Here is a 125,385-nt window from a genome sequence, read left to right as displayed (position 1 = left end):
TTGAAAAAAAAGTTAAGATTTTTGTCGAGCCTGCGACTTTTGTCGCAAAAGCGAGACATAGCAATCCTACATTCCGTCAGCGTCGTTGTTGGCGTTGTCATTTGCGGCGGCGTCCACAAATATTCAGTCTGTGGTTAAAGTTTTTGAAATTTTAATAACTTTCTAAAACTATCCTGCATTTCAACCAAACTTGGACAGAAGCTTGTTTATGATCATAAGATAGTATCCAGAAGTAAATTTTGTACAAAAAAAAATCCTGTTTATCCGTATTTTACTCATAAATGGACTTAGTTTTTCTGCCAGTTAACATTACATTCACTCTGTGGTTAAAGTTTTTCAAATTTTAATAACTTTCTTAAACTATCCTGGATTTGTTCCACACTTGGACAGAAGCTTGTTTGTGATCATTAGATAGTATTCAAAAGTAAATTTTGTTAAAAAAAAAATCTTGTTTATCCGTATTTTACTTATAAAAGTCCATATCTCGGATACTATAAGCAATAGGTCTAGTATATTTGGTGTATGGAAGGATTGTAAGGTGTACATGTCCAACTGGCACGTGTCATCTTACCTTGTCCTCATTTTCATGGTTCAGTGGTTATAGTTAAGTTTTTGTGTTTTGGTCTGTTTTTCTTATACTGTATGCAATAGGTCTACTATATTTGGTGTATGGAATGATTGTAAGGTGTACATCTCCAACTGGCAGGTGTCATCTGACCTTGACCTCATGTTAATGGTTCAGTGGTCAAAGTTAAGTTTTTGTGTTTTGGTTTGTTATTCTTAAACTATAAGTATTAGGTCAACTATATTTGTTGTGTGGAAGGATTGACAGCTGTACATGTCTGCCTGGCATGGTTCATCTGACCTTGAACTCATTTTCATGGTTCATTGTTCAATGTTTAGTTTTCTTGGTTAAGTCTGTTTCATAGAAACTATAAGCAATAGGTCAACTATATTTAGTGTAGTGAAGGTATATGGATCTTTATGAAATTGTACCACAAGATTCCATACCACAGAAGGAAGGTTGGGCTTGATTTTGGGGCTAATTGCCCTTACTGTTTAGGAATTAAGGGCCAAAAAGGGACCAAAAACAAGCATTTTTCTTGTATCAGGACAATAACTTGTGTATAATTGTATGGATCTCTATGAAATTGTACCACAAGGTCCAATACCTCAAAAGGAAGGTTGGGATTGATGTTTGGGGTTATTGCCCAACTGTTTAGGAATTAGGGGCCAAAAAACTAGGATTTTCTGGTTTCTGGACAATAACTTGAGTATAAGTCTATAAATCTCTATGAAATTGTACCACAAGGTTCCATACCAAAAAAGGAAAGTTTGGATTGAATTTTGGGGATATGGCCCTAATAGTTTAGGAAAAGGGGGACAAAAACAAAACTTTCTAATACTTTGTATAAATTGCTTATTTCTTGACCAATTTCAATGGGGTTTAATTCAAAGTCCTCAATTCTTGGGGTTCTTTGATATGCTGAATCTAACCGTGCATTTAGATTTTGGACCCCAATTTTGAATTGGTCCATATCGAGGATCAAAGTGTCCAAAATTAAACTTTGTTTGATTTCATCAAAAATTGAATTATTGGGGTTCTTTGATATGGTGAATCTAACATGTATTTAGATTTTTAATTTTTGGGGCTTTTTTTTAAATAAGCCCACATTAAGGTTCAAAGGGTCCAAAATTAAACTTAATTTGATTTAAAAAAAAATTGAATTCTAAGGAGTTTTTTTATATGCTGAATCTAAACATGTATTTGGATTTTTGATTTTGGGCCCAGTTTTCAAGTTGGTCCATATTGGGGTCCAAAGGATTCAAAATTAAACTTAGTTTTATTTCATCAAATGAATTCCTGGGGTTCTTGATATGCTGAATCCAACCATGTATTTAGATTTTGGATATTGGACCATAATAGATAAATGTCCAATTTCAAATTTTTAAGTTCTTAGAGCACATTCATTCTGTGTCAGTAACCTATGCTATGTCAAATATTTAATCACAATCCAAATTCAGAGCTATATTGCATAGTTGATAGTTATAGTTAAAAATAGATAAAGCATAAATTCTATTTTTAGAGAAGAAATCATGTATAAATATAGTTTGAAATTTACTGTTCATTATTAGATATTTTGAAAATGATGAAACGTAAGTTTTACAGATTTTTTAAAGACATTGAACTAATGATGAATGATATTTTGTAAATTGTTTTTTTCATTTTTTGTAAATTTTTTGAAGAACTTCATAGTAGGTTTGTTTGTTATTCTGTATAAATTAATTTTAAGAATTCTATATATATAATATGGTCAGATCATATGTTTTGGTACGTCATATGAATATGTACAATGCATGCTTTCTCAATGAAATTTGTGACGTCACAATGCCAACTTAATAGCACGAAAACCCATGAGACGAGGATATATTTTTTTTTTTTGATGAAGCGATCCCCTTTAAAAACTTAGCTAATATTGTCCATTGATAAATAAATAAATTCAATTCTTGGTGTACTTGGATATGCTGAATCATATTGTTTATTTAGATTATGGATATTGGACCATAATAGGTAAAAGTCCAATTTCAAATTTTTCAGTTCTTTGACCACATTCATTTTGTGTCAAAAACCTATGCTTAGTCAAAATCCAAATTCAGGGCCGTATCAAGCTTGAATGTTATGTCCATATTTGCCCCAACTGTTCAGGGTTTGACCTCTGCGGTCGTATCAAGCTGCGCCTAGTGGAGCATTTTATTTAGCAATAAAACAGATCTTTACCAGTCTTTGTCGGATAATGTGCCTTTGGGAAAAAAGACCCATTTGATTTTGAGGTCACTTTGACTAAAATAATGGTCACAGCTGCACCAAATAGACTGAAATTTAGGCACATTTTTTGTTTCAATCATTTAACATAAATTGTCAGCAGGCTTTACAGTACCAATACAAAACACTGTTTATTCTTCTTATACACCAGAAAAAGGAGAGCAAAGCACTGTTAACAGTGGTAGTAGTAACCCTCAAGTCAATCCTTCAAGTTTCCAGGAAAAATAATTTAAATTGAATTTTCAAGAATCAGTGTAAAATAATACTCTACATATAGTTAACTAACTTGCATTTCTAAATACACAAAATAAAAAAAATTTGATGCTGCAATTCAGTACTTGTGTTTTTATTTTATGTAACTTCATGGAATCCCATTCTGATCCATGATCCAGAATAGGAAGCACCACACAATGATGATGATTCTGGATAAGTGTTTTAAGTTATCAACGTCTAAGGGCAAATATCACATGCATATCAGGAGGAGAACATGTAAATGTAATATGAATTTGAATCCTGTTTTGTACTTTACAGACATGCTGAGCTGGATTTTTAACGTGCACATGTCACCCTACCCAGACATACTATTACAACTCTGAGCAGACAGGTATATGTTTTTAATCCTAAAAGATGTGTGCTTATGGGAGAGGCAACAAATACCAATTTACAACTACAAATACAAATACAAGAACAAGAAAAACTTTAAGTATAAAGTTAGAGGATGATCTAAATATCATTTTAACCACTAACAGCAATTTCAAGGGGATTCTGACATGCACTTTTAAGCTCATCCAACCAAAATTCATTATTACAAGAATTAATTTTCTTTTTTATAATCCACACCAAACATACACTAGAGGTTATAAGGCACTTGAACTGCTCACCTGGTAATCAAATGCAATGTTTAGAATAAATAACTCATGAATCATTCCGACCTATTTGGTTCACAATTGCTTTCAAAAGAAAAAATTCTAATAGAGATTATTACTGTTGTTAAACTAGTCACCATAAAATCCTTACAAAAATTATTAAACTAAATACATAAAGGATAATTGAAAGCGGGAAACTTTGGGAAAAGCTGACAATGGAATGATGGCAATAAACAGCCCAAAGTAAAACAAGTCACCTTATCCATCTACATATTTTGACCTTAAGCCGAACAATCTTTTATTTTTAACTGATGTTTGCTTAGTGTTGTAACAGCAGATACCAATTATATCAATTATTCGTATTTGGTATTTTATTTCTAAAATTAAACTGAATCAATGAATAAAATCATTCGTTTATTTTATTACATATTATACATATAAAACACAAGTTAACTAGGGTTTCAGAGGAGCAAGTCCTAGTTTTGCTCTAAGTTCATTTGCTTCTTCAATGTTAATTTCATCCTTTGATGGCCCAAGATTGCGTTTATGATGATGTCTGTCATTACCATGATGTCTTCTGTGTCGATCACTGTCTCTACTTTTATCTTTTTCTTTGTGTTCATGTCTGTGTTTTCTTTTCTTTCTCCTACAATAAAATTCAAATATAAAATTTTATATACGAAATAACTTGGAAAAAAAATATATCAAATGTAATGCTTAATTGTGATTTTGAGGGTGTGATTGTGTTAGTTATGTAACAATTTGATTTATTTATGTTTAATTGATTTCTAGTAACAAATATTTCATACATATTGATGATGAGAACCAATTCAATATTAAACCAAGGTAGGTTCTACAAAACAGGGAGAAGGACTGGAAATTTTGACTGCCACTTAAAACAGTGCATGTTGGATACGGTAGTCGGACATTTTTCAATGAATAGGTCAACTACACCTTAAAGTAAAAGAATTATTGTAAGTGTTTCTTTTACATGAAGAGTGTGTCGCACTCTCTGAACACCAGGCTTCAAATTTAATGTTGTATGTGGCAGCATATTTGTATATGTCATAGCCAAACCAACACCTGGTTACTACTGCCTGATTCAAGACAGGTGACAATATTTCTATACTCCTGACAATCCTTAGGAACCTTTACATGTAGACTGCTGGCACTGTCCCTACAAGAGGCATCAGATTTTATATCCCCATTCCAACTGGATGTGTCTGCATATTTATACATCCTACACAGCCAAAAGGTCACCTATTGAAGAAGGATTTCTCTATCACATCTGACAGACGTCTCCTTTTAACTCAGTGAATAAATCTAAGTGAAATGGTAATTATTCAGTTATCATACAATTTTTTTATATAAATTACCTTTCATCATCATCTCTGTGTCTTTGTTCTACAAAAGAAATTCAATAAATAACAAATAAGTGAAACACTGAATTTTTGGATTTTTTTTTCAACAGATTGTGATAGGCAGAGGAGTAATGAAAGTACTGGTATTGCTGATCATTTATACTGTATACAGTATCTGTCTTTTTGATATAATTTTAAAGATAATAGGTAAAAGTGTGTAATATAGTCAGTTAAGGCCAGTAACTCCTATAAGGGGTCAATTTGTCATTTCAGTTGTATTGTCATTTTTGTAGATCTTGCATTGCTGATGATTCCTATTTTCTATGCCCAGCTGGCAAGCCTTTGCTCTTACTCCTAAATGTTGAGAAGCAGAAATACCAATTTTAAAGTCTCTGCTTTGATCAAGCTGGGGATCATAGTGCTGTAAAATAAGTTTATGACTTATATTTTTAGGGAAAATATAACATATAAACAAATACATGTATACCTCTCTTTTCTCTATCTCTTGATCTTGATCGTTTTCTGTTTCTTTCCCTGTAAAATATGCATATCAGTTCCTATAAAGTAATGTTTAGCAAAATATTGAACATGCAGTTGTTTATTAATGTGTAACATGAAAAATAACCATTTCAATCTTCACACAAGTATTTAACGTTTGTTTCAATTTTTCAATAACATTTCTTTTCCAAATCCTTTGTATTGTTTTCCTTGTCCAAATAACAATGGACGCTTTCAAGGCTAGGGATCAGTTTCACAAACATTGTATGACTTGCACACATATAAATTATGAACCTTTAATAAGAAATTACCTACACATATGTCTTATGTATGCTTTAACAGCCTCTTTTAAAAACATTAGCGTTATTTCCTTTACACAAGATAATTTGAGATAAGCGTACTTTTTAGTAGGATGAAGGTTACAGAAAATAAAAAACCCAGAAATGATCAATGTGTCTGTTATTTACAATAAATATTCTTAAAATCTCTAAAACTGGCATGATCATGAAAAATGTCACTTCTCTTTAGACAAACAATTACCTTGCAGGAGATGGATTAGACAAACAATTACCTTGCAGGAGATGGACTTCTGCGATATTTTGGTGATACCCCTCTATCAGGTCTGTCTAAATCTTTATAGTTGGATTTTCTTTTGTCTGCTGATTGATCTTTATCTTCCTAAATAAACAATAACAAATATTTCAATATGCAACAAAAATAAGAAGATAAAATTATAGCTGAAAGGAAGCATACAAATCCCTTATACACATACATACATTAATATGATAAAAGTAAAAAAAAAAAAAAAAAGAATAAAATTGTCAAAATATTTATTACAACATAAAAATTAAAGAAAAAAATGAAGAACCAGTACACACAAAGTGATTAAGTTACAAAATGAATATAGGTGATTCAAGCTGAAATATTTTTCTGTATATTCTAGAGGTAAAAATGTTTTTAAACAATTGAAGCTCACTTGTTATCTAATCACTTGAATATACTTATCAACTTTCTTTTTAGATTAAATTTTAGATTGTGGTAGTGTTAGTTGATATTAATGAATAAAATGCACAACATTTTGCATTAACTGCCGAAAAGACTTTTTTTTATAAAAATGTGCTAGGTCACATGATTTCTGACCACTTAAATGTATTATTTGTATTCCATTTAGAGATTATTACAGTAAGCACATCTAAATATCATAAATTTGATAACTAACAATGATGAATCACTTATATCTGATATAAATATTTATTTATTTTGTACACAAGGATGTCATTTCATTATCTGTGTTATTGTGTTGCTTTCTCATTGACCTATACCCCCTTTCACCTTTAATTCACATGTACTGTGGATTCATTAATATTCGTGGGATACCAATTTTCGTGGATTTCGATGTTACAGGTGATCCACGAAATTAAATGTTCAACGAATTACAAAATTTCCTATAGTTTTATGCAGACTTTGGCAAAACCACGAAATCAAATATCAACGAAAATGCAAGAATTCCTGAATCCACGAAAATTGGTACCCACAAAAATTAAATGAATCCACAGTATCCAAGACACAAAATGTAGCAGCATACATCAAAATGGTTCAATGTATTTGTTCCAATAAGAGACGAGTGCTAATAACAGTTAAATATAAAATGATTTGGCTAAAGGATAAACAAGAATGTGTCCATAGTACATGGATGCCCCACTCGCGCTATCATTTTCTATGTTCAGTGGACCATGAAATTGGGGTCAAAACTCTAATTTGGCATTAAAATTAGAAAGATCATATCATAGGGAACATGTGTACTAAGTTTCAAGTTGATTGAACTTCAACTTCATCAAAAACTACCTTGACCAAAACCTTTACCTGAAGCGGGACAGACAGATGGACGGACGAACAAACGGATGCACAGACCAGAAAACATAATGCCCCTACTACTATCGTAGGTGGGGTATAAAAAATAGTACATGATGAAAAATTGTGTATCTTCATTTTTTTAAATATGAATAGCTGATTAAAATTAAAATTAAATTTAATACCATGGCCTCTTCTTCATCAGATGTTTCCATTTCTTCTAAATCTTCTTCAACTGCACTTACTCGAGCCTCAATCTGATTGTTCTCTTCCAATATAAGTCTTTTCTAAAAAACAATTGCCATTATTTATTTATTTACAAATTGAATTGATCTAACAAGACTTAACAACATGTATATAAGTGATGTTACAAAAACTTAACTTATTGTTGTTAATCCAGGGATGATTCCACTATATAGTTTAGGGCCGCTTAGCGGCCCTTAAATCGGCCGGTGGCCCCAAAAAAATTTATGTGAATATAAATTCCCAATTCAGGAAAAATAAAATAAAAATCGATATTTCCGAAAATGTTTCCGTCATCGATTTAGGCAACTATAATTTTTCATAGTTTGTTGTCAAAACGCTTTAAAATCTGGATAAGAATGCTGTCAACGATTTCACTTTATTAACAACGATTAAATTATGTCAACATGTGGCCTAAATGATTTGATCTTATTAGAGTATTTGATCTCGTAAAAGCAGATCGCCTAGCAGGTTGATAACAAGATGCCTTTTTGTCAAAATGGTGACATCAAGGCAGACAGACAGTTATATAATATGATGAAAACTTTGTAAAAGAAATTATTTTATATTTTGTCAGGCTCTATTTCCGCAAAAGTCGTAAGTTTGAGCGTTTTTGAAAATACATGTGGATGATAGATCATTCATGAAATTATTAATACGATGTCAACATTATGGAACTGTTTCAAAAGTTGTGAAGATGATCAAAATAATATTAAAATACAATGGTTCAATGCTTTAAAATTTCCTGTTTCTTACAGAGACACCAAAAGTTAAACTATGGCAACCTTCTACAAATTAAACAGCAAGCAAAAATCACAAAATATCTTATCAATTATAAAGTTTATAATTGCTTTTCTGAATTCGACAATTGGCCAGTTCAATTTGAAATCACTTTGAATCAAGGTAAATTTATAAAAAGGTGATCTGTTGTTGAAAAAAAATACCCAAATGGATGATTTTTTCAGTGGTTTATGTTAGCTGATATATATATTATTGTAAAAGGCCTAGGTTACCATAGCTACATTGTAAGATGCAAGCCTACAAAAGATGGTGCATCATGTGCAATGATGAATGATCTTTTAATGTAACAACTTCCCTGGTCTCAATCAAATAACTGTCAAGCGATCTGGTTATCACATATATATGATATATACATCATATTCAGTAGCCCATCCAGAATTCTTCAAAATGTTACAACTTCTTACATCAGTGTACAGATGAAACTTAATATACATTTTCCGTTTTTACAGGAAAATAATGTTATTTCATCTTAGATTTTATGCATAAAAAATTCCCAATTGGGATAAAAATTCCCAATTTGATGATCAAGGGACCCATTTGAAAACAGCTGGAATCATCCCTGTAATCACAAAAGGATATTCTGTTTCCCATGAAACATAATTAAATTTCTTAGAAAAGCATTTTGTATAAACAATATGGCATAAATACAAAAAGATGTTTCTCAGTAATCACTACTTCACCTGATAAGATGTCAAATCCAACATTTTTAAATACTGTTAAAATCTTGTTAATCCATAAAAGAAAAACAAGGATATGGGATATCCATCCATGACACAAAATCAGTACATACACTGCAAAATAAACACACAAAAGCAAAGGAACAGCGCTTTTACTGCTGTTCTTCATCTCAAACTCACAGGGAGGCCTTCAACACAGAGCAAAAATAAAACTGCTTATTTTTTACATTGTTCTACATCACTTTAGTCTTACATTTAATATCAAGGTACTCTTGATTACTAATCAATTATCACATTTATGAAATTTATAAAAAAGCAAAGAAACTAAAGAGTTTATATTCTGTATAAAGGAAGAGTTATTTACATTAACCTGTTCCCAAACGTTCATTTAGTCTTCTTCTTCCTTGTAATGGATTACCATCAGTAATGTAAGATTAATTTCTATGTGGAATTATTGACTTTCATGATGCCTGACAAAAATAATCAATGAAATAAAATACCTGTATTCTTGGGAGAATGATATCACATACTCTTTCTTCATGTAATAATTCATCTATAAATTCATCCATGTGAACAAGCTCAAATTCTGTAAATTACACAAAACATAGTGTGAGAAACACTTTTTAAATCAGAAATATTTGACAACACTTTTTAAATCAGAAATATTTGACAAACTGAATTAATGTTAATTGCTCAACATCTAGTCGCAAATATTTCCTGCATATTCAGGGCCAGAACAAATAGAACAAATTATCGATTAGGTAGGTTATGTGGAAGCGGGTTGACCAGCAGGAAATTTAAATTGTCACTGGGGGAAAAAGATATAATGGGTTTGAACAGAAAATTTGCCTTTGTATAGGTCATGATATCTATGGACACATACTTAAGAGTTCTGAAAAGGTTCTTTAGTATGCAGACAGCTTGAAAATTTACCAGCACTGGGCACAGATTTGTCATACAGAATACATATATGAAACATAAAACTGAATGGGGATTTATTTCAGTTAAATAATTAACTTATTAATGACCATAGGTTCATTGTAGCCAACATTTATCTTGTTTAGATTAACAAAAGATGAAGAATTTGTGTAAAGTACATGTAGTTTCTATCATCCTTTATTGATGCTGATCTAATAATAATAAGACATATGTCACAGTCGTTGAGATTATAAAAATCTTACTTACTCTTAAAATTGATTATTATAACAAACAGTGTAATATTATCAAACAATCTTTACCTACATGACCTAAGTATTTTTGGATTAGTTGAAAACACCATTAGACTAACTTTGAAGGCAATATTTTTAAAGGAGATGTGTTATTAAAAAAAATAAGCAGTTCGTTTGATTAGGAAATTCTCTTCACAAGATAAGTAAATGTTCAACACAAAATTACTATTTATTCAGGAATCCCTCATCATGTCCACTGTATACACAGTATTCTTTTTGTTATACATGTATAGTGTACCGGTAGTAACTATTATTTGTTGAAAGTAGTATAAGATATATTTGATAGTACCTAAGTGGGGCGTTAAGATCTAATTTGTTTATTTTGGTTGTTATCTTTCTTTTATGGATTAGTAGCATTATTAATGGCGAAATTTTTCCTTTAGATCTCAAAAAGGTAATTATATAAAGCACCTCTACTGGTACTCCTGAACTTGTTGGATGTTGTTTTTTTTCTTAATCAGTGTATATCGTACCTCCTGATCTATTCTGTCTCTTTATTTTCCTGTAGTCATAATATAAAGGTTCTAAGTATTTGTAACAATCTAAAGCCGTCCCAGTTAATCTCATGTAAAGGGCACCTAATGCTCTGACATATCTGTAAATAACAAATAAATTGTAATAATATCAAGCTATGCTCATCTGTCAATACTATTCAGCTGTTTTTTTCTCTTAATTTTTATATTGTCTATATTATTATTTTTTTAATTAAATGTAAACACAAAGTGTAATTCTTACTTCTAATAGAGAATCAAACTGCGTTGACTTCTATGTGATTTTGTATAAATTTTAAAACATTTCAACATTTTTGTATGAAATGAAAAAAAGAGTATTTTTATGTTACATGTGTTAGTACATGTTTTATTAAATAAGTTCAAGTATAAAGAGACAAATATAGGAATAAAAACGTTGGAACCACATGAACTCAAAGCAGTGTGAAACCATGAATGCAGAAAGGCTATGCAAGCAACACACATCATGCGTTTCTAACTATATCCAGTAGAGAACCAGTACAAATGCATTGCAAAAATCATGAGAAAAAGTGATAATAATGTGATACAAATAATGTTTTAATATGTATTACATTGTATTAAGGTAAGGAAAACATATCTCCAGTAATCTGACAACTGAGACATTGCAACAACCAGCTAATTTGTAACTGAAGCTGCAAAAGTTGTGAAATTGTTCTTCCTTTAACTTTGCTGGATAAAGTTTTTGAATTAGAGTATGTGTCTTCTAGTTATGTTATAATAATAAGAATATAATCTTTAATATAATAAAACTTGCACTTTAAAATGGAGTAATGGTATGATTGCCACTGAGACAACTATCCACCAGACACCAAAGGATGTAAACAACTAAAGGTCACATTACAGCCTTCGACAATGAGCAAAACCCATACTGTATAGTAAGCCATAAAAGATACCAGCATGACAAAATGTTAAAAAAGAAAATAAGCAACCTGAGTTCTGAAAAACTGGCAATCCTAATCAATTATGACCGGAGTGGACACACCTTGCAACAAGCAGGTTTCAAACCCATAACATCATTGTTGACAGGCTAGTGATCACTATAGTAGATAAACTACTAAGACCACTTAGCCACTAAGCCCCCTTCAAACAATATACAAATTGTAATCCTTACAATTCACATGTACAACAAATGTAAAGGATATCTATGGTATAGTATGATTAAAAAATTCGTAAGGGTTCCACAGAACCCAGTGTCTCGCCTACTTTTGCTGTTAATCGCAGGCTCAACAAAAATGAGGAAAAGAATCAATAAAAATATTCCTTTAGATACTATCTTTTGATTGTAAGAAGCTTCTGTCAAAGTTTGGTATAAATCCAGGATAGTTTATGAATCTAATAAATGTTTTAAAAACTTTAACTGCTGACTGTATTTAATGTTAACTGGAAGAAAAACTAAGTCCATTTATAAGTAAAATACAGATAAACAGGTACAAAATTTTAACAAAATTTCCTTCTAGATACTGGCTTTTGATCATAAACAAGCTTCTGTCCAAGTTTGGTACAAATCCAGGATAGTTTAAGGAAGTTATTAAAATTTTAAAAACTTTAACCACAGAGTGAATGTAATGTTTCCCGGCAGAAAAACTAAGTCCATTTATAAGTAAAATACGGAAAAAATGAAATTTTTTTTCTAACAAATTTACTTCTGGATACTATCTTATGATCATAAACAAGCTTCTGTCCAAGTTTGGTACAAATCCAGGATAGTTTAAGAAAGTTATTAAAATTTTAAAAACTTAAACCACAGAGTGAATATTTGTGGACGCCGACAACAACGGAATGTAGGATCGCTATGTCTCGCTTTTTCTACTAAAGTCGAAGGCTCGACAAAAATGCAATTTTAACATACTTGAAAGTTTCATTTCTAATGAATTCTACTACAATATCTTTCTCTGGCTGTATCTGTAACATCTTTAGTACCAAGCATAAAAATGGTGTTGGTTTGATGTTTCCTCCAAATACACCACCTACAAATTTTAGATCCATAGCTTTGTCCACCATTAACTCCGCTTTAAAAATAATTATACATTACTTATTACAAATAGAAATGCAACAAAATAATAAACAGTAAATGGGCTGTTTCTTCAAGAATGTCAGTCTGACAGATGCTACATGAACGCCATTGAAGAGCCTGCAAAAGTGTAATCTCATTTACATGTATACAATGTATATTTGTCATGCTATATCAGTTGCTATAAATTATAGAATTATACTTCATTTTATAACTTAAAATCTGGTACAAAGTTTCTTGAATCTCATCATACACGTGTAATATAATATATGGCAGGTGCTACTTGATGAGCTCCCAAATATTACTTTTCGAGTTATAAGATATATAAATTTGCCGGAAATAGTATGATTTATATTTCTTTTGTTATGAATTGCTATTTTCCTGGATGATAAGATGATGTTTCAGCTCATATAAAGAGAAAATTTGTGGACTTATTTCATTGTAAACTCAACAGTTCTCCAAGATAGTGGAGGAATAATATTACAACAGAACACTGCAGTCTTATCGCTGAGTGGCAGCCCAGGCTTGTAATATTGCTCTCGGGCCTGTAAAAATCATATCTACAAGCCAACAGAATCTAACTAAATATTTTCAAAAATTGAGCTCAGGGCCTGTAGATTTAGCAGTTCATCGTGAAGACTGGAACAGAACAGGTAGTACCCAATAGAGACCATAAATCAACACTTCTATCGTTTATGCTCCTATTGTGTGCATGTTATTGAAATTGGCAGTAAATGTGAGAGGCCAGTTAGTTTAACTTTAATTTAGTCTGTTAAATAGCTTGAAAACATCTGAAAATCATTTGATAAATACAATTCTCAGAAGTGATTGATTGTATTCTTTTTCAACATAGTTTACAGCAGAGATCTCCATGGATGAAAATTTGAAGATGGATAAACTCTAACCAGGACAAAACCTGTGTGTCATGATCGAAAATATTTCATTCCTACATTTCATTGTAAGGAATAGCATGAATAGAGAATAGACTGATATATTGTTTATTGTATTCCTTTCATTATACAATAACCAATATTTTCATTAATTGTCATTCGTAACAATTCCAATATCAAGCCTGCATGACTCCTCTTCGTCAAGGATAATTCAGCTGTCCTGTTCACCTACATGTAGTTAACTTCAAAGTTTTTTTCCTGTCAGAAGGTTCCCAGAGTCGTTTTCTCACTATTTTGGTAATTTTGTTAGGACTAAAAAATGGGGATAGGATTTCATATGCATGACAGAATTTATTTTTGTAGCTTTAAACTAAGCTACAAAAATATTTTTTGTCATGCATACGATTTCACCTGGATACATGTAGATGCACACGCCTGATGAAGCTAGTTTGTCTAGCGATATATTGTGTATATCTATTTAAAATCTAATAGAACTTTTTTCGTGTATCAATTAGCGTGTTTCAGTTGTATCCTTAGACATTTATATACATATATAAATGTATATTTACCTTTTGAGTCTGAAATAAAGATTATCTTATCTTATACAGTTATAATTTGTTTACCTGTAAGAGCAAAACATTCTTCTTTCCAGTATTTACATTCATAAATACGAGTACGAATAATTTTCTCCACAAGGTACTGTGGGTTTGTTCCTTTAATGGAATGAGCATCTTTAACTGTCCTATTTGCCATTTAGAAGCAGAAAATGCTTCTATAACAGCGGTGTTGCACTGTTTTCCTTGCCAAAACGAATTATTCAATGTCAAATCTAATGGTGAATTATGACGATAAATCTTCCTAATTTGAAACGCAAACAAGACTTTAAAGGTTTTCTCGGACTGGATCAAATAGTCTTGAGAACTGCGCATGGCTATAGTCTATTTTTAATATATCTCACGAATACTTAAACTTGTAAAATTATCAAAATTTAACATAAAAAAGTGTTCGGAAATAGAAAATTAAGGTATAATACTTTTATTTTTTGTATTCCAATCATAAACATAGTCCCAATTATTTCTTTTGTGTAGATAATAATTTTCCTGGAATAGACTTTATGGCGGGAAATTTCCAGTAAAACAGCTGATTGATAAACAAAATGCCTGTAAAGAAATATTTTCCCAGAAAAGAAATTAAAAGGCTTTGCTTGGCCAGCAAATTTGAAGTGGACAAGAGAAACTCATCATATAAACATTATAAGTTAGTTTTTGACACACCATGAACTATTGAAAAAAACACAAAAAAGCTAGATGTTACCTTTGTTTTAGACACAAAATTTTTTTACAACATGTACAAACCTCAACAACTTTGTAAAAAAAAATGAGAAAAAAATACAAACGACAGTCTGAGTTTCTGTTTGCATATGGTCCGTCAGTCGTGCCTTAAATGTCTGACTGATATGGTTTGTGTTGGGCCGAAGAAAAAAATGAAAATTATGGCGGCCTTGTTGTACAGCTCCCTATTATTTCAGTGCTTTTCCAGCTAAAGGATTCATGTTGAAATGATGTAATGCATTTGTTCCATTGTTCATTTATCTCTATTCTGCTGCTTCAGTTCCATAAATATTACTTAAAACGACACTACAATTGGAATTTACTTTTTGATTTACATATATAATTAATGTTACGGTACCACCATCTTTGACCCAAAACCGAATGTATAATGAAAAAAAAATATGGGTATAATCAGATTTTTCACTTCCCATGCATGCAATGGAACTACCTTATCAAGAAACTCAGAATTTTACCAGTATCAAGGTTTTAGTCATGACTAATATTATAGTTATGACAGTATTGTGATGAAAGACAGTGATTTCTAAATAAGTCAATGAATCAGTCATTTTCAATTGTCAAGCCTTTTTAGGGATAATGGATTATTTGATAAATTCAAGCGGCTGAATTCAGATAAATATATCATTAAAAGAATTTAGTGCAATTACAAACTGTGGAATCACACATTTTCCTACAAACTGTCCCTGCACCAGACAGTCAGACTGATAGAAACAAAAGTATTGGTCCAACATTAATTTTGTCTGTAAGGACCACCAGACCAATGATGTTTGGCACAGACTGAAACAGTTCAGTTCAGTTCAAATGCTTTATTTATAGACGAAATCAGTGTACAGAAAACATAAGCTCTATTGAGCTTTTATATGGTTTATTACAAACAAAACAATTAAAACATGCACGTTTAAAACAAAGCAAGCATGCTACATACACAAGAGCTACACAAAGCAAATCATTACATTGATTTGATTTTGATTTTTGGTGTTTTAACGCCACTTTTAAGCGCCGCTTTTGGGCTATTTCGTGGCGGCCAGTTTTTATTGGTTGAGGAAGCAGGATTGCTCGTCGAAAACCACTGACCTTTGATAGGAAAACTGACAATCCTAGTCAATTAAGATTGGAGTCGAGTGCACCCGCACGAGCGGGGTTCAAACTCACAACCTCAGTGTTGACTGGCTAGTGATTACAGTAGTAACTACTTAGACCACTCGGCCACTGAGGCCCCCTCATTACATTGAAGCATACATATACAATATTAATGATATGAAGAAGTTAAATATGTTATACTACATGTATGCAGAAATATTAAAAGCATATAAAGCACTTTAAAACACATAAACAATTGTAGTATATAAAGCAGAAAAAAAGCACTAAAAATTAAAGCATTAACTATTTGCAGGCATTGCATTGGCATGAACTACCATTCCAGGTAACAATAAGTTTAGAAAATTGGTTAAATTGTTTTCTTCTCTAAAACTCTGGGGTAGTGCATTCCAAAATTTGCAGCTGTGTATCAAAAAGAATTGATGCCCTATCTTGTTGTTCTCACCTGGGACTGTTCAACTGTATATCTGAAGGAATATTTGTGATTTTTTTATATTAATCAAATCATGTAAATAATATGGACTCTTTTTGTGAAAACGTCTAAAGGTGTAATACCACCAAATCATAGTACGTCACATCCGGTTGCATACGAAAATAGGTCGAAAAAAAATATTCCCTTGAATTTGACAGTTGCAGGTAATTGATCCTACATTTCATTGCAGTAAAACATTTCTGAGTCATAAACATATATCTTGGGTATTTCAAAGCACCATTATTTCTTTATTTGGGGTTTCTATAGAATATTTTGGAAACTTGAGGTTACATGGTTACTAAAGCTTGTACACAGGTTAAAAAAGGGGGGAAATTTGATTGGTTAACTTCCAGTGACGGTTATTTTCTTATATGCAATGAAATGTTATGTGAAATTTTTTCTATAGTACTGGACAGGATAAATCTTTACTCATGCCAAGTATTTCTTTATTTGAAACAAAGAGAAATTCTGCACAATTTTTTGAAAAGTGCAAATTTAACAAAGACTAATAGGGGAAAATCAATGGTGGTATTACACCTAATATGGGAAGCTGTACATGCACCTTTGACCTTGTGAGTACTCTCATGTGTTAAAATTTCTTGCTATTTAAGTGAAATATTACAAATAATGAAATATTCTGAGTGGATTGAGTCTCCAAAATACATTTTATGAGAAAATTTCCTTGAAATAGGATTTTACCATGAATATTAGTTGACAGAACAAGCCATACTTAGAGTTTTGGGGAGCTTTTTCTCCTTATTTCTTATATTCTGCTGTACTAGAAAATTTATCCTAAGAAATACTTTAATAAATATATAGTTTTAAGTAAATGAAATTATTTTTAAAGCAGTAACAACAAATTATTCACCAAAAAAGAAGTTTTTTATGTCCCTCTCTGGAACGCGGCGTAAATTTAATTTTTACGTAAGGACTTATTGAAACCTCCTTGGAGACAGTAAACTTTTATACGGATAGTTCATTCAGCTTGAATACTTCAATTAATCATTTATAATAACATTTCTATCATAAATGAGTGAAAGTTACCCCAAAATTTTTATTTATTGGCCTAAAAAGTAGAAATTTTGAGGAAATGAGAGGTATAAATGGACCAAAAGAGACCTTATAAAGAAGACAAAGAGGTCCATTAGTAGTATTTATCATCCTAAAGTCATCTTTTGTATCATATTCAACTGTTTGTAGGCAGATGAGATAAATATTTGATCATTTATTGGTCCACACTATATTCTATCATGATGCGGCTTGGTTTGGATTTTTCGAAGAAATTTTGCTCGAATCGCTGTAGATGTCGTCTTACATTATACTAGATTTTTCTCAAACTATTGAACTGATTATGACAAAACTTGACAGGAATGCTTGAAATAACCAGTATTACAAAGGAAAAAAGTCACATTCAGTTTATTTAACAAAAAAGTCTTCTTTAGGTGTAATACCACCAAATCATAGTACGTCACATCCGGTTGCATACGAAAATAGGTCGAAAAAAAATATTCCCTTGAATTTGACAGTTGCAGGTAATTGATCCTACATTTCATTGCAGTAAAACATTTCTGAGTCATAAACATATATCTTGGGTATTTCAAAGCACCATTATTTCTTTATTTGGGGTTTCTATAGAATATTTTGGAAACTTGAGGTTACATGGTTACTAAAGATTGTACACAGGTTAAAAAAGAGGGAAAATTTGATTGGTTAACTTCCAGTGACGGTTATTTTCTTATATGCAATGAAATGTTATGTGAAATTTTTTCTATAGTACTGGACAGGATAAATCTTTACTCATGCCAAGTATTTCTTTATTTGAAACAAAGATAAATTCTGCACAATTTTTTGAAAAGTGCAAATTTAACAAAGACTAATAGGGGAAAATCAATGGTGGTATTACACCTAAAAATCGTCTCAAAGAAAATCTTCAGATACAAGTTAAATAGCATAATCCCCACAAAAAACTGGATGAACATGGGGCTCAGGAAGGTCACCAGTTCTTGCTCAAAGAGGTTGGAGAAGATCATTTATGGGTATTATACCCCAAAACAAGTATTGCTTTTCAATGTTCAAAATATGAACTTTGGATTTCAAAATACTTTTTGTCATGGCTGAAACATTCATGTAAATGGATATATTTTGTTAGCACTGTTAAAAGTCCAGACTGTTTAGGAACATTCTAGTCCAGAATATTTCCCCCGATATATTTATATAAGAAACTTTTAAAAATCAGATCATTCACCTGTACATCATATGTGTACAGTGTACCTTCCTAATTTTTTCCACCAGGAGGCAGGGAACAAGTATTTTTTTTATGTTTGCCAAATATAATTAAATGAAACATTTTCTTGTCAATACAGATGTCAAATCTAGCTATTAAATGTACCTGAAACTTGTAAATAAGAAACAAACATGAAAATCAGTAGCAAATTAATTTTAAATGTAAAATAGAACATCATGAAAAATAAAACGGGTCAGATATAGAGCAGTATAGTGTTTAGGATCTAGCTGGTTTTTATGGCAACATATACAACTGAAAATAAGCTAAATAATTAAATACTGAAATAATTAAATATAAACAGATTTGTGAGTTTTTATCTTGTATATATTTACAGATCATTTACGTTAGATGATGAGCAGTACATTGTGGGTGATTTTGTTTTGATTGCAAATGATGAAAATGGAAATGAAAACTTGGAGTCTAAAGACACTGCTTTTACAGCACAAATTAAAGATGTTATTGAAAAGGGTAGGAATCTGAAAATAATGTTTTGGTATCAATGAATGCTGATTTAATGGCCTATTGAGTAACATTAGATGGCCTACTGATGAACATGAACTATTGATTTGGTGGCCTATCGATTAACATGAACACTGACTTGATGGCCTATTGATCACATGAACACTATTTTATGGCCTATTAACATGAACACTGATTAATGTTCTATGAACATAAATGCTGATTTAATGGCCTAACATCATTTGAATTTACTTAGAATACTGCAGGGATCCACTTATTCAGTGATTTATTATTTTAGGAAATAGATGTCATGTATACATAACTTGACCTGTTTTGTATTTTCTTTGACGATCTTATGATCGCATATGAATGAAAAGTGAAAACATAGGCTGGTAGGTTTGTATTTGGAATAGTGAATTGCAGTGACAATTGACATGTCCTTCTGCAGAGTATTACCATGTTACCTTTAAAGTTCATAGCAGAGTCTTACTTGTCAACATTATCTCATTCTAAAAGGTTACCTTGCTGATCATTCAAATGTGAACTGGGCAGATAGTTGTCATTCTGAAAAGTTACCATGCTGAACATTTACTGGGCAGGTGAATGAATTTTTGGTGTGGAATTCCTACATACATGTTTAGGTGTGTAATTAATTTTTTATGAAATATTTCAGAATACAAGACAAAGTCAAAAAAGAAAGAAATTGTTGCAGTGGTTACATGGTACTGGAGACGAGAAGAGCTACCTGATTCACATCTAGCTTCGATTGAAGCTCATCCATTTGAAGTTTTTAAGAACTTAACTAACATCCCAGAAGAGATTGATCCTGAAACCATATTAGGAAAATGTCAGGCAAGTATCCTTTAGTTGTTAATGAGCAGGAGGTCATCTCACAGGTACATATACTAATACGATCATGGTGAAATGTAAGTCATGTTCTCAAGACTTTAATTTGTGCACATATTTAGAAATTTAAATGTCCTTGCAAAAAGATGTCAGGGAGAGAGGGGGGGAGGGTCATTTGGTAAAACAGTTCTCAGATCATATATCATGAGTTGTTTCCTATCGACATCTTAAGTTGCCCTTGAAAAAATTATTTGAAGTTTGAAAATCCACGAAGGGCAATTTAATACATATGAAAACTGAAATTTATATATTTTTCACTAATGGAATTCCAGAGTTTTACCTTTGCAATGTGGAAAAATATCAAATGTAAGGTTTCTGTTAAATTCCTGCACTATGTGTTAATGAGATCATTTTTATCTCGTTTATTGAAATTAACAATTAACATGATTAATTTTTAGCCTCCAGCCAACCAATGGAAAAAAAAATCTCTATATATATATTTCATGTTTATGACATTAATGTAACATTTTAGGTATATCTAATAATAGAATAATTCTCTGAATTGCATATAAATTAAAAAGGGTTCTTCAGCGAAAGCATATTGTAGTACAAAAAATGTACTTATTTTATTAGATGTAATTCTGTTTTTATTGCAGATAGAAACAAAAGCTGTGGATGAAATGAAAACTCTGAGCAGTCGTCAGAAAAAGAATGAGCAAATGAAATTTTATGTATCACGATCATACAATGGAAAATATTTTATTCCTTTAAAACAATCAAATAAAACAGAAAAGGATAGCAAGATAAGGAGACAGTCTATGCCTGCACATATTAATGGAGGTGACAATATAGTAAAAGCGTTTTCAAGAAGAAGTTTGAATAATATAAACATTCAAGATAATGAATGTAAGAGCTCATTGTCCCCAGTAAAACCTCTACAGTCTGTTGTAGCTAAAGAAGTAGAAAAAAGTAAGTATAAAATGCTTTCCTGACAATCAGACTGAAGATTTGAGTTTAATATTAAAAGTCATTGAATATGGTTATTAATAAGTAAAAAATCAAGTTAACAGTGTACATATGTCTTTTAAGGAGATAATAAAAATATTTACAAAATTCAACAATGATCTCTGTAAAAGTATGTTGACCAAAGTGTTGAGTTCCATTCGTGAGCCAAAAAAATATTCTCATTTTTTGTTATTTTATTGAAAAATGAACTTAGTTTTTGGCAGTCAGCTTTGCACTTTTACACTGACAGCAGCAATCGCAAAAAAAATCATGATTTTAAGCCCGGTTACAAAATTATAAATGCTTTTGTAATCTTTCTCCCTTTGAAATAGTGTCACAATAGACATGACAGATTGATGAATATTAGAAATACAAGTACAAAGTATAGTATATATGAATTTAGGAGATGTGGAGTAGACTAAGATAAGGAAACAACAGTCAAACACCAAAATGTCTTAAAAATATGCCAAGCACTTAATTTGAATTTATTTGTTTTAGAACTAATTAGCCCGAAAGCTTATGGAAATAAATATGCATGTTTCAAGGGAGAAGATGTCACAAAATTTCTCATGGATGACGATGCTTTTGATACAGTGTCACTTATATCAGACAGTAGTAGTACTACCAGTAGTTCATCTAGTGCTAGACGAAAATCTTCAAGACTTTCTATTAATAGTAACATTCAAAATGAAGATAGGACTTCAAATGATAATTTGATTGTAAAACCAATTAATAAATCAAGTCCAGCAATTTTGAAAACACCTAAAAGAAAACTTAGTTCGTCTTCAGTAGAAAGTTCATTGTCATCGAAGAAATGTCGGACTGAACCAAAAAGACGATCGGTTTCATTTGCCCATGCAGATTTAAAAGCAAAAACTGTTAGTAAAATACAGAAACAGAAGGTTGTACCAACAGTAGTATTGAGAAAAGTTCAAGATCAATATATCTCATTCCGTAATCAGACTCCTGAAAGTGTAGACAGGCCTGTTACAACTAGAAGAAGTCTGGGAGAAACATTTACAAAAAATGATACACCAAAACAAAACAGGAGTTTACGACAACGAAGGTATTGTTACTTAAAATCAGATTTATGTTTTGTCAAATTTTCAAATTCTGATTAAGTTTGGCTTAAGGGTTTCTTACAAATCTCTTTTCAATTTAGATTGATTTCAAACTATTTACCTTTTTAATGGGAATTGTGCGTGATGTATGAATTATTGTCAAATACAGATATAATTTGATGAATCAAACACACCGTTCATTCATTGTGTGAAGTATTTTTATGGTATTATTTTACAAAGCAGTCATAAAACTTACTTGTGCTATTATTCTATATATTTGTCTGCTAGTTGCTTGTTCGTCAAGTTCAAGAATGTGTAGGTTAATACAGAAAGTATAAAGTTTAATAAAAGAATTTTAAAAATACATTTTTCAGGGGTTCATTGATTTATGAACCAGTCCAATTCACTAACAAATAAAAAAAAATTGATGTATTTACCTCATATAATTCTTGGACTATTTAATCATTTGTTTTGAAAATATACCTTGGGGATCTTCAGTGTGAAACAAAATGTAGCACATTCTTTGGTTTATGTCATGCATGATGAATATAGAGTGGAATCAACACAGATAATTAAGCGGCATATAGTTTTAAATGGTTACATTGTCTGATGAATACAGTCTATGATAAAGTAGTCTGCCATATAGTCATTTAGAAGTGGAAGCACTTGTAACCAGCCATAGAAAAGGTTCCTAAGGCCAAAATTAATTATACTTTTTTTTAGGGATTCCCTGTCTATCCTTTTTATGCCTCAGTCTCAAATTAAACACAATAAAAAAAAGAATTCATACCCATCTACTCTATTTTCCTTAAGGAGGAATTACTAACAGCATACTATTTTGATTAATAATGCTTATCATATTGATTAAATATGTGTAAACAAAAATAATTTAATTTATTGTGGTGGAACCTTTCAGGAAGATAGATTATAATGAGGCTACGGGAAAAGTGGACTTCGGTTTGAATGATTCTAATGATGTATTTGTAATGGAAGAAGCTAGTGATAGTGACAATGATAGCCTTGCTAGTCTCAAACAACGAAGTAATAAGAAGAATTCAAGAAGTAAATCAACACCAGATAGTGATAGTGACAATGATAGCCTTGCTAGTCTCAAACAACGAAGTAATAAGAAGAATTCAAGAAGTAAATCAACACCAGATAGTGATAGTGACAATGATAGCCTTGCCAGTCTCAAGCAACGAAGTAATAAGAAGAATTCAAGAAGTAAATCAACACCCGATAGTGACAGTGACACTGATAGCCATGCTAGTCTCAAAAGACAGAGTAATAAGAAGAAAGCAAAGAGTAAATCAACACCAGTGAGTATATGATACAAGACAATTTTATTATTTAACAGCAATAAACTATAAACAGATATACACAATATTTCAGAATTAAAAATTTAAGATCTCTATGCAAAAGAATTTTTGTGTCAAATATTTACTAATGTTTCAATTATCAAAATTTCTTCTTCTATTTGCAAAGGTTATAATTTTTACTTCCAGTTGTAGTTTGACATTGCAACACTGATTTTACATGTACATTTTAAACATGGATACCATTTCATAATATAAACCTGCCTGGAAAGGATGACATTTGATGTTTGTCATGTTTGTGCCGCCAGAAATAGATTGATTTGTTTTTTAAAAGGCAAACAGTCATTTTCAGTAATACTTTGTGTTGACTGCATATTTATTTACAGCAGAATGCCTTGAGTGTGTAGGTAAAGGTAGAATTTTTGGTTAGCTTGCTTGTTAGCTGAACCGTGAAGTCATTATAAGGTTAAGTATACTACCCTCCTTTCGGAGTAGTCTAGTCCTACAGATAGATAGGTTGGTTATCTGTCGCACTAGTCTAACTCTTAAAGGAGGGTAGTTTACCTAACCTAACAATGACTTCACGTTCAGCAAACAAGCAAGCTAACCTAAGATATTACCTTTACCTACACACTCAATGCATTCTGCTGTAATTGAACATGGCAATATAGTATAGGCCTCTTAAAGACAGGTCATCAATAAAAACTTTTTTACTGTTTACATCCAATCTTTGTGAAGTAGGTAAATATCAAGTATGAATATTAAATTGATTGATATCTCATGGAAAACATGTCTCATTGAAATTGTGGTGCATGCTTAGCAAATTCCAAAATTAAGTTAACTTCAAGAAATTAGGAACTTGATATGAATTTCAACCAAGTCTTATAAATATGTTTTTAACAGAATCGTAGATCTACTGCAAGTGAGGTAACACCACATATCCCTGGCAGATCACGACCATTGATGTCACCGTCAAGTGTTTTGGAAGAGGCAAGAGCTAGGTAAACCTACTAACTTAAGTCTTTACTGATCAAAATTAAAGATTACTGTTTGTATTTTTATTGATTGATAGATTATTGTTTGCTTAACATCCAGTGACTTATATTTTGAATGATACCGATATGGAACTTCCAGCAAATGCTGATCTTTTGCAGAATTATATAAACAACATTTTAAAGCATACCATCATAGATCAATTATTCATGGTGAGGCTGAAATGAAATTTTGTTTTATAGGGGTTTGGTGTACATTAAATATGATATCTACTTAAAAACAAAAAAAAATCTTTCAGGTATTAACTATACATAGATTGCTTGACCTTAATCTTCTTGTTCTAACAGTTAAAACATGTTGAGCAGAGATATACCTGTTAATTGTTTTAACTAATGGTTTTGGAATCATATGTACTAAATACTGTAGGAGGATGAGTGCGTAAACCCAACAAGGAAATTCTGTATGTTAAAATTTGAATTCAATGCTATGTAATGAAAACATGTTTTGCAGGTTACATGTGTCAGCAGTACCTGATTCATTGCCATGTAGAGAAAAGGAATTTGAAGATATTTTTAGTTTTGTAGAGAGTAAAATATTAGATGGAACTGGAGGGTATGGTTATTGATAATAAATATTACTATATGATTGTTTGACATCAACCTTTTACTAGCCCACCATAATGTTTCTGATAAAATATGATATTTTCCTCGCATGATGTAATGCATGGTGCATGTACTGCTTTGACACCTTGCACACAGGCATATTGAAAACATTTTTTTCCATTTTTGATGGAAATTGGTTTTGCTAGAGAAAATCTAAACCAAAAATATGCTTTTTCTTTTAATATTAAAATCCACGAAAAAAAATGCTTCAATTATTTATGTTATCACACAAACCTTGTAAAATGTATTTGTGGACTTGTAGCATATTTGCCTTCAGTGCAGGTTGTGGGTTCAATTCACAAGTAGGGCAAAAAAAAATACTTGATTGTTATCTTCTGAGCTAGCACATAAGAATTCTAATCTAATATAATAAGTCTTGTACAAATCGGGGTGCGTATTCATGTCACAATAACATGTTCTCTTTTTGAATATCATTGAAAGATTGCTCATCCATTCCTCACCCAAGTTAAATCAAATTATATTTTCTTTTTCTTGCTTTTTTAAAATCATGAAAAGTATTTGGCAACAAGAATAGATCACATTCAATTTTTTTTAGTACATATGAGAAAATAAGAAGATATATATTACTTGTCTAGTGGTAGCTTCCTAAAACTCTGTATAATATACTATTGCCCAGAAATTTAGAAACGATCCTGGTAAACTTATCGATCCTTTAAATAAACTTATTCTAAAAGGTTACCAATTCAACACTGTAATTAGATCATTAAATATTGTTTTTATTGGTACTAAACTGTTATCAGTAAATTAAAGCAAACTAAATATTATTGTTATATACATATACACATTCATGGATCTACAATCTGTCGATACCTGTATCTTGGCATTGCACAAGGTCATGTTTTCTCTGACTGTTTATGATGTCTTTACACTAAATCCATTGGATGTTGGATGTGTACGGATTGATAATTTAGTCTTAGATGCATGATTTTTTTTATTAGTTGTTAGTGGCTTTGAACTAGCTGTCAGTAACTGCCAGTACTATCAGATCTGTACTTAGTGTCTTTTTGTTGTTTGGATGTACAAGTACCCGGCCACGTCCACTTGTATTTGTAGTATTTGTATTTTTATCCACCTGATGAGTTAAACCTCTTTCAATTGATTTTTATACGACCGCAAAAAAATTTTGCGATCGTATATTGGTATGACGTCGGCGTCGTCCAAAGACACATTGGTTTTCACACTCTAACTTTAGTTTAAGTGAATGGATCTCTATGAAATTTTACCATAAGGTTCAAAACCACAAAAGGAAGGTTGGGATTGATTTTGGGGGTTATGGTACCAACAGTTAAGGAATTAGGGGCCAAAAATAAGCATTTTTGTAACTTCCAGACATAACTTGTGTGTTAGTGTATGGATCTCTCTGACATTGTACCACAAGGTTCCAAATCACAAAGGGAATGCTGGGATTGATTTTGGGGGTAATTGCCTCAAAATTTTAGGAATTAGGGGCCAAAAAGGGGCAAAAAACAAGCATTTTTCTAGTTTCATGATAATAACTTGTGTGTAAGTGTATGGATCTTTCTGAAATTGTACTACAAGGTTCCATATCACAAAGGAAAGCTGGAATTGAGTTTGTGGGTAATTGCCCAACACGTTTAGGAATTAGGGGCCAAAAATAAGCATTTTTCTAGTTTCCAGACAATAACTTGTGTTCAAGTGTATGGATCTCTCTGAAATTGTACTGCAAGATACCATACCACAAAGGGAAGGCTGGGATTGATTTTGGGGGTAATTGCCTCAAAATTTTAGGAATTAGGGGCAAAAAACAAGCATTTTTCTAGTTTCAGGACAATAACTTGTGTGTAAGTGTATGGATCTTTTTGAAATTGTACTACAAGGTTCCATATCACAAAGGGAAAGCTGGGTTTGAGTTTGGGGGTAATTGCCCTAAACGTTCAGGAATTTGGGGCAAAAAAGGGGCCTAAAAACAAGTATTTTTCTAGTTTCCAGACAATAACTTGTGTTCAAGTGTATGGATCTCTCTGAAATTGTACTGCAATCTACCATACCACAAAGGGAAGGCTGGGATTGATTTTGGGGGTAATTGCCCAACATGTTTAGGAATTAGGGGCCAAAAATAAGCATTTTTCTAGTTTCCAGACAATAACTTGTGTTCAAGTGTATGGATCTCTCTGAAATTGTACTGCAATCTACCATACCACAAAGGAAAGCTGGAATTGAGTTTGTGGGTAATTGCCCAACACGTTTAGGAATTAGGGGCCAAAAATAAGCATTTTTCTAGTTTCCAGACAATAACTTGTGTTCAAGTGTATGGATCTCTCTGAAATTGTACTGCAAGATACCATACCACAAAGGGAAGGCTGGGATTGATTTTGGGGGTAATTGCCTCAAAATTTTAGGAATTAGGGGCAAAAAACAAGCATTTTTCTAGTTTCAGGACAATAACTTGTGTGTAAGTGTATGGATCTTTTTGAAATTGTACTACAAGGTTCCATATCACAAAGGGAAAGCTGGGTTTGAGTTTGGGGGTAATTGCCCTAAACGTTCAGGAATTTGGGGCCAAAAAGGGGCCTAAAAACAAGCATTTTTCTAGTTTCCAGACAATAACTTGTGTTCAAGTGTATGGATCTCTCTGAAATTGTACTGCAATCTACCATACCACAAAGGGAAGGCTGGGATTGAGTTTGGGGGTGATGAATCATAAGGGGGTTCAAAAAATTTGGGGGAGGGATTTTTTTTTCCTTTTTTCTTTCTTTCAAATTTTCCATTTTAAATTGGTTATTTCTGATTTATATATAAAAGCAAATAATAATGATATGGTTTGAATAGGTAAATTAAAATTTTTTAAGTTCTTAGACCACATTCATTCTGTGTTAGAAACCTATGCTGTGTCAAATATTTAATCACAATCCAAATTCAGTGCTGTGTCAAGCTTGAATGTTGTGTCCATACTTGCCCCAACTGTTCAGGGTTCGACCTCTGCGGTCGTATCAAGCTGCACCCAGCGGAGCATTTTATTATAGTTTGTTCTTATGTTGTACTGTTACACCACTGTCCCAGGTTAGGGGGAGGGTTGGGATTCCGCTAACATGTTTAACCCCGCCACATTCTGTATGTATGTGCCTGTCCCAAGTCAGGAGCCTGTAATTCAGTGGTTGTCGTTTGTTTATGTGTTACATATTTGTTTTTTGTTCATTTTTAGGCAGTTAAGCTGCCTTATGCGAGCACCCTAGATTTGTGTTCTACCCAATAAATGCTGAAATACGTGCCATTGTTATTATCTAGCTGGCTATTATGTTATTTATAACTAATTGGACATTTTTTTAATACTTTTATTTCTGGAATACAAAAAATATGACCAGAAAAACCTTAAATGATCGTCGAACTACCCAAAACTTTTGAAGTTGCACATAGGAAGTAGTGCTCAATAGAAATCCGTACGTAGTTTATTATCCCCTGTGCTTTTGGCTACGATGTCAAAGAACAATTGTATGAAATATTTCATCGCCGAAAATCGGTAATTACAAGTCGTTTATATTTCCCAAATGGCAAAATGCGCAGGAATATTGTTCATGTACAACAAATCTCTATGATAGAGGAAATAAAGTTATATAAGTGGGTGGTAATTTCTAACTTATCTTGCCAAATAAGGTTGTTGTTATTTTATGAATGAAACGAGGTCATGAAAACAGATGCGGAAATCGACGTTGATGGGATGTTTTAAGTAATGTGGACAACTCGTCCCCTAGACAAGTCGGACCGAATCCACTCAAACCGTCTAAGAGGACAACTTTGACCGTTTGTCAGATTTACTTAGGGTTTCATAAAAATATGAGACTAACATGTCTAGCGGAGCCATTAATCTTTTGTTTGTGCATTGGGGTCTATTTAGGGGTATTTGGAGGGGACTCAAGAAGGGAGGGGTTTACTATAGAACCCTATGGGATTTTTATATTTTTAAATTTTCAAATGACTCAGTAGGTGATAGACACATGCAGTCTTCAGTAATGAGAACAGGACAATACAAAAAAATCAACCAAAATATAGGGTGAGTCCCTGGGGGTCATCCCAACACCCTTCAATTTGAAGATGTACTTTATAATAATTTGGGGGAGTCCCCAGTACCGTCCCACCCCCTCCTGTTTGAGAACTTGGAAATAGTCAAGATCCCCACCCCTAAACCATATATATTCATGTATGGGACAATAAAACAAATCAAAAATGAAATATAGAGAGTCCCTGGGGTCACCCCAACCCCTCCTGTTTGAGAACTTGTAAACGGTCGAGATCCCCACCCCTAAACCATATATATTCATGTATGGGACAATATAACAAATCAAATGAAATATATGGGGAGTCCCTGGGTTACCCCAACCCCTCCTGTTTGAGAACTTGGAAATGGTTGAGATCCCCACCCCTAAACCATATACATTCATGTATGGGACAATAAAACAAATCAAATGAAATATAGGGGGAGTCCCTGGGGACACCCCCGCCCCTCCTGTTTGAGAACTTGTAAACAGTCAAGATCCCCACCCCTAAACCATATATATTCATGTATGGGACAATATAACAAATCAAATGAAATAATGGGGAGTCCCTGGGGTCACCCAACCCCCTCCTGTTTGAGAACTTGTAAACGCTCGAGATACCCACACCTAATATATATTTACTTGAATGGGACAATAAAAGAAATCAAATGAAAATAATTTGGGGGAGTCCCCAGTATCGTCCCACCTCCTCCTGTTTGAGAACTTGAAAATGGTCAAGATCCCCACCCCTAAATCATATATATTCATGTATGGGACAATAAAACAAATCAAAAATGAAATATAGAGTGAGTCCCTGGGGTCACCCCACCCTCTTCTGTTTGAGAACTTGTAAACGGTCGAGATCCCCACCCCTAAACCATATATATTCATGTATGGGACAATATAACAAATCAAATGAAATATAGGGGGAGTCCCTGGGGTCACCCAAAGCCCTCCTGTTTGAGAACTTGGAAATGGTTGAGATCCCCACCCCTTAACCATATACATTCATGTATGGGACAATAAAACAAATCAAATGAAATATAGGGGGAGTCCCTGGGGACACCCCCCGCCCCTCCTGCTTGAGAACTTGTAAACAGTCAAGATCCCCACCCCTAAACCATATATATTCATGTATGGGACAATATAACAAATCAAATGAAATATATGGGGAGTTCCTCGGGTCACCCAACCCCCTCCTGTTTGATAACTTGGAAATGGTCAAGATCCCCACCCCTAAACCATATATATTCATGTATGAGACAATAAAACAAATCAAATGAAATATATGGGGAGTCCCTGGGGTCACCCCAACCCCTCCTGTTTGAGAACTTGTAAACAGTCGAGATCCCCACCCCTAAACCATATATATTCATGTATGGGACAATAAAACAAATCAAATGAAATATAGGGGGAGTCCATGGGGTCACCCCACCCCCTTCTGTTTGAGAACTTGTAAACATTCGAGATCCCCACCCCTAAACCATATGTATTCATGTATGGGACAATATAACAAATCAAATGAAATATAGGGGAGTCCCTGGGGTCACCCAACCCCCTCCTGTTTGAGAACTTGTAAACGGTCGAGATACCCACACCTAATATATATTTACTTGAATGGGACAATAAAAGAAATCAAATGAAAATAATTTGGGGGAGTCCCCAGTATCGTCCCACCTCCTCCTGTTTGAGAACTTGGAAATGGTCAAGATCCCCACCCCTAAACCATATATATTCATGTATGGGACAATAAAACAAATCAAAAATGAAATATAGAGTGAGTCCCTGGGGTCACCCCACCCTCTTCTGTTTGAGAACTTGTAAACGGTCGAGATCCCCACCCCTAAACCATATATATTCATGTATGGGACAATATAACAAATCAAATGAAATATAGGGGGAGTCCCTGGGGTCACCCAAAGCCCTCCTGCTTGAGAACTTGTAAACAGTCAAGATCCCCACCCCTAAACCATATATATTCATGTATAGGACAATATAACAAATCAAATGAAATATATGGGGAGTTCCTCGGGTCACCCAACCCCCTCCTGTTTGATAACTTGGAAATGGTCGAGATCCCCACCCCTAAACCATATATATTCATGTATGAGACAATAAAACAAATCAAATGAAATATATGGGGAGTCCCTGGGGTCACCCCAACCCCTCCTGTTTGAGAACTTGTAAACAGTCGTTATCCCCACCCCTAAACCATATATATTCATGTATGGGACAATAAAACAAATCAAATGAAATATAGGGGGGATCCATTGGGTCACCCCACCCCCTCCTGTTTGAGAACTTGTAAACAGTCGAGATCCCCACCCCTAAACCATATGTATTCATGTATGGGACAATATAACAAATCAAATGAAATATAGAGGAGTCCCTGGGGTCACCCCACCCCCTCCTGTTTGAGAACTTGTAAACGGTCGAGATACCCACACTTAATATATATATATATACTTGAATGGGACAATAAAAGAAATCAAATGAAAAAAATTTGGGGGAGTCCCCAGTATCGTCCCACCCCCTCCTGTTTGAGAACTTGGAAATGGTTGAGATCCCCACCCCTAAACCATATATATTCATGTATGGGACAATAAAACAAATCAAAAATGAAATATAGAGTGAGTCCCTGGGGTCACCCCACCCCCTCCTGTTTGAGAACTTGTAAACGGTCGAGATCCCCACCCCTAAACCATATATATTCATGTATGGGACAATATAACAAACCAAATGAAATATAGGGAGAGTCCCTGGGGTTACCCCAAGCCCTCCTGTTTGAGAACTTGGAAATGGTTGAGATCCCCACCCCTAAACCATATACATTCATGTATGGGACAATAAAACAAATCAAATGAAATATAGGGGGAGTCCCTGGGGACACCCCCGCCCCTCCTGCTTGAGAACTTGTAAACAGTCAAGATCCCCAACCCTAAACCATATATATTCATGTATGGGACAATATAACAAATCAAATGAAATATATGGGGAGTTCCTCGGGTCACCCCATCCCCTCCTGTTTGAGAACTTGGAAATGGTCGAGATCCCCACCCCTAAACCATATATATTAATGTATGGGACAATAAAACAAATCAAATGAAATATAGGGGGAGTCCATGGGGACACCCCACCCCTCTTGTTTGAGAACTTGTAAACAGTCAAGATCCCCACCCCTAAACCATATATATTCATGTATGGGACAATATAACAAATCAAATGAAATATTTGGGGAGTCCCTGGGGTCACCCCACCGCCTCCTGTTTGAGATCTTGGAAATGGTCGAGATCCCTACCCTTTAACCATATGTATTCATGTATGGGACAATATAACAAATCAAATGAAATATAGGGGGAGTCCCTGGGGTCACCCCACCCCCTCCTGTTTGAGAACTTGGAAATGGTCGAGATCCCCACCCCTAAACCATATGTATTAATGTATGGGACAATATAACAAATCAAATGAAATATAGGGGGAGTCCCTGGGGTCACCCCACCCCCTCCTGTTTGAGAACTTGTAAACAGTCGAGATCCCCACCCCTAAACCATATGTATTCATGTATGGGACAATATAACAAATCAAATGAAATATAGGGGAGTCCCTGGGGTCACCCCACCCCCTCCTGTTTGAGAACTTGTAAACGGTCGAGATACCCACACTTAATATATATATATACTTGAATGGGACAATAAAAGAAATCAAATGAAAAAAATTTGGGGGAGTCCCCAGTATCGTCCCACCCCCTCCTGTTTGAGAACTTGGAAATGGTTGAGATCCCCACCCCTAAACCATATATATTCATGTATGGGACAATAAAACAAATCAAAAATGAAATATAGAGTGAGTCCCTGGGGTCACCCCACCCCCTCCTGTTTGAGAACTTGTAAACGGTCGAGATCCCCACCCCTAAACCATATATATTCATGTATGGGACAATATAACAAACCAAATGAAATATAGGGAGAGTCCCTGGGGTTACCCCAAGCCCTCCTGTTTGAGAACTTGGAAATGGTTGAGATCCCCACCCCTAAACCATATACATTCATGTATGGGACAATAAAACAAATCAAATGAAATATAGGGGGAGTCCCTGGGGACACCCCCGCCCCTCCTGCTTGAGAACTTGTAAACAGTCAAGATCCCCAACCCTAAACCATATATATTCATGTATGGGACAATATAACAAATCAAATGAAATATATGGGGAGTTCCTCGGGTCACCCCATCCCCTCCTGTTTGAGAACTTGGAAATGGTCGAGATCCCCACCCCTAAACCATATATATTAATGTATGGGACAATAAAACAAATCAAATGAAATATAGGGGGAGTCCATGGGGACACCCCACCCCTCTTGTTTGAGAACTTGTAAACAGTCAAGATCCCCACCCCTAAACCATATATATTCATGTATGGGACAATATAACAAATCAAATGAAATATTTGGGGAGTCCCTGGGGTCACCCCACCGCCTCCTGTTTGAGATCTTGGAAATGGTCGAGATCCCTACCCTTTAACCATATGTATTCATGTATGGGACAATATAACAAATCAAATGAAATATAGGGGGAGTCCCTGGGGTCACCCCACCCCCTCCTGTTTGAGAACTTGGAAATGGTCGAGATCCCCACCCCTAAACCATATGTATTAATGTATGGGACAATATAACAAATCAAATGAAATATAGGGGGAGTCCCTGGGGTCACCCCACCCCCTCCTGTTTGAGAACTTGTAAACAGTCGAGATCCCCACCCCTAAACCATATGTATTCATGTATGGGACAATATAACAAATCAAATGAAATATAGGGGAGTCCCTGGGGTCACCCCACCCCCTCCTGTTTGAGAACTTGTAAACGGTCGAGATACCCACACTTAATATATATATATATACTTGAATGGGACAATAAAAGAAATCAAATGAAAAAAATTTGGGGGAGTCCCCAGTATCGTCCCACCCCCTCCTGTTTGAGAACTTGGAAATGGTTGAGATCCCCACCCCTAAACCATATATATTCATGTATGGGACAATAAAACAAATCAAAAATGAAATATAGAGTGAGTCCCTGGGGTCACCCCACCCCCTCCTGTTTGAGAACTTGTAAACGGTCGAGATCCCCACCCCTAAACCATATATATTCATGTATGGGACAATATAACAAACCAAATGAAATATAGGGAGAGTCCCTGGGGTTACCCCAAGCCCTCCTGTTTGAGAACTTGGAAATGGTTGAGATCCCCACCCCTAAACCATATACATTCATGTATGGGACAATAAAACAAATCAAATGAAATATAGGGGGAGTCCCTGGGGACACCCCCGCCCCTCCTGCTTGAGAACTTGTAAACAGTCAAGATCCCCAACCCTAAACCATATATATTCATGTATGGGACAATATAACAAATCAAATGAAATATATGGGGAGTTCCTCGGGTCACCCCATCCCCTCCTGTTTGAGAACTTGGAAATGGTCGAGATCCCCACCCCTAAACCATATATATTAATGTATGGGACAATAAAACAAATCAAATGAAATATAGGGGGAGTCCATGGGGACACCCCACCCCTCTTGTTTGAGAACTTGTAAACAGTCAAGATCCCCACCCCTAAACCATATATATTCATGTATGGGACAATATAACAAATCAAATGAAATATTTGGGGAGTCCCTGGGGTCACCCCACCGCCTCCTGTTTGAGATCTTGGAAATGGTCGAGATCCCTACCCTTTAACCATATGTATTCATGTATGGGACAATATAACAAATCAAATGAAATATAGGGGGAGTCCCTGGGGTCACCCCACCCCCTCCTGTTTGAGAACTTGGAAATGGTCGAGATCCCCACCCCTAAACCATATGTATTAATGTATAGGACAATATAACAAATCAAATGAAATATAGGGGGAGTCCCTGGGGTCACCCCACCCCCTCCTGTTTGAGAACGTAAACGGTCGAGATACCCACATCTAAACCATATTTATTCCTGTTCACCATTTCAAAAAGATTTGAATGACATACAGGGTCAATCTCCTTGGTGTCACATATGCATATCACTTTACTAGACCAAACCAATATTAACTGGACTTTGCCCAATGTCAGGCGACCATGGGAATGACGAATTATGGGGGCTTTGTTTGGGAGACTTCGTAACGGCATCCTGTTACAATTATTTCTTGTTTATTATAAAAAAAAATTGATGCAAAAAATGAGTCTAGATAATTGAATTTACTTTAATTGTTTATTAAATTATTTCTGGGCCTATCATAATTTTCATTTATGGCTCATTTTAAAGAAAACATTTAAATCTTTCAAGCAGTGTAAAGCCCAAGAATGTTTGACCAACTGTTTTATAATCACCTGTCATTTTATTCCAAACTAGGTATGGAGTCACATCATGCACTTGGGGATGAAGATGGGGGTCATTTACATTGATATATGAGTTGCTTTTGAAAACCTTGATGAAATATTAATTAATTTGCCTTAATAATCAATTCATTTATTGAACATAAATGTACAATATACGAATGTTTAATGTTTGTTCTTTCAAATCTTAAAAAAAAATTGAAGCAACATTGCCACAGTTTTCATAATTACGTTTGCCTTGGTTTTTGGTTAACTGCCTACAGCGCTTACAGTGCTTTGATTTGTACATAAATTAGGCCGTTAGTTTTCTCGTTTGAATTGTTTTACATTTTCATTTCGGGGCCTTTTATAGCTGACTGTGCGGTGTATATTGGTCAGTAGTTGTATGAATACTTTGAAATTCAAGCATCAACATAGTTCTTCAGTCAATCATCATCCATTTGCTGACATTGAAATGACTAAAATTTGTCTCACTTCCTGTTTCTGTTATATAGAACTGTGATTATAAAAAAACAAACGCATGAATTTGTTTTGTATCATGAGAATCTTTTATAATTATTTTACAGGTGTATGTACATATCAGGTGTACCTGGCACAGGCAAAACAGCTACAGTCCATGAGGTGATCAGGGCCCTGAATAAAGCATATGAAGATGGGGAATTAAGCCAATTTAAGTACATATCTATAAATGGAATGAGATTAACAGAGCCTAGACAGGCTTATGTACAGATACTCAAGGTACAGTGCTAGATAAAGTTTCTTGATTTTCCAAGTCATTACTTATTTTATTTTAATACTATCAAGTCAGGTAGTTCTTTCATCAGGTAAGTCTTCATTTCACTGATGTTATATCAAATTGAAAGATTTATCAGACAAACGGATTTATTCCCATCATTGTTTATATGCCGTAAATATTATGAAATTTACCATTTGTAAAATGAATAAAGATGTAAGATATATGTATGTTACAGAATCTATCAGTGTAAATTGCACATTTTAAAAAGGATAAATTGAGTGGAACATTCACTTTTAAAGACTGCAAGAAATGTAAAGATTATCATGTTGACAAATAATACATTGTGTAAGAACCCTAACATTATCATTATAAAAAAAAATACACCAGCATCTTTCTGGATATGACATTACAGCTTATAATTAATTTTCCAGCAACTGACTGGACAGAAAGCTACACCTGACCATGCTGCTGATTTACTGAACAAAAAGTTTACAACACCTGGACCAAGAAAAGAAACCATTGTTATGTTGGCTGATGAGGTTTGTTTAGAAAATCAATATTACTTGATGCTTTTATGAATAATAAGAGATGAGGGATAAAATAAAATTAGGCAGCAGCCCACAAAAAATAATGAATTATGAATGTGCATCATTATATTAATATTTTTATGCCCCTGCCGTAGTGGAGGGGGCATTAAGTTTTACCCTTGTCCATCTGTACATACGTCCATCCGTCTGTACGTCCAAAAGTTGGTTTCCATTCTCTAACTTTAGTTTGCCTCAACCACATGTAATGAAACTTATACACAATGCTTATTACCACAAAACACAGATCTAGTTTGAATTTTGGTGGCGTCATTTTAACCGTTCTAGAGTTATGCCCCTTTACAAATTGAAAAATTGCTGAATTTTTCGTTTCCATTCTCTAACTTTAGTTTGCCTTAACCTAATGTTATGAAACTTATATACAATGCTTATTACCACAAAATATGGATTAAGTTTGCATTTTGGTGGTGACACTTTTACTGTTCTAGAGTCATGCCCCTTTAAAAATTGAAAAATTGCTGAATTTTTCGTTTCTGTTCTCTAACTTAAGTTTGCCTTAACCTAATGTTATGAAACTTATATACAATGCTTATTACCACAAAATATGGATTAAGTTTGCATTTTGGTGGTGACACTTTTACTGTTCTAGAGTCATGCCCCTTTAAAAATGGAAAAATTGCTGAATTTTTCGTTTCTGTTCTCTAACTTAAGTTTGCCTCAACCAAATGTTATGAAACTTATACACAATACTTATTGCCACAAAACTCAGATCAAGTTCAAATTTGGGAATTTCACTTTTACCGTTCTTCAGTAATGTCCCTTTATAACTTTATATGATATGCAAGTGGGGGCATCATCTATCGGACACATTCCCCATTTATTCATAATGGTTTTACTTGATGTTGAGTACAACATCATCCTTTCTTTGATGTTAAAAGGTAATGTGATGAAATGTTTTAATTCAGGTTGCTGATAGAGAGTCATGAACCTTTTGAATTTGCTTTTCTTTTCGGACTTTTACAACTACAAAGTTAACCAAAGTATTATTCTGTCAGATGTTATAATGTACATATATACAGTTTTAATTTATAGGTGTTAATTTCCGCCACAATAAGAAGGACTTCACTTCCTTTTTTAGCTCACCTGGCCCGAAGGGCCAAGTGAGCTTTTCTCATCACTTGGCATCCGTCGTCCGTTGGCGTCGTCGTCGTTAGCTTTTTACAAAATTCTTCTCCTCTGAAACCACTGGGCCAAATTTAACCAAACTGGGCCACAATCATCATTAGGGTATTTAGTTTAAAAAATGTGTCCGATGACCCCGCCAACCAACCAAGATGGCCGCCATGGCTAAAAATAGAACATAGGGGTAAAATGTAGATTTTGGCTTATATCTCTGAAACCAAAGCATTTAGAGTAGATCTGACATAGGGTAAAACTGATTATCAGGTCAAGACAAATCTGACAACCTGTTGTCAGGTTGCTGCCCCTGAATTGGTAATTTTAAGGAAATTTTGCAGTTTTTGGTTATTATCTTGAATATTATTATAGATAGAGATAAACTGTAAACAGCAATAATGTTCAGCAAAGTAAGATCTACAAATAAGTTGTCATGACCAAAATTGTCAGTCGACCCCTTTAGGAGTTATTGCCCTTAATAGTCAATTTTTAACAATTTTTCGTAAATTTTTGTAATCTTTTACAAATATCTTCTTCTCTGAAACTACTGAGACAAATTTAACCATACTTAGCCATAATCATTATTAGGGTATCTAGTTTAAAAAATTTGACTGATGACCCCGCCTTCCAACTATCATGGCCGATTTGGTTAAAAATAGAACATAGGGGTAATATGCAGTTTTTGGTTTATATCTCTGAAACTAAAGCATTTAGAGCAAATCTGACAGGTGGAAAAAATGTATATTAGATTAAGATTTATCTGCCCTGAAATTTTCAGACGAATCTGACAACCCGTTGTTGGGTTGCTGCCCCTGAGTAAGTAATTTTACAAAAATTTTGCAGTTTTTTGTTATTATCTTAGATATCATTATAATATCTAATATCTAATACTATTAATTATGATTTTAACCTTATTTTACATGATTTCCAAAGTTTCAGTAAATACAGGTGAGCGACACAGGCTCTTGAGAGCCTCTAGTTCGATTAAATCAATTGATCTTAGAAAAATCTCATTTTCACCAGATATGACAGGCCTCAATAACTATCATAATCTTTATATATTTCAGCTTGATTTGCTATGGACAAGAAAACAAGATGTTATGTATAATCTATTTGACTGGCCATCACAGCGACATGCTCGGTTAGTTGTCCTAGCTGTTGCTAATACTATGGATTTACCAGAGAGGATAATGATGAAAAGAGTTGCCAGTAGAATTGTAGGTTTTATTTTGAAAAGTAGAACAATGCTTGAAAGATATTTAGTTGAATCTTCTTTTTTCTGTAGATATATTTTTGGCTTATATATATTCCGATAGTATCAAAATACAGTATATGACCTTGGTCCTAAAAAAAATTGGCACCTAATAATTAGGACCCAACTAGTTAAGGAGTCGAAGGCCTATATTAATCAGCATGTCAAAAAGCATTTTGGCTCTACAACTTTAAAATCCTTGTAGTTCAGTAATAAAACTTGGTATGATTATTCACCACTACTAGAAGGTGTGTTGTGTACATGGACGAAAAATGAATATTGAAGAAAGTTTGATCAAAAACTGAGTTCAACTTTGTCACCCCTATGCATAAGTACAAAAATTGTTTCCGCTCTCCAACTTTAAAACTCCTTGGAGTTCAGGGATGAAACTTGGCATTATTATTCGCCATTAATAGGTGTGTTACATACATGGACAAAAAGCTAGTTCAAATTAGTCATCCCTGTGTATATATATGGATTAAGCCTGGTTACTTCAAAAATTGCTGAAAATGGATAATCATACAGAAAGCCTTTCAGATTTACTAGTCTGTTTAATTTATTGTGTATCAAGGTAATACACAATTATTTTGTATTTAAAAAATGCCTATATATTACTCCCTATATTGTTAATTCCTCTTATATTTTAACATACATTTATGTGCATAATTTCAAAATATACTTCAATAGTTTTTTTAATAGTATGTATGTATGTTCTGTATATTCCTCCTTTAATAGGACCAACACCATGGGTTATGGTGTAGAGGAGGATATTGGGGTATGATTTCCATCCACGTGAAACCAGAAACATTAGAATTATTAACTGTTTCCCTGCTAAACTCATATAATTGGAGAGTTAGAACATTAATTTAAATGGTTGCATCAGATCATCAGTGTCAAATAATGAGATTTGATGGTGTTGCACATCATCCTCAATACTTTTCCATCCACACTGGTTTTTTGTGAGCTGACACATTAAAAAATCTTGCTCAACATGTCTCTAGTGAGAAAAAGTGTTCATATAATTTCAACAATTTCCTGTCCTGTATAAGGTTGAGCAATTGTCAGCCAGCTGGAAGTTTTAAATCGATCCTTAACTGTCATTTAGTGAACGCGCAATCATATGAGGTTTATTCTGTTTCAGGGACTTACAAGAATGACATTCCAGCCTTACACTTTCAAACAGTTACAGGAGATAGTCGTATCCAGAATGAAAGGGCTGAAAGCATTTGATTCAGATGCTATACAGCTGGCTGCTAGGAAAGTAGCAGCTGTATCTGGTGATGCTAGGAGAGCTCTGGATATCTGTCGTAGATCTACTGAGATAGCTGAAAATAGATCTCCTTCAAAGAAAACCAACATCTTGGTTGGAATGTCGCATGTTGATGCTGCACTTCAGGAAATGTTCTCTTCTCCAAAAATAGTTACAATCAGGTTAGTTTTCTTGCATATTAGTTAAATTTTATTTTCAATATAACACTTAAATGTAATTTTACTTTATTTGAAAGATTTCCTTGAAAATTTTACACAAATGTAAAATAAATGAAGGGAGATAATTATGGTCTATAAAAAGAATAGAATGGATTTTCATTCCAAGACCAGGGAGCAGGAGAGTGTGTGAACTAATTTTAATTGATATAAAACTTAAAGTAAGAGTGCATACAAAGATTTATTTTTAATACTAATATTTGATTTTTCATTCTTCAACACTTGAGTCAGAGGTCACACATATCTTTGGTAACACTGTTGACACTGTTGGCAAAAGAAAAGTTAGTAATGTTATCACTTCTGTCTAAATTACACCAGTTAATTTTAAATTTATTTCCACCATATGTAGGTTGTGAAAGAAGTGTTTTTCTTTGAAACCAATTTTGGTTTAATCCCAGTTAATGATGTTTTTTTTTTTTTTATAATATCAGAGGACTGTCAAATCAAGAGAAACTATTCCTGAGAGCAATTGTAGCTGAGTTCACCAGGTCAGGATTAGAGGAAGCTGAGTTTTCTAGGATATATACACAGCATATATCACTATGCAGATTTGAAGGTAAACAATTCCGGGTGAAATATTATAAATTGATGTAGCCTTTCTTGCAGTTTTATCACAATATCACAATACTTTTCTGAAACCTTTTGAAAGAGAAAGACTAAAATGGAAGAAAATAAATTCACAATTGGTTGAATGTTTATCTGAGAGTGCCTCATGGAGTGAGTTTTAAATACCAGACACTCTGCTCATAAAAGAAACCTTGCAATAACTGAGGGGTCCATAGAAGACCAATAATATGGTTTCAAAATGTTCCTTGTCAGTCCATTACAAGATCATTATACACACTGCAAGCATAAGGTTGTTTTTTTGTTGAGCCTGTGACTTTTGTCGCAGAAAACTCGACATAGGGATAGTGATCTGGCGGCGGCGGCTTTAGCTAACTTCTTAAAAGCTTTATATTTTAGAAGGTGGAAGACCTGGATGCTTCATACTTTGTATATAGATGCCTTATGTTACGAAGTTTCCATCTGTCACATGTCCATTGTCCTTGACCTCATTTTCATGGTTCAGAGACTATTTGAAAAAAAAGTTGTGATTTTTGGTAATGTTAATTTCTCTCTTATTATGAGTAATAGGATAACTATATTTGGTATGTGCGTACCTATCTAGGTCCTCGTGCCCGTCAGACAGTTTTCACTTGACCTCGACTTCATTTCATGGATCAGTGAACAAGGTTAAGTTTTGGTGGTCAAGTCCATATCTCAGATACTATAAGCAATAGGTCTGGTATATTTGGTGTATGGAAGGATTGTAAGGTGTACATGTCCAACTGGCAGGTGTCATCTGACCTTGACCTCATTTTCATGGTTCAGTGGTTATAGTTAAGTTTTTGTGTTTTGGTCTGTTTTTATACGCCCGTCAAATTTTTAATTTTACACACTTCTTAGTTATATTAATCTTAAGATCTGTATACTTTTTGGTGATGATTCAAAATTTTATTTTTGAGTTATTGAGTATTTTGTAAAAAAAGGGGGAGGGGTTTTTCACATGTCGCGCCGTATCTCTAAAAGGATTTATGATTATTGCTTAAAATTTTACACACTTCTAAGTTATATTAATCTAAAGATCTTTATACTTTTTGGTTTGATTCGAAATTTTATTTTTGAGATATTGATTTTTTTTTTTTTAAAGGGGGGGTTTTCACATGTCGCGCCGTATCTCAAAAACGATTTATGATTATTGCTTAAAATTTTACACACTTCTTAGTTATATTAATCTAAAGATCTGTATACTTTTTGGTTTTGATTCAAAATTTTATTTTAGAGATTTTGAGTTTTTTGTAAAAAAAAAAAAAAAGGGGGGTTTTCGCATGTCACGCCGTATGTCAGAAACTATTTATGGTTATTGCATAAAAATTCACACACAAGACGACGGGCGTATCATGCCCTCATGGCGCAGCTGTTTATTCTTATACTTTATGCAATAGGTCTACTATATTTGGTGTATGGAATGATTGTAAGGTGTACATGTCCAACTGGCAGGTGTCATCTGACTTTGACCTCATTTTGATGGTTCAGTGGTCAAAGTTAAGTTTTTGAGTTTTGGTCTTTTTTCTTATACTACCGTAGAAAGGCTTGTATAGTCCGCGGTTTTATTCTCCAAAATTGGACCTTCCAGACGGGGTGCGGACTATAGAGTACAATAAGCAAGAAATAAGAGAAAAATTTCAATTTCGCGGGCGAGGTGGTTTGTTTACGTTCCGCCATCTTTGTTATTTATATTGCAGAGGGCGCTCTTATCATTTTTCAAACTAATAATTTTAACTCATCCATATTAATAAGTTATTTCTATTCAATATCAAATTAATACTGATAAATATAAAAACTAAACCTTTCATTACAAATTTCTCGTTTCTTTTCAATGCATTGGTTGAAATAAACTGGTATCTGCTTGATTGAAACGATACAAACATAGTGAAAAAGGCAACCGTAAACCAGCTTAGAATTTGTAAACTACAAAACGTAATCGGTTATTGTTCGTTCCGTTTTGGTGTTTCATACTGACTAATATGGTTTGTATTAGCTCAAGACCCTTCAAACATTAATGTGATAGATATATTAAAGACTGTTTTACAAAAGGATGGAACTGTTTTACTTTCAAAGTCGTATTATAGTGATATCTGTTATGTACGGATTTCGACTCTCACCGGTTAGTTTCTTCTTTTACACGTGCTTTTTAAACTTCCTGTTTAAACATACACAAGTTTCTAAATTGTTTTTTAAGTGAATTAAACTTATTTTAACAATCATGAAGCGTTCTAGAATCATTTACAAGCAGTTTCAGCTTCTGTTTGGTGATGGAAAACAGGTTTTTCCAAGAAAATACAGCAAACGACCGCACAGGATTTGAAATTACCGGAGTTTCAGTAGACCTTTTCTAACAGTTACAAAAAGTTTTTTTACCTAAAATTTCGTGGGGAGAAGGGGGTGCGGACTATGTACCAGTGCGAACTATACAAGCCTTTCTACGGTATATGCAATAAGTCAACTAAATTTGGTGTTTGGAAATATTCTATGATGTACATGTCAGTCTCGCAGGTTTTATTTGACCTTGGCCTCATTTTCACTGTTCATTGCTCAGTGTTAAGTTTATGTGTTTCAGTCTGTTTTTCTTAAACAATAAGCAATAGGTCAGCTATATTTGTTGTATGGAAGGATTGTAAGCTGTTCATGTCTGCATGGCATTGTTCATCTGACCTTGACCTCATTTTCATGATTCATTGGTCAATGTGTAGTTTTCTTGGTTAAGTCTATTTCTTAGAAACTATAAGCAATAGGTCAACTATATTTAGTGTATTGAATGATTGTAAGGTGTACATGTATTTCTCGTTTGGTTTATATGACTTTGACTTCATATTCTTGGATCATGTTAAGTTTATGTAATAGTTGTAGTAAAGCTTTCATTTGGGACTATCAACATTATATCAATGGTTAGTAAAGAAGGCGAGACATTTCAGCGTGTGCACTCTTGTTTATCATCGTGTTCATTCGTCTGTCGTACACGTTTTGTATTCTTTACTTCTAAACTAAATCAATGGTGTGGCACATTTTGTATATGTAAATACTCCTAATCCAGTAACTCAGATATAGGGAGCTTGGGATATGAATTTGTAAGCAGAGTTTTTGTCTCGCCTTGACAGAGTCAAAAAACGAGACATACGTATGCTGTTCCTGGAGACGGCGGCGGCGTCAACAATGTATTAGTTTGTGATTAGGTCTAGTTCATGGTGAACCACTAGTGGTAGGTCAATGATATGTGGTATGCAGTTGTATTAGCATTGGCACATCTCATTACCATAGAGAATATTTGGTCCTTACCCCTCAGTTATGGTCTATTGACTTTGAAACTTTTGCTTAGTTTACATGTATTTGTTTGTGATTAGGTCAGTTTAAGATGAACCACTAATGTTAAGTCAATGATATTCGGTATGCAAATGTATTGACATTTGCATTATCAAAATAACAAATAGGCGAGACATATCTCTGTGTTAACAGTTTATTTTTCTTTTATAGGTAATTTTGAATTCATCTTTTTTGTCATTTTGTAGGTTTAACCCCACCAACCACTTCACAACTGGCATCTATATGTTCAAGACTTGGTAGTATACGACTGCTGTTAGTAGAACATGGCCGCCATGACCTTCAAATGAGAGTGAGGCTCAACATCAGTCAAGATGACATTTTATTTGCTTTGAAAGAAAAGACAAATGTTTGATGATCATTGTAATACAAAGCCAAATGTGTTCATGAAAATATAGTGTATTTGTCTAGGAATATTTGTGTTTATGGAAGAATATTACGAGGTGTTGGTTTAATATTCATCAGTTATATAATTTAAAAGAACATGTGTTATTCAAAGTAGGTGTTTAATTGGCCGAAAGTTCATAAAAGTCATCAGTTACATGAACAGTATTTTTTAATTCAAAGTTGATCATCAGTTTGCTGAAATGTATTTTTTTAAAACATGATTGAGGTTTTTTTTAAAAGAATTGTTTTATTTATTAAAAAAGAAACAAAAAAAATTACGGAGGTTTTAACTGTCAATAAATGGAATGACTTAAGTATTTTATCTGATTTATGTATTTCATTATATTAATATAAAGATCCTGATGTTGATATCATAAGAAATAATTTTAAATTATTCATAATATATATATATATATACATTTGTGTACATATAAAATATGTGATGAAAGAATTGTAAAAATCTCTGTAATTATCTGGCAATAAAATTGTAAATATTAAGATGTATTTTTTGTATCCCATTGTTCTACAAAATAAAGAAACATCAATCCTAGCATCATAGTACTGTTATATACTAAGGATAAATTTAAATGTTGTAGCCATTATGATATTTTTAGGTCGGCACTTCAAAGTCCCATATTTGAGAAACTGGATGAGAAAACTATCTTAATTTTACATACAAACGAGTTGTAATGTTGTTGTCTCTCTTGTTTAAGGGTAGCTCAATTTAGTCACAGAGAACAATAACTATTGCATTTATTCAATGGGAGTGTTCAGCTTGCAAAACTTTAAATGGCCAGGTAAACACCAACTGATTCTGGGTAATGGTTTCATTTCCTTTGCAATAATATATTTGATACTTATAGATGTAACATCATTTAAAATTGCAAAAGGGTGCACTTTTATAGTAGGTCAGCATTCAGGCAAAGGATAAAAGACAAAAACCAATCGGTTATTAAGACAATCTGCACATGCAATTTCCATTGACTTAAGTAAGGTAACATCAAAAGTTTGTATTTTTGGTGCTGTAAGATTTTTTAATTATGCAAACTTGTATGAATTTGGTCAGCATCATGCTCTACTGATGTTGGTTCAAATTTAAGTGAAAATTCCAGGCCTAGGACCATCAGATGTAAGATGATTTGTTTGCATACAGTCAGTGCTTACTACTAGTACTAGTATTTGCCCTATTCATACATCTATGGTTTGAAGACCTCGCTGTGACTTTTAGATAAAGAACCACAATAAAAGTGTTGTTTCTTTGCATTTGGTTTTTGTCGAGCCTGAGACTTCTTTTGCAGAAAGCAAGACACATAGAAGGTGAGTCGGCGGCAGCAGTGTTAACTACTTAAAAGCTTTATTTTTCAGAAGGTAGAAGACCAGGATGCTTCCTACTTTGTATATAGATGCCTTATGTTATAAAGTTTCCATCTGTCATATGTTCACTGTCCTTGACCTCATTTTCATGGTTCAGTGACTACTGAAAAAAAGATTTTTTATAATGTTAATCTCTCTTATTTTGAATTATTGGATAACTATATTTAGTATGTGCGTACCGTGCAAGGTCCTCATGCCTGTCAGACTGTTTTCACCTGACCTCGACCTCATTTCATGGAGCAGTGAACAAGGTTAAGTTTTCGTGGTCAAGTCCATATCTCAGATGGATGGATGGTCACAAGCACTGGCATGTGTCATCTAACCTTTACCTCATTTTCATGGTTCAGTGGTTAAAGTCAAGATTTTGTGTTTTAGACTGTTTTTTCTAATACTATATATAATAGGTCAACTATATTTGGTGTATGGAAATATTTATACCCCCTCTTTAAAAAAGTGGGGGTATACTGTTTTACCTCTGTCTGTCCTTCCGTCAGTCCGTCCGTCCCATGAATATTTTCGTCACATTTTTCTCAGAACCTACTTGACAAGCATTTCTGAAATTTGGTTTCAGGGATTATATTAGTAAGTTACACCGTGTGATGCGTTTTCAGATTCATCACTCAACAACTTCCTGTTCACCGAACACTTGTATTATTTTACACATGATAGCCAAGTTGAAAATTTTCGTCACATTTTTCTCAGGAACTACTTGACAAGGATTTCTGAAATTTGGTTTCAGGGTTTATATAAGTCAGCTATACCGTGTGATGTGTTTTCAGATTCATCACTCAAAAACTTCCTGTTTACCAAAATATTCCGGCAGGGGTATCATCAGTGAGTAGTAGCTCACAGTTTTACTTGTTTGAGATGTACATATCAGTCTGGCAGGTTTTATTTGACCTTGACCTCAAATTTCATGGCTCATTGCTCAATGTTAAGTTTTCCTGGTTAAGTTTGTTTCTTAGAAACTGTAAACAATAGGTCAACTATATTTGGTATATGGAATAATTGTAAAGTGTACATGTATTTCCTGTTTGGTTTATCTGACCATGACGTCATTTTCTTGGATCATGTTAAGTTTATGTGAAACTTGTAGTAAAGCTTTATATTTAGGACTATCAACATTAAATCAATTGTCAGTAAAGCAGGTGAGACATTTCAGTGTGTGCACTCTTGTGTTAAGTGAGTGTCTAGGAATTTTGTGCCATTTATAATAGTTAATATGCCAAATCACTTCACAAGGAGTACCTAGTAGATGATCCACCTGGCAATGAAAGTTCAATTTGACCTTTTCATGCTCCCAATAAGATTGGTTCAGTGTATTGCTACTACTCGAGGTCAGCAAAGGTAAACATTTTAGATACTTTTCATCCAGACATATATAAATCAAAGTACTGAAGTACTGAACATCGGATGACCACAAGTTCTGGTGGATGGTCACAAGCTCTTGTCTCAGAAAAAAAATCACATCTCTATACCTGAAAGTTAGGTTAAGGTACATAGATATATTTTTTATGAGACAAGTACCTGTGTGGATGATGAATAAATGACAGGGAATTCAACCTCACTGTAATAATTATTATATTGTAGTGATATAATCATTTGTTATCAGTATACTCTGGTTTGTTGTTATATATTATATTAATATTTGTATACCAGTTATATATATAGCAGATCATCTTAATAAGTCTACAGGCAAATTTTTATCCATTTATATATCATTCTATTCTACTATTCTAATGATAGTGCAGTGCAAGTGCATGGTGGACACTCTTCTGTAATAGTTCGTTTTTCTAAGATTGGATTTATGTAGGCATTCATATTTTTCTGCATTCTTCTGCATTCGTTAACACAAATTTTATTATATTTTTTATATTTCTCACGACAAAACATTTTCATACATTTATCTATGTTCTTAAAAATTATTTTCATGAATATTTATTGATGAAATTAATATATAACAAGTGATAAGGAATTTTATTTTGCACTCGATAATATCCACGTAATTATAAGAAATATGTTTGGTTATCAGTCAAACGGCAAGGAAATTTCTGCGGCAAAATAACACCGTTATGACCTCTCAAGGTCAAATCTGATGTAAATAAGGATATGTCATCAATGAGACAGCAACTCAAGGACATAAAAAAAGACCATCTAGAGGTCAACATAGGATCTTCAATTACAAATCAATGTCTTTTTATGTCTTTTAAAATTACTCACAGTTTAAAAAGGAGTAAATAAATTTAACAGGCTATTAAAGATCTGCCACCGACATAAAAATCCTCAATTAACTAAAATAACATCAAGATTTAACAAAAGGCAGCCACCAACTTTGAACAGGTCACAGACACTAATTCTGAAAATGAAAAAAATATGTATAGATTATAACATGCCCTTTTCCATATTGGCCCTGGTATCATCCCGAGACTCCCATATCGGCCTCGAGGCTTTAGCCGAGGGCCGATATGGGTCGAGGGATGATACCAGGGCCAATATGGAAAAGACATGTTATAATCTATTTATCACATATTTAAGTTCTGCAGAAAAGAGAAAAAAGTTCAATTATAACAATTTAATGAAATATAACAGGTAAAATCTTAAAAATTTTATCACAAAAGTTTTATCACATTTTCAAATTTAGTTTTTATCATTTACTCCATAGAAATTTATTGTCACATTTCCACTTATTTTTGAATATGGCAATACACAAACTCGAGAATTTGGCATAATCGGGGCTAAATCTATAACTGTTGGTTGTGCATTGTTACTATTTGCCATTGTAGCAGAATTCTCCTCATAACTTTCAATACAAGCAACCATTGCATCGACATCTACATTTGTTAAATCATCATCTGTTAATTGTTCAATATTGCGAATGGATGTACTTGGCTGATTAGGGATATTTTCATGATTATTAATTATAGATCCTCGGTTACCAGAAGAGATGTCACTCAAAATGTTTGACATTTTTTCTTGCTGCTCTAGAGAAGCAGAGCTATATTGGTTTATAGATTGAACATTACGGTGTCCAGTCAACTGCATTATCTGGGTAGCTTCAACGTTAGAATGTAATAATGAAGTAACTGTTGTTTTTCTGGCACTGTGGTTAACTTTACGGCCTGTGAGACCAGCTTTAAGAGACATAGTTTTTGCCAAGTTACCAAGCTTGTTTTTTCCCAGTGGTTGTTTACTGAACCACAATGCTCTAATAGATGGGAGAGTGCTGTCAGGGGTAATATTGTGAAGTGTTGACAGATACATCCTACTGTCTGGTGTCAAAGTATCAACAGGCCGTCTTTTCATGAACTCTTTAAATGCATTTACAGGACATCTTGGGTCACCTACAAAGAAGACCAATGATTAAACATACAAAATAAAAGAAGAAACTTCTTTTTTCAAAACATAACATTTTTTTTCAAATATTCTTAAATGTAAATCGCAGAGAATATATGTTTTGTTATGTATTAAGAATACGATTTCAGCTTTTTTTGTGTTCTGTTCCGATTGCTGCAAAGTAGTTTTATCGTAAGTTAATATGAATTGATATTACAAATACGTGTTTTTGTAAGATTAAAATATCATGATGTAATTCTATACGGTATTTACCTGGGTTTTCAAACATTTTAGGTGCAAACGACCTTGTATTTCCAGACTCCCCTTGTCTTGTTTTGGTCATTCTTTCGGAATATTCAAGATAGTGCTTTCCTTCAGATGTTGCTTTCATGGTTACATCACCAAATAACATATCTGTATGCTCTTGTCTACTTCTCATTCCAAAATGGAGACAGTTATTTAACCATATTGTGTTTGTTAAGGCTTCAGGGTTACCTAAAATAACATACATTGAATATGAAATTATGCTAAATTACATGTATATATATATGGCCTTCCAAATATGAATAATTTATATTCAAGTTTACTTACCTTATACAAATACAACTACCTTTTTTCTTTTATTCAAAGAAATTCTATTAATTGAGAGGAGATTCTCTGGAAATCACTTTTTAATTTATAATAAAAAAAAATTAGGCATAATATTAGAAATACAACTATAGTTATTGTATAACTGAAACTTTTGACGGACTTTAATTACTATCCCATTATAAAACGGGAACTGCGTTTTAACTATAAAATAAATCTTAAATACTTTATTAATACTTGATTATTAAAACTTACTTATTCCTAGCAGATTTTTGTTGAACAAGGAATCAATTTCATCAGAAGTGAAGGGGTCTGCACGTCTTTTTTTGTTTCCAAGTCCTTTCCCTTTCAATGCTTTCCGCTTCGCCCCTAGAACATCCCGAGAGTGAGCAAATTCCTTGTCCTTTATAATACTGATGTTGTTTTTTTCATTCAGATATCTATTTATGGATGATTGAATGCACTTTAGCGAATCTGGCTCATATTCTTTCTTATCTTTTGTACGTACGGCTATGTAGAATCTTGCCAGATACATATTCATCGCTTCAACTGGAATATCCTCTGGATTGCGTAATTCTCCTGCACTTTTTAACCACTCCTTTAGAATTTTAATGTCACTTTCAGTTTTTTTCCTTGTGTTAGCGTTTTTCATTTCCTCTACAAAGTCTGCCGTATCGCTTTCCTCCACTGCGATGAAACGAGCACCGTCATTGTTCGCCATTGTCGTTAAGGACGCAATGACGTCACGTCATTTGGAATCAGGGCACAATAACCAATAACCTCTTTTTTGCCCCGGGCAATTTTGAGGTTATTGCATATGCAAAACCCAACGTATTCATAACAAATATGTGATAAAGTAATATACATCTTAAGCTTCGGGAAATATTCTACTGTATCCACACATCACAAAGACAACTTTCACAAAAGTAATCTTCTCAAAATGAAAAAAATATATGATACATCTTAATTGATAGATTTGTATTTTGTATACTAATGATACTGCATATATAGGATCATTTTAACTTGTATGCAGGTTCATTTACCTATATATATTTTTCAAACTACAGTATATCTCTTTAAGATGATACAGTAGCATTTGATTTTGGTTTACTCATTCATATAATGGAGTTATAATACCTTAAACATCAGTGAATTACATGTATCACTGTAGAGTCAAGTGTACCTATTTTGGCAGGGTTGGATGAAGTCTAAAACCAGCTTAAAGTATGGTGGAGTCAGGTTGGGATAAGTGGATACCTAATTTGTGTAATAAACTCATTCTACACTGTTCAACCCATATCCATGAAACTTGGTAGGAAGATTGCACATATGATGAAGTTTTGCACCTACCATTATGGAATTGTTGGAAGAATTTTTTTCTCATTTTCCACATTTTGGAACTTGGTCATATTTCAGCAAAATTTATGAACGCTGCCAACACTTTCCTTGCAATAACTTATGAACTGTTTTTTAATATGTTGATACTAATGACAAAAAGGAGGTCAAGTTTAATATTGACAATTTTCACTTTTACTGTTCAGTAGTTTATGGTCTTTGATATATTGGAAAATGGCACTTAATGTAATTTCTGTGAAATTACTAATGAACCGCTTGACAATTGCTTTTAAAATTTTAATATGTTCTTACTGATGAAAAATGGAGGTAAAGTTCGACATTGATGATTTTCACTTTTATCATTCAGGATTAATGGTCCTTGATCTATAAGAAAATGGCACTTAATGCTGTTTCCTGCAATTTCTTATGAACCATTCAGCCACTGCTTTTAAAATTTTAATATGCTGACAAAATGGTGATCAAGTTTGTATTGACGATTTTCACTTTTGCCATTCAGGAGTTATGATTATTGAAAGATTGGAAAATGAGCATAGAATGTGGCTGGTCAAAAAAGTCTGAAAGTGCCTTTCAATTATACAGGAAAGCCAATTTGCTGTCAATTTGTCAGGCTCATTCCTTGTTCCAAGTTATTTTTCGGCAAAGTTTACAAAAGAGTGCACAAGCTGAAATGTCTGGCCTGCATTACTAACCACTGAATTTATGCTGATAGTCCTAAATATAAACGTTTTACTACAAGTATCACATAACTTAGCATGATCCAAGAAAATGAGGTCAAGGTCAGATAAACCAAATGGGAAATGCATGTACACCTTACAATCATTCCATACATCAAATATAGTTGACCTACTACTTACAGTATCTAAGAAACAAACAACCTGGAAAACTTAACATTGACCAATGAACAATGAAAATGAGGTCAAGGTCAGATGATACCTGCCAGACAGACATATACAACTTACAATCATTCCATACACCAAATATAGTTGACCTCATGCTTATTATTTAGGAAAAACAGGCCAAAACACAAAAACTTAACATTGAGCAATGAACTGTGAAATCATGTACATCAGGCTCGACAAAAACAGGCTACCAAATTTTTGTAATCAACTCTTAATTTTTTCAACTGAGAACACTCAAACATCACACAAACATTACATACATCTTGAAGTTGTACACCTAATTTCATGGAATAAATTGACAAACACTCCCTTATTTTTCTATTCACAATTGAAAATGACATACATTGTAAACATTCTAAATTGATTAGTCACAAATATTGCAACCCATCCATTTGAGACTTTGCCCCATGTTTACTTGTAATTATGGTTTGATTTCTTATTTCAACACTATTAGGAAATAATTTTCTGTACAACTTAATGAAAGAATTAAACAAAACAATATTTATCATAATTTATTCTATGATCACTAATACGTATTAGTAATGGAATGTTAACATGATGCAATATATCAAAAATAGATCTTTTCATGATAATATGAAGGCATGCTCAGAAACTGCATTGCATGGTCAAGTGATCCATTTCCTCAGAAAAATTAAAACATTCCTACCTTTTATTATTTTCAAGAAATGTCAGTTTATAGCATTCTTAAAAGCATGCCTGTAATTATCATAAAAAGGTCTCACTACTTTCCAACAACTACTTTCATCACACTACAAAATAAGTTCAATATTTTTACAGACTACTTTTCAGTATTTCCAGAGTACAAGAAGCTTGAGTGCTAATCTTACAAACTTTTACTTCTACAAAGCATATTCAACCAAATAACAAACCCTGAACCTTAAAGAAAATAAAGAGAATACATGTTCTTTATAAATATATATATAGTTTTCTTCTGTCTGAAAGCATTTAATGAGTGCACTTGAAGGTTTTATAGTGTTTCTTATATGATGGTAATAGAGAAGAAACAACTCACGAGCTTTTGCAGTGATTGATGGATCCAAATGAAAATGAAAATTGACGGCTATTAAAGAGACACTGTTTTAAATTATGGCTTTAAAACTGGGTTCTATCTGTTAAGTCAGAAATTTTTGCAACATTGAAATAAATGCAATAAAATGCTCCGCTGGGGCGCAGCTTGATACGACCGCAGAGGTCGAACCCTGAACAGTTGGGGCAAGTATGGACACAACATTCAAGCTTGATACAGCACTGAATTTGGATTGTAATTAAATATTTGACACAGCATAGGTTTCTGACACAGAATGAAAGTGGTCTAAGAACTTAAAAATTTTCAATTTACCTATTCATACATGTGATGGACTGTGAAACTCAGATCAGGAGATTGGGAAATTTTGGTCAGGAGATTAGGACTCAGATCAGGAGGTTTTTAATCGACATTAATTTTGTTGTAAATGTAACCGTGTGCTGTAAAAATGGTCTTTTAAAGTGTGTTTTCTTCAACTTTCCAACCAATTTATTATGTTTATAGTACCCTTGTACTTATAAAGTTTCTCCATCTTTATATTCTACATGTTCAATCTAACATTGTTTTTTTCCAGTATGTTCTTTAAATTTTTTACTTCATATTCTATAAAACAATCATTGCAACCAGAACATTTGTTTAGCTGTCTGCAAATAGTTTTTATTTTTTTTTTTTTTTTCTCTTGCAAATAGTTTTTATTTGCAAACTCAGAAATTCATTCTATCTGTAATGTTAGGGTCATAGTTATTATATAAATTTCAATTTAAGCCTTAAAAGGAAGTATAGAATCCTCAAATAATTTTCAAATTATTATTTTTTTATTTGTCCTAAGACATTTAAAATCATTTAATAACCATCCTTTTATGATTATTTGTTCAATTTATATTTTATTTATATTCTTTTAAAAATTTTCATTATTAAAAGGAAAGTAACTTAAAACAGGATAAATCAAGGGAAGTAACCCAATAAATACACAGTTTTTGTTACACAACGGCAGTTAGCCTGAGGTAAAAATCGTTGCTTACCAGTATGTTTGACACCCAAGCTGACAAGTGAAGCCATATAATTATGCATGTTAATTGATTTACAGGTAAAATATAACTTCAGGTAATGTCAGTTACACCAGATGCCTGAGATGTTATGTTGGGCAGAAATTTTTCATTCATGAAAAATTTCATACACGGGATTTTTTCAACGGGAGGGGGGGAGGAGACCCCTGAAAACGGGATTATTGTACTCCCGTCGGGAGGTTCACATGTATGCCTATTCAAACCATATCATTATTATTTGCTTTTATATATAAATCAGAAATAACCAATTTAAAATGGAAAATGTTAAAGAAAAAAAGGAAACCCCCCCCCCTCCCCCCAATTTTTTGAACCCCCTTATGATTCATCGCCCCCAAACTCAATCCCAGCTTTCCCTTTGTGGTATGGTACCTTGCAGTACAATTTCAGAGAGATTCATACACTTGAACACAAGTTATTGTCTGGAAACTAGAAAAATGCTTGTTTTTTGGCCCCTTTTTGGCCCCAAATTCCTAAACGTTTAGGGCAATTACCCCCAAACTCAATTCCAGCTTTCCCTTTGTGATATGGAACCTTGCAGTACAATTTCATAAAGATCCATACACTTACACACAAGTTATTGTCCTGAAACTAGAAAAATGCATGTTTTTTTTGCCCTTTTATGGCCCCTAATTACTAAAATTTTGAGGGAAAACCCCCAAAATCAATCCCAGCCTTCCCTTTGTGATATGGAACCTTGTAGTACAATTTCATAAAGATCCATACACTTACAAACAAGTTATTGTCATGAAACTAGAAAAATGCTTGTTTTTTGCCCCTTTTTGGCCCCTAATTCCTAAAATTTGGAGACAATTACCCCCAAAATCAATCCCAGCATTCCCTTTGTGATATGGAACCTTGTGGTACAATGTCAGAGAGATCCATACACTTACACACAAGTTATGTCTGGAAGTTACAAAAATGCTTATTTTTGGCCCCTTTTGGCCCCTAATTCCTTAACTGTTAGTACCATAACCCCCAAAATCAATCCCCACCTTCCTTTTGTGGTATTGAACCTTATGGTAAAATTTCAAGGAGATCCATTCACTTAAACTAAAGTTAGAGTGCGAAAACTAATGTGTATTCGGACGACGACGCCGGACGACGACGACGTCATACCAATATACGACCACAAAAAATTTTTTGCGGTCGTATAAAAATGTCTTGATTGAATGAATTTAAGATTAATCATTACTTGCATCCTTAATTCTGATCGTAATTTTTGAAGCAATTCCTGCTATAACATTGATTAATCTTACATGTTTTGCCCCCTATTCAATAATCATATTTATAAATGCAATCAATAATATCTTAAGTTTAAAGAATGGGGTATTATTTCCACTGGAACACATATTACAGTATTTGTTCCTAACAGAATACAGGTTATAGAATATTTGTTCCAACAGAAACAGATATTATGGCATTGTTTATAACAAAGTTTCCAGGGGAACTTCTGTTAGGCGGAACAAATATACGTTGACAAAATAAGTGGATTGTTCTGGAAAATAATTTATGCTTTAGCAAATACATTTCATACAGAATGGAACCAAACTTTAGCTTGCAATAATATCATATTGCACCAGTGCAAATAAAGCTTTAAATAAGTGAAGTAATCAATGATAAAAATATGTTTTTATTCAGTTTTCCCATACAATAAAATGGTTATTGCATGAATATTAGTGAATATTATCTTTCACAGAATATATATTGCACTTGCAAGCTTGTGCACTATAAAAATCTACTAGGACAACATAAAGCAATATGTCTTAATCCATCTGTATAAAAAGGTTATAATGTTTAATAGATATAAGAAGATGTGGTATGAGTGTCAATGAGACAACTCTTAAGCACTCTTTGCAAAGGAAGATATATTTCACATTCTACAGTAAATAAATAGACTTAAAAATTTTGATTTCTTCAAGTTCTAATATATAGCAGTAAATTTCATTTCTACACCTGTTTTCTATACCATTCTACAATAAAAAACATTATTCTTTAAATACAAAACTGAACTACATTATCACAGGACGGAAAATATTACAATGTTACTTAAAATCTTCTACTCTCAGCGTATTGTCTCCGTGCATTTAACCTGCCAATCACGATCCTCGTCTTCTGGCATCAGGTGATAGGCAATCTAAAAATAGAAAAGTATTCATTATTAAAAGCTATTCAGTGTCACACACCTTTCATAGTACTCTTTCATATGCCACTTAATTAACCTTGTTAACAAAACTACGATAAATTAGGTGAACAGTGAGATTGACGAGTGACGGATGTGAAAACTCACAAGAAGCTTGATTTCAAATTTCAGAAAGCCTTGATTGTAGTTTCTGAGAAAAATGTGACAAAAATTTCATAAATGGTCATTATGTAAAGAAATTTCTAAGTATTTGGTAAACAGGAAGTTGATGAGTGATGAATCTGAAAATGCATCACATAGTATAGCATGCTCACATGAAGCTCTGATTTGTTGTGCAGGGAAAAATGCTACCAAAATTGTTTTGGACAGAAAGACGGACAGACTTATTATAAAACCAGTATACCCCCTCCTTTGCTTTAGAGCAGGGTATAATTAACCAGGGCTTCCAAAACGGTCATATATTCCGGACTTGACCGAAACTTTCATAAAAAGACCGGCTGCTCTCAGCCTCAAACGGTCAAATAGAATTGGTGTGCCACATTTTGTTATTCAAGGCATTTTCATGAAACGGTCATTTCAATTTTTACCAACTATCGATCGATAAAAATGACCGTTTGGGGCTTTGGGCATGTCCGTTTGGGCATTTTAGTTTATAATTGTGGCAATCTATTTCACAAAGATATTTCGGTCATAATTGGGTTTAATAAAACAGAAGCAGCATATTTCAGATACTTTGAAGTGTCTCAGTTAGTCTAATCCTCTGGGTACATAAATGTACGGCTTGGTCTTTAGCTTGTGTACATCAATAAAAAGTAGAAAAAACACGTTTTCTTTTATTTAAATAACAACAAGCTGTCAAACAATTATCCCTTCAATAAGTTATATTGAAGCCATAAATCATTCACTGATTACAGGTTTGTTACCTTTGATGAGGTGTTCTTAGCTTATCTTTATCAATAGAATTAATGATGCATAACAATGTACATAAAGGTAATCCGGTAAACGAGGTCAAACATGTAAGCGTGTATGGAACAACATCCTATTTAATTACGCTTTATAGATTTTATTTTAAATGAGCATTCAGTTTTAAAAGTATCCTGATATTTAAAAGTTATTCTTCAAATAAGGATATTTATAAATGAATAAGTATGATATATATTATTTTATTTAACACTGTACATCGTGTTAAATACTGGGGTACTCTCAAGGGGAAAATTTACTAAAATATATAGGAAAAACCAATGGACAAATTTCAGTCAATAAATGATTTAACTAAGTTAAATGGTGCCGTGATCACTTCTAAATTATATCAAGAGAACAATGCCTGCTCCGAATTTATTCAGACAATTTCCGATGTTATAGAGAAAGAGGTGGTGTCCGACGTAAAGTTAAGTCCCGCCGTGGGAATTATGATCGACTAAGGTGTAGTCTAGGTATTGACGCTTTAGATCAACTTATGAGGATAAGCTTAGTAGGTGTAGATGTTAAAGACTTTGACCCTGTTCCTGCTATCCGCAAATGGCAATCCATTCGTAACCGCCATGTTTATCAGAACAATGCATTTAGCAAGCTCATGAATGTAAAATCTTTAATTAGACTAAATGAACTCTAATCTTGTGCTGTGATCTGTGCTTCTTTTCAATGTGCTCATTGTAATATTTATTGCGTGTGTTTGTCAGCATTGTGCTCTTCTGACATTTTATTGTTGTTATATGCTTACATAAAATATCATGTTGTTATTCATTAAATTATTTATCAACTGAGTATGTTTTTATTTATTCCTTATTTTCTAAATCAGGTTGGGAAATTGTACAAAGAAAAATGTTATCACTGTTCAGTAGATTTTACACGGTTTAAAACAATATCCTTCATCGGGCCTCCTCAATGTTATCTATAAATACCGCATCAGTTGTAAAAGTCACGTGGTCAGGTAATCAATACACAAAAAGAAAAGTATCACGTGTATTGATGATCAAGTTGTACTGCAATTAAAGCCAACATCAACAGTTTCAAATAAGATGGCCTTAATTTACAAAGTGTTAAGTACTCACAGAGAGAAGATAGATTATATAAACAGAAACAAAAACATGAGAACAGTCAGGTACTGAAGCTGATTGATGCAATGATGGTTACTGTATTACGATACACAGAAAAATGACACAATACCGAGGATAATATTTTATTTATTTTTAGAATGAAGAAAACAAAACAGTTATAAATAATTTTATTGCATATAACACTACTAATTATTTAGACACATATATCAATTTATGCATCCTCTCAGTTACATTTAAGTATCCAGCTGATCATTGACCGTCAAAAATATTTCTTTGAAAAATGTCCGGCTGTCGTCAGGAAATTTTGGAAGCCCTGTAATTAACCCCTAAGCTGATAGTTGATAAATTTTGAAATAAGACTTTGCCAGGTACTCCCGTACTTCTTAATTTGTAAATTGTATCTTCAATTAATGATCAATCGTGATGGACAGCAATAAAATATGCTGCTGCTATGCCATTACTGTCCGAGACTTTTTAATCATGAATTCATCAGATAGCCTTAAAAAAATACAACATTATAATTTCAATGACTTTGATTAAATGCTAAATCATCTTGCTGTTCAGCCATGATTGTTCATACAGGTTCTAATTGTTGCCATTTTTCTATTATTTGTCAAGATAATATGGAATTTAGTCTGTATATGTATCTTATTCAATATATTAGATGTATAATTGCATGGTTACCATATTTGATGTCAAAAAGTTTTAGAATTCGGTAAATCCTTGTTCGTTATCTTTTGCTCTCTAGTACACCACTTTTATGACGAAATGGATTTATATAGCTATGTTCATTGCCAAATAGTTTACCGACCTCTTTTTACTGTTAAAGGTGTTATTTCTTGCTATGAGTTATCTTTGTTTATCCATCATACCTTATATATTGAGATTTGAAGGACCTTGGTACTACCTATGCCTTTTCATTTTTTGAAATAAGTTTGAAACTACTAAGACATAAAATCTTTTTATGAAGCTTGGGAAAGCCTTATTAATTTTACAGAATGAGTTAAATTAAATTCAAAAATAAATTCAAAAAAAAACTTACAAGTGTTGAACCTGGATCTACTCTAAGTGTCCGCTGTAAACTGTCATGATTGCTGATTACATTTTCACTACGACTACAATCTAGTTCAACACGTACTCTGGTGTGAGACTGAAATTTATAAATTCATTATAAATAGAAAAAAAAGTTTTTAATTACAATTATAAACAATGTATGAAGACATTTTTTAAATGAACGTGTCAATCAAAATTGTAAAAGTTGAATACCTACATGTACAAGTAATGGATGTAATTTTTAGTATTACTATAGTATGTTTATCTTAGCAAAAGCATGGATGTGTAAAGATAGGCTGTAAGACCCAACTACTTTATTGAATTATCCATTTGCATCTTCAGTTGAATGTACATGAAGATTTCAACATGTTTACTTGAAATTATAAAATATACAGAGTATGTTTATGTTTGCTTAAGTGTATTTAAACTCCAAATTCTACTTCTTTACCTTGTTATCGAGTACCAGGGATGCCCAGCCATCATTTTTGTATGTGTACATACACAGGTCCTTCATACCTTTAACCCTTGAAATCTCACCCTGAAACAGACAAATATAATAAACTTCTACGACAGTAATATTTACATATCCTGCTCTATCGTTAAAGAGAATGCAATACATGGAACTAAAAACTGGCATTGTTGTAAAATTTACCATTTTAAAAGTCTTGGTAAGAGGTTTTTAAAATTAAGTTTTATGGTCCGTTACATTACTTTTTAACATTTATTAAGGTTCCATCAATTGGTCGTTTCAGAATCTAAAGGAATGTGGCTAATTTCATTTATCGTACCTAAAAATGAATATTACGTCACATCATTCGTTGAACTCCCATTGTTTAGGACGTTGTTAGCCAATCACAATGTTTAGATGTAAGCTTGTGAAAATATTACCGGAAATTCAACGAAATTGAAGCTATAGGTAAAAAATAATACATACTCACAGTATCAAGATAACACAGATTGATGACATATTTTGAATATCAAACAAATGACAAATAAACTTTTGTCAACGTTTACTCTAGTACTATATACTAGCCAGTAATATTCTGTACATAGACTAGAGAATGGAAATGGGGAATGTGTCAAAGAGAAAACAACCTGACCAAAGAGTAGAAAACAACCTGACCAAAGAGTAGAAAACAACCTGACCAAAGAGTAGAAAACAACCTGACCAAAGAGTAGAAAACAACCTGACCAAAGAGTAGAAAACAACCTGACCAAAGAGTAGAAAACAACCTGACCAAAGAGCAGAAAACAGCCCAAATGAATATTAGACAAAGGAAGTAAACTTACATGCTTTATAAATGATTTGCTGATTATGTCATCAAATGAGAGATCTCCTGGATATGTTGGGTAGCTGTCTACTCGAACTACATCTAACTCAGCATCATCGCAATCCTCTGTGTATACATCAAGTTGGAAAGGACATGCCTGGAAAGAAAAATCATATTATTTTCTTGAAAAGACCAGAAAGTTTATTAAACAGGGGAAATGAGTTTCAACACTCGGAAACCCAAGAGGTCACATCAATGATAAGAAATCTATCTTTAAATTTCATGCACATAAAAGAGATACTTGTCATCTTTTTCAAAATTAAATATCAATAACTTTTTCTGCATGAACAAGATCTGTTATTATAATTGTGTCATCATTAGGAGCATTCAACCTGTATAATCTAAGGAACAAATTCAAACTGAGCATATGGACTAGATTTTGGCAATTTTGTATCTTCATTCCAACCTTGAGCAGGGTAAGGAGTTGAACTCTTAATTCATAGTACTCATATGAAATTCAGGTGCAATTAAACACCAAAAGATAAAGCCACATAGAAAAACAGGAACGAACACAATAGCTCTTATATAGCAAAATAATGTCAAACACTTAGAAAGTATTGTTAAATATTTTGTTAAATTTTTAATTCAATTGAATAAAAACAACAAAATCATATTTTAGAGAAAATGTTTTATCCAAATACCTGGTCCATGATAAGCTGTTTGTTATATCCCATACTGACAAGCGTGGTCCATAAATCTTCAGTATCACCCTCAGAATCTTCAGCTTCCAATTCATTGAGTTGTAGAAACCCAGCTTTTGTAATCTCTCCATCTTCTAAATCTATCCTGTCTATAATGTATATAAAGTGTCTGATGAAAATGTTGTTAGAAAAGCAGCCGAACTTTTTTTTATTAACAAATAGTAAAACACATTCTAATAGTTATAAGTGAAACCAAGACAATAAACTTCATTTATTTATAGAATTGATAACATTGTTGCGTGTTTAGGTGGGGTGTCCTTGATTCGAAAAAAATCATTTTTTGACATAAAATTGTTTTGCTTTTTTTACCATAACAAATTATTAACTCCCTCTTTTTTTTTCTACTAGAACTGTGGATCTGCCACTAATTTTCCCAAGATATGGGCCAGATTATATGGAAATAATTCTTCATATACTTTGACCTATAATTGTTAACTTTTTTCACATTGTGACTTGGATGGAGAGTTGTCTCATTGGCACTCATACCACATCTTCTTATTTATATTTGAAGTTTAATACATATAGATTCTACCACTGCATCGAGTGTGATACGATATTTATCCACTCGAGACAGTTTAATTTTCAAATTTAAAACGCGAGGCTCGCCGAGCGGTTTAAATATTTAAAATTTAACTGTCGAGAGTTGATAAATATCGTATTACACAAGATTTGGTGGTGGAATCTGTTTCTCTAATGATTTTTAAACAATATGCAGGCAAACTTATTCCGTCTTTTCGAATGATCTGTAAAAAGATGTGTTCTTTCTATGTGACGTCATCAGGCATGGTCGCATTTTTTCATGCCGTCACAATAGGAAATTCAGAGGAAAGCAAGTAGATTCGACGTCATAATCGGATTTTAACCAATGAAGAACTGAGATCAAACGAACCACACGTTGATGAAATTTTTTTATACAATGGGGCAGAAAGGGATAAATTGACGAAGAATTAGAGAAATATATTTATACTCCTAGTTCTTAGCTTTAATGATTTACATTCTTCTTATATCTGATAAAATCACAATTCAGAAGCAGTTAAAATAGCTATGTACATCTAATACGGATAGAAAAAAATATTATGAAGTGAATTTTGATAACAATTACCTTCCACAACCTGCCATTCTTCATCTGCTACTTCCTCACCACTAGTTCTGATGTTAAAAAGGTTAAATTCTTTTCTACTCATAAATCCATTTCCATCTAAATCACTGTAGTCAAATATATCTTCTAACACTTTCCTACAAATGCAAATATACAATGATAATTAGATATTTTGTCATAGAAAAGTACCGAATATTGTAAGAAAAATTTCTTTTATTCAGCTTTTTGCAACACTATACTGTTACAGTATAAGTGTTGAAACATGTTATGATTGTTTAGTTAAGGGTGTGAATTATTGTGAAATGTTTTTAAATTTTTTTTTTAAATTCGAATGACAAGATTTGTAGATTTATTTTTAATGTGACTTTCATATCTACACAGTGGCACTTTTAATGAATACATTTGTTTGATGAGTTCAAACGTAACTTTGGTACATTTGAATGATCTTGTATACATCTCTGTGAATATTTTAACAAACTATTTCATATGCCAATGGAAGCTACTAGTCTAAAAATTATCTATAAGACATAGTTCAATCAATTACATATATCACTCAGCTCCCAGACCTCTTTTTATAATTATGAGAAATAGATCTTATAGACTGTCAAATGCTACTAATAAGTTCTAGAGTCTAGACAGACAAAAATAATGACCATAAATAAAACAAGAGTAGATGAAGCAAAAGTTGACCAGTCATACCTGAAAGCTTTGGTTATAACATATTTGCCTCCCTTATCTTGAGATACCAGTTTAGCTTCCTTTTCTGATTCTGATTTTCGACTTTTAAATCTACACCCTGTTGTATATGGCATGATGTAATATTTACCAGCGCTCAAATCACAGCTTACACCATATTTCTTCAAATAGAACAAATAGTCCATAAATAAGGAATTTAATTCATGGGTTAAGTATTGTCAATTTGTTATCAGACATATATACAACATTAATTAATGCAATTCTTGTACAAGTTGCAAAATGACAGTTTTGATTGATTATTGGTGTTTAACACAACTTTGAGCACACTTGGCTTTATCCTTGCAGTCACTGGTGGAGGAAGCAAGATCAAGTTTCCTGAGAAAACTGTTGACCTTCAGCAGGAAATGCCTGTTTGATAATTGTAACCTTTATCCTGTCACATTCTTTGCATATTGTAAATTCTTTTATTTTCGTTGGTACCAATTTTTGTGGATTTAAGGATTTTTTTTGGAATTCATGGATACTTGATTTTGTGGTTATTAAAAATTCTCCTCACAAACCTATGTAAAAATTAGTATTTTGTTTGACATTTAAATTCTTGATTCCCCCCTATTCTCACAAAAATTTGTTCCCAAAGAATAATAATAAATCCACAGCTTATATAAAAAATATTCATCACTTCTGAATTTTCAGTTAAAAATGGGCTTGTAATTCTTATTTTGCATGTATCTTATGGAAAACTATTCTTCCATAGTGTGTCAATAAATGAATCTATTTATTTCTTATTCTTTTTTACTATCTTTGGCATTTAAAAAATGAAAGTTATAATGACAGAAATGATTTTGCTTTTATACCCCAGTTTTTGCAGTTATCATTTGTGTTTTGATATATAACAGTTTTAACAACAACCACCTCTATTCTCCCCTCTTTTCAAGCTCTACAATCTTCATTTTGAACTGACACACCAGAGGATATGGATAATATTTTACAAATAACAAATCACCAAAAAAAAAATCAAAAAACGTACCCCTCTGCCATCTCTGTGTTCTGTAAAAGCTACAAGTAAGTTACCGTCTTCATCAGGTCTGTCTCTCAATATAAAGACAGAAGTATCTACAGGATTACTATCCATTCCTGAAAAATATATGTCAATATAAAATGAGCTGTTAGTATTAACTAATTCTATAGCCTTGTAACAGTGACTTAGTAACCAAAAAAAAAATAACTTACTTAAATATTTTAAACACATTGTAAATTTGTGTTAATTTTTCAAGGACTTTTATTTTTCGTCCCTTGATTTTCACAATTGTAAGTAATTATTTTGTCTATAATTTCATCATATGCATTCAAGCATACACTCTTGCAACATAGCCAAGAACTATCATGTTTAGGCCTCACTCCTTCAATCAATTCTTTTTGAAGTTTACATGAAAACTTGTCTAGACTCAGAATAATTTATGAATTGCAATATTCTGCCAAATACCACTAAATTGACAACAACACTTAAGTAAACTGCAACTTCGTCATGTTCTTTATTGACTTGATATATGGTACAAAGACTTGTCACTTGTTGAGGACAAAATGTTGACTTCTAGATTTCTTTTTTGGTTTGCTGTCTCATCTCCTTTAACTTTTGTCTTTTATCTTTTTTGAATTGAACATCACTGATGAGGGTTTTGTGGATGAAAAAATGTGTCTGGCATACATAATTATAAGCTTGGTATCTTCGATGAGTTTATTTTTAATACACCACTGGACATGTAGATAAACATACATCCTTTTGTAATACATACCCTTTACAGTTTTTCATTCCAATTTGAGTTAACAGTCAAAATCGATCAATTCAACACAAATACCCTGAAAACTAAAATGGCTAAAATAAATCACAATATTTGCTTAATACAGTTACAATCAACTGGTTCTGAATTTACCTCTACTTGCTTTCTGTGGCTGCATAGTGATCCAAATTTTACTATCGTCTGGAAGGTTAAAATCATATTGGTGACATATCAGACTTCCATCTTCCATGAAAAAGCTGCCTTTACTTTTAGTGTGTGTCCATTCCTAAAAAATTTATATAGAAATGACTCAAGTAATAGTCAGTAATAATCTAAAATCTTTAACCAAATAAAATTTTTTTGCTGTAGCAGAAATGACCTTAAATTAGTTTGAATAATTGTTTTACATTTGCCATTTCTGGGCCTTTTATAGCTGACTTATATATACTGTAAATTCAGAAATTATTGCGATGTTTTTATTATTGCGAAAAATGCGACAGGGTTATAATCGCAATAATTTAAACTCGCATTTCGAAATTTTTTATATGAATTAAACAGGATTTTTCTCAATATCGCAAAGATAAAAATCGCATTTTAGTCTAAAATGACAAAATCGCAATAATAAATGCACGCAATAATTTCTGAATTTACAGTATACGGTATGGGTTTTGCTCATTGTTAAAGGCAGTACAGTGACCTATAGTTGTCAACTTTTATGTCATTTGGTCTCTGTGGAGAGTTGTCTCATTGGCAATTATACTACATCTTCTTATTTTTATATTAAAGTCAAATCAAAATAATTCCCTAACATCCCCTAATCACCGTTTGTTTCAGGTTGAGGTTGAATTATGTCTGAATGTTTAAAAATACAATAAAAATCCAACATTTACCTCAAATCTTTGACCATATACTACTGTAATAGTAGAAATCGTTTTAATGTCAATCAAAAGTTATTCTACTGCCATCCAGTGATTTTCGAATTTATTTCAGCTTGCTGCTTCATTGACTGCATGGTGTCTTGATTTTTTTCTAAGCAATTACAGTGAATGTTCTAATGGCTTTGTCCTTTCACAATAGTGAATACCAATTTACTATAACGCTTATCAAGTTGCAGTTTGAACTCATCTCTTCAAACTGATCAACTAATTATTTACCTCATTTACCCTATATCCCAACTTATTCATGTATGTGTGAGAAAACACAATTTTTTATCCTTAATACAATTCTGCAGATAACTTTCAAACTATAAATTACCCTAAGATTTTTAGGTTCATCTAGTTTATGAGACCTTGAGACAGAACTTTGTCGACTTTTGTCCTTCTTAACTCTGGGAGATGGTCTAGGTAAATCATCTGAAAATAAAATCACATGATAATAAACAAATTACTGGGATAAGTATCATAGAAAAATTTTTGCAATATACAATTTCCACAATTGTGTTTCTTTATCAACTTGTATTTACTTTCTGTATCACGATATTATGGAATATACACTGTAACCATAAAAGTTTTTGGAGGTACAATGTACCATGAAAATATTGAAATTAGTAAATAGCTGAAACTACTACTTTTGCAGCATCTTGTTCTGACATTCTAAAATCACAGTACGTGGCTACTTCACAAAGCAAATTGTAAATGAGGCTGACAAATGAATATAAAAATTCTGAATGAGCTTGCTGCAACTGTAATTTACAACTGTCACATACTATAACAGAGTATATACAAATTTGAAACCGTTAATTAGTTCTAGAATTATAGCTAGTGTTACAGATCAAAATCCCTCCATTGCAATTGCTAACCCACTCATGAATCACCAAGTAGAATTTTCTTTTCAGAATTCTTTATCAATTATTTTGACTACATATTTCATACAATGGATAAGGGTCTGTCAGATTTATGTCACTGCTGGTCCAATTGGTTCCCCATAAAATTTCACATTATTTTTTAATAATCTTTTTAAAAAGACATCTTATTTTACCTTTCAATATGCTACCATGCCATAGGGAAGCAAAGTGAATGACACACTGATGTTATTTTAGTAAGATGCAGGTCAAGCACAAATCTAACAGACCTGCATAGAAAGATAGTATGTCTGACTGATACCTTGGCTATTGTTGCTTCAAAATATGTGAATTTGACTATTCAACAAAATATGTGAATTTGACTTTTCAACAAAATATGTGAATTTGAACATGAAAATTGCATTCCTTATTCTCAAAATGTGTGTATAGCCAAATTAATCAATTAAAATCCAAGAAGTAGATCAAGAGTAAAGCAGCATTTTCCAGTATTATAAATCAAAGTAGAAATTTTAAGGGGCTGTATGCAGTCACGGTGCTTATATTTAATGAATGCGACTCATTTGTTGTTAATGATAAAACAGAGTTGAGAGTTGACTGCATAGGAATTCTCAAGCATCAAGGCTAGCAAATTTCATAATGTTAATACTTATTACATTCGTTTATAGTATCACCAATCATTTAATCATGCCGATGTTTCTGACTATTATCTGTTAAGCCAGCATTAAATGTTTTGAATGATTCATAAAAGAGTATCTCGGAATAATGTAAATTGAGATTTTGCTCATGTAACTGTTTTCTTTCTTTATATGGTAATTACAAATTGTTCACATAGAAAATTATCAGATGAATGGGTTTGTAATTTACAATTTATTATACCTACCTGCATAAATAATAGTGTTTTTTTATAATAAATAATTTCAAACCACTTGAAAGACTAAGAATGCTGACAAAATATGCAATAAAATGTTTGGTGTATAGATTGGTTTCTATTGACACAATTTGAGCTAGAGTTACTTCCCTTTGTCACCTTGCTGGAGGCCTAATTGTGCAAATTCATTCATAAATCACCCAAATTCATCTTCTTATACTGACCGCTAGACTTGAGAAAAAGGGTTTTTCTGACCAATTTTTATTTCTTTTAGCCTTGTTTAATTCACCACTACGATCTGTTATCAGTGTATATCACATGTTTCAATTTGGTAAGTCAAATAAGAAAATCAACTGTTTATCCCTCCAAAATGGTGGCCAAGGGAAATAACTCAAACTCAAATTACTTCATTCCAAACCTATCTATACAGACAGCTCTCCACCTTAAAATAAAAAGTGCAAACTACATGATTAGTATTGTAAAACAAATATAGAAGAGTTGTTTACCTGGATCTGAAGAAGAAGCAGTGTGCAATAAAGATTTTCTTTGTGCAGGGATAGGGGGACTTCCTTCACCTGTTAATGAGGGTTATAAGGTAAAAAAAAGTAACATCTCATGAATTGTCTTCTTTTTTTACAATATTTTACAAGAAATTAAATTTTAATTCAAAAATATTTTACTCATGAAATTAATTTCTTCTTTCCCTCTCCCCTACAAACTATAAATTTATAAAAAATATTTATATAACTTGATTAACTTCGGTAATTTAAACTGTCTCTGAATTGGCCTTTCTTTTATTTTCAATATTTCTATTACTAGACTTCGTCTCTGTCAAAAATGATTATTCTAAATGATTAAAAAAACCATAAGATAATCAGGAAAAAAAATATATTAGGATAAGTACTTAACATTCTAAAATCATCTTTGATAAAAACATAAATTAAAAATTTGCAGCTATAGCATAATTACACTTATCAATTGATCAATAAAAAAATAAAACTTGAAGACAATGCATTCCATGCATGACAGAAAACAGTTCATTTCCAGTAGTGCACATGTACACAAGTGGCTTGCAAAATAGGGAAAAAAAACAAGCTCCTTTCTGTTTATATATTTTTAATACATCTTAAGAGGGTGGATTTTAAAGTTATGATAAAAAAAAAATTTGAAATATATGATTATCAAAAACTTAAGAATTCCATATTCTATTTAGATATATAAAAAAAAAATACTTCATCTATAAAATTAGAGAAGTACTGCCTCTAGAAGATCTGTAATAAGTTTATGGGTAAACACAAAAAAATCCTTGATGTTTGGTTAACTTACTGACCCCAAAAAAATATAAAAATAAATGGATTCAAGAAAAGCTGCATGAAAGAAATATATAGAGATTAAGAAAAACTAACAGTTCTCTTGAATTATGTTTTGAGAGATGAAGTTAGTGCAACCAGAACCTGTGATGAAAAACTAAAGCAAACACGTCTAAAACTTTCAAACAAAGTGCAACACAAAAAAGAACAACAATTATGTACCAATACTTAATAATGATGATTTTCTCGATCCTGACGGTGTTCCAACTGAAAACCAAAACATAAAGCATTATCATCTTATTCTTCATTCTATCTTAAATTATTATTAAAACAAATCAAAATAAATATCATAAACTGTTTTTTCTTTTACAAAAGTATTTAGTAAACAAAAACTAGTAATAAGAACAAAAATATAATAAAATTAAAATCAAAAGAATGTCATTAAATTGTGTTTTTCTTCAAATTAATCCTCTGGTGAACATTCTAAAACTGGTGAAAAGCATTCAAATATATAAAGAAATATTTAAAAAGTACAGTGAAACTTTTTATTTGATATGTATTACTATCACATCCAGGACAAAATGTATGTTTGTTAACAAATAAGGCTTTGTTTCAAAAGAAAAACTTTTTTGGTGATAATGAGCAATGCAAGTTGTTTGGAATTATAGGTAGCAGTACTGTCCTGTACTGGATATTGTAGTGAATTGATGGATCTACTATCCATTTGCATTGAGCTTAAAAATTCATTCTTTGAGTCCACTCATTCTTATTACAAGTGCCACTGTACTTAACCTACTGATTGCAAGACATGTTGCGTTTATGCTGCCAAATCTATCAAAATGGTTGTTTTGGAAGGGATTATTCAACTTTCTTTCAGAAAACTTGTGTGAAATACTTGTAAGTTGTTAGCAAGTGGGATAATCAAATTTGCAAGCTAAGCCATTATTTTATACATGTATGTAAATAACCATTCATTTTTGCTGTGAGATAACATTTAATTTTATCAAAAATACTCTGAAAAAAAATTAGGTTATGATTTTACCTCTCCTGAAAATAAAAATTCATATTGGTGTATAAGGGTATTGGAAGTTAAATTGTTCAGCAGGGATTAGTGGTGTTCAGTGATGGAAACCAAAGGCAAGATTGAACTGGGACTATTTAAACTTACTGTAAACTCATTATCATTCATGGGGTAGTTATTTTCACTGATTTCTTGTGTACAGGTTAACCATGAATTTAGATGCTCAGCAAAATACAAATTTGCTATGGACATTGCAGAATTTGATTAAAACCATGTCAGCAGGTATCTAAATAATATATTTTTCCTCAATCCATGAAAATGAATGAATCCACAGTACATAAATATCATTACAGTTTATTTTATTTATCTGTAGTCATACTCACAAGAACACTAACTACTGCTTTCATAACTTTACTATTGATTAAATAACATCTGACATTTGTCTAAACACATAAAGTGAACTAAACAAATGTGAACGTTTTTTAACACATAGTGTTCAGTATTTTTCATACATATTGTTCGGTATTTTTAACACATAATGTTCAGTATTTTCAATGCATGTTATGTTTGACTAGCAAGGATGCAAATAAACAATTACATACTAATAACAATAATTTGAGAAAAAAAATCTGAAATTGTTGCAAAAAAATAAGTACAAGGGTAGAATCAGGGTAAGAAGAGTATGCAACTAACATTAAAACTAGGATGCAACCATTTACTGTGTAAAAATTTAATATTCAAGCAAAACTTGAGACAATATTGGATTTAAATGTACCAATTTTTCAATTATACTACATCTATTTTTGTAAACTTTTTATAAAAGGGGAAAATGTTTAATAATAACAGAATTGACTTTTTGAAAAGAAATTAAATTAACAAGAGTGCACATGCTGAAATGTTTCGCCTGCTTCACTGATCATTGATTTTACAATTTTTTTATACACTAAATATAGTTGACCTATTGCTTATGGTATTTGAAAAACAGACCAAAATACAAAAACTTAACCTGATCAATGAACCATGAAAATGGGGTCAAGGTCAGATGAAACCTGCCAGACTGGCGTGTACCCATTACAATTATTCAAAACACCACATATAGTTGACGTATTGCTTATAGTATTTGAGAAACGGACCTAATCATGTAACTTTAACCTTGATAACTGATCCATAAAATGAGGTCGAGGTCAGGTGAAACCTATATGATGGACATGTTAATTTCTGTGTCATTTGTTCTCTTTGGGAGAGTTGTCTCATTGGCAATCATACCACATCTTCTTTTTATATGTAGATGTTGCAAGGAACCCATATACCAAATATAATTATCCTATTACTCATTATAAGTGAGAAATTCACATGACAAAAAAACAATAATTTTTTTCAAGCAGTCACGGAACCATGAAAATAAGGTCAGGGACAATGGACAGATGACAGACGGAAACTTTGTATCATAAGGTACATGTATCTGCATACAAGATATGAAGCATCCAGGTCTTCTTCCTTCAGAAATATAAAGCTTTATACAAATAGTTTATGCCACCGCTGGATAGTAATACCTAAGTCTTGCATACTGCAACTTTTGTGGCAGGCAAGACAAAATATAAAAAGTGTGAGCTTTCGAAGGAAAAGTGTCTTGTATTACTTATTTTTAAATAACTTTAACAAAGTGTAATCAAAAGTTTCTTCTTGACGTTACTTTATCAAAATAAGTTATTACATACTCAAGCACTTGACTTCTAACTCCAAAGTAAAATTAAACAGTCAGTGAAGCATGAAAATAAGGTTACAAAGACCCACAATACTTAAAGCTCCTAGTGATTTGATGTAGTTTGATCAAGTATTATAGTAATAGCTTAACAATGGTCAAACTAAGGATTGATATGACATACTTCTGTTTACTTCCAGTTAAACAGCTTTACATGTTTGTTTTATTAAATCTCAACCCACAATAAAAAGTTACCAAACATTCTTTTGATGGAACCCATGTTACCAGTAATCCTTATTTTAATTAATCTTTGAGTAATTTGTATACAACCAACAACGCTATAGTAAACAGCAAAAAGTAGGCCCATATACTAAAGAACTGACAACCAAAGACTAGCAACACATATGCCATTTTTGCCATGATGAAATGCCATGATGTATCAAGACAATATGCATTACTACAACATAAAACATCCACAACCAAGTATTCAAACAACAAACCACGGTGCAAACATAAATGTACTTCCATACAAGAAAACAAAACAATACCAAACACATCAAAACAATTCTCACACACATATACGTTGATGTCAAGACACATGAATTTTAAATATTTGCTCACATAAAGCTCATGTGACTGTCTTTTATAAACTCCACAGAGAACAATAGCTATTGTGTTTATTCAATGGGACAGTTTAACTTGCAAAAATTTGAATAGCATTTCAAAGATCAACTGATTCTGGGGTAAAGTTTTAGTTCTTTTGCAATACATTTTCTAAATAATTCTTTTCATCATGAAACTAAATATGAAACATAACTGAAGTTAATATATTGTTTGCACTAATGTTATAGAGAATTGAAACAGCAAAACTCTACTGATATGCTACCATTTATTTCAATTAGATATAGACATGAATTCAAAACTTAATCATAGAGTATTCAAGTGTAAAATATAGAGCATGAAAACCTAATGTTACTAAATGGTGAGAAAACTCTTGAGGTTGTAAGAAATCACTGGCAGAAACAGTATAGCTCCAACATATCAATAGATGAAAAAAGAACAAAAATGACTGTCATATTCCTGATTTTGGCATTACAGGCTCTTTACATGGTAAAATGTTGGATTACACAGGGTATGAGGGGATATTAAATCTGATAGAAATTGTTCAATATTTGAAAAATCAATGATATTAGTGGTATTTAATGCATAACACTGTGAAAAATTCATAATACCATTAAAAAAACATAACAATGTAATTGTATATATTGACAAATCTTCTCTTTACACAGATATATAATGGATCTGGTTAAACAGCACATGTACAGAGTGAATATAGAAGCTGACATTCAGAATCCTGATATAAGTAAGCTCAAATAGGCTGGCCTCTACTGAGGAAAGCAGCTGGATTGAACAAGCAAACCAAGCAAAATTATGTCATGTTGATTTAAGATGAGTTCCATCTGATGATGAATATGAAAATTCCCTCGCATCTTTATGCTCCAAAACAAGGCATGCATTGATGGTGAAAATGCAGATGTGAACGCAGGCTTGGGATTTCACTGAAATTTATGATTCGAAAACATTTTCAATAAAAAATTGAATGTTATTAATAAATCTATATTTGTGTATACAAAATGCATTCTGGGAAATCCCAGACCTGTATAAGTGACAAACATCGTAACAGCAACAAAATCACAAGCAAACTCTTTACCATTTTGTCGAAGATTTTTAGCCATCAAACCACTAGCAGATGTAAGTGAAACATTAGAACCGATTACATCGGGTACGTTTTGAAGGGTTGAATTTGAACCCATTAATTTATCTGGACTGTTTGATAATCTTGAAGAACATAAACCTTCTCTATCTTTCTCCTTTTTACTCCTTGATGAATCTTTAGTTTGTGACCGTGAAGACCTTCTTGAAGTCAGTAAAACATCATCTTTACTCTGCAGACTAGTTCTAGAACCTGATATATCTTCAGTTTTTTCCTTAAAAGATGTTCTTAAGGGGGATACATCTTTAGCCTGACTTGTTGTGGTCTCCGACATAGATTTTCTAGGAGATGGTTTAGGCCTTTCTGACCTTGCACTTCCACTTCTTGCAGTCACACATTCCTCATCAATTTCATCATCATCGTCATCGTCTTTGTTTTCCTTATTAGCTTCTTTTTCTTAACAATAGAATAGGTGAAAATAAACAAATAAAAAGAAAGAAAACAAAATTTTAAAATTTAATTGCCACAAAAAGATGTATCTCGCAAGCTATGCAATGTATCTGATCGATAACAATGTTATTTCTAGTTTTAAGGCAAAATACTAACTAATTAGTGATTTTAAAAATAGACATGAAAAGAAAACTTTGATTTACTCCAAGCTTACAGAGGTATGACTAAAAGAAGTTAGGCACTCTTGAAAATAAGATATTATAATGCTCATATAGCTACATTCCCAAAATCAATGGGCCATTGTTAGATATTCTTCCTTTCTGTTAACACATGATAAGATAAAGAAAACTTAACATTTAAAAGTAAAATTCAAAAGTCACAAAGAAAAATAAATATAAGTTCTTAAAATATTGTTAGGAGGTGGAGCCTTGTTCTTTGCTTGAAATCTTAATAGTTGGATTCCGATGCAAAAGGATGTAAAACTTCAAAGGTCAGTTTTTACTGTTTCTTAAAAAAAAACCTAATACAAATCTTTACCTTTATACAATGTAAAAATCCCAAATACCCTAAAGCAAAGTTGAGTAGGTGGACCCTTCTTTTTTTTGTATTACTGAAATAGCTTATTGTGAAACTGATCTAATTATAAACCTCAACATTAGGTGTTGACAACAATGCTGCTGCTGGGAAAGTCACATCTATGTCTTGCTCCAACTTTATATGTAGCAGTCTAAACAAAACAAAATCAATAAAATTGCACTTTTAACAAAAATTAAATGTACATGTATTAAAATTTTTAAATAATATTGAGCTGTAAACAAATTATAAAATAATGAGTTTAAAACTAGGTATAAAGTTAGCACAATTAAAAACAAATAAAATGCAAAAACTTTTTCATTAAAACTTGTAAAATTTAAACAGAAACAGAGGAAAATAAAAGCATCTAAAAAAGGCTAAATAAGCTGTTGCTAAAAAAGCACACCTTCTAACTTCAAACCTTCAGTATTGCTACTCACACTGTGTCAAATATAACCATCAATATGACCACTACTAATTCACAACAATAATCACAATACTCATTCCTCTACTTTTTACTGTCGTACATTTTTAAACATACAAACCAACCCACTTTCAAATCACGAGTTGACCATTGTATTATTAAGGTCAAGTCAAAGTAATTCACTGCCATCTGGATGATTTGGTGACAAATTATTATTTGATGTCATCCCATCATTGAAAATGTTAGATATTTATGACATTACAATAACAAATCCATAAGGCATAGGACTTCAGTTAAAAATTTTGAACAAAATATCACAGCCAGGTATCATTTGTGAAAAATCAAACACAATTTCACCATTAATATGTTTTAATGATTTGAGAAAGCTTAAAAACATGGTTATAATAAAAAAAAAATTAAACACAGCAAAGCACATTAAAAAGCTTTTGTAAACATTTATTTCAATAAATACCTTTATAAACAATGTGTCTTTGATGTGTTTTTAAAAAGACAAATTTTACTACATGTATGAAATATTTATAAGGGAAAGGGTAATAAACTGCATCCTTCTTGAATTTAAAATTAGGAATGATACCACTTCAACTTGACCTTAACAATATACATTTGATCAACTTTTTTTTTTCTTTTTACACCTTAAACCATTTATTTGTTAACCAATGTTTCTAGCAACTGATCAATTCAATTTAGATTTATCAACAGCAATTCAAAAAAAATGTTAGGTATTGCTATCAATAAGGCTCAAGTGAAACATCTTGGTCAAAGTGATTTTTCTAGACAATTCATATAACCAATTATGATTTCAACCATGGATATTTTTCACAATAGCTTTTGATAAATCAAAACAGAATTAAATCTTGGGGAGAAATTGGTAAACCAATGTATGATTTCTGATGTAATAACATGTGCATCATTAGCCTTTTACTGATTGCAAAATTCCAAATATATCAAAACCTGTTCAAACTTCATAGACAAACAGGATCACAAACTCTATCTGTTATTATCTGTATATAATTCAAATTTAAATACTGTATCTGTCAAACAGATAATCAAGTAAAGCAGTTGCAAATAGACACCACCATGCTCAAAGAAAAAGCTTAAGCAGTAGCAAACAAAAAGAAATCTTTTGCAAAAACTTTACATTCTTCAGGTTTGACCCACAAGAGCTGGTTAAAGATTGACAAATTTACTAGTAATAAAAACAAGAATATGTGTCCATAGGACACCACGCCCTAGTTGCACTATCACATTTGCACGGTCAGTGAACTGTGAAATCTGGGTTGAAATTCATATGAGAAATCCTTCATAGCAAATTCAAGTTAGAGTGTTATTAATTTGAACAAGTCTATTTTAGACCAGCTAAGTCCCAATCACTCTGGAACCAGAACAGTGACAAAATTATGAACAATAGATAATTCCTCAGTCTGTTATCCCTAATCATCTGTAAAAGTTTGAATGAAATCCGAAAAGCATATATATTTGAGTTTGTTTATGCCATTTTAAACAAGCCAATTTTTTTTTTAAAAGATCAGTTATTGAAAGTTTACCAGCAAAACATATTCATTTTGTCATGTCAAAACTATATTAGATAACACTAAAGCTACAGAGAAAATTGGCACTGCCACTGTAGTTTTCTTTACCACACCACACACTTAGTTACAATGTAAAAAAATCGTCATTATCTTTTGTAGAGATCAAAGACAGGTCTATTGACCAATGGGATGAATAATTGCCTTCATCTAGTTTTGCAAATATTGATTTAGAAAAAAAATATGTCAAAACTGGCTTCGTCAAAAGAACAATATCAATTAATTTTATTTTAGTTCCCTAGGTTTGTAAATTTGTAATACTTATCTGTATAAAGATTATGGTTGTGTAAGTTGAACTGATACAAAGCTGGTCTTATAAATTTTATTGAATCAGCGAGTAGTTAATTCTGAAGCCGTTTTGAATAAATCAAGTCTGGTAAAGTATTGCACTTTCTCACTCTCTGTTATATTGTACAAATATTAGGCAGTCACATGATGTATATTTATTAATAAAAATTGGTTATTTATTTGTTTCAACTTTCATATAAGCCATTTAGCATTTAAATAAAGGAGAAAGAAACCAATAAGTTCTTTAATTTAAAAATGTCCTTTTACGTGAGAAAATAGCCTCTTTTATTGTCTTTAAGTTGTAAAATTAGATTAAGCACATTTTCCTTCTTTCCTTGTCTTTTATAACACAATGAAATATTTTTTTAATTCTATTGTGACTAATGGAGAAACAAGACAAACATCAAAATGGCTAACTTGTCTGTATTGAAAAAAAGTAATTATTTTTGTTTTTCGCTGCAAGTTAATCTGTGTGTTTTTGTGTATTAACAAATCAATTATATCTTATTGCTCTCTACACATTTTTTGAAAATTCCTTCTGAATATATTGACTTGAAACTGAACATCATTATTCTAAAATGAGAAAAGATAGCATTGTTTTGTTACTGATGAAAAAAATATATGTCATCATCAGATGCCAGCAAGATCCCTGCTTTTACACTGGCAGTAGATTCAAATAAGGACAGAAAAAAGTTAGGGGACATGTGTAGCAATTTAAATTGTTAAGTTTCTTTCTCCTTTAACAACATATAAATGTATTCAAACAAAAAAGCCACCAAATCACTTCTATTTATATGATAAACCTCTTACTTCTATTACCAGACTCAATATTTGCTTGAGAAGCGCTTTTCTCTTGATCTGCAGTGAACAATACAACTAACTTTTAGTCATTTGTGCTACAAACCATGTTACCAAGTGCTTACGAATGTATTATGAAAACAGATCCAACAAAAACCAGAGAATAACACACGTTATGATTATTTTCAGAGCACATCTAAGTTAAAATGTTATGTAAAACAATTACATACTCTTTTAAAATAAAAACAAAGAAAAAAAGAAAGGTTATCTTTCAAGATTATTTTGATGAACTGAAAATCACATTTGTAAACAGCATCTGCTAAATGTTTTCCTTCCAAAAATTAAATTGAAATTTAAATAAAAAATACATATAAATTACATGATTGTACTTGTAAAAAAAATAATGTTTCACAAAACTGTTTAAAGATATCATATTAGTAGTTATACAATACAAAAGCCTGTTAACTTAAATATATAACTGGAAGGAAAAGTTTGTTAAATACTAAAAAAATGCAGAAGCCAAAGAATAAATTTTGTGAATACTAAGATTAATAGATAGATTAAGAGACTGCTAGGATCAAGCATGAGGGTTTTTAAAAATTAAATTGTTAAAATGTCGTAATTTTAAGCAATAAGCTCAGTTCATTTATCCACCAGGTTGTTATTAATAAAGGAAATAAAAGGTTCACACAAAGTATCTTGAGAATAACCGATCTTACTTTTTACCGATGACGCTGTAGATCTTACAGATACCTGCGATCCCGATACGTCACCTATAGAAAATAACTTTATAATACTTTCCATATAATCTTCTATGTATCAATTACTGGACATAAATGAGGGTGTGGATGGGGTTAACAGAATAGAGAATAATGGACAAAAAAGGAAAGAATGGAGAAAAACAGTCAAAAAATATTAAGAATAGAGAATAATGGCGTGCTAAAATATAAAGAATAGAGAAAAATGGGCAAAATAAATAAAGAATAGAGAGAAATGGGCAAAATAAAGAAAGAATAAAGAGAAATGGTCTAAAACAAATATATAGAAATGAAGGATCCCCATCCAGACCCTCATAGATGCTCTTTCAATGTTAATTGTTTGTTTGTTGGTGTTTTAAATCAACTTCCATAACCATGGCTATATCATGTTGGCCAGTTTTATTGATGGAGTATCTGATTACCCAGATAGATCCACCGACTTTTGGCAGGCAAATGGCAAAACTTGTCAATTAATATAATTTTAGAACAATTCGGTGCAGATTTATGCAAGAATTACACAAGTGGAACTTAAATGTGACACATTATATGATTTTGAAATTAATAAAGAACTTGTATCATTTTCTCCTTCTGATGCTTCATGAAGAATTTATCTGTATATATTAAAAAATCTTTTCTATTTCAACAGTTATTTTCCAATGTTTTATCCAGTTTTTAAGTGCAGTCTTTGAAAAAGATATCTTCTAACTAAATATTTAGCATTTTAGATTCAAAATTTAATATGAATGGTAAATTCCTCTTCTATTATGTAACACCACTTTTCAAATTCTTACATGGAAATGTACCTGAAATTACACTAATTCTAAAATAAATAAGACATCAAACATCCATAAATAAAATAATGATTTCAAATAAAAGTGAATTATTTCTTACCTCTCCTTTCTATTTCTTGCTTTTTCTTTTTTTCTTTCCTTTCCATCATTTTCCTTTGCATTTTTTTGCTTTCTTCTGTCGTAGACATGACCATTTTGCAAAACTGAAAATATAAGAAATAAGAATAAATATTATCTCTACTAGTGTTCATCTATACTTACCAAATCTATCTCAATTGAAGGTCACTTTGATTAAAAAAGACAATTCAGTCTTCATCATCTATCAAATAAAACCTGCTAGTTGAAACTAGTGTTCCAATACTGTGGATTCATTATTATTAGTGAGATAATAATTTTTGTAGAATTCGTGGATATAGGTGAATAATGAATTTAAATATTCAATGAACTATAAATTTTCTATATGGTAGGCTAGTGTGCAGACTTTAGCAAAATAATGGAAATAAATATCGACAAAATTGCAATTTTTCCATTTTTTTCATTGCATATAATATGCATATACCAGATTTATCTGAACCTAAACTGATTTTAAATGACTTTTTTTGCCATGGAAAAAGTAAAAGAATTTGATATTTGGACATTGCAAGAAAAAATATCAGTGCTTTGAAATGGTATATGTACTCATTAACAAAGAATCATGTTCTGACTATTACTGTTACCCAATAGAGGAGTCTGAATTTAAGATTATAATATCTCTACCCAGCAGATTACTTTTAACGGCTGACAATTTTATACATCTTATTTGTAAGTACATTAGTTATTGTTCATTTAATAATTCAATAAAGCAATTTAACAGCACATTTATCAAAATATTACAGATTGTTTCCCTTGAAAATTTGGTAACTATTTATTGTCTAGCAGAAATGAAGTCGTTTTTCATGTCATTTTCTTGACTCTAATACTTTATTTACTATCAACAGCTCTGTTCATTCCAACAGACAAAATAAAAAAAAATATTCCATGTGATTTTCTTTTACTCAAACATGCTGACCAAATAAAATGTGACAATATTTCAAATAATGAATCACTCATTATTGGTTATAGTACTAAGAAATGTGTAACAGTGATAAAAAGACTAAAAAATATTACATGTTGTAAATGCTCTTGATATTTTAAATTCTATTTGACAATAATTTATATCATGTACTGGATTTAACAATGATAGTTCAACAATATTCTGTGATGATACACTCAAAACTTAGTTGTTTAAAAGGTGATGTATATTAATTGATTATAAAAGCAGGGTAAAACTAGCTTGACGTGATCTTATGATCATATATTCCCGTGCCAGCCGTTTTTTTTTTTGGTTGATGACTTATTGATAAAATCTATAAGATTTTGAAAGATGGTTCTTTACGTATCACCTTGGAACCAAAATACTTACATTTTTAAAAATCTTTATAAGGGCATAACTCTTGAACCAGCAATGCCAAATGCTAACTTGGTCTGTATTCTATGTCTAAATTTCAAAAGATTTGGTGCCTTACTTATCATCCAGAAACTAAATCAATCCAAATTTTTAAGATAACTAAGGGGAATAACTTTTGAATCATACATGTCAAAAACATCAAAATGGAATTTTACCTGTATTTTATGGTCCATGAATCTTTGTTTGAATTTCAAGAGATTTTGTCAAGTTGTAATTTCCTTATCATCTGTCAACTAAAATTGTGAGGAACTGAAATGTGCATCACAATAATTACCCCTCTTTGAGAAGGGGTATTCAAGATAGGGGTATAATAATGAATAAACTAACCTTAGTTTAACAGGAAATTAACCACTAGAGTACCATGGAAAGCTCATGGATATATAAATTCCAGAAAAAATATGGCCAGTAACAATATTGACGATGACTATTATAAAGCACAGCTTTTTGCTTTTCTTTTAATATCTTATAGTTGAATATGTGACACAGGGGAGAAGGACAAAAATAACCTAGACAAAAGCCATGCTTGGACATGTCGCCCTCACCTCTTCAAATCGTGTATGTAGTATTTTGAAATTTCACGTAGTAAATATTTTATGATCTAAAATTAATATTTCCTCGTTAATAAATTTTTATTTTATTTATAATTCATATTGATTTGTTACTTTGATTGCAAAAGCAAGATGTTTTGTGTTACTGTGATGATTATAAATTAATAGCTAATTAGATAAATTACAATAACAACAATATTAATTATATGTCTTTAATTGAAGCTCATCTGGAAGAATAGATTTTTTAATAGCAGCTAATACAAAGCTTTTATTAAGAAAACAAACTCTGAATAATTGAACTAAGAAAGAAAATGTTTTATAATAAAGACATAACAACCCAGTTTTGTTTGTTTTCCTGCTCCTTGAAGTATCTATGTGTAAACCTTTCATTTCTTTAAATAAATATTTCACTAGTTTATCAGCTACTGATCATAAAGTTCTAAATATAACTTTGAACGCAATTTTAGCATAATTCAAATGAAACAGTACAAAGGGTCTGCAAACATTTGTAGCTTATTAGTGTAATGGAATATGTTACTACACAAAAGTGTTAGCGTGAGCTGTCCCACCAGGGTTCCTTCCACATCCGTCAAAAAAGACCTTGCCAATAGAACTATTGCATGGCAGTGTGAAAAAGTTGCTGTGAAAGCCAACATACATGTAGATATTACATGCTTATGATTTATTTTATAAAATTTTACCTCAGAATAACGTAAAACAGGTTCCTGAAATTTGTATACAATTTTCATAATCAAATATAAAGAGATTAAAATAGATATTTCTACCAATAAACTTATTTATATTTGCAATGAAATCAACCGCAATTTATATACAAAAGGGTTGAAAAGACAGTCTCCCTTAAATGTAAAAATAAAACAAACAAAAAAAAATCAGCAGTCTTCTTATGAGAACATACAAACTGTCATCGATTGTAAATATAGTTATGTCATTGTGTTTCTTCTATTTTGGGGTAGAGATGTATTTTGTCTTCTTTATAATAAATGTTTTGATTTTTCAGCATTCTACCTAGGACGATGCTATTTTTAAGATATCTTCATCAGTCAGAGGGCCACATGTTCTAAAAATTCGTAAAGGTTCTGCGGAACCCTGTGTCTCGCCTTTCTATTGCTGCTGTCAGTGTAAAAGTGTAATGTTGACTTACAAAGTTAGTCCATTTATCAGTAAAATACTAATTCAAACTTTTGCTTTAGATGCTATTTCATTGTCTTGAAGATTAGCTTTTGTCCAAGTTTCATAACAATTCATGAAAGTTTACAAATTTATCATGTCAATAAATCCCAGACAGTCTGTAAATGTTAACTGTAAAAAACTTAAGTCCATCTATCAGAAAATTACTGAAAATGAAAAAAATATATTTTCAAAAGTTTGCTTCAGATATTATCTCTTAATCATAAAAAAAGCTTCTGCCAAAGTTTCATAAAAATCTATGAAGGTTTGATAAAGTAATTGATTTGTAACAAACTTTAACCCCAGACTGTATCTTGTTAAATTTAAAAAAAACTAAGTCCATGCCATTTATCAGTAAAATACGAAAAAATTGAAATTAAATATTTTCAAAGTTTTGCCCTGGATACTGTCTTTTGGTCATAAACAAACTTCTGTCTAAATTTCCTAAAATTCCATGAAGGTTTGACAAAGTTATTGATGTCTAAAAAAACTTTAACCACAGATTTAACTTAAATGTTGACGATGCTGGCGTCAACATAATGTGAGATCGCTATGTCTCAATTTCGTGACATAAATGTTGCAGACTCGGCAATAAAATAAAACAATTTGTTCTAGACTTTAACCTCTTTATAATCCAGTCTGCCATCCCTGTTTTCATCTACTTCATCAATCATCGTTTTTACTTCACTTTTACTTTTCTTTTCACCTTTCTGAAATTAAAACAATAAAATACTATACATTTTGTCTTTCATATACTTACTTTGACATAGGGGTTACTAACTTACTATACAACTACAAGTTACATTCTTTTTTCTAACTTTTCCTTTGAACTTTTAAAAAATTCGTAAGGGTTCCGCGGAACCCAGTGTCTTGCCTACTTTTGCTGTTAATCGCAGGCTCAACAAAAATGAGGAAAAAAAAATTAAAAATATTCCTCTCTATACTATCTTTTGATTGTAAGTAGCTTCTGTCCAAGTTTGGTAAAAATCCAGGATAATTTATGAATCTTATAAATGTTTTAAAAACTTAAACTGCAGACTGTATGTAATGTTGACTGGAAGAAAAACTAAGTCCATTTATAAGTAAAATACGGAAAAAATGGAACAAAATTTTATCAAAATTTCCTTCTAGATACTAGCTTTTGATCATAAACAAGCTTCTGTCCAAGTGTGGTACAAATCCAGGATAGTTTAAGAAAGTTATTAAAATTTTAAAAACTTTAACCACAGAGTGAATGTAATGTTAACTGGCAGAAAAACTAAGTCCATTTATAAGTAAAATACGGAAAAAAAGGAATTTTTTTTTTACAAAATTTACTTCTGGATACTATCTTATGATCATAAACAAGCTTCTTTCCAAGTTTGGTAGAAATCCAGGATAGTTTAAGAAAGTTATTAAAATTTCAAAAACTTTAACCACAGAGTGAATGTAATGTTTCCTGGCAGAAAAACTAAGTCCATTTATAAGTAAAATACGGAAATAATGGAATTTTTTTTTTACAAAATTTGCTTTTGAATATAATCTTATGATCATAAACAAGCTTCTGTCCAAGTTTGGTAGAAATCCAGGATAGTTTAAGAAAGTTATTAAAATTTCAAAAACTTTAACCACAGTGTGAATGTAATGTTTCCTGGCAGAAAAACTAAGTCCATTTATCAGTAAAATACGGAAAAAATGGATTTTTTTTTTTACAAAATTTACTTTTGAATATAATCTTATGATCATTAACAAGCTTCTGTCCAAGTTTGGTAGAAATCCAGGATAGTTTAAGAAAGTTATTAAAATTTCAAAAACTTTAACCACAGAGTGAATATTTGTGGACGCCGCCGACGCCGCCGACGACGCCGACGGAATGTAGGATCGCTATGTCTCGCTTTTTCGACAAAAGTCGAAGGCTCGACAAAAATAATAATCTGCAATATGTAAAAAAAACTAAGTCCATTTATCAGTAAAATACGAAAAAATATAAATAAATATTTTAAAAATTTTGCTCTGGAGACTGTATTTTACCCATAAACAAACTTCTGTCCAAATTTCCTAAAATTCCATGAAGGTTTGACAGGGTTATTGATGTCTAAAAAACATTAACCACACACTTAACCTAAATGTTGACGCATAACCTTACAGTTTCCTTTTTCCATAAAATTTTTTCAGTACATGTACTCCTATTTAAATTATTGTACTGCATATTTTATAATAATTTAAAAACCAAAATAAATTACAAAATTTTAACTAAAGTCATGATATCAAACTATGAAAAGCATTTTTTTACTTTTTTTCTAAGGTGATTGGATTTCAAATAATGAGCTAAAAAAAAAACTTATCAAATACTATAATTATGCAAATTTATGCAATGTGTAAAGTATACCTGCCAGTAGAACTAATTTTTTTCTCAAACATTTTTTCTTAAGACAAGTATCTTACTGAAGTCAAAATTTTATGTAACTCCTCTAGAGAAATATAACCATCTCCATTAATGTCAATTTTTCTGAATGCTTTCATTAAATCATCTGACGTTGTAACTGGTTCTTTTCTGCAGATATCAACAAAATCGTCAAAGGATAATTCATCTGTTATGAGTAAATGAAAAAACAATAATTAAAATATGTTTGCCATACATACTGACTTGATAAAACTTTCTTTATATATTGAATTATTGTTTATTGTATTCTATTATAGGAAGCAAAGGCATCAAGACTTGTTTTGCTCTTGAAATTTAGTACTGTTGGATTTGATTGTAGTAACAAATAAAAAGAAATCTTTCGATTTACAACAGATATTTTGCTATTTTTTTAACTAGTAAAATAACTGCATTGATTAATGTAGACTCTGGAAAGATCAATATATAAGGTTTACATTTTTCTAATAAATAGTATAAATGAAAATTTAACACAAATACCAACAAATTCAAAGTTTTATTTGAAATATATTTTCCTCGTACTGGAAAAAAATGAAATTTCATAGACATAACTTAATAAAATGCTCCGCTGGGAGCAGCTTGATACGACAGCAGAGGTCGAACCCTGAACAGTTGGGGCAAGTATGGACACAACATTCAAGCTTGATACAGCTCTGAATTTGGATTGTGATTAAATATTTGATACAGCATAGGTTTCTGACACAGAATGAACTTAAGAACTTAAAATTTTTTAATTTACCTATTATGGTCCAATATCCAAAATCTAAATACATGGTTAGATTCAGCATATCAAAGAATCCAAAGAATTCAATTTTTTTTTAAGTTTAATTTTGGACCCTTCTCACCTCAATGTGGACCAATTTGATAACGGGGCCCAAAAATCAAAATACATGGTTAGATTCAGCATACCAAAATCAAAAATCTAAATACATGTACATGTTTAGATTCAGCATATCAAAGAATCCATATATTCAATTTTTGTTAAAATCAAACTAAATTTAATTTTGGACCCTTTGGACCTTAATGTAGACCAATTTGAAAACTGGACCCAAAATTAAAAATCTAAATACACGGTCAGAATCGGCATAACAAATAAACAAATAAATAAATGTGGTCAAAGATTTTACAAATCTAATGTGCCATACTGTGCAATTTATAAAGATTACTTTAAGATTATATTTGAAATTTGAAAAAAAACAAAAAAATATTTGAAGAATAATTCTGAAATCTGAAATGAGAAAAAATTAACCCCCCCCCCCACAATTTCTTTTTACCCCCCCCCCCCCCCCCCCCCCCCCCCCCTTTTTCGCAAAAAAAATTCTTTCCCTCAAGATATGGTTATAATCTCAATTCAAATTTCCAATGGAATTTGCAACCATAATTACCAATTTAAATTTACCATAGTGCTAACTTAATATATTTTATAATAGAATTTAAAATATGGTGTCAAATCTTTCAAATGGATTTTTTTGTAAAAAAAAAAAGATGCAACATTTGCAGATATTTTTACTGGTCCCTCTTTTATAAATATGCATTTCTTTAAACATAATATAAAAGCAGTGTAAGGGAAGTAATCAAAACGTTGTATTTGGATTACCTCCCTTACACTGTTTTAAATTGTCTTAATTGTTCATTAACCATTACTTTATACATAATTTAAAAGCAGTGAAAGGGAGGTAATTCAAATGATGTATTTGATTTATCTCCCTTACACTACTTTAAATTATGTTTTGTACTGAAGTATTTGTCCATTAACCAGGACAACCTTGTTTTTCCCCCTTTTTTGCCCCTAATTCCTAAACGGTTTGAGCCATAACCACCCAAAGCAAATCCTAACCATCCCTTTGTGGTATGGAAACTTGTGGTATAATTTCAGAGAGATCCATACACCGTTCGACAAGTTATTGTCTGGAAACTAGAAAATGCTTATTTTTGGCCCCTTTTTGGCCCCTCATTCCTTAACTATTGGTACCATAACCCCCAAAATCAATCCCAACCTTCCTTTTGTGGTATTTAACCTTATGGTAAAATTTCATAGAGATCCATTCACTTAAACTAAAGTTATAGTGCAAAAACCAATGTGTCTTCGGACGATGATGACGACGCCAACTTCATACAATATACAACCGCGGTCATATAAAAAAGTGCCATAGCCTTGAATTCTTTACAGTACACAATTTTCTACCCAAAAATTTAATTTTTTGTTATTATTATTGAAATGTAAATCTATACTAGTAAACTATTGTTATAAATACGTATCAATACCTACTAGAAAGAAACTCAGGATGCTTGATATCTATTATAGCATATTCACACCATACATTAATAAGAGTGAGGGAATACAAAACTAAAAGGGATTATAATATTTTCAGACTATAAGTAACTTGTACTTACCTGTGTCATTTGTCCAATACTTTTTCAAAACTTTCACTGATGGATTCCTGCCAGTTTGCTGTAATGCTGTAAAGGTTGATAAATGAAATTAAAAGTTTAACAAAGGGTCAGTACTGACCATGAAAATTCATCAAAATTAAGACTGTGATGTTCCCACGTTGCTGATGTAGAATCACGGTAATGTATACTAATATTTGTAATATATTCGGAAGCAATAAAAATGTATTTACTTAACACTATTTGATATGCTACCTAATGGAGAATAAATGGTACAAAGGTCTATTTACTATGGCCCTGAAAAACCATCAACTACATAACGGCAAAAATGTCTGGTTTTCTTGTGTTTTTTTTCCAGGATTTTTCCTAAAACCTCATACAGGAGCATAAGATTTTCCATGTGTCAGATTTAACCAAAAATGTCCTGAAAATTTACATATCTTATAAAGAAAATTATGAATACAAATAAAACATACATGCAAAATCCACTTGTTAAAACACAATAATCTTTGGGTAACATCTGATGTTCATACCAGCCAACTTGTCAATATCTCCATCATGGGGACCCGGTATTTTACGCCCTAGAAAGAACTTCAAAATCCAGGTCAACACCTTGCATGGGGGAAATCACCTTTTAAAATTGTGACAGTTGGCAGGTCTGAATGTAATTATCACTTTCTTGTCCCTTGATTATTACTGCCAGAAGCTATTTTTGTTTCAGAAATTAATATTATTCATAACATTTGGTACATGTACCTTCTAATAAGCTATCCTGTGACTCTATCTTTTCTTTTATACTATCAAACATTGATAAGTATGCTGCTTTACATTCCAAGATAAATTCCCCTTGGTCCATTGTAGAACTTCTACTGGATCTGCGTGACATGTTGGAGAATTCTAGTTTCCTATAAAAAAAAAAGAATAATACTTCAAAGTAGTAAAGGAAACAATTGTAATTCTTTGGTTTGTTTCTTCATATTCGCAAGCTTCCTTTCTCCATCAATGGAGTTATAAAATGGTATTCCAATCACATGCTGTTTAAAACTATTCATATTTCAAAATATAATATTCAAAAAATGAATCATTTTAAAGAAATAATCATTATGTATATGTAGCAAGTTGAACTGTGACCTATAAATATTTGGTAAACAAGAAGTCAATGGGTGATATACACATGTATATAAATATGCATTACACAGTATATAGCATGCTCACATGAACATTGATTCGAATGTCTGTATTAAGTAAACAAGTATAAGTTGAAAAAACATCTGAACTTTTTAAAGGGAACAGGTAAATATATTTTAACATGAAAAAAATATTTTCTCTTTTATTTTTCAATTAAGCCAAAAACAGGTTAGGGCTTGACAATTACAGTTGTCTGATTGTCTGGTAACAGTAAAATAAGGGATATTTTCAGAGTGGATAAATTCATCCAAAACAAGGTAAGGCAAGCTTGGCAGTGTTCAGTATGTGGTACAAAAATATAAAATTGAATATTCACTGCAATAAATCAAAAAATATTTATTCAAATCTTGTACCCAAGCGCCTGTGGCCCGATCGTCATCAAATTTGGGCCAGATCGACATGAAATCTAAGCTTTGGGGCCCATGAGGTAGAACCTGCCTCATATTATAAACTTTTGCCAAATGCAACATACATGACATAATTCTGATTGTAAATTTTTGTTGTGTTGGATGCCAAGGTCCTGTCATGCTTTGAAAACTTTATTGTTGAACATTTTTGTCTTTACTTTGTGTAAATTTTGTGATATAAACACGGTCATTTTTTCCAAAAGGTTATGATGAACCATAAGGTTTATGACCACTTCTGTAGGCCTGTGTATTAGGAAATTTTCAAAGTGCAATAATATCAAAATAGCAAAAATACAGAATAAAAGAGATGTGCATTTTGTACATAAACCAATGGAAAAAGTCACTCAAAGCAATACTATTTATTGTTTCATTGCATTTAATGATCTTTTATTGAAAATAGAGATTTTGAGGCAAATAAAGCAAAAATTTTTTTTAAAAATCCACGGACTGAATGACAGAGATTTTGTTATAAAATTTTAAACATAGATTGCTCACTTATTCATCCATGATGTGCTAGAATTTATTGTTAACAAAAAGTCCTAAACAATCTTTAGTATTCAAAAAACATTGTGCAGAGTCACTAAAGTTGAGCGCACCCTAGAAGGTGTACTTGAATCAGTCCATATCTATACTTGTTTTAACCAATATCTTTACATGTATTAATAATCATTTTTTTTTGTATCAAGGAAATCATTGTCAGCAACATGGCTTCCAAAACGGTCATATATTCCGGACTTGACCGAAATTTATATAAAAAGTCCGGCTGCTCTCAGCCTCAAACGGTCAAATATCATAGGTTTGCCACTTTTTGTTATTCAAGGCATTTTCATAAAACGGTCATTTCACTTATTTTACCAACTATCGATCGGCAAAAATGTCCGTTTGTGCATTATAGTTTATAATTGTGGCAATCTATTTCACAAAGATATTTCGGTCATAATTGGGTTTAATTAAACAGATGCAGCATATTTCATACTTTGAAGTGTCTCAGTTAGTCTAATCCTCTGGGTACACAAACGACGGCTTGGTACATCAATAAAAAGTAGAAAAAAAATGGTTCTTTTATTTAAAAAACAACAAGCTGTCAAACAATTATCCCTTCAATAAGTAATATTGAAGCCATAAATCATTCACTGATTACAGGTCATTACCTTTGATGAGAGTAATCAATAGAATTGATGATGCATAACAATTAACATAAAGGTGATCAGGTAAACGAGGTCAAACATGTAAGCGTGTATGGAACAACATCCTATTTAATTACACTTTGTAGATATTATTGTATATGCATCATGACCATTCAGTTTTAAAAAAGTTTCCTTAGATTTTAAAATAATTCTTCAAATAAGAATTTTTATAAATGAGTTCGTATATGTATGATATTCATTATTATATTTAAAAACACTGTACATCGTGTCTCACTATACAAATCCTTGATCGTGTTAAATACTGGGGTACGCTAAAGGGTATTCAAAGTTATTTTCTTACATTTCAGCCGGTTGCATCTAATTAATTTAGTCTAAAAGATTGAAATTATAAGAAATACGTTAATAAATATGATTTGATGAAAAATTTGAAAAGGTTTTAAACGAATAATCGTCAGAACCACGTTGTTTGAACTAGTACATGTGTGCGCATGTGTCTATTGTCCGCTGGTGGGCAATTTAATTATGCATCCTAGTTCTTCAATAATGCTAAAATTATCATTGATACCTTTATCAAACGTTCATTTCAATATTTTCTTGAAGAAATAACTTGAAAAGGCTACTTAACTCAATCGTAAACTTACACGGATATTACGTATCCGTCTCTGATCCGTGATTTACCATTGTCAAGTCAACATCCGGCATTAGGAAAATGTGATTTTAAAAACAAAAGTAAAGCTTTTGACAGCGTTATTTTGCACAAATAAAGAGTCTAAAGCGGAAGTAGTACACTGATGTTGCACACTTCGAATGCTGCACTTTCAATTTAACACTTTACGTTAGAACATCGAATTTATATCAAAGTAAAGTTTAACATCGTTTTAATGTCAATCATTGGTTATATCATATATGAACCATATATGATGGCCAACTGATTATCATAGTTGCCTAATTTACTAAGTCTAAAGGGATTTAAAATCGGGATAAGATATGAAATGTCCGGCTGGCTCAAAAAAATTTTGAAAGCCCTGGTCAGCAATACTCCTCTATCTGTTAAGCATGAATTGTCAAATGTAAAAGTAAAATGGGAAAGGCTGTGGATTTTTTTGTATCCATATGTGAGGGTTGTAATGGGGGTATCTTCATGAAAAAGTAAAAGTTCTTGCCAAATGACCTTAACAGTAATTTTTGGTGCATGACGATAAAATGTACACTTTCTTTTAGACGATAAAAAAATCGACTGATTTAGACAATTCACGTTAAATTTTTTTAGAAAAAATATCGGTAACGATAATTGTTTGAGACCTCTGACAAGTCGATCACAATAAGGATATTTTGACGAATCAATGTAAAATTTTAACCAATTTGACGCTAACAGTAGCCTAAATTGACCGTTTGACGCCTGACGGTAAAGGGCATTCCTACTCTCATATGTTAAGCATTAAAACAACAAAAGGGTACATACAATAATCCTTAAAAAAAAAGAGCTACATATCGTCTTGGTACCTGTTTTGACGCGGACCAGAAATGACGCACCGATTTAGTTAACGGTTTTATATTCCTAAACAAAAGCCGTGACGTCATCAACATTTGCTGTTCATAACATGATGTTGAAGGTCATCTGACTACAACAAAGATGCCTAAAACTCTGCCCAGAAATGTTATTATTGCTTAAAATATTAAAGACAATGCAATTTCCGCCATTTTATTAAGGTAAAAAAATGTCTACCCTTCCCCGAAAGATTATCAGTCCTATCTCCACTTTGGTCAAGAAAAGCATGTAACCGCATGCTTCCCCCTTTTGTGTTTTTCAAATCAAGTGACTGTCATGTGACATGGTTTCACATTTAAGCGGGAATCACTGTAGAACAAATGATCGTAGCTTATATAATTTTCTATGGTTTATCGATTTTTTTTTCATTCAATGTATGAAGTATACATTGATAAATGTATTATTGTCAATGTTGTTTTATGAATGCAATTACTTTTTATTTTCAAATATATGGAATATGTATATCACTTTCATAAATTTTGAACAATTATATACCAAAATATAGGTTACATTTAAATTGATTAAAAATTTGGTGTTACAATCATCATGATCATTAAAGTGAATGAAAATATCAAAATTTGTTAATAGAATTGAATCTGTTGATCAGTTTAAATTTTAAAGAATCCGGATTGAAGCAATTTTTCGATTATTAGTTACGTGCAAGTGGTTTTTACTGGTTTGTTTACAGTGCGTCATTACTGGTACCCATCATTAGTTGGCAGTCCGTATGTAATGTTAGAAAACATGAATTTTATTGCTATTACCGTTTCAAATATCAACTGTTTAATGATTGAAATATAATAACAAGTTACCAATCTTTTATTCCATTCCGTTTTTCTAATTCTTTTAAATGGTAGATTAAATGTAGAGACAAAACAACCTTAGGTGCGTCATTACTGGTTCCTCGGGGATACTAATGCTTATCTAAGGTAAGAGTGATTTATATGAAGAAAAAACAAAAAGAACAGCCCAATCCCATTATTTTGCATTTCAACTTGTATCCATTTGCAGAAAAAAAGAAATATATTTTTTTATCTGATTCTTGACAACCAACCAACCGACTTGTTCTGTTCTTTACCAATATTATTGATGTCAATGTAAACAGGAAACCATTAAAAATTAACATGCGCAGACATGCACAATGAAGGATCCTTTGATTTATTAATAGTTGAAAATAATTGATTGAATTATTCTATTGTTCCTCTTGATATTTCTGTTGTGTATCAAATATTCAAAATGATATTTATATGAAAATTAATATCCAAATTTTTAATCTTTACCCTTTCAAAACGATACATCTAGATAATATGGTAAAATAAAATTTGATAAAATAAAGGATCCCATTTAGCAAATCTTTAAAAAAGAGATAAAAACGGAGTTATGCAAATCTGCATCAACAAGCTGTTTCACAAATACATCTTTATCACACAAAATAAGGCAAAAATTTGACACCGAGTAAATTTCGTGGCAGATGCCCGACAGAATGAATAATATCGTTTATGTTGCCCTTGTGTCTTTATATGCTATTTTTGTAAGATGGTGCATTTCCTTAAACACATACTCAGGTAAATTCGATATAACTGGAAATATTTGTACAATGAAATTGTTCGGGAAATTTATATGACGTATAATTTGTAAGATTTTTTGTCTCTCTTTTATTTTTATATTACACCTCATATTTATCAGCCTTAAATGAACAGGTTCTGTTTTGACGTCGAGAACATGTCTAGCATTCTAGGAGAGAATATGTTATTACAAATAATAATTTAGTATAATATGGGTATCAGGTCCGTTCGCCCTAATTACATGTTCGCCCTGAGTCCGTTCGCCCATAGAGTCCGTTCGCCCTGGGTCCGTTCGCTCTAATTTTAAAAAAAATTATTAATATTTATGGTATAATTTAAGGTTTTATAATCTTATTCAGATATTTAAATGGTTAATATTAAAAAAATATATATATCTCCAAATTCATGAATAAACATGGAAATTAATAAAAAAAAAAAAAAGGTTTTTGTTTTGGAGCATTAATCAGGCTAAGGATTTGTATAGATCTCACTATACAAATCCTTGATCAGGCTAATTGGCTTCATTGTTACAATTGTTTTTATTCAGAATTACTTTTAAAGACTGTTGATTATAGATAAACTCATTATAGATACCAGGATTGAAAATTTGTACACCAGACATACGTTTCGTCTACAAAAGACTCATCAGTGACGCTTGAATCAAAAAGGTTAATAAGGCCAAATAAAGTACGAAGATGAAGAGCATTGAGGACCCAAAATTCCTAAAAGTTTTGCCAAAGGTAAGCTAAGGTAATCTATTCCTGAGGTGGAAAAGGCTTAGTATTCCGAAAATTCAAAGTTTTGTAATTAAGAATGCTGATTAGGTATGATTACGATGTCTTTGATCACACTGATTGTTGTAGTTATTGTTTTTGATGGATTAATAATGAAAATGTTTTTTTTTTTAAATAAACAAGTCAGCTTGGAATGAGTTAAAACAATGATGTAAGAATTGTAAGACATTAAAGGGAAATTGTTTTCGCCACTTGGCTTCTTTTATCTCAAGGTGTTGAGTGAGTTGGATCTTGTTATACCTGTTTGGATTGTTTTGAAATTGTACAAGGTTTCAAAAAAGATAAATCCATACAGCATGTACAGATAACTTGGTCTCCAGTTTCTGAACACTTTTTCTTCTTCTTCAAAATACTGCCCGCATTCAACATGATGAATATTCTGGCAAGAATATTTAATGCAAATCAAAAGAAAAATAATTATCTGGTAGCAGCAATACCGTGACAACATAAATATTCGGCTAAATTTTCAACAAACTTTAACATAATTAATTCAAATAATTTATACTATACAAGACAACAAAATAAAATAGAAATCAGGGCGAACGGACTCAGTGCGAACAGGAATTAGGGCGAACGGACCCAGGGCGAACAGGTATTAGGGCGATCAGGTACTTGGGCGAACGTGAATCAGGGCGAATGGACCCGGATTCCTAAAATATGCACGGTCACATTCTTGAGTCAGTTGAAAATGCAAAATATCTAGGCATAACTATATCATCAAATTTGAAATGGAACAAACACATTCAGAACATGACATCAAAAGCAAATAAGACCCTTGCATTCATCAGAAGAAATCTAAAAATAAACTCAGTAACCATCAAAGACCGAGCATACCAAGCCCTTATTAGACCGAAACTAGAATACTGCTGCACTGTCTGGGACCCTTACACAACAGAGAAAATTAACTCCATAGAAAAAGTCCAAAGACATGCAGCAAGATACATATGTTCTAAATACCAATATACTGAAAGTGTAACAAACATGCTTAACACACTTCACTGGCCAACATTACAAGAAAGAAGACTCAAAAGCCGATTAAATATGTTCCATAGAATTACAAACAACAAAATTGCCATACCACATACTGACATACTAATTAAAAGCAAATCAAACACCAGGTCTAGCCACGAACAAACATACCGACAAATTCGATGCAGCAAAGACAGTTTCAAATTTTCATTTTTCTGCCAAACTATAAAAGACTGGAACAAAATACCAGAACCAATAGCCTGCAGCACCACTACTGAGTGTTTCAAGGAGAAACTCACTAGAGAAATTCTCCTTGACACTTACAAATACCTGCATGTTTAATATGTTTCTTGTTTTTATCTTATACCAAAAATTAAAAATAAAAATTGAAAAATATTACTTACATATACATGATATACACTTGTATATATCAAAAAATTGAAAAATAATTATGAAATTAAATATATTTTAAATTATTAACAATACTGTTAAACTAGGCATGCGCCAGAAAGTAATCATCAACCAGTTGATGTTTTTCTGTATATAAAGAAGAAAGAAGAATACGTGTATGATAAAGCATCCTATTATATTATATGTTAAGAGACTTGATTCACGTTAGGAACACATAATTAAATAAGAAAAAATTAAATGTGAAAAAAATTTCAATTCTAAAGGAGTTCAAAGCTCACAGGAATCATTTTATTTTTAATATGACAAATGCAATTGTTCTACATGTACATTTTATATCTTGTTTATGAATAGGAAAATTCATTTATGGAAATGATCTACCGAATTTATCTTTCAAAAATGGGAAGTATGTAGTTTTACTATAAAAAGTGTAAGCTTTCCTTTATGTTTGGGGTATAGGATATACAAGATTACTCACTTAAAGTTCTTTCATTATCTATATTATGAAAATTATAGAAATTGAAAATGAGGGTTGGTTGAAAACAAAATTCACGATAAAAGAGATGATTTCAGCTTCTTAATTTGAACAGTCCATTTCTATGTAGCAACATCCCAGCAGCGCCTGCATACCAAGTATATATCTCCCAGTTGATACAATATTCCAGGGCTCGTATTTCTTATGATTACCATGATTACCTTGATAGAGGATTGCTGTTCACAAGGAAGCTATTAAACCAAGAGTTCCAAGTGGTGAAGTTGAAATCATCCCTTTGTAAATTTTACGGACGCCAACACAAGTTGGTTGACCGTTATGGAATATCTGTTTTGCAGATAACGACGGATATGTTCCAATTGTCGTAACTACAATCCTGTCCCCTTTACCCCGAATGTGACCTACTGAATTAGACTTAGCACCAAGTTTGTACTTACATGAGCAACAGGACGGGTGCCACATGTGGAGCAGGATCTGCTTACCCTTTCGGAAGACCTCAGATCCCCCCCCCCAGTTTTTGATGGGGTTTATGTTGCTCAGTCTTTAGTTTTCTATGTTGTGTTTTGTGTACTGTTGTTTGTCTGTTTGTCTTTTTCTTTTTTAGCCATGGTGTTGTCTCTCTTTTATATTAGTATTGTCTTTTTTGTTTTATAGCCCGAAATTAGAAAAATTGAATAAATGAATTATTTGTTGGATTAGCCTTCAATCATGATCATGGAAAAAAGATGGTGTGAAAAGTAAGAAAAGGATACATTTGTAGTCCCCTTTAATACTCTTGGTTGGCATCCCAAATGGAAAATTAAACATGGTGGTTACCATAGCTATAGCTAAAACCTAAAAATTTATATATTTTTGTTTTATTTACATTTCATGACTAACAATATTAGTAATTCATTTTTGTTTTCACAACAGGAGCTGGAAAGAAACCAATGTTTGGTGACTACGAAGCACAAAGGCATTGGATGGAGATTTCATACAATTTACCGGTTCATTCGTGGTAATTATTGCAAAGCTAATGCATAAAAAGAGATGTTGGGTATATGTCTTTGAGACTGGAAACCAAAGACAAAACAAAAAACAAAAGACATGTAGAAGTCAACATAAAGTCTTTATCAATTATCAAATCAAATGTCTATACATTATATTAAGCTGTATATTTGCTTGTCCAGAAAAGTTTTTTGAAATTAAACCAGAAAAACCTTAAATAATCCATTAATAAAGAGTCCCTAAATGACAAATCTCTTTGTGAAATCTCTTAAAAAAATTGGTATTTAATTATAACTCCAAGGAATTGAATTAATGCCTATTTTATTTTTAACTTTCAATCATATTATCTTAATTTTTAACATCTTTTTTAAATCCTAATAAAAAAATTCAGCTTGGAAAGTATAAGTGTTTTAAGAATTGTACATAATAAGTAACTAATATTTATCCCTTGCATTGCAGGTATACCAATTCAAGTGTGAATAATTTGTTGTACTGGGGACTGGATTATCCCCCTTTAACTGCATATCATAGTTGGATTTGTGGTTTTTTGTAAGTTAACCCTATAACACTTTATTGCAATGTAAAAGAAAATTAGTCAAAATCATATATTTTTTTTAAAGTATTATTTTTTTTTTTATTTGTTGCATATCAATTTTCATAGTTTTTATTTGTCAAAGCAATCCTCAAAAATTTATGTTCAACAAAAAATAACCACCTGACTTCAATTTTAGAGGTTGAAGTTTGAAAGAATTTTGCTAAGGGTTTGGACAACACACTTCTGTTGCTGAATAATGCAATATAATTAGATGCATGTAAATATAAAAATAAGTAGATGTGGTATGATTGCCAGTGAGACAACTCTCCACCAGAACCCATGTTTATGTTTATAATACTTCAGTGGAAACATATATCTGCATGTGATTTATAATTGATATTATGTAAACTAATGAAATTTAATGCTTTAATTATGTGTGATAATGCCTTTTTTATTTATTTTTTGACACGTTGCAGGGAGACATAGTAATACCGGGCGTCCTTCTTCCATCCGTCCATCACTTAAGCAATTTTAGTCTTAATAATTTTGGATTTGGCGAAAATACTATTTTATCATAATTCACAAAAATTACTGATAACACATAAATTACATTTATTTGACTTTGAATATAGATCTGCTGTATTTAAAGATCTGGAGTTAATGACATTTTCAATCATAAAAAAAAATTGATATATATAAAAATTTTAATGATATAATGAAACAAATTTTCAAATTTTATATTTAAACCATTTGTAGGTCACAAAAGATAAATCCGGAATGGGTGAAGTTGAATACTTCACAAGGATATGAGAGTTATGAACACAAATTATTCATGAGATATACAGGTTCGTCAACAATAGAAAGAGTAATACTGGTTTAAACTTAAACTCGTTTTAAAACTGATTTTTTAAAATGCATGTATGATTTACTGTGTGAACAAAAGTTTTTCAAAATTCATTGATATTCATAGGATAATAATTAATAATTTAGATGAAAGTTTCATATGATTCTGCATTCTTGATTAGTCAATAGTTTCATAAACAAATAAAATCACAATTATTGGATATGCCTACATTTACCAGAACTATTCTCAATTGATTTATGACTCCCCTCAACAAAGTGGAAAAAGGTTTGCTGTTTCTGATGTCAAGGGCGTCAACAATGTATAAAGTAAAACAACAAGAACACCGAACTCCAAGGAAAACCAAAAACGGAAAGTCCCCCAACAACTGGCAAAATCAAACATGTATTAGATTGTTAGTTTATGGGGAACCGCTAATGGAAGGTCAATGATATTTGGTATGCAGATGTATAAGCATTGGCACACATCTCATTTCCATGGAGATTATTGGGCCCCTCCCCCTCAGTTATGGTCTATTGACTTTGAAACTTTTGCTTAGTTTACATGTATTAATTTGTGATTGGGTCAATTTAAGGGGGCCGACTAGTGGTAGGTCGATGCTATTTTGTATACAGATGTATTAGAATTGGCACATCTCAATTCCATAGTCTGGCCCCGCACCCTCAGTCAGAATCTATTGACTTGAAACTTTTGCTTAATTTACATGTACAAGCTTGTGATTAGGCCATTTTAAGATGAACCACCAAAGATATTTGGTATGTAGTTGTATTAGCATTTACAAGTCTTATTTCAATGTAGATTATACGGCCCTGCCCTCTCATCATGGTTCATTGAAATTGAAACTTTTGCATAATTTACATGTTAAAGTTTGTGTTTAGATAAGTTTAAAGTGAACCACTTATGATAAGTCAATGGAAATTGATGTGCAGCTTTATAAGTATTAGCATTTCTCATTTCCATGGAGGTTATTTGGCCCTTCACCTTCAGTCATGGTTCATTGACTTTGAATGTTTTGCATAGTTTACATGTTTAATATAATTCCATTGTAATTTCAACATTTGCATTATTCTATCAAAATAATATAAAGTTGAAACATATCCCTGTGTCAACAGTTTGTTATGTATTGTATTTACAAATACATATTTGTATATGATGGCTGGTATAATTTACTGATATGATATTTCAGTTACTGAAAATTCAGAAATCATATCATTTAGACTCAAATTTTAAATATTCTTGATTTATCAAAGTTCAGAATAATCTAGGGTATTGTGAAGAACAGGAAAAAACATAAATAGCAATAAATTAAGATTTTAAAAATGTGTGATTCCCTATACTGTTTACTGTAAGCAGTTAGCTTACCATCATGACCAAATATCAGTCAATGATTGTAATGACAAAATAGAAGATGAGATACATTTTTATACATTGCCATTGGTCAATAGGTTCATTATTATTTATGATAAATATTATTTATTTCCTCATTACATCAATATTATGGTGTTATAACATGATTATTTCTGCATTGGCCTTGTAATTGATTCTAGGCTTGCTGTGCTGGCCTGAGGTGAAGCCAAAGGTGGAGGACGTATTACAAGGCCAATACAGAAATAATCCTATAATGATATCTTTATTAATTAACTACTATGTTTATTGTATATTTTTGGTGTTTTATTTCTTTTCACAAGTTTTTTACATTTTCTTCCTGAAACTGGAACTATTCCAATCTGAGTTTTCTTATATAAGCTGCAATGTCAAATGCTCTGGTGCTGTTTCGTGGTGTCTTCTACGTATTCTGTTTCTACAGACTAGGTATTGTTCACCCTTTTCAGTCACTAAAAGTGTTACAATTCATATTTTGATGCAACACATAGTAATTGGAAAGGTACTGCCATTGCATGAGAGATACAGAAACAAAAAAATAGATAAAATTAGGAGTTTCATATGGTTGCCAATGAAACAATTATCCTTATACCAACTGATCAAAGAACAAAGACGTGAACAATTACAGGTCACTGTGTTGCCTTCAACAATTTATATGCCTGGTCCAGGCTGAAAAATAAATGGCACCTTACAAGAACATGAGGAGCGAAAGTAAACAGTAAATGGAGTTAAAATGTTTTAAATAGTTATGAGGTCGCCATAAAATGAGCATTGTGATACTCTACAGACTCATTGCCCAAACCTGAAAAAATCAAACAGTCTGCTGCCAAAGGCTTTTTTAAATGAATGTGACTGTCTTCAGTTTGAAATATTTGCCAAACTGAAAGTTTCGTCATGTTTATGCTGTGTAAACAAAACAGCATCTTCCAGATGACAGTTAACATTAAGTTGGTGTTCATCATGATTTTCGATCCAGAGATATCTCAAATCCTGTTTTGGCTGGATCAGAACTCGACCAATACGACTAAAAATCAATATTGGCCGAGGTGACACTTTTGTATTGCAGAGGCAGTTTTTAAACCCCCGTTGATCGGATGTATTATGGTATACCGTAGTCCGGCTGTCCATCCGTCGTCAACATGTCAGACAATAACTAAAAAATGTTTTAACCAATTTTTATGAAACTTTGGTGAATTGTTTATCTATTGACGTAAGCTACCTTTCGATTTTTATAAATTTCCGAGTTATGGGATTTTATTCATAAAAAAGGGGGGATTTTTTCCAGTTTTTTGACAATAACTCAAAAATGATTTTTATCTATTAAAATAAGCTCCCTTTAGTTTTTTTTTACAAATTTCTGATTTGACATTGAGCAGTAATGGAACTTTATTCGTTGAAAAAGCGAAAGGCATATCATGCGCTCATGGCACAGCTCTTTATTATCATATTAAGTCCAATAACAGAGTAGTTAATTGATAAATGATAAATATTACATCACTGTATGATAATATATAAATAACACATAGCTGAGAGGGTGATAGAGCAGATTTTTACCCCGAGAAAACATTGTCAACTGAGGCGAAGCCAAGGTTGACAATGTCTTTTCGAGGGGTAGCAATCTGCTCTATCACCCTCTCAGATATGTGTTATTTAATTTATTATACTGAATGTTCTGTTATTACTGTCGATTAAATTTCAAATTCAAAGTAATAAACTATGATGTCTTGTACATAACAACCATCCGTATTTAATAAAGGGCACACTTGATCAAGCGTCTCCGTGAAGGGTAATAGAGTATTTGCCATAGGATAGAGTCGTATTTAATAAAGCGCACACTTGATCAAGCGTCTCCGTGAAGGATAATAGAGTATTTACCATAGAATAGAGTAAATTAACACCCTCGTATAAGACAATCAAAATATTGCTTTTTTACGTGAAGTATAATAAATACTTTTATCATATACTTAGAATAAATAACTTATAATTTTTACAGTATGATAATAGCATTAAATTTACGTGAATTCCATATTTTCCGAAATGGTGCTTAGCGGGCTGATATGAAAAATTTATAAACTGCTTCCGGCTATTATTGCATGCCTTTCCGTAACGTTATCGCATGGTGTTACTCTGCAAATTCCAGAAAATACACATCAATGGTACGTTTACTGTGAATAACATAACAAAGTAGGGTACAAAAAAAATAAAAGAAAAAGGAAAATATATTATGTAAAATTAAAAAAAAAAATGATACAATAAATGCATTTTCAAAGTTTTTAGCATAATTTAGCAAGTTACTTTACAAATGTTGACTTTTGCAAACAGTGTTCATTATGATTTGTTGATTTTTTTTTTATCGTCAATATAAAAATATATCATACTGTTGTTTTTCTTCACTATTGAGGCATATGATAGAAAGATTTCATATCGGATGTATTACATTTTGCGTCCGTAGTCCGTAAACTTTTAATTTTTTGAACTTCTACTTGAGAACCACTTAAAAGGATCAATATTTTAAACTGTTATTTTTCTCCATTGTTGAAGCATATGATAAAAGATCATAACATGTAATTCTTCATATCAGATGTATTACCAGCCCAAGGTTCAATATCAGCCCAAGAGCCGAAGGCTCGAGGGCTGATATTGACTGAGGGCTGGTAATACATCTGATATGAAAAATGCCATGTAATAATCTGATGGTATTATTTATTTCCTCTATTTATTTCCTTATTGCAACACTATCTGATAAATATTATTTATTTCCTCATTCCATCACTATCTGAAAAATATTATTTATTTCCTTATTTCATCATTTTATGATTAATACTTTTTATTTCCTCATTAAATCACTATATGATAAATATTTTTGATTTCCTCATTACATTAATATCTATCAACTTCAGAAAGCAAGTTTCACAAATTATTAGTAGTAAACTAATCAACTCTCTTCCATAGTGTGAACATAATTTTTTTAAACAACTAACAATCTACTTTACACCATACCCTGAATCTTGACAAGTTGTAAATGAACTCAGTAGAAATTACAATGATTCTACAGATCAATTCTTACTAATTCTATAAATTCAAAATAAATATGGTGAACCAACACCTGAAGTAGTGATTGTGCAGACAAGTAAAATGTGGGAGGATACAGAAATTATTAAAAGCACAAACATAGTCAAAATTATTTGGAATACCAGACAACTTGTTAAGAGTAAATTAGAAAGAACCCAAAACAGAATGAACCACAGGAACCACACTACATATTTATGAAAATGAACTTGAAAAATGGATATTATGCAAAAACCTCAAACTGCCGTGACTTCCACAATTCCCAACAACTGTGACGACCATACATCTCACAATATTTCAGACATAATTGGAAGTAGTATTTCCTTGAGAGTGAAGACAGTAGGAATGGTACAGAATGACCAGTGAGGTGCAGTCCATTTGGGAAATAATACTGACAATTTAACATTTTCTTTCACTTTCACGTTCTATATAACGAAACCCTTAGGAACCTCCCAGTAGATAATCTAAAACACAGGCAGAATAGACACCTTCAAACTAGTTTAACCCCGCCACATTCTGTATGTGCTTGTAATTCAGTGGTTGTCGTTTGTTGCTGTATATCATATTTGTTTTTCGTTCATTATTTTGTATATAAATCAGGTTGTTAGTTTTCTCATTTGAATTGTTTTACATTTGTCATTTCGGGGCCTTTTATAGCTGACTATGCGGTATGGGTTTTACTCATTGTTGAAGCCGTACGTTGACCTATAGTTGTTAAATTCTGTGTCATTTGGTCTCTTGTGGAATGTTGTCTCATTGGCAATCATACCACATCTTCTTATTTTTATACTAACCATATCTTTTACAGCTTCAAGAAAACACTAACTCTTCTTTAAATACCTTTATTTACACTTAACTTTCACTTTCCATCAACAATAATGTCGTCATGACTGTCATTGTGACATCACTTCAAGAGAACTGCATAACCGCAAGATTTGTACTTCAGTATTTCATTTCATACTTTTACTTGTCCTGAAGACACCACGCTTGTTGGCGAATTATGTTACCCATAATAAACAATTACTTTGCGGTAATTTACGGGTGTTGATGTCTTTAATGTTGTTAATTCTATAAATGAATAATCAGCAAAATGATAAAAGACCACTGACATTAGGCATCTGTTAGACTGACAGATATATAAACATATGTATATGTTGTTGTCAATACATGTTTAATTAAAACAAGTAATTATTAATAGTGGTGTGTGAATAAATCACAATAGACAAATCTATTATGGATATAGAATATAATATCACAAGATCAGTGTATAGTAATGGAGAACTACAGTCAACTACAGACAGAACGTCTATTAAAAAAATATAACTTGGAAACTTATCAACTCTTTTCCATATTGCAAACATTATTTTGTAGAACAAGCTAAGCGTTAACAGCAGTGTTTTATTCGTTTTAATATAGCAGTATGTGTAGCATCTCTTAAAGTAATGATCACAGAAATTAACTCCTTTTTAAAATCTTGTACTGCCTTTTTATGATGTTAGTTGTCCTTTTTATATTTATTCATTATATAATTACCTTGGAACTAGATTATTTCACTATATTTGTTTAATTTTCTTTTTCAGTGCTTTTTGCAGATGTTGTTATATTTTTTCCAGTGATATTTCTGATCTTTAAACAGATGAAAATTGGTGAGACTCAAATGGTAATGTAAATGTGTCATTCAATTGAGCAAAAATGGATAATTGCACATGCAGCTATCTGAAACCAACAAAGATTATTTCTACATGTTATAAGCAATTATAAGCTTTTACCATTTATTGAACAGGATTAACTATTTTTCATTTGTGGTTAACAATTGACCATTGATTTATTTTATATATCCAACCATGTAGTCTATTGAAAAATAATTGACCCATTTAGCAAATTTAAGAAACAATTCTTTCTTGCCATGCTCTTTGCATTTTTTAATATTGCATTATATTTGTCAATTTCTTAATACTGAACATTAGCAAGGTGTAAAATAATGACAAAAATAATATTAATAGGAGCATAGTAATTGGAAAATTCAGAATGTTTGTACTTCAAAGTTGACTTAAAAGACACCCTCTAGGCAGCCATTTTGAAATAGGGATGGAAGAATTGCAAGACCTTGTTTTCCTGAAATGTTGAAGTAATGGAAATCTGGTTTCTTAGTGTAATGCAAACTTAAATTCTCCAAGAATCAGATATTCTAATGTCATTTATAATTCAGTTACAGGAGAATTTAAAAAGCTCCACACTAGGGAACAAGGTTTTTATTACCAATTGCTATAGGTACATAAAGAACAAAATGAAGTATAAAAACCATAAATGATGTACAACTTGTGGTCCATTGACATTTAGTAGGTGTATTTGTTTCAGATGCCTGTAGTGAGTTTTGAAAAGAATGATATTGTTTTTGATCCAAAAAAAATCTGATTTTAAGTGTTGGTTCTTTACATTGCAGATAAAGGCAGCTATGTTGACACTGATGTATCCAGGATTGATTCTAATAGACCATGGTCATTTCCAGTATCCTTTATTGCAGCATATGATAAAAACATGAATATGCCTGCTTTTTATTTGAGGTTTTCTTGTTGAGTAGGATTCTAAAATGCTATATAGCTAGCTCATAAGGAAATAGTCCACAGACAGACTTATCACTCGCCCTACTTCTGCAAGAACAAATTTGGCAAAACGTAAACAAACATAAAAAAGACAGTTTTTCTTTTAAGTTTGGTTTGTAGTACTCTTTAAACGTATCCCTGCCCTGCAATTTTAATTTTGGAGTTAAAAAAAACACAGATTAAGCATGCCTGAATACAAATATAACATTCAGTCAGATTGTTAATTTAATGAACATTCCCATAAAGTTTGACATGAAAAGGTTTAAATATATTTTTTTGCAGTTCATCCATAGAGTTACTTTTATAAATTGAAAAGTATAGCAATATATTATGAAACAAGATCCTTAACAATAAAACAGATACAATTGCATTAGCTTAGGTTTAATGTTATTTGGTGTTCTGTTTTTAAGCCAAGGTCGAGACCTCCTAGGATCTATAGCATTTTGTTTGGCCTTGAACTATAAACAGATGGGACTTTACCATGCTCTCCCATTCTTTTGTTATTTACTTGGAATTTGTTTCCAAAGTCAGAATCAAAATGGGTAAGTATAATATAACTTTTTATGATAAGACATGAAAATTAAAATTTCAGTAGAAGTAAATTTTACGCATATCAAAATGAAGAGCCTTATTTTCAAAGAGAAGTTGAATGAATTTCTGATGGCTATTAATTTTGTTGCTGTATTAGATTTTATCAACATTCATTTTGGGAAAATGAGAATGACTTTTTTTTATTTAGGTAATGACTAATGAATATACTTTGAATGCTATCATTGTCGTTTTTTTTCTTCAGATTTTTCAGATTAATTAAAATAGGATTGGCTGTTATTACAACATTTGTTCTGTGTTGGCTGCCATTTTTATCCAGTGTAGAATCAGCTGTACAAGTATTACACAGACTATTTCCCTTTGCCAGAGGTTTATATGAAGTAGGTTGCATTTCTTATACAAATATATTGATTTAACACTATACTATAATGGTGACTATTAAAGCTTTCCAAAAAACAAGAAAAACAAACATTATTCTTTGTTATCAAAATTATACACTGAAGAAGAAGATTTGAAATAAGGATTAACTGGAACTTTTTAATTTTAACACTTCAATATAAAGGAGAGAAATAATATTAGATAAAAAAAAGAAATTATTTGTTTTATATATTTTCAGGATAAAGTTGCCAATGTGTGGTGTACATTGTCACTTGTAATAAAGCTTAAAAATATATTGACAACAGATCAAATAATCCTTTTGTGGTAGGTTGTTATTTTATTTTCTAAATTATTTATGAAGACGTGCCAAATTGGCAGAAAGTTTGAGATAAGAGCTACTATTTGAAGGAATTTATAAACAAAGATAAATATTCTTAAGCATTGTAATTTTGAATTCAAGTGCTTTTAAAGACTCTGTATGCAGTAATATTATTTGTGTCATCCTTTAGTATGCAAATCAACTGTTTATTTATTAATTTGAATCATTCTTTTCTTTTAGTTTAGTATCAACATTAGTAATATTACTACCATTATCTTTGGATCTGTTAATAAGACCTAGTATTCAAAGATTTAAATTAGCTTTAGTAAGTATTTTTATACGACCGCAAAAAAATTTTGTGGTCGTATATTGGTATGACGTTGGCGTCGTCGGCGTCGTCCGGCGTCGTCGTCCGAATACATATTGGTTTTCGCACTCTAACTTTAGTTTAAGTGAATGGATCTTTTTGAAATTTGACCATAAGGTTAAATACCACAAAAGGAAGGTTGGGATTGATTTTGGGGGTTATGGTACCAACAGTTAAGGAATTAGGGGCCAAAAAGGGGCCAAAAATGAGCATTTTCTAGTTTCCAGACAATAACTGTGGAACGGTGTATGGATCTCTCTGAAATTATACTACAAGTTTCCATACCACAATGGGATGGTTAGGATTTGCTTTGGGGGGTTATGGCTCAAACCGTTTAGGAATTACGGGCAAAAAAGGGGGAAAAACAAGGTTGTCCTGGTTAATGGACAAATACTATAGTACAAAACATAATTTAAAGCAGTGTAAGGGAGATAAATCAAATACATCATTGAAATTATCTCCCTTACACTGCTTTTAAATTATGTATAAAGTAATGGTTAATGAACAATAAAGATAATCTAAAACAGTGTAAGGGAGGTAATCCAAATACAATGTTTTGGTTACTTCCCTTACACTGCTTTTAAATTATGTTTAAAGAAATGCATATTTATAAAGGAAGACCAGTAAAAATATCTGCAAATGTTTTCATCTTTTTTTTTTACAAAAAAATCCATATGAAAGATTTGACACTATATTTTTATTAATTCTATTATAAAATAGATTAAGTTAGCACTATGGTAAATTTAAATGGGTAATTATGGTTGCCAACTCCATTGGAAATTTGAATTGAGATTATGACCATATCTTGAGGGAAAGATTTTTTTGGGGGGAAAAAGGGGGGGAGGATAAAAAGAAATTGTGGGGGGCCAATTTTTTCTCATTTCAGATTTCAGAAATTAAAAAGAATTATTCTTCAAATATTTTTTTTTTTTCAAATTTCAAATATTGAAAAATTTCAAGAAGTAATCTTTAATTGCACAGTATGGCGCATTAGATTTGTAAAATCTTTGATCACATTTATTTATTTGTTATGCCGAATCTAACAGTGTATTTAGATTTTTAATTTTGGGTCCAGTTTTCAAATTGGTCTACATTAATGTCCAAAGGGTCCAAAATTAAACTTTGTTTGATTTTAGCAAAAATTGAATATATGAGGTTCTTTGATATGCTGAATCTAAACTTGTATTTAGATTTTTGATTTTTGGCCCAGTTTTCAAGTTGGTCCAAATTGGGGTCCAAAATTAAACTTTGTTTGATTTCAACAAAAATTGAATATATGGGGTTCTTTGATATGCTGAATCTAACCATGTATTTAGATTTTTTATTTGTGGACCCCGTTATCTAATTGATTCATATTGAGGTCAAAAGGGTCCAAAATTAAACTTTGTTTGATTTCATCTAAAATTGAATTATTGGGGTTCTTTGATATTCCAAATCTAACCGTGTATTTAGGTTTTTAATTTTGGGTCCTGTTTTTTAAATTGGTCTACCTTGAGGTCCAAAGGGTCCAAAATTAAACTTAGTTTGATTTTGACAAAAATTTAATTCTTGGGGTTCTTTGATTTGCTGAATCTAAACTTGTGTTTAGATTTTTGATTATGGGCCCAGTTTTCAAGTTGGTCCAAGATAGGGTCCAGTATTTAAACTTTGTTTGATTTCAACAAAAATTGAATATATGGGGTTCTTTGATATGCTGAATCTAAACATGTATTTAGATTTTTGATTATGGGCCCAGTTTTCAAGTTGGTCCAAATTGGGGTCCAAAATTAAACTTTGTTTGATTTCAACAAAAATTGAATATATGAGGTTCTTTGATATGCTGAATCTAACCATGTATTTAGATTTTTTATTTGTAGGCCCCGCTATCAAATTGGTTCATATTGAGGTCAAAAGGGTCCAAAATTAAACTTTGTTTGATTTCATCGAAAATTGAATTATTGGGGTTCTTTGATATGCCAAATCTAACCGTGTTTTTAGATTTTTAATTTGGGTTCCGTTTTTTAAATTGGTCTTCATTGAGGTCCAAAGGGTCCAAAATTAAACTTAGTTTGATTTTAACAAAAATTGAATTCTTGGGGTTCTTTGATATGCTGAATCTAAACATGTGTTTAGATTTTTGATTATGGGCCCAGTTTTCAAGTTGGTCCAAGTTGGGGTCCAAAATTAAACTTTTTTTTATTTCAACAAAAATTGAATATATGGGGTTCTTTGATATGCTGAATCTAACCATGAATTTAGATTTTTTATTTGTGGGCCCCGCTATCAAATTGGTTCATATTGAGGTCAAAAGGGTCCAAAATTAAACTTTGTTTGATTTCATCATAAATTGAATTATTGGGGTTCTTTGATATTCCAAATCTAACCGTGTATTTAGATTTTTAATTTTAAGTCCCGTTTTTAAAATTGGTCTACATTTAGGTCCAAAATTAAACTTAGTTTGATTTTAGCAAAAATTGAATTCTTGGGGTTCTTTGATATGCTGAATCTAAACATGTGTTTAGATTTTTGATTATGGGCCCAGTTTTCAAGTTGGTCCAAATTGGGGTCCAAAATTAAACTTTGTTTGATTTTAACAAAAATTGAATATATGGGGTTCTTTGATATGCTGAATCTAACCATGTATTTTGATTTTGGACATTGGACCATAATAGGTAAATTAAAAAAATTCAAGTTCTTAGACCACATTCTTTCTGTGTCAGAAACCTATGCTGTGTCAAATATTTAATAACAATCCAAATTCAGAGCTGTATCAAGCTTGAATGTTGTGTCCATACTTGCCCCAACTGTTCAGGGTTCGACCTCTGCGGTCGTATCAAGCTGCGCCCCAGCGAAGCATTTTATTTAGAAATAAAAAAGATTTCAAAATATGAACATAAGATGGCTAAGTGATTAAATGTGCATACAGCCAATTATGTTAATTCTAATCATTATTGTTTCATGTTTACTTATCTTTAATCAGCATGTTTCCTGTTAATAGATCTAAAATTACATAGTGGAACACCAAATGTAAAAGTTTCATAATGCATTCACTTACAGTGTAATTTAGATGATCATTGATGTCTGTTTAACTTCCAGTGGCTAATTTAAATGCATATTCAGGATAAAAACTTGTTGAATGTGATAAGAATTTGAACCTGCTGTGTACTAGATCAACAGGCTGAATCTGATTTTTAATGTGCTATTTCACAGTCCACAGGAAGACATGTCATCCTAGTCAGTTACATTATTCAGACTCAAAGCTGACCAATCTTTACTCTTACTCCTAAATGACATGTGCTTAGTGTAGAAGCACTAGGCAGTTAAGAGATATTTGGTGTTTGTAAGGGTGTTATATGCAAAACAGTATGTTTAAAAAAAAAAGGATTCAGCACAACATTTATTGTAGTTTGTACATTTTATTGATGTAAAATTGTATTTGATATAATTAAACACATAATTTAGCTCCCATAAATATACCACTATTTGGGAAAATTCTACATGACCACTTAAGATTGGTTACCACTCATTCAAGGTCATGGTTTAGACAGGTTTGTCTGTATTTGTTGTATGTTGTTCCTTTCACTTTATCATTAAAATTATATTGGGGTTTTTTTCAGATAAATTCATCTTTAGTCTTTTTCCTGTTTTCTTTTCAAGTCCATGAGAAAAGTATATTAATTCCTGCCATGTGAGTGTTGTTATTCTTATACATGTTAAACATTGAATGCTGAAACAAATGATGAATGATCGTAATGGTTGCTCAGAATTCTTAACAGAATATAAGGTTTCCAGCAAACTGATTCATATTTTTTATTGAAAGTAGCATTTCCTCTGATGAGTCTTACTGAACATTAAATCTAATTGATAATGATGATTTTTTATAGGGAATTGTTTGTTATGGAGCAATCAGTCGATTGTAGGCCTCATTTAGTTCTAAGGGAATAGCCTAACAGTGTGTTAGCGAAAAAGATTGTAGGTGGCTTTTAAACATAAAAAAATGAGCGTATCTTACTTGGTTTTATGTTCTAATTATGTTTGAATGGAAAACAATGTATCGTTATTTCTTTAATACTCATTTCAAAGAAAATATTTTTAGAGGAATTACAGTGGATTTAAGATATGATGCAGGCAATGTAACTATTCTTTAATTATACCCCCGCTTTAAAAAAGTGGGGGTATGCTGTTTTACCTCTGTCTGTCCTTCCGTCAGTCCATCCGTCAGTCCGTCCGTCCGTCTCATGAATATTTTCGTCGCATTTTTCTCAGGAACTACTTGACAAGGATTTCTGAAATTTGGTTTCAGGGTTTATATAAGTAAGTTACACCGTGTGATGCGTTTTCAGATTCATCACTCAACAACTTCCTGTTTACCGAACACTTGTATTATTTTACACATGATAGCCAAGTTGAAAATTTTCGTCACATTTTTCTCAGGAACTACTTGACAAGGATTTCTGAAATTTGGTTTCAGGGTTTATATAAGTCAGCTATACAGTGTGATGCGTTTTCAGATTCATCACTCAACAACTTCCTGTTTACCGAAATATTTCGGCGGGGGTATCATTAGTGAGCAGTAGCTCACAGTTTTACTTATTCAGTATGAATGTTATAGAGACATGTTAATCTCTCCACAAACCAGGCTTTGTATGTCAAACAGGCATGTACACCTTACAACAAAGCTACTTAAAATATTTTTGTCTTGTAACTTAAAATTGATTGATGTAAAAGTTAGACTTCATTAGTAACAATTAATGATGCGGAGGAGACATTTCTGCTTATATTCTTTTGTTTGCCATTTGAAGTATGATGCACTGTAATTATTTTAATTTTCATTTGTCTTCTTCTTGTGGGGTATTTAAAGGTTTTACAGTACAGATTGAAATATAAAAGCTTTTTAAAGTAAAATGGCAGCAGTATATTGTTGTCCTTACTTCTCTCCCCTGTCGAAATTAATAGAATATCATATAAATGATTTTTTTGTACTGTGTATTATAAAATGTAAATGATAGAATATGTAGATGATAAAATAATCTGAAAAAATAATTATTTGTGTACTTTCAGAGTTGTATGTCTGCAGATAAATAAAGAATCATTTTGGTGTGTATGGTTTGGAGTATTGTCAACATTCAGGTATTATTTGTGTACTTTCTCATTTGAATTGTTTTACATTTTTTTAGTCAGGGCCTTTAATAGCTTGCTATATATGCGGTAAAGGCTCATTGCTGAAGGCTGTATGGCTACCTATAGTTGTAACATATATGTCATTTGGTCTCTGGTGGATAGTTGTCTCATTGGCAATCAAACCTCATCTTCTTATTTTATATAAGTAAAAAATTGATCCTCTATGTCAATACTTGAAGAACCCAAAAAAAGTTTAATTAAAATACTGAGATTTGACACCAAGACAAGGACAGTTATACGGCAAAATGATTGTCGACTTACCTCCCCTTTTAAAAACAAAATGGTGTACTTTGTTTGATCAAGACTAAAAAGAAGTGGCTATCATGTTTTATGACTTACATCATGCCTTTTCATAGGTATTTTTATTATACCCCCGCTTTAAAAAAGTGGGGGTATACTGTTTTACCTCTGTCTGTCCATCCATCCATCCGTCCCTCCGTCAGTCTGTCAGTCCGTCAGTCCGTCCATCCGTCCCATGAAAATTTTTCGTCACATCCTTCTCAGGAACTACAATACAAGGATTTCTGAAATTTGGTTTCAGGGTTTATATAAGTCAGCTATACCGTGTGATGCGTTTTCAGATTGATCACTCAACAACTTCCTGTTAACCAAACACTTACGTCATTTTACACAACACATCCAAGTTGAAAATTTTCGTCACTTTTTTCTCAGGAACTACATTACAAGGATTTCTGAAATTTGGTTTCAGTGTTTATATAAGTCAGCTCTACTGTGTGATGCGTTTTCAGATTCATCACTCAAGAACTTCCTGTTTACCGTCAAGTATTTGGGCTGGGGGTATCATCAGTGAGCAGTAGCTTGCAGTTTCACTTGTTTTTACCATTTTGGTGGTCTAGTGGTTGTTTGCTTGCCTCAATTGCAGAGGTAGTGGGATCAATCCCCAGCCTGTCAAACCAAAAACTTGCAAAATAGTATTTGCTTTTGCCCTACTAATCAAGCGCATGTAGGAGTAGAGCAAAGACTCGTCCACCTGCAGTCAGAACAATGCTTCTTGTTAGGGTTACATGTCTTTCTGCTGACTGTTGTCTTTAAACTAGCACATCAAATAGAGAAAGGCGTGTTTGTCTAGTACAAAGCCGGTTTTATATTCATATCACATAAGCATGTTCTGGTCCTGAATATGCATTTAACTTGCTACTGAACAACTCATCATCATAAGTATTTTAAAGTTCAGATAAGTACTTCAATGGTACATTGTATAACAAAAATATACATCTTTTTCAGCATGTTACCACTTCTTATAAAAGATGGTTTGACAACAGCTTTTATTGGATGCACACTGTTGTATTTAATTTTGTCATTAACATTGTATGACCTTGTTCAGTACACTGGATGGAAAAAGTCTCTACAAAAAATAACGGTAAGATTAAATAAAAATTGAACATGTTAAAATTACAACAAAATACACCCTAAACAGTTTCTTGACAAATAATTAAAATGTTATACACAGAAAGGATAACAAAAGGACTTACTAAAAATAAAGGACGTAAACAGCAGACCACACCAAACATCAACACTATTACTCCTCTCAAAGAAAAAAATGTCCCAAGACAAATAATTATGAACAACACATGGTACAATCATAAAATAGCTTCGGTTTTCACAGTTTTACGTGTATCACAAACCTCACAATTTGATTATCTAGACTTGTATCTTTGGAATAGTTCATAATGTTAGACTTTTCTGTGCAAGAGATACTTTTTGTTACATGTGCCGAAATATATATATATTTAAAACTTGCTCATAGGACTTAAGGATGTTGGCTCCCCTGTTTTAAAATAAAAGACTGTTATAAATTGATAGTATATAAATAATGGAACTTAAAAAGCAGAAAAAAATGACGATTTTATAAGATTTTCAAAAATTACTTTTTATACAATATATAATAGAAATATATGAAAAGAAAAGTAGGGGTTAGTGGGCAAAATTTTTATTGGCATTAGGGAGCTACCATTTGATTTTTATGGGGGGGGGGGGGGGGGGGGGCTAGGATGAAATTTGAAAAAAATAGGCAGGACAGGAGTTTTGAGTAAAAAAAAGACAGGAGGAGACACTTGTAAAAAAAAAAGTCAGGATGACAATTTAGGTTAAAAATAGTCAGGATAAACTTTAAAAAAAAAATGCAGGACTGAATAGAGTGAAAAATAAAAAGGCAGGACAGAGATAACAACTAAAAAAAAATGCAGGACAAAATTTTTTATCCTAGCCCCCCATAAAAATCAAATGGTAGCTCCCTTACATTGACAAAACTAGAGGATTCTGAATATCTTATAAAAAATCAAAAACAAGAGTAGCGAAATTCTTTAGTATGTGAATTTCTGCATGTCTAGCTATCTCAAGAAATTTGCTAGTGTAGGTTTCCTAAAAATATCCTTATAACAGTAAAGATAGACTCAAACTAGCATCCTTTCATTATTCATCAAATCATGTTATATCATCAACTTTTGGTAGTATTGAACTTTATGCAATTATGTGAAAAAATGATTTGCATTCAATGCATGTACATTTTGTTCTTTTCATGGAAATAAATGACATCTGACAGCACAAAAAAAAATGTATATGACTTCACCCACAAATGCCAGCTTTTGTATCAAAATTTTATACATGTAGTGGTCTTTGACTTTACATGTAAAATTGCTAAAAAAAATATTTATTAAAAATGCTTACTCTACATAAAAAAAACTCTTTACAAAGTGAGTGGGACACACAAAAAGTCTGGCAGGCATCACATTTGTTTAGAATTCAGAATTACCTTGTATATGTACACTTATAATAATGTTTAGCATGATTTTTTTTTTTTTTTTTGCATTTCAGTTTTCAATGTCTTTACTTGGAATGGCTGTTTTAACCATAGGGAGTTTGACAGTAAAACCACCGGTTCATCTGCCTGACTTGTTTCCAGTTCTAGTCTCAGCATATTCTTGTGTTCATTTTGTGATTTTTTTAATTTATTTTCATTATAGACAGTTAACACTTGCAAATGACAGAGTAGACGAAGTTGTATTGAAGAAAAAAATGTCATAAAACAATTTTATATAATTAAATTTGCTGTATTTAAGTTTAGCGTTATTTGTGTAATGTGTATTTCAGTTTTTCATAGTGACACATCCAGGTACCGGTAATCAAAATTATCAGCTGCTGAAAATAAAAAAAATCAATTTATGACCTTTAAAAGACACTGATAGACAGATCATAATGTACAATTTTTTGGTTCCTAATGTGCTCAAAAGGTGGGCATCTTTGTTACAATAAAAAATTGTAAACACCTGACATCTAGGCCTCTGAACATCATTATTTTGGTTCTGGACAAAATGTTTCGAACCATAAAACATTATCTCTACCCAATATGGTTTGATGATGCTGCAGTGCTTCTGGGTGAATATTCCATATAGTTGGACCAGAGGATGCAAAAGCACAGGCACTTTTCTCTGAAAAAAAATTACCTATATACTTTAATATAACATGTGTACATGTCATGCTGCCCATCAAGGGCCCTTGATTGGAATAATAAATATTCTTATTCTATAACACAAGGTACCTAACTTGTATATTTGAGAAATGTCACCCAGTCGCGAACTTCCATTATATTTCGATTCTGTGGTTATCTATCTCACTGAAACTTGTTATGTCGTAAATGTACATAAAGTTATTTACAAAATGGTGAAAAACACGCCTATTTATATTGTCGGAATCAATCGCAACAGGCCTTCCAAGTATGTCAACCATAATTATTTCATCTTCTCACATCCGAATGGAAATGTTAATCTGGTATTGAATGATTTATACACCATTTTGTAGATAATTTTATATAGATTTACAACATAACAAGTTCGTGACTGGGTGACATTTCTCAAAAATACAAGTTAGGTACCTTGTGTAATATTAAAGTATATAGGTACAAATTTTTTTCAGATACAAGTGCCTGTGTGCAAAAGCCCTTTCAAACACGTTTGTTCTTGCTTTTGGTATATTGAGAATTTGGTTGTATTTGATCTTAGTTGCATTGCATTTTTATTTTTACAGAGGAGATTTTGTTTGACACATCTTCTGGAACAGATCCATATAAACATCTATGTCATATATTGGTTTGACTGAATGATCAGTAAACTAAGCCAAGATAACTTCTCAAACATTATATTTGAAGGGGTATTATAAGGGAGTACATGAATATGTCTTGCTGCCCCTTTTAGAAGTTTATCTATTCTACCGGTATTTAGATCACTGGTATTTTTCAAAACTGTATCCAAATTGTACAACAATAATCCAAATAGACAGAATATATCCATTGTAGTACAATTTCAATGTTTCCAAAGTGATTTATTCTAAAGATTTAGCCTTGTACTAATTTTTTAGCATAAGCCGTCAAATTGATCTGTCCACCCCCAATTGGCATCAATAGTAACCATAAGAAGCTTTTCCTTCTTTACATCCCTAATGTGAAATTTCCAATGGTCAAATTAAGAACTTGTTCTGTGTTTGCTAATTTCTTTCTAGAACCAGTTACCACAGATGAAGACTAATTTTTCTTACACCATTCTTCAATTTTATATAAATTACAATGTTATCCTGTATGGTATTGATACTGCTATCCCTGCAATGAATGGTAGTATCATCTACATACTACATACAAATTTGCATGTGATGAAGTTGTATAACGAGGCGAGTCATTAATGAACAATAAAAATAAAAGAGGGCCTATAATGTAGCCTTTAATTTCAAGTGCTATTGACTTTATTGTTCATTTTTATACGCCCGTTTGCGGGACGTATTATGGTATACCGTTGTCTGTCCGTCGTCAACATGTCTGACATTAACTCAAAAATGCTTTAACCAATTTGCATAAAACTTTGGTGAATTGTTTATATCTATTGACGTGAGCTCTCTTTCGTTTTTTATAGAATTTAGATTTATGTTTCCGAGTTATGGGGTTTTATTCATTAAAAAAAGGGGGATTTTCCAGTTTTCGGACAACAAGTCAAGAATGCTTTCACCAAATTGCAAGAAATTGTGGTGAATTGTTTATATCTATTGACATGAGCTCCCTTTTGATTTTTATAAATATTAGATTTTACAATTCCGAGTTACAGGGTTTTATTCATAAAAAAAGGGGGGATTTTCCAGTTTTCTGACAAAAACTCAAAAATGCTTTCAGCAATTCTTATGAAACTTTGGTGAATTGTTTGTATGTATTGTTGTAAGCTCCCTTAAGAATTTTATAAATTTTACATTTTACATTTCTGAGTTATGGGGTTTTATTCATTAAAAAAAGGGGTGATTTTCGAGTGTTTCGGACAATAACTCAAAAATGCTGTCACCAATTCTCATGAAACTTTGGTGAATTGTTTATATCTATTGATGTAAGCTCCCTTTTTATTTTCATAAATTTCTAATATGACATTGAGAAGAAATTGAACTTTATTTGTTTATAGTCTGACAACAGATTTACTAAGTATTGCGCAACAGCACAGTGTTTTGCACAACAGCGAGAAATCTTTAATTGAATATAAATTCAATTCATATAACCAATTTCAAGTTCTTTGACTATATTTATTCAGAAACCTATAATATGTCAAATATTTAATTACAATCCAAATTCAGACCTGAATCAAGCTTGAATATTGTGTCCATTTTTGCCCCAACTGTTCAGGGTTGGACCTCTGCGGGCGTATCTAGCTGCGCTCAGCGAAGCAGTTTATTAGTTCACCTGACCCAAAGGGTCAAGTGAGCTTTTCTCATCACTTAGCATTAGTTGTCCGCCGTCTGTTAACTTTTTACAAAAGTATTCTATGAAACTACTGGGCCAATTAGAACCAAACTAGGCCACAATCATCCTTGGAGTATCTTGTTTAAAAATTGGGTCTGACAACCCTACCTTCCATCCAACATGGCTGACATGGCTTAAAATAGAACATAAGGGTAAAATACAAGTTGTGTCTATTATCTTGAAAATCTGACAGAGCCAAAAATAATCAGAGTGTTGAGTCTACCTTCTGTCTAATCACATCAAAACTGTCATACTGTGAATTCAGAAATTATTGCGTGCATTTATTATTGCGATTTTGTCATTTTAGACTAAAATGCGATTTTAATTTTTGCGATATTGAGAAAAATCCTGTTTAATTCATATAAAATATTTCAAAATGCGAGTTTAAATTATTGCGATTATAACCCTGTCGCATTTTTCGCAATAATAAAAACATCGCAATAATTTCTGAATTTACAGTAGCACTTCTTACAGGAATTATTGCCCTTTAATGATGAATTTACCAATTTTTTTTTCCTTTTTGCCTTTTATCTTGAAAATTATAATAGATAGAGAAAAACTTTAAAAAGCAACAATAATCAGCAAGACAGAATCTACAAATAAGTCAAGTGGTCCAAATTGTCAGTCTGCACCTTATTAGAGTTGTTGCCCTTGTACTTTTGTCGCAGAAAGCTCAACAACGGGATAGTGATCTGTCGGCATCGGCTACGGCGGCGGAGGCGTTAGCTAACTTCTTAAAAGCTTTATTTTTTAGAAGCTAGAAGACCTGGATGCTTCATACTTTGTATATAGATGCCTTATGTTACGAAATTTTCCTCTGTCATATGTCCATTCAATGTCCTTGACCTCATTTTCATGGTTCAGTGACTACTTGAAAAAAAGTCAACATTTTTTGTAATGTTAATTTCTTTCTTATTATGAGTAATAGGATAACTATATTTAGTATGTGCGTACCTTGCAAGGTCCTCATGCCTGTCAGACAATTTTCATTTGACCTCGACCTCATTTCATGGATCAGTGAACAAGGTTAAGTTTTCATGGTCAATCCATATACTAGTATCAGATACTATAAGCAGTAGGTCTACTATATTTGGTATATGGAATGATTGTAAGGTGTACATGTCCATCTGGTAGGTGTCATCTGACCTTGACCTCATTTTCATGGTTCAGTGGTCAAAGTTAAGTTTTGAGTTTTGGTCTTTTTTTCTAATACTATATGCAATAGGTCAACTATATTTGGTCTATGGAAATATTTTATGATGTACATGTCAGTCTCGCAGGTTTTATTTATCCTTGACCTCATTTTCACAGTTCATTTCTCAGTGTTAAGTTTTTGTGTTTTGGTCTGTTTTTCTTCAACTATAAGCAATAGATCAACTATATTTGTTGTATGGAAGGATTGTAAGGTGTATGTGTCTGTCTGGCAGGTATCATCTGACCTTGACCTCATTTTCATGGTTCATTGGTCAATGTTAAGTTTTCATGGTTAAGTTTGTTTCTTAGATACTATAAGCAATAGGTCAACTATATTTAATGCATAAATTGATTGTAAGGTGTACATGTCTGTCTGGCATGGTTCATCTAACCTTGACCTCATTTTCATGGTTCATTGGTCAATGTTAAGTTTTCTTGGTTAAGACTGTTTCTTAGAAACTATAAGCAATAGGTCAACTATGTTTGGTTTATTGAATCATTGTAAGGTGTACATGTATTTCTCGTTTGGTTTATCTGACCTTGATATCATTTTCTTGGATCATGTTAAGTTTATGTGTTACTTGTAGTAAAGCTTTATATTTAGGACTATCAACATAAAATCAATGCTTAGTAAAGAAGGCGAAACATTTCAGCGTTTGCACTCTTGTTGTCGATTATCTTGAAAACTATAATAGACACATAGAAACTTTAAAAAGCAAATATGACCAGCAGGACAAGATCTACAAATATGTGAAAATTACTGAAAATGTTAGTTAACTCTTTATGGACTAATTGCCCTTTAATGATGATTTTTACCAAAAAGTGGCCATTGTTAGTGTAAACTATATTTTATTGTGAAAATAGTAACATAAACATTACAAATATGACAGTTTTATTAGGACTGGAAAACAAATGAATAATAACTTTTACAAATTCCTCTCCTAAGTGGCCATTGTTGAAGATGCAGGTGAGCAACACAGGTTCTTTGGAGCCTCTAGTTCAAATATGATGGAACTTTCTGTGATGAATATGATTTAGATATCGATATTGCATATTTTTTTCTTTTGCTCAATAGATGTTTTGTGATAGCTATTTTCAGCATCATATATAAGTGATGTGCCTTTGTTCCTCCAGAACCTGTAGTTCTATAGTATACCATATTTTTAGAGGTTTGTCTTGTGTCATTTTCTAATTCCATATTACCGAAATGTTGACATAAAACATCTGTTAGAAATTTTCTTCTGTCATTGAACTTTTTTTAAACCTTATGGCTAGTGTCTGGTATGTCCTTTACATTTCTTTTCCTTGAAAAGCATACAGGATAGTGATCACTTAAAGTCAAACAAGGTACCAATGTTTCAGTTATATTGTAAGGCTGTGTTGTATATATAGGATCAATGATATGTTTAATTTTGAGCCTCCTCATGGGTTTTTGATTATGTGATTACTTGGCCATTTTTATAGTGATTATTTGATTACCAGACCAAATGTTTCATGAATATTTGATAATCAAGGACTGTATTTTAGATTATTTGATTATCTTGTTTAAAAAAATAATTAATGAATATGTGATTATATTGGAAAAAATTTGTGATTATGTGATTACTTGGACACCCCCATGAGGGGCCTTTCAATTTTGTTTGTTACTCTTGTTGGAATTTAAGTAGGTTGTGTAAGAGCATATCGCTATATCATATGTGATCATTTTATATTATTGCGAAGAAAATGACACCTTTTCCCAGAATCAGTTGCTGTTAACCTGGCCATTTAAAGTTTTGCTTAATGAACTGTCCCATTGAGAAAATGCTGACCCATAAAAGAATAGGTTTTCACTGGGACCAATAGATATTTTTTTGAGGACAAAAATTGATTGAAGCCAAATGAATAAAATATTACTTATCTCCAAGTCCTTTCTCCTTCCATTGGCCATAAAGTTGTTTACATAAATTAATATCCCAACCCTGGTTTTTTCTTGGATTCCAATGCTGTCCTTTTATTATGTCATACCCTTTTACATCAATTAAATTATCCGGGTTTCCTTGATTTAAGAATGTTTTACTAAGACCCAATATATGTAAATTTTCTTTGCCTTGAGAAAGACTCGAATTTCCTCAATTTCTTTGGCTATAGGTGTTGAGTATAGGGATTAGCAATTGCAATCTCCTTTTCTGGAGACCATATGAATTAAGGGAGCTACCATTTGAATTTAGGGGGGGGGGGAGGGGGGCTAGGATGAAATTTGAAAAAAAAAGGCAGGACAGGAGTTTTGAGTAAAAAAAAAGGCAGGATGAGTTTCCAAAAAAAAAAAAGGCAGGGTGACAATTTATGTAAAAAAAGTCAGGATAAAATAATAAAAAAAAGAGGCAGGACCGAACAGAGTAATAAATAAAAAGACAGGACAGAGATTACAACTAATAAAAAATGCCCCCCCCCCCCCCCTCCATAAAAATCTATTGGTAGCTCCCTAAGCAATTTAGTGACATTTGTTTGTTTGTCTTCAATTTGCGGATCACTTCCTTTCTCACTAACTTTTGATCCCTTAATTAAACAACTAAAGCCACACTGAATTGCATTAGGGAGAAATTGTAAGTTGTCAACTGTACATAAAAACAATTCATTATTGTAAATTAGGGATATAGAACTTGTTCCATTTAAGTGAATTATAAGATTATCATAATCACAAGCACATGCCACCTTATAAAATTCATTACAGACGTCCCTTATTTCAAAAATATGATAAAAAGTAATATAAGATAGCTTTTATAGTGTATTTTCAGAAAATACAACCAAACAATTGGGGTAACAAAACTCGTTTTCTTGGTACAAGACAAAATGTGTAAATTTACTGTGCATTCTTTTATAAAATCAGTTTATATAAAATTTGCATATTTCATTAAAGATTTAGACTAATTTAGCAGTCTTCACGCTTAACCACAAGTCCACAAGCCCAGGCTTGTAAAATTGCTTTAGGTTTGTAAAATTCTCCCCTACAAGCCAACAGAATCCAACTAAAATTTACCTAAAATTGAGCTTCGGGCTTGTGGATTCAAAAGTTTATCGTGAAGACTAATTGTTTTCTGTTATTTTACAATTCAATATGGTGAAAGACACTAAATTTGACTGACCATGAAAAATTTCGTATATACCTTAAAGTGTTATATTAAGGTATATAGGAACAAAATTGCCTGTGGACCGTGTGACTGCTTTATAGCCAGTCAAGGTAGTTAAACACTCCTGTACAGTAGTAATCTATCCAAACACATCAAACCTAGTGTATTTGCGCCCGAGTTGTATATGGCAACTTCGTCTTTTCTGCTTCCCAAATTAATTTTACAATGATTTGCCGACACATCACAGTCTATCCTTGATGTATCTACCGCGATGGAATCTTTTCTGTAAATTCATTACAATCTTGCTTACATAATCCTGAACCAGTTCAGGAACTGTTTTCACGAACACCATTTCAACTGCACATGTACAATATATATCATACTAATCATTAATAACCAATTATTTTGTTATTTTATTTTGTTCAAATATTATATTATGTTATTTTGTATACTTTGTTTTGTAATTACAATGATTATTCTGCTCAGTAATGGGCGCCGTGATTGGCACAATAAAATATCTTGTATCTTGTATCTATACTTCTTCCTGTTGTTCTTTCCAAATTTTGTTCGAATATTTCTAAAAGTTCCACGTTTTGTGGAGATTATTATACAAGGGTTCAAATTAACCTCTCAACAAATTTCTCTTACTGAATAAACTGCCAATGATCACTTTATCTTTCACTGTTTGAACTGTTTCCCTCTGTAGCTTATGGTGTAAATTGATTTTATAGGTACCGAGTCTTCTTTCTGTATAAGGCTTTTTGGTGTTTCAATGATTTTTAATCCTTCAGTTTTGTGCTCAGTTTGTTTTGCTTGTTCATTTCTGCAACCCTCATAAACCTGTGTTCCAATATCTAGGTATTTGACTGACATCTCAGACTGATTGTGTTTGTTTATTTCATGATTTAAGGTTTGTCAAGCTTCATTTCGTCTGTCTGTGTTTCATGGGCTTTCGTTGTACTTTAGATCTGCACCTTGTTATCCACAAGATTGGTGTCACATTTGTTACTTCTTCCATAAGAATTGATTTAATACTGTTATAGCTGACTATAAGATATTGGTTGTGCTAATTATTGAAGACCGTACGGTGACCTATAGTTGCTTAAATCAGCTTCGTTTGGACTCTGGTGGATAGTTACCTCATAAGCAACCATACCACATCTAAGTTTATACTAGTTCTTTTTAGTGATCTATTATTGATCTTCACTTTAGATCTACGGAATGCTTTACACAAGGCTTTGAGGTTACTAAGAAGGAATCGCTTGGATTGCTGTGAATGAACATTAAGCTGACATTAGAGTTTTCAGTTACATAAAAATGTTACTGTTTTATCTCCGTTTGAGAATTTTCAAATTGTAGTTCTAGAGCATTTCGTCCACAGTTTGAGATCCAAATTCTGGTATTTCATTATTTTCATTTCATTTTCAATCCGCATCTTGCCATAGAACGAAAATAAGAGTCAATCCACTGTTTGCAGCCTTTTACTTGGCATTAAAAGTACGAGTTGGTTTGTGAACACGAATAAATGAAAAGAGCATTGGGGTACTGTTGTTTCAAGACAATGCTTCTGCAACAAATCCAAAGTCGATTGCAACTTGGCTTTTGCATCCTTGGTGCTTTCAAATGCAGATTCAGGGGGGTGTAGATGCCCTCTTTAGCCTTAGAATTATTCGTATTTTTGCGTACAAAAATTGTAAAAAAAAAAACCATTTTAGAGCAGTAAATGTTTCTATCGTATTTTCTGTTTTAAAATGCTGTACGCAATTTTTATTTGCATATTTCAAACAAATGTTATTCTCATCTGTTCATGGTGTTGTATGAAATATCCAAAGAAGTACAGTGGTGATATTTCAGTGTAAGAGAAAAAAACAGTACTTAGGGGGAAATATAATAGAACTATATATATATTCGAAGAAGAAAGACTACACTTTGCCACAGGAATAGACTAACAGATACACGGCAGTCAATAAAACACATCACAGAAAACTAAACATTTATCATCACCCCCCCCCCCCCCCCCCCCCAAAAAAAAAAATTAGGGTGATCTTAGGTGCACTGGAAGGATAAGAAGTTCTTTCTTTACTAGTAATGACACCCGCCTTATTGTTCACGGTATTTAAAAAAAATTAGTGACAAGTCACACTTCATGACATCAAAAACAAGGAAAGGTGACAACAAAAACTGAAACAGGATTGTGGCTATCATATACCGCAGTATGGAACATATAGGTGGTCATCTAAGACAGATATTTCACAAGTCAACAAAATCATGATGGTGTACATAAAACTTTCGACGAGATGCCACCAGCTTTACTTAAAACTAGATACATAGATTTGGTCTCTGGTGGATAGTTGTCTCATTGACAATCATACCACATCTCCGTATGTTAACTTTATCATATTTCAAAAGGTAGAAGACATGGGTACTTCATACCATACATACAACTGGAAAATGAGGGCATATTGCATAGTGACATACATTAAATTTAGCCTTGTAATATGCCATCTACACGAGGCATCGGATTTAACTTTCCAATTGTAATCAGACGTGGCTACGAATTTAAACGTCCCGCAAAACCCAAACGGATGCCCACTTTGGCAATGGTTTTACTATGATATCGGAAAACGACCCAGGGATTACCATTTCGCATTAAGGGGCGTGTCCCTTATGGAGCTATGCATATGGTCAATGCATAGACTTTTTACA

General features: G+C 32.1%; 4 protein-coding genes across 23 annotated transcripts; 2 read left to right on the top strand and 2 right to left on the bottom strand.

Moving 5' to 3' along the window:
- Window positions 1-4,091: 4,091 nt before the first annotated feature.
- Window positions 4,092-14,645, bottom strand: LOC127708672 (pre-mRNA-splicing factor 38A-like). Its single transcript, XM_052213777.1, has 9 exons — window positions 14,405-14,645; window positions 12,730-12,889; window positions 10,824-10,945; window positions 9,622-9,707; window positions 7,586-7,687; window positions 6,121-6,227; window positions 5,539-5,585; window positions 5,067-5,094; window positions 4,092-4,336 (listed from the first exon to the last, which is right to left on the bottom strand). The coding sequence occupies exons 1-9, from the start codon at window positions 14,532-14,534 to the stop codon at window positions 4,144-4,146; spliced, it is 975 nt and encodes a 324-aa protein (XP_052069737.1). The 5' UTR covers window positions 14,535-14,645; the 3' UTR covers window positions 4,092-4,143.
- A 257-nt stretch (window positions 14,646-14,902) lies between these two features.
- Window positions 14,903-45,561, top strand: LOC127738040 (origin recognition complex subunit 1-like). The gene is made up of 14 exons (XM_052249106.1): window positions 14,903-15,038; window positions 19,319-19,452; window positions 20,117-20,295; window positions 20,946-21,258; window positions 21,793-22,360; window positions 23,272-23,674; window positions 24,575-24,672; window positions 25,175-25,276; window positions 36,271-36,442; window positions 36,872-36,979; window positions 39,229-39,378; window positions 40,555-40,844; window positions 41,330-41,454; window positions 45,005-45,561. Exons 1-14 carry the CDS (start codon window positions 14,938-14,940, stop codon window positions 45,169-45,171), a joined length of 2,910 nt encoding a protein of 969 aa, XP_052105066.1. The 5' UTR covers window positions 14,903-14,937; the 3' UTR covers window positions 45,172-45,561.
- An 11,364-nt stretch (window positions 45,562-56,925) lies between these two features.
- On the bottom strand, window positions 56,926-93,273 carry LOC127708071 (EF-hand calcium-binding domain-containing protein 7-like). 20 transcript variants are annotated; one of them, XM_052212889.1, is made up of 21 exons: window positions 93,228-93,273; window positions 88,614-88,762; window positions 87,861-87,926; window positions 85,472-85,617; window positions 83,671-83,757; window positions 82,561-82,584; window positions 79,926-80,028; window positions 78,996-79,049; window positions 78,289-78,336; window positions 74,134-74,592; window positions 68,896-68,964; window positions 66,975-67,072; window positions 65,874-66,006; window positions 64,970-65,076; window positions 63,946-64,103; window positions 63,250-63,383; window positions 62,088-62,236; window positions 61,406-61,543; window positions 60,564-60,653; window positions 60,105-60,212; window positions 56,926-56,999 (listed from the first exon to the last, which is right to left on the bottom strand). In XM_052212889.1, the coding sequence occupies exons 2-21, from the start codon at window positions 88,741-88,743 to the stop codon at window positions 56,928-56,930; spliced, it is 2,373 nt and encodes a 790-aa protein (XP_052068849.1). In that variant the 5' UTR covers window positions 88,744-88,762; window positions 93,228-93,273; the 3' UTR covers window positions 56,926-56,927. The 20 variants fall into 20 exon arrangements, with proteins under 20 accessions (XP_052068849.1, XP_052068839.1, XP_052068859.1 ...); XM_052212879.1 differs by having other exon boundaries at window positions 93,204-93,267; XM_052212899.1 differs by lacking the exon at window positions 68,896-68,964 and adding an exon at window positions 69,922-69,966 and having other exon boundaries at window positions 93,208-93,267.
- Window positions 93,274-93,552: 279 nt separating this feature from the next.
- LOC127708415 (dolichyl pyrophosphate Man9GlcNAc2 alpha-1,3-glucosyltransferase-like) lies at window positions 93,553-115,669 on the top strand. Its single transcript, XM_052213290.1, has 14 exons — window positions 93,553-93,714; window positions 97,291-97,375; window positions 97,825-97,914; window positions 98,657-98,745; window positions 104,795-104,874; window positions 105,658-105,722; window positions 106,177-106,359; window positions 106,611-106,746; window positions 106,983-107,068; window positions 107,304-107,388; window positions 111,027-111,097; window positions 112,471-112,539; window positions 113,836-113,971; window positions 115,426-115,669. Exons 1-14 carry the CDS (start codon window positions 93,621-93,623, stop codon window positions 115,633-115,635), a joined length of 1,479 nt encoding a protein of 492 aa, XP_052069250.1. The 5' UTR covers window positions 93,553-93,620; the 3' UTR covers window positions 115,636-115,669.
- Window positions 115,670-125,385: the final 9,716 nt, after the last annotated feature.

The sequence above is a fragment of the Mytilus californianus genome, unplaced genomic scaffold (assembly GCF_021869535.1).
Source record: "Mytilus californianus isolate M0D057914Y unplaced genomic scaffold, xbMytCali1.0.p SCAF_1, whole genome shotgun sequence".
NCBI classification, from domain to species: domain Eukaryota; kingdom Metazoa; phylum Mollusca; class Bivalvia; order Mytilida; family Mytilidae; genus Mytilus; species Mytilus californianus.
This window is presented reverse-complemented; position numbering and strand designations above follow the sequence as displayed.

What these genes read in the sequence shown, in the direction of transcription:
- LOC127708672 (XM_052213777.1), bottom strand. Translation starts at nt 14,534, where the DNA reads ATGGCAAATAGGACAGTTAAAGATGCTCATTCCATTAAAGGAACAAAC. An exon ending in ATTAGAAATGAAACTTTCAA is followed by an intron (nt 10,946 to 12,729) that starts GTATGTTAAAAT and finishes TGTTATTTACAG; the next exon opens with ATATGTCAGAGCATTAGGTG. An exon ending in CACAGAGATGATGATGAAAG is followed by an intron (nt 4,337 to 5,066) that starts GTAATTTATATA and finishes ATTTTATTGTAG; the next exon opens with GAGAAAGAAAAGAAAACACA.
- LOC127738040 (XM_052249106.1), top strand. Translation starts at nt 14,938, where the DNA reads ATGCCTGTAAAGAAATATTTTCCCAGAAAAGAAATTAAAAGGCTTTGC. An exon ending in TAAAGATGTTATTGAAAAGG is followed by an intron (nt 19,453 to 20,116) that starts GTAGGAATCTGA and finishes GAAATATTTCAG; the next exon opens with AATACAAGACAAAGTCAAAA. An exon ending in ATATTAGATGGAACTGGAGG is followed by an intron (nt 25,277 to 36,270) that starts GTATGGTTATTG and finishes ATTATTTTACAG; the next exon opens with GTGTATGTACATATCAGGTG.
- LOC127708071 (XM_052212889.1), bottom strand. Translation starts at nt 88,743, where the DNA reads ATGTCACGCAGATCCAGTAGAAGTTCTACAATGGACCAAGGGGAATTT. An exon ending in TACAGCGTCATCGGTAAAAA is followed by an intron (nt 78,337 to 78,995) that starts GTAAGATCGGTT and finishes TGTTCACTGCAG; the next exon opens with ATCAAGAGAAAAGCGCTTCT. An exon ending in GCCACAGAAAGCAAGTAGAG is followed by an intron (nt 65,077 to 65,873) that starts GTAAATTCAGAA and finishes TATATTTTTCAG; the next exon opens with GAATGGATAGTAATCCTGTA.
- LOC127708415 (XM_052213290.1), top strand. Translation starts at nt 93,621, where the DNA reads ATGCCCGACAGAATGAATAATATCGTTTATGTTGCCCTTGTGTCTTTA. An exon ending in AATTTACCGGTTCATTCGTG is followed by an intron (nt 97,376 to 97,824) that starts GTAATTATTGCA and finishes CTTGCATTGCAG; the next exon opens with GTATACCAATTCAAGTGTGA. An exon ending in AAAGATTTAAATTAGCTTTA is followed by an intron (nt 107,389 to 111,026) that starts GTAAGTATTTTT and finishes GGTTTTTTTCAG; the next exon opens with ATAAATTCATCTTTAGTCTT.